The sequence below is a fragment of the Calypte anna genome, chromosome 22, assembly GCF_003957555.1.
Source record: "Calypte anna isolate BGI_N300 chromosome 22, bCalAnn1_v1.p, whole genome shotgun sequence".
NCBI lineage: Eukaryota > Metazoa > Chordata > Aves > Apodiformes > Trochilidae > Calypte > Calypte anna.
The window spans coordinates 3,413,317-3,557,495 of record NC_044267.1 but is presented as its reverse complement, the minus strand read 5'-3'; the positions used below and the strand labels follow the sequence as shown (position 1 = coordinate 3,557,495).

At 43.5% G+C, this 144,179-nt stretch overlaps 1 protein-coding gene across 2 annotated transcripts; it reads right to left on the bottom strand.

Moving 5' to 3' along the window:
* Positions 1-76,899: 76,899 nt before the first annotated feature.
* Positions 76,900-125,065, bottom strand: DPYSL2 (dihydropyrimidinase like 2). 2 transcript variants are annotated; one of them, XM_030463952.1, is made up of 15 exons: positions 124,962-125,065; positions 123,881-124,244; positions 112,216-112,304; positions 110,721-110,905; positions 95,675-95,839; positions 94,454-94,515; positions 93,379-93,459; positions 92,440-92,508; positions 88,845-88,965; positions 85,581-85,737; positions 85,277-85,418; positions 84,890-85,060; positions 81,974-82,153; positions 80,394-80,559; positions 76,900-79,754 (listed from the first exon to the last, which is right to left on the bottom strand). In XM_030463952.1, exons 2-15 carry the CDS (start codon positions 124,223-124,225, stop codon positions 79,663-79,665), a joined length of 2,025 nt encoding a protein of 674 aa, XP_030319812.1. In that variant the 5' UTR covers positions 124,226-124,244; positions 124,962-125,065; the 3' UTR covers positions 76,900-79,662. The 2 variants fall into 2 exon arrangements, with proteins under 2 accessions (XP_030319812.1, XP_008497585.1); XM_008499363.2 differs by lacking the exons at positions 123,881-124,244; positions 124,962-125,065 and adding an exon at positions 115,500-116,026.
* Between the last annotated feature and the right edge of the window lie 19,114 nt (positions 125,066-144,179).

The window sequence follows — 144,179 nt, the reverse complement described above, 5'->3', positions numbered from 1 at the left end:
ACATTCAGCTCAAGCAAGCCCATCAGAGTAATATATAGGTGTTAGAAACCTGTATATCCCCAGTATTTCTGCTGGCAGTTTGCAAAAGAGCTCTAATTGCTGTTTGTAATTAAAGCCAAGTGTGAGCAAACAGGGAGGAGATAAAAAAAAAGGTCACCAAAGAATCACATGATTTATTTCTTTGTTCACAGTAGAACTTTGAAGCACTTAAATGTTAAGGATCTGTTTTTCTGACTTATCTTGCCCCCCAGTAGCTCAGGTATCTGCATAGCCACCCTGATCTCATACCAAAGCTGAACACTTGCTCCAGTAAAATATTAATGCATTCCTGTTGCCAACATCTCTATGTTGCAAGGAAGTATCAGCATACACTGCAAATGGAGAATGGAGGCAAAGAAAATATTTTAATAATGTATCTGATACATAAAAACATCTGGCAAAGCTGAAATTGTTTTGAGGCCACCTGTGATTTAGCTTTATTCCTGGAAAAGAAGATTGCTCTTATCCTGTAGTGCAATGGAGAAAACTAAATAATCCCACTGCAGTTTTACTCAAGCCTAGCTATAGTCATTCCTCACTGCCACTACATTTTATTTTCTTTTTCAAAACTCTTTCAAATCAAAAAGAAACAAATATGTTTGGATTGAAGGGGTAAACATTGCAAACCACATGCAGATAAAATATTCCTTAACCAGCTTTTGAGCTCCAGGACACATGACAGGTCAAATTTCAACAAAGTGATGCCACTGCAGCAAGCAGGAGATAAAATACCAGACTCTACCACAAAACTCTTTCTTCTTTTCTTATTTGGAAAACTATGCTGAAATCAGACTCTCACATACTAGGCAGAGCCATCTCACTGTTTTCTTTGGGTTCCCTTTCTGACTCTTATCTCTTCTCATCTTTTGTTTTATGCCTTGCCTGTAAGCTTTTTAAGACTAGGAATTGTGTAGATGGTTTTCTGTATTTTCAGTAACTAGCACAAAAAAAACAAAAAGACTGGCTACTCCAGTTAAAGCAGTACAGAAGTCTCAGAGCTATAAAACTATTCAGCACTGGCAGGAAGCAGTACCCTACCTGGAGCACAGCTTTGGCACTGTACATTTGGACATTAAACTGCACATTGTTCATTTTTGCTTCTCTCCCTGGGAACAGAGTGATGGTATAACCAGACAAATGCTCCCACCCTGATAAAGTTGAAATCATAGCAAGCTGGAAGTGAAGCAAGCCCTGCTGTAATGAACAGGCTGAGCTGTCACAGCCTGCCTGGGCTCTCTGGAGATGTCACACACAACAGGGACACAGGCTTTGGAAGGGGCACAGGCAGCAGGTTTCATTCCAAGCATTGTGTTAGTGAGGTAAACCCAGTTGTTAGCATCTTATTTCCTACAAGGTAAGCTTAATTAAAATATAAAATGTCAAAAGGTAGAATGAAATATCCCAGTGAGCACCTGAAGTGAATTAAGCCTATCAGCAGCTGAAGAGCAGGCTGCAGCCCTCCATTTGAAGAAAAGATTAGAACTGTTGAGTAGAAAGCAGCTTCTAGCTAGAGGATGACTCTGCTGAGCCTCATATTTAACTGCAGTCATCAGCCTTTTCTGTTGCATGTCAGATGGACCAACCTCCTCTCTCTGTGCTTTACCACAGATGCAGTACACACATCTGTCATGTCTGCATGACACCATTTCCAAGCCCTTCATTTCCAGTGCTTTTCTGCATGACAATTTAGTCTCAAATTTGTTCGTTGATAGAGAAAATATCTCTGGTATCCATTACACTGGAAAGGAAATGCAATTAAAAGAATGGCAGAGATGTACAGGATAATTGTGGGCTCACTAAAGGGAAACATGTTTCACAGTTTTTGCATGTTCCAGCAAGACCCTTCACTGGACTTGCTGAAATTAAGCCAGGGGCAGCTCCCTTCTTTGCCTGCCCTTCTCTCAGAAAGGCTCTGTGCAGCACATTGTAAGACTGAAATACTCTTAAGTGTGGTACAAAGAACCATACTTGTGCCCTCCAGCTTGGCAGGGAGAGATACTACTGGGATTATCAAGTTCTAAAACCTGAGTTTTTAGCTTGATGTTTGAAGCTTGGTCACATCAGAGCATGGCTTCCACTTTGAGAATTATTGGTGTGTCTTTTAAGTTCCTGGTTCTTCTGAAGCTGGTTTGAATACAGCAAGTATCCTCACAGGCTTGATGTTGCACTGAGCATGAGTACAGCTAAAGCAATGTCAAACCCTAATTGATGTTAACTTGCATTCACGTGGTGGATTCTCACAGAGAAAAACCTTCTTCTCTTCCCTGTTCTGCTGACTTTCTTCATCAAACACATGGGAAGGCAGCAGAGGAAGATTTGCCATGCTTTAGAGCAGCACCTCACAGCCTGCCCAGAGAGCTGTCTGTGTCTACAAAGGATACTCTTCAGTTTCACACTTAGTTGTTGGTTTTTTTGAAGTGGAAAGATGCCATTCACATAAGAAATTGCATGACACCAACACCATGATTTTCAGAGCAGTCAATTCCCACTATGAAAAGCTGGAGAACACCACAAGTTAATCCTGGAGAGTAATCCCAGTGAAGCCAACAGCATTACTTTGATAGATTAATTTAACACATTGTTTCTGTAAGCACAGTACTTGATCCTCTTTTTATTTATAGTGCTGCAGGCTGGAAGGATGCCATCAAATCAACCAAGTGACATAGCTGCTGATGAGAGGATAATCAAACCCTCTGCAATGTCCCATTTCTCCTTCCAATACCCAACAGGGAACAGGTAAGAGTCTCAAATGGCATGGACAAATATTTGGATGAGTAGTGTGTTGTGTCACTGATGTGTAGAGTAAAGAATTTCTTTCACTGATATCCTGTGACTTAATTATGTATTGTTTGGAAACTACAATTAACATTTGAATATATAACACAGATGAAGAATGAAATACTGCTTTACATCTGCATAACAACAGTCACCAGAGCTTTGTTCAAATGTTTTTGCAGCCCAAAAATAGCCAAAGAAATGCTGTGGTAATTGTGATTTGGACAGAAACAGGCAAAGGACAGATTCACAAGCCTGCACTGTATCCATTTGAAACTACAGAGGGAATTTCAAATACACAGCATGTAATTATGCAGATGTGATTTTAATGAGGGCTTCCCAACCATGTTTATTTCAGATTTTGTAAGGTTAAAATCTAGGAAAATGGTCTTCATCCAGATTCAGTTCACCTGGACTAGTGGCATTGTAATCTTTTCCATGGTTGCCATGGCACAACAGACCAGTTAACACCTGAATTCTCATCACTGCCAACCTGATTTGAATTCAAATCTGTAACATCCTACCAGCAATCCACTAGCACCTCTGCAGAGAATAATTGGCATTGCTTAGCACTAAAAGAAAAAAAATCAAATTACTGTTTAGTACTGTATAATTCCATGGGAAAAATACTTAAAGATGGGTACATCTGACATCTATTTTATTAATCAGGCTATTTTTAGTAGATAAACCAGTCAAGAAAACAGCAGGAGTTTAATAAAGTATACATTAGGAGAACAATTATGGAGTAGTAGCAGCAGACTGTTCCCTCAGATAGTGAGCAGCAGAAAACATTGTTCAGTTGAACACAACACAGCAATGCAATATTTAAGTGAATAATAAATTTCATGGTGAGTTAGCCTCTAGGTTATATTCTGCAAAGCAGGTTGTGAAAAAAGTCAGGGGAAGTCTGATTTCCATTTCCATCCACCCTTTTAACAGCACATTTACCAGTGAATGATCTCAAAATCATCAACAGTTTTATAATCTTTCTCCTGTATTACAATGTATTGATATACATACTTTGCAGACAGATACAGTCGAGATTTTATGACTTAGTCAAGTGAACTGGACCCATACATTCAAAGCTTCTCTCCTTTTATATGAGTATCTCCTGTTCTACAGACTTACACCCCAGTCTGAAGGCATTTCAAGAGACTAAAAATATGGAAATATATCAGGCTCATTTTTTAATTGCAAAGCAGGCTGTTACATACACACCTGGAAGTCCATTTTGGTACCACACACTTCTGAACCCACTAACAGAGTCCTCAAACCTGAGGAAATACTGAATATGTGACAGATGTCCTAGATAATTCAAATTTAAGACCCTCATGGAAACAAGATGCTCTCACCTTCCAAACTACCAACTGGGCCCAGACTGAAAGTTTTAATAAGTCTGGTGTTAATCCAGCAGAACCTAAAGATAACAGATATCCTTTCATCCAGTCAGCTGGTGCTGGATCATTCCCTGTGAACTCAAGTGCTAACAGATGCACAAAATGACTGTAAGAGATGAAACACAGTGGAGCTGCTCTGGCTGTGACATCTCACTTTATGCCCTCTTGTCTGTTTATTTTGGGAACTGCTCACTGTAATTATTGAGGCTCATAAAACAAATTATATAGTAACATGTTGGCTACTGTGTTTCCTCTCAAAAGGACTTAACAGGTACAGTATTTCCCCACTGCAACACCAGTTTATTGCAACACTAAAGTTGTCACCCATGCTACATGACAAACCACTTTGCATTGCTGCACCTGCCTTTCTTTTTGGATTATAACAGTTCTCAGCTTCATGTCAACCTCATAAATGTGATCAAGAGGAATAATAAAGTTGCAAGACAGCATAATTTATTTTCCCCTGCAATCCCAAGAGTTACCTGACCATCAGTGGTAGCTCTCCTGTGGTTCTTCCCTCCTGGTTTTCCACTCTCTTTTGTTGAACTGTGCAGCTCTACAGGGAGCACACAGCCACAAGGTCTCACCAGCCTCCAGCCTGTACAACACAAAGTGTTCCATCTCAGTTTCATTGGGAATTCCATATTTACTGGGATTTCTTGCTGAATCAGAAGTATAAAATTTCCCTGGAACATTTGTGCTTCAAGTTGCCCTGGGGGACACCTGTAACAAGGCTCCTGCCATGTGTTGTCAGTCAGATGATGTCTCTCACATGAGACAGTGCCTACCTTAAGTTTCCTGTTCCCAGGGCCCAGCATAATCCAAAAGGCCCATTGCAAGCATACCTAGTAAGCTAACAACAGCAGAGACACACCAGTGAAAAGCAAAATAATTTAAAAATGGAGAATCCTGGAAAAAAAAGAAATGCTCTCTATTAATACCCATCAAGATGACAGGCAAGTAGCCAACTGAAGCCATTTAGGCCTGCAGCTACACAGCTGGATTGTATCTACTAGGGAAAGCATTAATGGCCTGTAGGCAGTCTGAACAAGTAAGCAAGAAGGGTTTGGGCATATAAATCCCTTTCACTTCTGAAGCAAGCAGTGAAACTGAAGCAGAACATGTATGAGTAGTTGGGTTAATCAGCACAGCTCTTGTGAAAACTGGGGCACTTTGAAGTAGGAAAAAAAAAAAAAAAGTATCACAGACTCCACCAAAGCCATATTTGTTAAAATAAGCTTAAAAAGAGGAAAAGCACCCTTGTGCATTATTTTGCCTTTCATTTTCTTAATGACTTTGATTATAAACCACACGGTTTGGGGAACTGAAAATGGAAAAACATTAGTGCCAAGTTGCAGGTTTCTATTACACAGGGCTCCTGCCTGTGTGCTGTGCTTTGAGTAATGCCATTAATTTCAGCCAACTCTCAGATAAAGCCAAAACAGGAGTGTTGACAGAGCTGGGGCCTGCACTCTGCTGCAGGAAGGAGATATTAACCAACTGTGTCATGCAGCAACACTCATCATGGAAAGATCTCTTGTCTTGATGTCACAGTGGATGGATCTGTCTGATATTTCACAGGTACTTTAAGATAGTGCCTGTACTGACAGGGCATTCTGGCTGACTTGTCAGTCAACCTGAACCTAGGGATGTGTAGCTGCATCCTTCTGCCTCCCAGCTCAGCTCCATGACCCTTGCCAAAGGAAGAGCATGCATCCCTGAGCCACCTGGCATTCCCAACAGGCAACCTCCACATTCCCAATGCAGCTTTTGCTGATCTATAGCAGTTACAAATCAGTTCTGGGCCTTTAGCTCCTCAACATTTCATGCAATCTATCCTTACTGTCATCTGGTTTTCCCTGTTCCATTTTCCCTCCAGGCATTTCAATGTGCAGCTGAAAGGTGCTCCTGTTGTTCTCCTCAAAAGCAACATCTCCAGACTGTTTTTAACTCTTGTTGCTTTCACCCTTGTCTTTATTCTTATACTTTCATAATAAGTCCTTAACAAAACTGTATTCATGATCCACACTCAGCTCATCCTGATTAGTGTGACAGCTTCTCAGGATGGAGCACCAGGGTGCATGGGCAGAGAGAAAGCAAACTGCTGCTTTGGAGAGCAGCAATTATTAGTAAGGATTTGCTCCAATTTTCCTTATATAACTCAGTTGGACTGAGAGATGGCTGAAATGCAGCCCATGGGGTCAGCCAAATTCATGCAAAGTTTGCCTTCCCACAGGTGTATGTGTACCTTAACTCCACTGCTTTCTTAAAAACAAATTTTCTAGTGTTCACGTAGAGATTTTGTGAAAGATTAGAAAACACATGAAGGAATATGCTGGTGCTTCATAGAACCACAAACCTGACAGACTTTTGACCAGCCACTAAATCTGTTCTCCCTGAACTTACAGAAAATAAATGATTAGCAGCTTTGGATCGCAACAAATCCACAAGATCTGTGGAAGTGACCAAATTACTGCAGGAAAAAGAGATTTGACAGAGGAAGTCTCATGCAAAGAATCAGAATAAAGTAGAAGGAAACTATAACAAAAGGGAAAGTGGCACAGTGACAGTGTGATGGATGAGGAAAAAAAAACCTTGCAGTGATCACTGATAATAAGGAATTTCTGAGTGCTGGGCACCAGAGAAAGTGATGTTAATTTAAGAGCATAACCTCACAGGGTGCAGGCTGATGGCACTGGCTCAAGTGACAGCTCTGCAGACCATGGCTGTCATTGGACTGACACCATGAAATACAGGTTATAGCAGAGCATCCTGAGCTATGGTAGAGCTGCTTTGTGCTCTTGGGTTGAAATTAGACCCTGATGAGAAAAAAGAAACAAAACCACCACAAAGCTCACCTGGGGAAAGTCAACTGTTGCTGTTTTCAAAATGCAGCTGTAATTGGGTTCATGCTACCCAGAAATGTATCAGTCTTCAATAGAACCGCATGAAGTGAAGAGCCTACAAGATGACTGAATTTAATTAAGCTTACATGCTGAGTCCAACCCTTGTTTTTATTTACCCTGAGGAGACTTTCCTGAAGACCTTCCCTGCCACAAGGACTGCAGCTGGTGCAATCAGTTATTTAAAAATACTGAAAGAGAGGAAAAATCTGCCTTTGAGGCTTAAACATGGTTTACTGCAAAAAAAGAGATTTAAGGAGCAGAAGGGGCTTCTCCAAGCTCATCCAGAGATTCTGTCACAGGCAGGAAACTCAGGACAATACTTCTTTGCAGAGCCTTGCTTGTGCTCAGGGTGCCATTGCCAATTCCTTCTCATTTTCAACATGAAATTTTTACTGAGCTGTGGTTATTTTCACATCTCTGAACAGTAAAAATGCCATCAGGCTGTTCATTTCCATAGCAAATATTTCTGTTGTCCAAGTTATCGTTGTGATCCACAGGAAGCACGGGGTAAGTGTGCTCCTGTGCCACATCTAAACAGGCTTTTGGTCTCTGGTTGCAGCCACTCATCCTTCTCAGTTCCTAAAAGCAGAAGTTTCATGCTGCAGACATTTCATGGTGTGATGACTGCTAAGGCTGCAGGAGTTGGGGCCTTCACTGGGAGCCTGGCCAGAATGTTGGGCAAATTTCTAGGATCCAATCCTAGTGACTAATCCAAAGTCAGGCCAGAGGTTATTTTAGTGAACATTTTAGTGAAAGACAATTCAGGGCATGACTTAAAGGCTCAGCTGCCCTTCGAAGTGTCACAAAAAGCAAGACCAGAGCATTCAAGATTCTGGCCATGTGTCTTTTCCAAAGGAGCTCCTTGCCCAAAACCTTTGAAGTGCTTCACAAGATGCAGTTTTAACTTCCTTGCAAAGCTTCTAAGAGGAGCCTTTTAAAAGATTTCTGATCTATAACACATTCAAGTGAATTGCTAGGAAAAATTAGTTGTTTGACCAATGAGGACACACCAGCAGCCTCATTGCCTTGCAGGGACCAAAGTGTGTCCCAAGAGTCTGTGTGTAAAGAAAAAAGCACTTTGAGTCTCATATTCTCAGCCAGGTATTCTAACTGGGTTCTTTTAATTCCAAGGCTGTATCTTATTGCCACTGGAGAATTAGAAATGGAAATGGAAAATAAAACTGCTCAAGTGCCTCCTTGTTACCACCATGACAGTAATTATTAATTTAAAAGAATTAGCATAGACAAATACTCAGGTTTGAGTACTGCTATGTTGCTAACAGGAAATTAGCTTCTGTGGTGCATTCAGTGATTCCCCAAAGGGCACATGCTCCAGTTTCTCACTCCACCTTTAAGGTAAAGCAATCAGACAAGCAGCATGGAGGAATCCAGAGGACTGCAAGGTGCTGGTGTCTCTTTGTGCAAAGTGACAGAAGAATTAAAGTTTAAAAAAAACCCTAAAATAGGAAATAAGGCAAAGAGCATTCTCCAGTCACTCACACCAAAGTTGCATACCAGGAAACAAGTGCAATACTTCTGTGAGAAAGAAAATGTAAGGGACCAGAGAAAAGTGAAAAGATAAAAATTAAGATTTTAGTCACATGGCTTAGAAAGCTGACTGCATGGTGAAGCAATTACTCACAGATGCACAAGGCAGAAATCAAAATGAGTGTGGATCAGGAGTGTAGAAGAGCTGGCAGAAAGCAAGAAGCTGAACAATAAACAACTACAGAGAGATGCAATTTGTCACATCCCATCCCTTTAAGGGAGAATGACTGATGGCCATGATAACATCTATATTACCAGCATGTCTTTCCCTAGGTACCAAGGGATCCAGCTCTGTCACAATTTGAATAAAATTGAGAACTAAGAGGAGGTTTGATTATTAAAAGGATAGAGCTGCTTGTAGAAATTAAAATCATCTGACTAAAAAGCTCCCAAAAGAAACAGCTACACCTGTGACACAAATCTAAATTAATCAACTGCTTATTTTCAGTCTGCAAATTCTGGCCCAGGAAAAACTGCTACATTTGGTGCTGAAAGAGCCTGCTCTTAAACATAATTAAATCCCTCATCTTAAAATCAATAAAAATCTTCAAATTATTTCTCCTTTTTTGAATATTTTTTCTTTAAAATAGAGATATTAGGCTTGATACTTACTTTTTCCAAGCAGATGTAAAGCACTAGAAAGGAAGACATTATATTTGTCTCACAGAGATTGTGAAGATGAAGGAAAAAGACTTTCTTTTAAAAAAAATAATAATAAAAAGGCCTACAAATATGTGAGCAAATTGACAACATAATCTGCAAGCTATAATTTGGGAGCACACTACATATTTCACACTTGTCATTTAAGAGAGACAATTACAGAGCCAGAGCCCTGGTGCTGTGGGAGTGTGTCTTAAGCTTCCATTTTATGCTTGTTTTACATGCATTAAAATGTATATGAAAAATGAAAATTCGAGGATGTGTTGATGCAACAAATGCTTTGGTAACATTTAAGAAAACAATCTATTTACCTCAAAACATTTGTGTTGTAACATATGTTGTTTGAAAAAGCCCTCAGTGAAAATGCACAAAGTTTCTCTCAGTTGTAGTAAAAGAAATTCCGTGCAATGAGCAAGCCCACAAACACCTATAATTAGCACACTTCCCCAAAATAATTTAACACTTGGATTTTCAATTCACATAACATAAACTGCTCCCACATTATATTACAGATGCAACTCAGGAATAAAGCTGCTGGGAAAAGAATTCTGCCTGATGAAAAAGTAAATGTTATAAAAGGTGTTATTTCTCCCTAAACTAGATTAAAAAGTTGAGACTTTTTTTGAGGGGCTGCTGGGCTAAGAGAGACAATGCCTACTGTAAAATGGATGAACATGTACAGGCTAAGGTTTTATGTCTATTCTGCATGAAAATCACAGGGACAAAATGGCATATCCCTGAGGCACTCAGACAGATTGGAGATGTTAGAAACATTCACAGGAATTTACTCACCAAGAGCATTGGATGGGATTTCTTTAAATGTAGCTTGAAATAGTTTGATCTAAGGCTTAATGAATTAGATGGCCTTTAAAATCTCTCAGTAAGATGCAATTACCTTTTAGAAATTATTTTATTTCTTTTATTCCATCAGCTTGAGAGATAATGGGAAGAAATAAAAATGCTGTAATAGCCAGGTTTAAGCAGTTGTTCTGTACAAGTCTGACTGCTTCACAATGCCCCTCTCTGTGTAACACAGCAAGGACAACACGATTCCCAATCTTTATCTTGCCCACTGAGACTCAAGCACAAGGTCCAGAGACTTCAGTCCTGTAATATTACTCCAGAGACATGATCCACCAACAAACTCATCTGCACAGAAGTGCTTTAGGTTGGCATTTGCTGCCAAACAGCAGAAGATGCTAAATTAAGAAGAGGCCTTTTGGTCACTATTCACTCCATAACATTGCCCCACTTTCTCTTTTTTTCTGACTAGCCCCATGGAAATAAAAAAGGAAATAAAACTTGCAGGGCTCACTGATGGTGCTTTTAAAGGCACAAACACCCCTTCTGGGAGGTGAAGCCAATGAAGCCAAAGTGATAAGTGGCAAAATCCCCAGGTGGATGATAGGTAAAATCAACATCATCTCAAAGGGTGAGGTTGAAGCTGGCTGCAAAGCATGACTGTGTGATGTAATTAAGAAACATGAACAGTGCCAGTGACTAGCAAATAGCTGGTTTTAGTCTGTACTCCACAAAATGCAGACTTAATTAAAGGGCTACTTTAATATCTAAATAAGACACTTGGGTGCAGCACTGACAGCAATTATCAGTCAGTCACATAGAGGGAAAAAAAAGAATCCTTCTCTTTAAATCCCATACTGGGGTTTTAGTAGTTTCTCAGAATATTTGCTGCTTTTCTTACTGCTGAGGACAATAAACCATTGCCAGAGAAACCCTGATTTGGAAAATTTGCTTTTACAAAAGCAGTTACATTTCTGCTGAGATCTCTAACAGGGGCCACGCTTCTGAGACCTGCCTCTGAAAATACACTCCATGCTCTACAGGGAATGCAACTGCCTTCTCATTTCCTCCCAATTCTCTTTCATGCAAAAGGACTTCAGCCATTTATGCTGAACATGGGTGATGTCCCCTCCACAAACCTTCCAGACAGTCCCTGTGCTGCATGCAGCTTTATTGTCCTTGTGGGGACAGATGTACCAACTCTTGTGTGTTTATGGCATATGCACTGATGACAATGCATTCATCTCCACCCTTCTGTCCAGAGCTGCTAATGAGCAAATCTCCATACAACACCTGTGGGGTAGAGAGATACTACTTTTTAATTCCTTTCTTTCCTGTACACGACATGATACTGAAACACTGGAAATATTTTAAGCATGTGTACTGGTTTTGTTCAGCAAGGAGATGAAGAACACCCAGGGAGTCCACACAATATCACTAACGTACCACGTCTGGCTATTGATATGGAAACACAGGCAAAGAGCAAAGTAACCCCAAACCTCAGGAGTCATCAGGGACAGGATTTGCCAAGGAGCATGCAAATACCTCCTGCAGCCTGTGCTGCTGTTGCTCAACACGATGTTAAGCAGCCTGACAAGACTTTGATCTGCCTGCCAGTGCCTGTAAGTTTATTCCCACTGAGCCCAGGTGCTGGAGGGAAGAGGGAGCCTTGGTGGTCCCAGTCTGCCATGGCAAGAGTTGTCACTACAACCACAGACAGCCCCCAGATCTGAAGCTGGAGCTTTCCTGCTTCCATACCTGTATCTTAACACCCCTGTACTGGGAGTCTGGGTAGGATCTCATTGATTTAGAAGATACAGCAGAGGCTAGGAACCATTTTTCTAGTGTATTTGTTTCTTCCTTTTGCTGCTTATTCGCACAGCTCTGCAAACCCAAAGTCCTCTGGCTGTCCTCTGCACAGCTGGTAGTTACTGCAAGTGTCATGTTCTTCCTGGGCTGAAAATTTCTTTGCATGATCACTGTGTGTAAGCTCACCAAAGACAGAGGGCACTTGGACAGCAGCATGCCTTGAAATCCTATTCTGCTGTCAGACTGATGCTACCAATGTTCAGTCTCAAAATCAGATTGCATGGGAATAAAAATTAACCTAATGGCTGTAAAACCCAAGGCTTGTAAAAACTACTCATAAAAAAACCCCAGCAAATTTAGTTGATCTAGTTTGCTTTGATCAAACTGAACAGTTGAATTATATCTCTGCTGTAGAAATCAGAGAAAGCTTCATCTTCTTTCTAGGTACTGCAGTACACACAGTCTCTTCCTCAGCTACCTAATTCTACCAGCCTGCTCTGGAAGAGTACTCTCCATTCACATCAACCAAATGAAATAAATCATTTTTCTTGTTAGGTAGTCAAACAAGTCCCCAAATAAAAAGCAGTTCTGAGGTTGGTTGAAAAATGTTGAGTCCGTGCCTGACAGAAAAGTAGAGTGCAAAAAATCCCAAACTTTTCAGCTTGAGTTTTGCATTGTAAAACAGAAAAACGTAAAAAAATATATTACACATTAAGATCCTTCACCAGATCAAATTAGATTATAACAGCTGGTATACAAATACTGGAGCATGGATAGTTTGGCCAGGTTAGTTAGATATCAATCAGTTATAAACCAGCCAGATACTGAAAAATATAATTCCAGCTGATACCTGGATGGAAAGGCAGATATAACTCATACAGCTACCTCTTCTTAGTCATACTCTATAGTCCAAGAAGAAAACATTAACTGATATACTCTGGATTAAATCCAAGCCATCAGTGTGCCCGTGAGCCAGGATCCACCTTGACAGAGTCTTCATTGCAGCTGTCAAGGGCCACAGGTATTCTGATGAATTACCCCCTGTCTGCAGCTCAGACCTCAAACCCACATTTATTTAAGTAATGTAAGTAGCTTTTTCTCCCATAAAGACATCCAGCTGCCCCAGTGCACTATCTGGTAAGATCTTACTGATCTGGTAAGACTTTTATTTTTTTCTTCTCTAGAACTGTATTTCTTCCCAATGCTGGCTTTATTGCTCTCCATTTTTAATCTTACTCTTAATAGGCAAGAGATGTTTGAGAAGGTTTTCAAAACCTTACTGGCAGGTTGTGTGTTGTCACAGAGGTCTTGTTCAAAAAAAGCTTCCATTAATCCTAAAGTTCCATGACACTGTGCACCAGCCCTACTAACTATCTGGTATACAGTACACATGGCTGGTATAAAACTCTCTCTTGCTAGCTAGCAGCTTCATTAAAATCAGTCCCAGCATACCTCCCTACTAAGTGAAAATTCTGATTTGAGAATTCTGACTGGAAAAGCAGGGTAACAGAATTTGATGTTTATTTCTGTGTTATTGGTACCCAGATACGTGTCAGATGAGGCTTTGCTGGGGCTGTAAGGGTTTCTTACAGCCAGGGCAACTCTTCTGCTTCTCTGTGTGGCTCTCAGCAACCAGATTTTTAATTGAATTCCATTCCCTAGTTCTCATCTTTGGATGGAAAGATATAAATTAATTTCCTGTATTTATGGCAGAGCTGTGAAAAACAGCATGGGAACAGGTGGCAAAAATCTCAGCAACTTCCAAGCACAGTAAACCCTCTGAAGAGTAATACCTCAGTGGCAGAATAACCTCAACCTTCCTACCCACACTTTAGCTATAAAAATGCTATTGTGTATTGTTTCCTTTGGGAAGGTGATGGGTGGAGAAGATTAAAAGGGACAGAAACTCCATATTCACAGCATGAACCAATTATTGGGAGATAAAAAGAAAAAGATGCAAGTAATTTGCCCACACCTCATCTGTGTAACAGAAATAACTGTGCTGCTGCTCTACCTGCCTTAAAATTTAAAGGATAAACACACTGAAAGCCTTAAGAGTGTCGGACCCTGGAGTGGGAGCCAGAGAGATCCCATGGCAGGCACTGGTCAGTGATGGGTTCATGCCCTGGGTATCCAGCATTGGCCTGTGACAAGTGGGCAAGTGAGGGAAGCCATCTCCTCTTTCTGCTCCAGAGTGGCAGATCTTACTACCTGTCTTCTTTCCCACTTACTAAACCATGCCCTGAAACCTAAGTTTTAAAAACACCCTTCTCAAACCTTCATTTTCTTATCCATTTCAGTTGTCTCCGTGTACACTGGGGGGGAAATATCAGGAGCTGCTTCTTTTTTCATTGGTTTGAATCAGTTTGCTTTGTCCTTCCCCAGCTGAGAGCTGGTAATGCAACATTTCAGGCTGGTTTCAGGACTAACTATGGCAGATTTGTGGTTTATAAGGGACATGATACTGGTGAGATCTTAACTACAGAATTGTTAATCTATCACTGCAGTAACACTGAGTGATTTTTATTGAAACATACATATTTCTCCAAGATGGTTCATGACATTTTATGAGATTTGCTTCTGTAAAGAAAGTTTTCATATTATAACTAAGCCATTTTACTGTTGCTGTGGTAACTGCAGTACCAGTTGAAAAAAGGTGACTGCAGAATAAGTGCAATTGCTATGTAAAACCCACAGCAAAGTTTTCTTTATTATCTAAACAAGGAGTGGTGCTAAAAACATAGATGAATTGAAATACAACAGCAGTTAGAAATCCAAAATGAAAACTCAGCCTTTCAGGTCACTGTCCAGCATTTCCTGCTTGCCTCCACCTCATTTTTGGTGGTATTAACAGCTGCTGTTTGTCTTTTTGAAATCATTATCTAATTTTTGATGCTCAGAGGCCCTAACTTGTTTCAACCACAGGTTCACACCCAAACCATCAGATCAGGAGTCTACCTTAGCTCAACAATTTTTAATACTACTTTGTTTTAAGGAAGCCATATTCACTGCAGACTCGTTTTCTCTGGCTCCTTTTCATTTAAAAATACTCTGCTTTGCCCTTGTTCTGTATTTTTATTCCCTAGTCTCAAAATGCTGCCCAGTGTAGGACAAAAAGGTGTGCATAAACTCCTGGCTTCAACAAAATGAGATGAGGTTTTCCCAATCACCTTCAATGGAGTCAATATTTACCCAGACTTTCCAAATTAAAAGAAATATCAACCCTGTGAGTTAAATCTAGTAGCAAGTTGGAGGAAGAAAAAGCTGTTGAACAGCAGCACCCCCTGGAACCAACATCATCTCCTTTAATCAAGTAAAATAACATTCATAAATCATTTGATATTTGAACTTATTCAATGGTGATGGCTCCAGCCAGTGCCTGCTATTTTACAGCCTCCACTGACTCTCACATGCAAATGAATTTTTCTTAGAGTGTATGACAATAAATATTGCCTACAGAACTATGAGATTGCTTCCAGTGCCTTGAAATGAGCTGTTGCACATGGCTGTACACAAATATCTGCACAGCAAAGCCCTCAGGACACACAGTGCTATGTGCAGAATTCAGCCCCAACTTTCTCTTTTCAGCCTACTAAAAAACTGACATTTTCCCTTCGGTGCCACGGCCCTCCCTGGAAGGATTTGCACACGTGTACAGTAATGACACAAGTTAATTGCCCCATCACTGAAATAAAGCCTGAGGCTCTGGGAATGAGACCTCAGAAAGGTCACGGACTCTCTCATTATCTCTTCGCTTTCTTTTGCTCCTGTGCTCTGCCCTTTTTTCATCCTGAGAAAATGCTTCTGAATGCTAATGCCACATGCCACGGAGCTTGGCACCCTCTTCACCCATCATGTCAGAATAATTAATTAGGATGGTAGAACAAACACCATCTCACACAGGTCAGGTGAATGCATTTTGACACCAAAGGAAGAAGAGAGGCAGCTGAGTGACGCAAAGGACCTGAACGTGTTTGCAGGACTCAGCAAACAGCAAAATAAACCAGCTGGAAGTCATGGGATGGAGCAAGGAGAAACACAGCCTGGGTATTACTGGAAATGAGGAGTCAACTCCTGGGAAAAAGGCTGGAAACCAGACTACCTGGAGGTGGGAAACTCTCCACAGGCAGAGTTAGACCTTGCCTTTAGGCACCCTGTGAGCACAGAGCTGTGTATGGAAGCATTTATGGCTCATTTTCCCTTCTCCTTCTTTCTTGCTGTCTGCAAGATTGGCACTGAAGTGTTTTCTTAATAGCCTGATTGCTTCTAGACCTTACCATTGCCTGCCAACCCTTTCTGGGGACTCAGTTAACGAGAACAGAAGTATTCATTTGTTTCTCTTCTCCCTTTAACACAAACGCACGTGCCCATATTGCAAAAAGGTCATTAGAAATAACAAAGCTTTTAATATTGTACAGAATTTTTTTGGCATCCTCAGTGAACCAGTTGTGCTCCTCAGGCAGAACCACCTCCCACTCTACCACCTCAGTGATTAACACCACGCTGCTGAGACTACAACCTTGGAGGCAAAAAGCACAGGAGTTCTGACAAGCAGGAGCAAAATGCTATCGCTGTGTACAAGATGTCAGACACGTGGAGATGCCAGGATCCCTCCTCAGCCAACACAGGCACCCAGGAGAGCTGCTGCTGCTGCTGGATTTGGGGCTTATAAATAGGAGGAAACATTCCTCTAAGTTAGGAATGACCCTGACAATCAGACAGTTGCCCTGATGGGAGGATTTGAAGCAATAAATCAGAAAAAGCCTTCCCCATTGTCTATCTGGCCACACTGTCAGCTTGTCCTTACTGCATGGCTAAGCTTAATTACAGCAGCTCTTCCCCAGGAGCCCCCTCCCCACCCAGGCTGGGTGGCAGATGGGCAGTCACAGGGACCACGAGTAAAGCAGTTAATGAGAAGTGCCTCACCTCTCCCAGCTCACTTGCCCTGGTGTTTCTTCACTGTTTGTGAAGTCACTTACTCTTGAGCACAACTGAAATCAAATTCTTCTAATTTGGCAGCAGTACAGATGCTCTTTGCATCAGCTTAATAGCCCAAAACATACAGAGAAGAACTGGTTTAAGCAGAGGGTTATGAGCACCACACAGTTACATTTCACGAGCTAACTGAAGGACCAAAACCATCTCCTCAACATAGACATGATTTTATTTTCTATTTATCACCCCACAAAGGGAAGGAAAAATTGCTCTATGTATAGAAAAAAGAAACCACTAATAAAAATTTCAGGCTTTAAAAATATTCTTAAATAAGACAAGGTTTGGGGGAGGAAAGCTGATTTCTGGATCTCTCATATGCCTGATCAAATTTAATAATTTAAAATAGAAACTGTGAACTAAAATTCAAATGTCAAAATGTTTGCTTTGAGGTATTCATATATGGATTTGTACATCCTCTGACACATGAAGAACACAGTTCCATTGACAGAGTGGAAAAGTACATTTCTGATTACTTGAAATGTCAGTGTGGTCAAAATGCTACATCTGATGGCACGTCAAGGCAGGACATGATATTCCCTGTCTATGCATCAGAAACAGACTGTATGTATGGAGGGGAGGGGAATACCTGCTAGAGACCATACAGCTGAAGGAAAACGTCTGAAATATGGAAACCCTGAAGAGACAGCTCTGAATTTTGGTGTCATTTATTTGCTGTCTGTCAGCCTTCAGCAGATTTGGATGAACTCGGAGCAGAAAACCTCCAGGTGAGAGAAACAGAGGTTGAAACAGAGAATGGAAAAACTCAGAACTAAATTATATTAACAACTGGGACAACCTAAGAGAAAGGAAGAGTTAGTCCTTGCAGATAGACAGAAATGTTAGCAAGGGAAGACAACCAAGGACAGAGCAGACCAAAACCAGCCAGGTATTGCTGGCAAAACTGAGCTGCTTCAGCTGGCCCATGGGTTAGAGGTACCAATACCATGATTTTTAGGGTCAAGAGGTTAATTTCTATTTTCAGGTTCAACTTTGAACACAGCTTTCAGCTCTCCCTTGAAAATCCACTAGGATGCTAGAGGAAGTACTATAGTGTGTTATAGAGTGCTGCAGGAAGAGGAGACATTTCCATTTACAGGTGTCTTTGCTGTCATTTCTAATACTGCTGTTATAGAGGTCCACATCTCTATTTTCCACAGCAGATGGGAGAGGCTCTAGCACAGCTTCTCAATAAGCAGAGCTTCTTCCTGCACCTCTGTGGGAATTTATTTCTACCCCGCAAAAAGATGCTTTTCAGTTTCAAACAAAAATGATTTTGTCAACTGGATGGACTGGATAGTTAGATAAATGTGTTTTATCAACGAAATGGATTAGGCTGTTTGCATTTTGTCACTGCAATCTCAATCCATCCTGCCAATAAAACATATTTCATCAAAGCTTTAGGCCACCATGCTAACAGAATGTGTTTTGTCAACAGCCTAAATCCATCCTGTCAACAAAATCCATTCAGAAGGAAAATAACTCAATCTCTTCTGTCAACACCAGGAGTAAAAATCTTCGTTGTTAGTGTATGAAAAACAAAACCAAACCCTGCAGTTAACCTCCATATTTTCAGGCCAAATACACAAAAATATCAACCAACTTAGCATATGGAAATGAAAACAGTAGGGAAAACAACCAATGCATTAATATTTCCTGGTGTGATTGGGATGTGATCAAGCTATGGAAATGTCCAGCTGAAGGTTGAGGTGTCTACTAGTCAAACCTCAGAACTAAATGGAACATCTGGATCTTGAGGTGCTGAGTACTGAATGAAGAACACTCAAAGGCTCAGCAGGCTAATTAAAAAAACTCACAGAAGCCCCAGAAAAGCTGATTTCTCTTGCTGAAAGAAAATCACAGTGGGAGTAACATAAACAAAACTGTATTGTGGGCTCTATCCTGTCCTTCAGGCTTGAATTAGAACTTCAAATGAAATTAATGATGCAACTGCCAGAGGCTGTCCTGTTATTCCCTGTGCCTTGACTTGCTGAGGCTTTCTGCAGTCCCTGGAGGGGCACAGCAGGTCCTCTGCACAAGGATCAGAGCAGGGCAGCCAACCAGCCCTTGGTAGGAAGCTCCAGCACAGCTGGAGGCTTCTGATATCATAGGTCTGAAAGCAGCAATGTGCTGAGTTCCAAAGGACAGCCAGACAGGTGGCAATGGTGTTTTTGTGAGCATGTGCACACACATTTCATGTAATTATCACTTTTGTGATTGTACATGACAGAATTAGTCCTGTGCTCCCCCAGAGAGCTGAATCGTATGGCAGTGTGGCTTCAGACCTCCTTTCCTTCCCCCTTTCACCTCTCAATAATATAACATTCATTTCCAATCTGTATTACAATAGTCTCAAAGAAAGTCTGCAGATAATGAAGTCTGAGAGCTCCAACTCTTCACCTGGAAAAAAGGCCTGGCTGCCTGCTCATTCACTCTCAAAGATGTGTGGTAAATGTTAGGAGCAGTTTTCATTCCAAGCTCAAAGTCAGTAGAGTGATGGTTATCATATAATAGAAGTCAGATGATGGGTTTTTAAAAAAGGCTCCCTTTATAGAATGACTCCCTTAACAGACAAATATTTTTTTTCCTTTCAAAAAAAGGAAAAAGGAACCCCTAAAGTAATTTTAGAAGACAAAGAAAATCTGAAGTTTATTTTAAAATAAGATGTTTGCTTCTCTGGTGTGTAAGAGATTAGCCACTGCAGACCCTAAAGCCTCATATTTCAAAATGCAAATGAATTTTTAAAATGTTACTTGACTAAACACGAGTTCCAAGGGTTAAACCAACTGCTTCACTTTGTAATTGTTGCAGTCGATAACATCAGAACAACCTCAAGCAGGGAAAGGTGAGAGAGGAGACAGAAGACATTTAATAATCAAAGGCAGATAAAAACCTAACAAAGCATCTCTTTCTCAGTAACTGAACAGCAAAGACATCATCCTGGGGCCTTTACAAAGCAACTTTCATTCTGTAACTTTGTCTGGCCCAGCTCTTGGTGTGAGTACAAAGAAAAAGACTCGTGTTGTGAAAGATGCTTCTGAGCAGTGCATACTCAATTAGGAATCTACCTTGAGCAACAAGGTGTCACATGGATCACTCTCAGATAAGGAAAGGCTTGTATCATCAACTTTACTCATTTTCTTCAGCATTTCTCTATATTAGGTGAAATTCCTGCTATTTTAAAAGTATCTTCAGCCTCTTACTAAAAGGAGCCTTCACTTCCCCTGTATTGTCTGTGCTAATGATCAGCCCTGTGAACTGCAGGGTGTGGGGAAAAATTGTGAAGGGAAAGGATTTGTTTTTTATCACCCCAGAATACTAAAATTATCCCCATGGAATTCCACAATGGGTTTTTGTATCTACAAAAGTGTTAACTGATTTATTGAGGTTGCTTTGGCTTTCCAAGCTTTGTAATTTTGTTTAATATGCATACTGTCTTCCAGCTCCTTGATTACACTGCTCACCTTAATCATTTCCAACTTCAGCTCAGCCCAGTAAGCTCTTCCCCAGCTCTGTTTCAAAATATTTGGCAAAGAGATATAAACAGTAGCAGCTGGCATTTATTTTTCCAATTAATAGAAGGCTTGGCTCTTGCATTATGACCCTTGGAGATGGGATGCTGCACCCCTATCAATAAATAGACTAAGTTATTAGGGACAAGGATCACAGATCAATTACCTGTGCAGAAATTCATACAACTGCAGAAATATTGTCTTCTCCTGATCAGAATAAATGGCTCCCCTGCCTGCCAAAATCTCATCTGGGTCACCCAGGCACTAATCCATTGACAATTTTACAGAATGGCTTCTACTTTCTTTTTTTAAACTCCTCTATACATAAATTCACTGCTCCTTTCATTCAGACCATACAGCTTGGGGAATATCAGAGCTGACCTGGCCACTGGAAATATGCAGCTTACTTGGTGCAGCCAAAGCTATCAGTCAGACTGACAGCATGACATGAAAGGAAAAAAATCAAAAATCAGTAGAAATTCTAAGCACAGTAATGAGCTGTCACTGGTACAGTTCAGGATCAGGTCCAGACAAAAAACATCTGGAGAGAGAGGGCTTATGTGGCTTATATGTATGGCATGTGGGCTTCTCTGTGTGTATATATATATGTATACATATGTATATAATTATGTATACACCATCCTCTAATATATACCATCTACATACACCCTCATTGCTAAAAACAAGCTAATTATTCCAGGGGTGCCACGAAGAGAGGAAATTTCTGTGACAGCACAGAAAACTGCCACATTCTTAGTAGCAGTGAAGGGATGGCTGGAAAAGTTCAGCATTAGACAGTTTACTAATCTTGCAAGGTATTAATTGAAACCTTAATTAGCTGGTTAACCCAGCTACACAGTGCCAGGAATTTAGAGAGATCAGATGCACTTTTGTTTTCTTTTAGTACAAAACAAACCATACAACACTCCTCCAGCCTTCACCTCCTATTTGCTTTCCCAACAGAGGAGAAGCTGAATGCATCCTCAGCTGTTGGCACCTTGCAGCACTGTTTGCTCATGGTACCTCTGAGGAACTCTAGGCTCATTCCTTGGCCACTAAGAGGAATCAGGGGGTTAGTCTGGTGTTGACTGCCACAGTTCTACTTGATGAGGATTTGAGGAGCAGCTGAGGAAGAGAGAACTTTTATTTCCCCAGTGAGCAATTGGCTGATGTTCAATTTCTGTCCTGCAGTCCAGCCCCACTAACACTCTGACACCTCTGGAATCCCTTCTGAAATGCTGGGATTCACAAGCCACTGGAAATGGTTGACTACAAGACAAGACACCAGGCTATGAGCCAAGAAACCTCAGCTCAGTCACTGCCCTCCTGTCACTTTGGGAAGTTTTTTTATTTCTCTGTCCCTACTCTTTTCTATCCCATGCTTTATTATGTATTAAATACTTGGACTGTAAATTTGTCCAGACCAGAATTATGTGTGCACAGCAACCTCTGTAGTGGAGTCTTTGTTTAGACCTGGTCTCTCTCTAGACTGCAGCAGCCTTACTTTACTTTTAAGAACTTATTCCTAGCTCATATTTAGCATCTGTGCATTCCTAGCACAGGGTTTCTCTATTTGCATTTTTATTAAAACCTCATAAGGTCTAATGCCTCCATTTGTCATGGTACAATTATATGAAACTGGAGATAAGGCAGGGTCTTACATATCCCATTTTTAGGTGTTTTCTCATGCTCTTGTAGTGATGGCATTTCTCAAATCAACACCAAATGCCCTCCCTACCATCACATGAACTAAGGGTTACTTTGCTCCCTCTGCCTGTTAACCTCTGTTTTCCCAATGATGTTTCCTTGACAAAACTGCTTCTTGATAATACCAGAGCAGCCATTAGAAGTCAGCCACATCCTTTGTCCCAGGCATTTGCAGAAGATCTGAGTGGAAGAGACTCCAATTAGAAGTGAACTCAAAAAGAAAACATCCAGATAAGAAACCAAAGGAATCACTCTTAGCCTTTAATCCTAGCAATTTAAAAAACAGAAGCAGCAGGTATATAATTCATAGAAGCTTTCTCCACAAGGGCAAAGGATATTGTGTGCCTCTGCAAAAGCCAAAGCATTCATTCAGAACTCTGAATCATCTCAGCTTAGTCAAACACCCCTTTTTCTAGGAGAAAAAAAACCTCTGTAATGCTCTTTGCTTTCTGGAAACAATACACAGTGTCTGTAGTGCTCTCCTGGAGGAGGGATTCAGCAGCATAAATTCATCCATTAATTGAGATCCTGAACCACAGCTTGGAAATTGTCACTGTTTGCTTTTAAATGCATTCTGGCATCACTTGTTAAACACTACATTAAAACCCTTTAATTTAAACACAAAAGAAGCAGTGCTGAAGCTGACTTCAGTTCCCAAGGCATCAGATAAACTTGAGAGGTTATTTCAGCCTCCACAGAGCCTCCCATCCCCTTTGTCCTCTCTGAAGGCACTACCAGTATTGCTCCCATACTTGCAGAACAGTACACTCAGCCCTGAAGTATCAAGCTTTTGTTTTAAATCCTAATGCAGTTTTTAATCTGCTGCTGCATTTGTGCCACAGCAAAACACTCCTGTGAGCTGCACCCCGCAGCCATGAGAAGGAAAATGTGAGTTTCTACTGCCATGGAATGTACAGGCAACCCCTGTCCTTGTCTCATCACCCAACAGAGCCCCACCAGTAGGCACATGCAAGCAATCAGAGACAAAACTGCATGGGAAATATTCCAGACTGATTCACATGCCAAAGTTTTTACAATGCAGAAGGCTCCTCCCTGTAGAGGAAAGTTTTTGCATAGCACACGACTGTGGCTTTCAGCAATAAATGCTAAGGAATTGCTTGCTGAAAATCTCTGCTCTGCAAGGGCAAACAGAGTAGTCTTATGCTATCAGTCCTGGGGAAAAGATGTCTGGTTGTTCAAAGCACCTTTGAAAATTTACCCATCAAGATAAAAGACAAGACAGTGGCCAGGTATCCTTGACAGAGAAACTTATGTTCAAGTCATGGGCCTTTTCTGGAGGGCTCATGTTATTGACCTCAATTCAAACCCCAGTGCCATACAAAAAGGCCTTTAGTCCCAGTGAAGTCAATGGGAAAGCTTGAACTGGAATTATCAAGGGAAGAGCTGAGTGGTTCCAATTCTCATTTTAGTCTGATGTGACTTCATTAAAGTCAGATGAGCACCTCCCAGGTGAATGAGAAACTGTCTTTACCTGGAGCCTGCCTGCCCTGCACAGCAGCTTTGGCAAGAGGAGCTACAATAAGAGGTGTGGAAGCTTTACCAGCTTGTTCCAGAGAGAGCAAAGTTCTGTGTTACCAGTAGCTGGAAACAGCTTAACAGGCTACATGCTGCAAAGTGGACTGCACAGATAGTGTCATTTTTATTCCAGAATTCTCCAGGGAAGGAGATCCCTCTCATTTGAGCTCTTCCCTAAGCTTAATGACAGAGAGAAGTGGACAGGAATAACCAAGAATGTCTGTGTCTAAATTGTTAAATGCCTTTTCTCCTTCTAGTGCATCACATTATAGGCATTGGGCAGTCTGGACAGAACAACTGATGAACTGCTTCCTACTTACCTCCAGCTCAGAAAGCATCCATTAGTTCCATGCAGGGGATTTCCTGGATGAAGAAGAGATGCAAATTGGTCCATGGCTGGCAAAGAACTGTTGGGGAACAACAGCAGGGTGACATCTCTTCTGTCTTCTCATTTCAGTTACAAATATGCTGCTGCTATTGTGCTGGGTTATTAACCATGGATTAATTCACATTCCTTTGAACTTCAGCTGGAAAGCATCTTCATTAATTCCTGCTCCTGAACAGACCTCGAGTTCTGCAAAGGTAAATTCAGTGTGAACAGATACTACTGCAACTCCCCCCCAAAAATATACAACAAACCAGTGAGATGGGCTGATGGTTCTTTGAAGCAAACAGTGGTTAAATCATTGGGAAAACCTCACTTGGCACAGAAGATAATAAGCAGCAAAGCTGGTTTCTAGCAGCATGGAGGAAAAGAGGCTTAACAGCCCAAGCATTGCATTTCCAGACCTGTAAAAGCTGGTCAAATAATGGAAAAATTTATGCAAGGATGAAGTCTTTTGGTGATAGATGGGGAGGATTAACCTCTGTTGAATAAGTTATCCTCTGCAGAATATATTTCAGCCTTGCCATAGTGCTTGACAAATAATGGACAGATTAACTGGCTAAATTTTGCATAATGTATTGTTTCCAAGGGTTGTAAACTACCTCTTTAATACCAAAAAAGTTGTCTTTTCTGAGCTTGAAACTAATTTTCCTGAAATTTCCTTCCCCTGCATTTCAAAATCTTTATGTGTATAAAAACACACTAAACCTAATCTGCATCACATCCTAAAATGGATTTATCAAATTGTATTAAATCCCCATGAAGACTGCTGGTTCAGGGCAGTCTAATACCCTTCACAAGGGGTATACAATAAACTGACCTAAGGCTACTCTGAATCTGGTGAGAATTAACTATGGGCTTTAATTAATCCACTCCAAAATTTCTGGGAATTAAAAAAAATTTTTTTTTAACATTATGGAAGTTTGTGTTCAGTGTGGCAGTGATGAGACTCAGTGAGAGCTGGCTCCTAAATCCCAGACATGTTTGAGAACTTCAACTTCAGGACTGACTTCAGCATCAGACAACTCAATGGGTCTTGGGAGTAGCTCAGGATTTGGTGCAAACCCTCAATTTTAGGTACAGCCTCATGTTGCCTCTTGAACTAAGACTGTAGAGGGGACATGATGTTCTAAATTATCACCACAAAAATAATTTCTATTTTTAAACAGAACTGGAAAGCCACGTGATTCATTTCTTCTCATAAAGATACACAAGTGATTTTTTCTGATTCAGGCCACCCCTACATCTACAATATTTATCTCAGGTGGATTTTGGTGATTTAAAAATACACTTTTCTCCCTGTATTGTACTTAAAGCTGATTTCTAGCTATGTATCTCACAGGACTGTATTAATACATATTAAACTTTGAAATTTTTTTACTGTGAGGCAAACTATTATTCCAATTCCCATTTGAATATTTTCACATAGGAGTCTCTGTTCTGCCAAAGTAGTGCAAAAGACACACACATCTGCATACATCTTACTTGAGTCCCCTGGCTGAAAGTAGCATCACTGAAATTTTCCATAAAGGGAGCAAAACCATTTTTCTTGCCTTCCTGTCTGCTTTCTCCTCCCAAATCAAATAAATTTTAGACATTTAAGTGAATTAAAAGGTAATAAATCCTCACCTGAGAAATGGTAGAAGTGCCTAGCTAACTGCTTGAATATTTTACAAAAATTACCTGTGGTGATGTTGTGCCTCTGAGTTTGGGTATTTATGAGATTCCCTTCCTTTCTCCTTTGCTTCTCTCATGAATATCATTACATCTCTAAAGGTGCCCCATGCAACAAGGGTGATGGTTCAGTGACTTAATGAACCTTTAACTACTCCTCATGTTCCTTTCTGATGGCTGCAGCACATGGTCCATAAATTGCATAAGGCCTAAACAAGCACAGAGGCAAAAAGAAAACAATTGTGCAGTGAATCTTCTCAAAACCTCCCCAAAACTTCCCCTAGAACCCAAGGTTACTCAGCTTTTCCTCCACCTCCAACAGAACCACACCACTGGCAGCCTTGGTCCAAAGCAAAACATTTTAAGCCCCTGGATGTCTGGTGCAGCATCTGTACAAGTAACAAGAGCACTTTCTGAAAACATTCACACATTTTTCCCCACTCTAACTAGATTTTTGTCCCTATAAACATGCTGCTTACACTACTTAAGGTGAATTTCCACAGCAGAGGCCTGAGAAGCAAATCATTTGCTGGAATACAAAGATGCCAACTGCAGCTTAGAAAACAAGAGGAACAGGACTGGTTGTTCACATAACACTGACCTGCCAGAAGGCTCTGTCAAGATTTTAATGGAACTTTCTTTGAAAAAAACTTGTATTTAAATAAGCAATACAGGCAAAGACAGAGATAAGAGAGGGCTAACTGCCTTCATTTTACAGAAGGGGCCACAGCTGAGATGGCCACCTCACCCTGAACCCTTCCACCAACCCCCTTCACCTCCTGCCCAGCCTTTTCAGCCAAACAGACCCAGCTGCTCATGAGGCCCTATGGTGATCAGACTAAAATAAAAATAAAACCCAAGCAAACCCAGAGCTTTCTTCTTGCAGGGTTATTTTTAAAGCCTCATCAGTAACCTTATTATTTCATACATTAGAAAAACCAGTGGACCACCAGCACCCCTGTCCTTGCACAATCTCCCTGTCTCAGCTTCCTGGCTTCAGCTCAGAGCCTCCTCATTGCTGATACTCCCAAACAAGATCTTTCATAACATTTGACAATAAATGTTCACTGACAGGTATTGAGCCCATGCTGGTAGGTAACTTAATCAATATTCAGGTCTCCAGCAGTCTGGATAGCAAATTATAGTTGCCATTTCTGCAAAGCAGAAATAGCTTAAACACTCCAGTCAGTATTTTAAGCCACATAATAAATTCACCACTACCCACTTACCTATCAATTAATAGCTCTAAACATCTTTAATGTATTAACAAAGGTGTCATTCAGATATTAAAATTAATTTTTAATTAAAATAGCAATGAGTTTTTAAATGTCCAATAGTTTAAAACTCACCTGATCTTTTCAGTCATTACAAAGAGTCCTTTAACTAACACATAACTGCCTCAGAAAATTCCAGCTGCAGGTAAAATTCAAACATGCACTTGCAAGTATTGCCACAGTGTGTTTGCCTCCAGGTCAGCCCAGAACACAACAGCCCCAAACCCAGCAGAATTAACCAAAGAGCTGCATCACCTGGTGTAACCCATCCTATTCAGAACAGGAGGCAGAAAATAACCAGGCAGAAACCAAAATCCAATTCGTGGGTTTTTCTTGTTGCTTTTCTTCTTCCTGCTTCAGTTCATTCAATCTGCAGAAGTGGTTTGTCACGTGTATGAGAACACAGGCATTTCAGGAGCCTACAAATGCTGTCAGGCAGATGGAATCACATTTATGACCCAGCAGTAAATAACTGCCATGGAATGAACTGGATCTCTGGGTTCAGGTCTCCAAGATGCCTTTAAATGGAGTGAAAAATACACAGGAGCAGCTGAACCCCTGGTTAAGCACTGAGGAGTCAGGCAGGCTTAGCCTGTTCTTACCTTCCCTGGCATCAAGGTGAGGCTCAGACACCAACCTTCTCCTCATTAAAAACCACCATGAGGATGGCATAAATCTTATCTGGGCTTTTAATGTTTTCTCAGACAGTCTAACAAAGCTGCTTTTGCAACCTCACCTAAGAGCTGCCAAAATGATGTTAATACTCCAGGCCTCAGCTCTGGGCATTGAGATTAGCTTTAATTCTCTGTGTGAAAGCTTGAGAAGTGTCTGTTTTGAGGGAGCAATTCCTTCAGGCTGCAATGCTGAAAATCATTTCTAGGGATTAGTGTTTGGAAAATTCAGTAAAATCTGGATCTCCACAAAGAAGGGCAGTAGTGGGCAATACCAGTTTAACAATACCAGTCACTCCAGTTCACATCATCGGCCAGTTCATGTGAGGGCTGAGGTTCATGAAATGATCTTGGTCCATCCTTCATGCTGTCTGTGAGCTGGATTTCTCTTCTCATTCAGCTATTAAGAATGAAACCACTTCAGGACAACACATCTATTTTCAGGTTGCAGACAAACTTCAGTGCAAAGAGGTTTATGTTATAATACAATATCAAATGAGCAGCCCTTGAAAGAGTTGCCAAGAATACTGTATTTTTAAGCCTACAAATTACTAAACTTAACATCATCATCCATAACTCTACTGTCCATACAAACTCTTCTTGTAACTAGTTCACACCCCTTGTCCTGCAGAGTAAATGTTGGCATTCCCAAAGCAAAGATGTGGAAGAGGAGCCAGGAGGTATTTACAGAACATGAAGCAGGTCAGCAACTGGAGAAGAAAGAGAAGAGCAACTCCCAGCACAGCAAGATACCAATATTCTCCACTATTCTGAGATAGTCTCCAGAAAACCTGCTATTAAGTCCAGAGGGAAATGTTAAAAAGTTTACTACTGCAATTATCACTTTCACAGAATGTTTAGCACCCTGTAGCTCAATTAAAAATAAATAGGTCAGCTGGATTGAATGAAAAGGCACTAATTAAGGCATATTTTTTATTTTTAATTTTGCCCATAAGAACTGATTACCAAACTAGTATTTTTATTGAAGCTACCTGGTTTATATAATGCTGTATTAATTAATTCTGAATCACTATTTGATCTTTTACAATATTGCTTTACTTTTCCCCCCTGCTTGGAAAGAATGATTAGGCCATGCCACTAATGAGAAATGTTAATTTAATAGTTTTTAAATACATCATTAAATTCATTGAATACATTAATATTTCTGATTTATTGAGTTCAAGTACCAGCTTTTCTCCTTTAAGCAATGAAAACCTCAATCTACAGTTCTGTTGCAACCAGTTGATGGTGTACAGGGGGATCTATCTGCCTGGCCCAGTTTCTTTTTATTAGAGCTCAGAAATTGCTAAATTCAATCATAGCCCTGCTCTTTCTTCCACCTCTGACAACTTGTGATGACTATAAAATAAATAAAAAAAACCCCAGCAGGTAATAGAAGTCCTAATGTGTCCTATATCCCTAAATGCTCCTGAAGATAAAGTGTACCAAGCATTTCAGTTTGAGATGCCCAAAGCCCTGTGGATAAATCTCAGAACAAGAGAACTGTCACCTCATCAATACCCAGGTGAAAAAACTGCCAGGATGCAACAGCCAAGGAGCTTGTCCTGAGTTTTAAGTATTGCCAAAATAAGTACTGGGCCCTGAAAAGAACACAGTGGCTGATGAGAAATTGTTTATCAAAGCATTAAAATGGAAAGATGAAACAACATCACAAGAAGAGTGGTGGGGTTTTCTTCAGCTTTTCCTTCTCTTAAGTGACCTGTTACTGTGTCTCGTCTGGCTGGTATAACACACTGCTCTGTCTTATTACACTGAAAAAAGAACCTGAAGGTAAAACTAGAAAAAAAAAATATAAAAAAGAAAATATCACCTTTATTGCAGGTTTTGTTCAGCTGCTTCTGTCTTCTCCTTTTGAGGCTGCAAAAAAATACAGTAATGAAAAGTATCATTCCATCAGCACTTGAGACACTGATGAGCCTCCAAAAGCAAAGGTGTTCTGGAGCAATAATGCAATAATTGCAGCAATAATGCAAAGGAAGAAACACCAGTGCTGCCTTGGGATCCCACCTGGTGAAGACAGAGGAATGGGCACAATCCAAAGTTCTCTCAGCTCCTGAGGAGGAGAAGGTGGCAGCACCCAGGCACACACCAGATGGTGCCAAACCCAGGGGAGCAAACCTCAGGAGGGGCTTTGGAGACCTGGGCTGTATCAGTTGTTTTGCACAGTTCATTGCCCTAGATGTGCTCGCTTGGGATTTTGTTTGACTGCATTGGGAATGTGTTTGGGGATGGATTGCAGTGTGAAATGTAAGGAGGCATTTAGCAGCAATCACTGCAGATTGTTCAGCTTGTGCAGTCAGACAGAAACACACTGCTTTGGAGCAGGGTAATGCAATCATGGACTTAGGCAACAGAGCAGAGACACATGTGTTTGTGACAGCAAATATCTCTGCCCTGCCTCCTTCCTTCCCTATTTATGTAACTCGAAATCAGAAAAAGGAGACAGAGCAGGTATGTATCAGTCAATAAAAAGTAGCTGAGAACAAGGAACTGAAAAATGCATTACCTGGTTAAGACAAGGCTGGAAGAAAAATGAGGTGCCAGCACACTGAAGCTGAACACAGCTTTTGCTGATGGACAACACTGCTCAGTAAGAAAGCTCAATTCTGATCTAATTACACTCCCTTTATAAAATGCCTTCTAGTTATTGCCCATTTACACAGGGATGTGGTGCTGGTTTGGGGATTCACACCGAGAAGCAAGCAAAGGGGAGTGTGTTCAGTGCACATTTCCATCCTTGGCTGCAGTCACAAGTGCTGCTGCAGATGTTCCAGGGCCTTGCCAATCCATGGCATCCAGCAGTCCCATGCTGGTTTCCCTCTCTCTTCCACTTGTACAATAGGGAGGTGAGAATAGCTGCATAAAAATTTACTCCATGATCCTGGGAACATGACCTGAGGCTGCTTGTCATGGCAAGAGCCTTGTGAATACCCTTAATAATGAGATCAGCTGGAGACAGACTCACATTTGGGTGCTGGACTCCATGAGATCCAGAGGATGGGTTTATGCTTTCATAGAGACTGACTGGTTAAAAAAAAATTCACCTTTTAGATCTTTGCAAAGCTTTGCCCATTTTAAAGGAGCAGAACCTGTCTCTCCCCTTCCCCTCCCCCCCAGCCCCATCAGCTCCCAGTTATTTAAAGGTATTTTAGGCAGGGAAGATCATCTTCCATCTGTGCATCCAGCTCACACCGCTGTGATGCCTCAGTCTCCCAGCTGCAATACAGTGAGAAGCAGGAAAACTTCTTTGCAAGATTAAGCCTGGGAAGAGTGGGGTTTTTTAATGCAGATCTAATTTATTAGTGAACAATAAGAGCTATAAAAACAGTCATTTCAAGGTTAACGTGCTACTCAAATATCCAAGAGTCAAGCTGAGGGAATAATCCATAACTAAATGCTTATTTAATTGCACATTCTTTGTACATGAGGTAACTGTAATATTCCTGGACACTTTAGGCTCCCCACCTTTTAAGTAAGCTATGAAACTTTTCTATATGTTCTTCACCATGTGTACTTTGTTGCTTCACTGTACCACCCAAGTGATATTATTTCTAAGCCCCAAATACATTGTTTCTACAGCCACTGACTACTGGGGAGCAGCTCATGAAAAACAGAAATCCCAGGAAGTTTGTATAAGGCATTTTAAAAGACTGGATTTGTGCTCAACCCTTGCCTGCCCTGCTCCTTTCTTTCTCTGCCCTTCCCTTCCCTGCCCTGTGCTGTCCTGCCCAGCCCTGCCCTTCCTTTCCCTTACCATCTCTGCCCTTCCCTTCCCTGCCCTTCTTTCTCTTCCCTTCCCTTCTTTTCCCTTCCCTGCCGGACACTGCCCTTCCCTCCCCTTCCCTGCTCTTTTCTTCTCTGCCCTGCCCTGCCCGACCCTTCCCTGCCCTTCCCTGTTGGAAGGGAACAACTTTGGAGCAGCATTATCATCATTCCAGTGGTTCTGCACACCACTGTGTTAACCTTTGTTAACCCCTGCCTCTAAAACCAGCTTCAATGTCCTTGCACTTCACTTCCTGCAGATGCCCCCTCCCAGGGCAGCAGCCCCACAGGCTGAGGGTGCCTCTAAGATTTTCTGTACCAGTTCAGCTGATTCCTACCTAGAAACGTGCTGCTCACTTACACCACCATTACTGACACAGCACTCTTCCAGTGCAGACAGAACTTTCAGCACATTTCCAGCTCAGAGTGTGTCCTTCTCCTTCCCCTTCTTTCTCCATGGCTTTTTCTGAACTGAGCTCTACCAAAGTGTCCCCCCACACCTGGATGGTCCCCAGGAGTACTCACAGCACAGCCCTGGCATTTTACCATTAGTCAGCACCTGTATTTTGCTGCCTTGCCTAGTGCAGAGGAGAGGGGTGGTGGCATATTAAAATTCTAATTCTATTCATGCTGACATTTACTGTGGAATTCCAGCCATTGAGAAAACCTCTCCTTTTCAAGCCTTGCCCACAGACAAATGCTCTAGAAAATGAGGTAAAAGTTTTTAATGCCTGCAGAGGAATTTGTAAAACCAACTAACTTCCTACAGGAAAACATCAGAGTCTTTTGATTAATGAAAATAAAATATTTAAGAAGCTGCCAAGTGAAAGTTTTTGAAAGACAAAGTGATCATTTCCTGCTGAAGGTTACTCAGTCTAATACTCTTTGGGGGGAGTAGGGTGTTTGTCATCTTTTCCTTTGCTTTGATTAAAGAAAAGCCTCTATCACCACAGGACACCAACACAGTCAAAAGGGAATTGGACATTCCTACCTTAAAGGGACCTGAAGGAGTTCTCAGTGCAGTGCTCCACCTAACCAAGCTCCACGAAGGGTGTCTCAGCAGGAAATCAGAGAACAGTTTCTCCTGACAAGAGGAGTGCAGGAAATAATTTGTGGTTGCAATTTGCAAATCCAAAAGCAATTATTTCTATCCCCAAATAAAGCCATTTACTCCCTGTACTCAGCCCACTGAGTGTGGCATGACATAACCCCTCTGGCAAGACCCCTTTTGCAGGATTGTGAGGCTACAGACACACTGCTGCCCACCCACTGGAGCCAGCTCCATCTTTCTATGATCTTTGATGGGAAAACCAAGATATCCTGCCCCTGGGACAAACCCTTTCCTTGGCTTTGCCATGGGTCAGACATTACTTCAAGGTTACCCTTTGCCACAACTGCTTGAAGCTGTATCTGAACTGCTGTCTCTGAAGCTATTTCACTGCCTGGGGAAGCAGCACTGAAGCTGTAGATTCATTTTTCAGAAAACTAGTTTAATAGCTCTCAAATTATCAAAACATCTTGGCAAGTGTATTAGCCCTTTTCTATTTAACATCCCAGTTAACTATGAGCATGTGCTTTAAATCTCAGAAGTCCTTAGGTTCACTCCCCTGTTTAAAATCAAGAAGCAGCATCACTGAATCAAGAAAGCATCTTATTCCTCAGGATTACACCAACCACTTCTTGGAGGAAACATTTTGTGTACTGTCAGGCCACGAGAGACTGACTCAGTAATTGCAAATGCAAACAGGCCTTTGCTACACCAGAGGTGATAAGAGGCTGTCAAGAGCCTTCCATGGCATTTCCTTAGCAAATAATTTATTCATGGAGCTGAAGTGAAAGTGAACCTGCCTGTTTGACCAGTCTGACACCTCTTCCCAGTGGGGAATTGTAAGGGCAGGGAAAGTCCAGACTGGTGGTTGGCTTTTCTGCAAGGCTTTTCCTCTCCCTCACCCCCAGTTTCTCTGAGATTCGAGCGGTGCCTCTTGGTGCAGTGTGACAACAATACAGAACAGGTTTCCTGCTCTGCACTGGGACATTATCTCACTTTAAAACCTCCTGCAGATACCTTAGCACAAATGTGATTTGAAATTAAAACCTGAAGTATTTTCAATAAAGGCTAAATGCACCAGTTCTCCCAACAAAAAGCTGATAGCAGTTGTTTTAACAGCCTCTCGTTCCTCACATTTTTAAGAAATGTGCCCAGTGCTTGCAGGTAAAGGCTGCAGGTGAAGTCACAGCCCATTTCTTATGTTATGCTGCATAAGGGTTTAACAGAATACTGGGTAATGACAGAAAAGCCTTCCTAACCTGCAGCTGCAGAGGTTTTCTACAAAAAAGCCTGCTTGTCTTGGTCCACCTTTCCAAAATTCATATGATCTAGAACTCAGCTGTTCCCTTAACTTAAAAAGAGCAAAATCCTTGATTCTCATGAAGTCAAGTTACCAATTTTAGCAGGGACCCAAAGAGTCCAGGGAAGGAGACATTTCCTGAGGCTGTTACTCCATCCTCTTCTTCAGTAAGTGATGTAATATCAGAAGAAAACTGGAGAGAAACAATTCAAGATTAAAAAATGAATTTAATTATTTTGAACCCCCAAAATGAAGATGTTTAAGTCATTACCTGCCTCTTGGCAGTATTCTACATGGCACTGGATTGTGGGGGGGTTTAATATCTAATTGTTTTGTAATTCAAAATGAACTGTTGCCATGGCAATCCCTACATGCTGTATAAGATGTATTATTTAGTGAAGTGTCTCCTTAAAGAAAAAGCCCATCCACTCATTGACAGCTTCAGTGAGAGCTCATAAGCTAACCTGTACTTCTAAATGTCTGCACACTCAAGTCGTCTCAAAACCTGAGATTTGAAAAGAGGGAGGTCAAGAGACTAGAACAGAGCCCTCAGCCACTTTTTGATTCTCCACTTTACACCAGAACTCCATCAAAACTGTTGCATTTCTTGCCCTATTTCCTAGCAGGGAAATACTCTGCAGAAAATGCTTTTGGGTTTGGGTTGTTGGTTTTCTGTGTGTGTCTGAGGTTTTTGTTTATTTAAATTAGCAGCTTGACTAACGCAGTTATATAAAGAAAATTCCTTATCAGCTATGACATTTGAAGCCACAGAAGGATTAAACTTCCCCTATCAGTTTATTAGCAGTAGCCTAGAAATACCCAGTTCATTTTCTATCAGTCACAGACTTCCTCCACAACCAGAATTTGAATTACTAAATGACATGGTTTTATGCTTCACTTACTTTTTTTTAAATGCAGCTCTTGTCTTCCAGGACCATGCAGCAAACCTGGACACAGTTTATATACACTTTATAAACTGATGTGCTGAAAAAGGCCTTTGCTGAGAATAAACATCATTACGTTTGATGACAGCATCTTTTCTGCCAGTCTCACCACTCAAACTGTATCAGAACCAGTTGCCTTTAAACCACATGATACTCTAAGGCTGCTAATTAACAATAATATAATAATTTAGGTGGTGGCTAGAATAATGTTAAGAGATCAAGTTATTTACTTCAGCTGAGCAAATGAATGGTATCTAGAAATAAAATCTATTATTACGGGATTTATTGGATAGGGATAATTTTGAATCTGGCTATCAGGGGATGTGCTGCAGCCCTGGATCCTCTCCTGACTGCTGGCTGATGCCAGAACATTCCCCAGGAAAAGTTGGCAAGAGTCAAGGGACTGAGGGAGCTGGGGGTGTTGAGGCTGGAGAAGAGGAGGCTCAGGGGAGACCTCATCACTCTCTGCAACTCCCTGAAAGGAGGTTGGAGCCAGGGGGGGGTTGGGCTCTTTTCCCAGGCAACTCTCAGCAAGACAAGAGGGCAGGGTCTCAAGTTGTGCCAGGGGAGGTTTAGGTTGGAGATGAGAAAGAATTTCTTTCTGGAGAGGGTGATCAGGCATTGGAATGGGCTGCCCAGGGAAGGAGTGGATTCTCCGTGTCTGGAGATCTTTCCAAAGAGCCTGGATGTGGCACTGAGTGCCATGGGCTGGGAACTGCAGCAGGAGTGGATCAAGGGTTGGACTTGATGATCTCTGAGGTCCCTTCCAACCCAGCCCATTCTATGATTCTATGATTCTTGCTCCACCCCGTCACCTAAATTCAGGGAAGGATCCAGGATGTTCAGGGAACAGGCACCCTGTTAAACTCCAACACAAGTTTTCCATCATCTCGGGGTGGCAGTGGTACTTAAACCTCAGCAGAAATCCTTCTGGTCTCTTTTATTGACCCTGCCTCATTCCCACCAGCCTGCCATTTCTTATTTATTTTCAGACATTGTTACTTTCAGCCCTGGATTTCTTTGTTAAGTGGAGGAGCTGGTGTTTCCAAGGCTCACGTGGCAGCTGCACCACCCTGAGCACAGGCAGTAAAACATCTGCTTGCAGGATGCTCATCTGGGCAGAGCAGAGTGATGGGGCTTCAGCTAAGGACCCCTGGGGGCACTCACACCACCCCTCATGACAGCCTTTAGCCCATCACCTTAAACAACCTTTAAACTTTGGGTTGAAACTAAATGAACCTTTGGCATTTCTTGTTTACAGGTTCCTGATAATTGGCAGTACTATTAGACACCAAGAAAGGATAAATCCACTGCCTCTTGTGGATTTAAGGGAGGGATGTATGATTGCATAACATAAATTTACAGGAAAAATAAAGAGAAATTTTAAGTCCATTCTTCCAGCCACCATGTAACTGAGTTTTAGGGTTTGTAGCCCCCCATGAGTACCAATTAAACTGGGCTCTGCAGAGTCACACACAAGAAATATCAGCTCTCCTAACTGGAGATGTATAAAGAGGTGTTTGGTCCAATCAAGTGTGAAAAATAAGGCACTGGAAATAGAAACACTTAACTGATGTTAAGTAATAAATAATAAGGAAACCAAGGCAGGGATTGTTCAAAGTCTGGCCACTGAGGCTGGCAGAGTTTGCCATACCCAGATAATCTGCCATACACAGATTATAAAATCTGTAGCATTTTTGTACTTGTCTGAGATGTGCACACACAAAACAGTTGTCCTAATTACTTCTGAAGGGAATAACATTCATCTTATTACTAAATTATTGCCAAGAGCAGATAGGGAAGAGACTATGCCAAACCAGCTCTTAATAATTCTCAAAGGCATCTTTAAGACTATTGTCTAAGCATCCACATCTCCAGAAGGCAAAAAAGATTCATAATCACAGGACAAATCTGATCTTAATAAGCAGGAAATCATAGGAGCTTCCCACATCTGTTTTCCTCTTATTAGATTAGCAGTGGTGTCACATCCGATGTCATGCTGCTATTCTCTGACCTTCAGCAACTTAACAGATCTTATTTTATTTTTTTTTAAACACCAAAGAAGCTTTTTGAAGGCTCTTTTCTTGGCGAGGAACATAAGTATGCACATCACGTAAGGAGGGATTTCTCTAGGAAGTGTCAGAGATGCAGAAAGGGGTATTTGGGAAACCCAGCTGCAAAAATCTTCACAGGATTCACTGATCTGCACTCCAGAAATCAGCAAGAGAGAACAAGCAAACTCGCCTCCTCCAAGCAGAAAGGGCTTGGTTGGCTCTTTTAAAAACTGCAGCAAAACATCCAGACTTCAAAACATCCTCTCTTACCAAGCACAAAGCAAACAAATATATTCTCTGTGAAACTAGCAAAACAAATAACCCTGAAGTACTTCACTTCAGACACATCAAATCAACCTCGGATCTTCCCCATTAATTTATAGAATGAAAATTTCAATTACATCATCTGGCCTTATCAAAACATCCCATTTAGAAAACCAGCAAATCACCATGGGAGATATTTCAGTAGATTTGTATTTTCCAAGGGAAAATTCCTGTCTCACAGAGTGCTACAGCTACAGCTCTTTACCATTCCCACGAGCATACCTTAAGGACAGATCCTTTTGAAGTACAGCCAGAGCAGTTGTTTTTTTGAGAGGGTCAGTGGTAACACCACCTGTAAGCTCAGCTTCAAACACCCTTCCATTTTCTATGGTTTCCTACCAAGGTTCACAAAACCCAGATTGATTTCTGTGGTTCCTGGAAGATGCAGTGTATGAACCATTTGCAGGGATGTGGGTTCACAACAGTCAGAACATCTTCTGTGGCCCTCAGACAAGGCTGGAACGTGTGGTTATCAGGGAGGAGCCTCTTGAGCAGCAGCCAGCAGCCCACAAAATGCCTCCAGTCCCTAAGAAGCTCTCACCTTTACAACAATTTTTTTAAACTATAATTTTGTGGCTTTAATTGACCACAAAGGGAGAAACAGTCCAGAGCCTGACAGGAACATTTGTACAATTATGTGACCAACTTGTTACCTTCAGGAGAGCTGCTGTGAAACACAGCCATAGAAATGTCCTCCTTGACAGGAGCCATCCTGGAAAGCCTATCAGGAGGTCATGAGCAGTGACTGCCACAGATATTTCCAGAGGTGGCAGAGCAGCCCTAGCAAGGCTTTTGTTATCAGCTGCAAAACAAGGACTGCTTGAGTTAGGGCAAGGTGTTCTTTAGTGACTCAATAGATTTGAAGTTCAAACTGAAGGTATAAAAAGGTCTGGGTGGTGTGGGGCTGGTGTGGCAGCAGCCCTCCTGACTGAGGGAAAATTCCTCAGAATTTCTCATTGCAGAATCCATGAGCAGGCTGGGATTCTAGAAGGTATCCATGGGATTTCAACTCCTTTTTGTGCTAGTCCCCAGCACAAGGCTTCTGTCTGTCCCCTGGGGAGCAGCAAATCCCAATGGTGCAGCATTATGAACCTGTTGTTAGTCCATGAAGTAAAATGACACAAATATTCAGTGTAATCAGGGAGGAAAGCTGCAGTACAGATGAACTTCTCACCTTTGTGATCCTCACTAGGAATTTCTCCTATATATGTAGCTCACCCCAGAGAAACAAGAGACTTTGTTCAACGAAATGTTATTTATCCTAGACACAATTTTAAGTTCTGACACAGTTTTAAAACACCTGAATCCTTTATGTGTTTATTTGTGCTGATGGGCATTAGGTTCAACTGCAAAAATACCTAATTCTGCACTTGGGTGACTTTATTTCCCTATTGTTTGAATGAAAGCTTGGCTAAACCATTTCAGCAGTGCCTGTCAAGCACTTCCTTTCTCTTGCAAATCCTAAAGCTCTGATTCTCATCATTAAGTCACTGACAATATAAAGACAGGCCTCTTCAAATAAACCATCATCAACAAAGATAAAATGCACAGAAACAATACAGAAACTGGCCTGAAGCAGCACTGCAGCATAAATAGAACTTTCTAAAGAGGAAACAATAATAACACAACAATAATGACCTGCATTTTAAAAGCCCTCTTGTATCACATGCTGTGCAAGGATTCAGAAGCTTTTCAAACTCCAGAGACTAAGTGAAAAACCCTCTCCAGTCCATGCAGATAGAGCTATCAACTCCACAAGAAGACAAGAACAATATAGTTATCAACCACTTCTCCCCATAAAAATGCAAGCCCAGCTGAAGGTCAGTTCAACAGTCTGCCTAACCCAGATTTGCTGCTAGTGGATTCTTTAAGAATGGTGTAATCAAAGACAAGAGCACAATGATTTGTCACCCAGCCTCAAAACAGTCAGAGCTGCATTTTTTCAGAGCTGAAAGTGGCATGCAGAACACAGGTGAATATGTCCTCCAGGAAATCCCTAACCCCTTTTTTGAATTAATCTGTATTTCAAGCTGCTGCATCAACTGCAAGTACTCCATAGTTTAATCACTTGTTTTCTTAAACATTCATTGTATTAATCATTTGGAGCCCCCTGCTTTCTAATTTCTAGTGCTCCTCTGCTTCTTCTATTGTGAAAACAGCATCCTGCAGTAATCATTCCCAATGGGTCTTCTCCTTTTCCATCTCAATTTTAAACTTCTATCATTTAATCCAAACAGAAAGCCATGCCTTCAGTCATCCTTCTTATCCCTCACTTGCTTTCTTAGCAGTCTGGGCTAAGGAATTCCATGCAGAGCATGGACAGGCTACAGCTCCAAGAACCCCCATTGGCACCTTCCCCAGATGCTGGACATGCAGCTGAGCACTTGTCCAAGCTCAGTGTTGACTCACATCCTGAACTAAGCATTTGGAAGTCAACTGGGAGATTACAATTGCTGCAATTAATCCAAGTGTAAAAAGATTAACAGCAGTTTATCCAGCTTTTATTCTCCTCTGACTGACTACAGTTAATTCTACAACCACCTCCAATGACACGGAGCCTGGGCCCAACAGCAGCTTAATTGCTCCTACACTTCATATTTTTTTGCTCCTTCTGGAGTGTAGCCTTGGATGCCAGAGCTGCCAGAATGTCATAATGGGAAAAAAAGGCTCAGCATTAGGCAGATGGTTGAGGTCCTTCCTTCATTTGCTTTTCAAATTAACTAAGTGTGTCCAAATGATACACTTGATAACTGAGCATCAATTTTCCTTTGCCCATAGCATCCTGCAGAGCCACTTCCTGTGGATGAATGCTACTCACAAATGCTCATTTGTATTTGAGAAAGAAAAGGTAAAGGGTGCTTCTGAACCTGACCTTGTGGGTCATGTCTTAGGAGGCATCAAGGCTTTTTAAAGTATTTCTGTGCAACCAGCACATGTTGAATCTGAAATCACATCAGTGAGATGCTGCCAGACATTGTGTGTGTTCCACACCAGGGATGGTGAGGTCTTCAAATGACACAGAGAGGTCTAGAAAATTGTGCCTGGATAAGGAGGAGGTTTATGGGGTTGAAGCCACCATGTGAGGATGTGGGGACATGTGACAGAGTGGCACCAGGGTAGCACAAAGTAACTGTGGTAGAATCAAACACCTAAGGTGGAGCTTGGGAGGATCAGAGCTGATCTTCCTTTCTTCTTCTAACAGCTTCCAAGGGAAGAAAACATGAAAGAGAAATGACACTGAAGTAAAAAAACAGCAAACAAACAAAACCAAACCTCAAACAATCCAACCAAAAAACCAACAACAGAAACAAAGAGAAGACCAAAGCCATCCTCCTTCATCTTCTGGGGCCACACAACCTATTTGCTGGAATGTCTTCTCTGTCTTCTCCCTGAATATCTGCAGTGATGGCAAGAGTGCAAAACAAGATTTCTTGGAGCAAGAAGTGTTTTGTAAACAAATAGCCACATCTTAAGGTACAAAGCAAGCAGACAGGATTTCAAACATTTGGCAAGGTGCAGGTACATCATGACAGCACATTAAATGCATTATTCAACACTACAAAGTCTAACACGTCAAAGTGACAATTTATACTGTATTTACCTCCTGTCAGAACAGGTATTAGAACAGAAGGGTGGGTGCTTGAGCTACAGAAATAACATAGCAGAAGAGAGAGCCAACCTGGAACAACAAAGAAAACAATTCACTAATATTGGGGTCAGGTATCTTGATCCCAAAGGGGAATTTAAGGAAATACTTCAAGCTGGAACATTTCAGTGAACAAACCCATTACATTTTGCTTGCAGACATTGTCTACCATGAAAGAAAATTGCAATCAAATTTTGAATGTCCCTGGAGCTTTGTCTAAAAGTGGGTTCCCAAATTATGTAACCTACTATTTCCTTTGTATTCATAACAATCCAAAGAACCTAAGAGGATTTTCTGCAGTTAAATCTACTCAGGTAGGAGTACTCAGACATAGGAGATCTTGTCTGTTCCTTTTGTGTAGCCTAACAAATGGGGGTTCAGTAGAGCTGAGGTATCACCCCAGCTTTGCTGCCAGGCTGCAGGCTGCCCTGGCAGGGAGCAGCTCCATGTCCCATCAGTCTCTCCATTTGCACATCAAGGCTAACACTGATACTCACAGCAAGGACTCCTAGAAACGAGTTGAAGTGAACCATTCTACCAGGGCAGGCATTACTCTTTTTGCTAGTGCTGTAATTAAGCACAAGATCTTTTCATTTCCCCTTTTCAAAAGCTCTCTCAGCTACCAGAAAGCAAAATCTTCTGAAAAACTTATTTAAGCTTCCACGCTGAAGTTGATAAACACAAAACCTCAGCTGCTTGACTCGGGTACAGGAGCAGAAAGGCAACAACTGAGAGCTGAGGGAACTCAGCAGCTTTCCTGCAGCAGCCCTGTGGGTGCTGGCCCATGGTCCAGGGCAGAGGAGCAGCAGCACAGGGACAGTGCTGACATTTATGGGAAGTCATTCCCTAAAGTGGATGTTCCACGACATTAAAAGTATGTTGGGTGTCTGGGTACAATAAAAAATTAATTTACCATTCACCAAGCTTCTCATTTAGTTAAATCAGTTGTGTTCCAGCTACAATATCTGTATGTTTCTAACGTATTTATTCCCTGTATTTCTGCAGAGCTGGCTCAAACCTAGCTTTATTTTTTTTTATTAATTTAATGTAATTTCTGTGTATTCCTGGGAGTAGGTCATGGTGTAACAACTACACTGCCACATTGCCATCTGCAGGCAAGCCAAAGAACTGAACCAAAACCTCTTTTGGAAGTGCAGAAGAGCATCTGTACCTTTTTAGAAGAAAAACTAAAAAATAGATGCCTTTTGGAATACTCTCCTATTTCAGGGATAGCATGAAAAGGTGCCAGTCATTTCACCTGTTTTATTTGTAGAGTATTTCCAGAGGCACAGCCATACAGAGGCAGACTTGCATCCAGAGCTGTCTTGCAGCTCAGGGCTGTCTTTTGTATGAGGTTGTGCCCTCCAAAAACTGCAGTTTGGTTCTGATATAGATTTTAAATGTACTCAAGAGCTACACTGATCTCTATTATTCCTAAACTGACAAACCCCAAGACAAAAGTCCGTAACCTCCCATCAAGCTATTTCCAGGAGCTCTGACTGACAAGGACAAAAAGTCAGTTGTTTTGTAAATACAGCTTACATTTGATTTTAATATCTCCTGGCACATTAAGTCTTCCAGCACCTTTTTAAGGAGCACTACCCAAAGATATGCCCACTTTTAAATTTTGGCTCACAAGAGAGAACTGGCAGTGCTGGAAGGATTTCTCAGCCTTGCACATGCTTTGACTGCAATGTGGAGCCACACAATAGCTGCAATGCCCTGTTTTCAGGATAATTAAGCTGTTCCAACTAATTACTATACCCTTCAAGGATCATTATGAGAAATGGCACATGTAAAACTTATTGGAAGCACTGTTCACTCAGCAACTTCCTTGCTTTAGAACAAAGGAAGCAAAACTAATTGTAAAACCTCTTTCATTGCAACACAAATTAAGACTGTATTTACAGTAAACTTTTCAGAAACTGCTCAGGCTCATAACTGAATCAGGGCCAAGTTTGCAAGGGCATAGATGGGTGCCTGGCACAGTCCAGGTGAAACGCAGAAGGATGATGATACTCACTAGAAGCAACAGATGCTCCCCCATCATCTTGTGCTCCCTCCATCAAAGGTGGAGGTTGCTCAGCATTGGCTGCACCCCTCAGGTTCAGCCTCTGAAACTGAAAATGGCCCCTAAAAGAAGAATACTGGCAATAAACAACAAATTTTCTAAATTCCAGTGGAGGAACAAGAGGAAACATTAGTTAAATCTGACTTGACATGCTCCTCACCTATTTAATGCTAAATAAATCAAAACATTTTGCTTTGTTCTTCAAATTGTTCAACCTGAGGACAAATTACTCTGCAGACTGAAATCCAGGTCAAATAATGGTTTGGCTTTATTTTCCTTTGATTATAAAATTATTGTAGCTCTGTATATGTCAAAAACAGATTGAGAAATTCATAGTTTAGCTTGCATTCAGAGAACAAAATGGAGACATCATTAGGAAAAAAGCCTCTTGGTTGGCATTTTCAAACCAGTCACCAGTTTCCTGTGCCTACTTGGCAGCATTCTGTGGAACCCTCTACCAATCATGAGAGCTTCATCATTTTATTTGAATCAACAGAAAAGAAAAACATACCTGCTCATTTCCACTCCTCATTTGGTCACCACTAATGTCTTGCAAGGGGTTGTATCACCCTCAGCCCACTGGCAGAACCAGGAACACCATTAAGATCTATACAACAAAAATATATAGCATCTTTTTGTGGCCATTATACCAACAGAATCCATCTACACCAACTCATTTTAACACAAGACTTTTCCCCAAGTTGCTTTTTTCCCTCAGCCCCCAAAATGCTTCAAGGCACTCAGAAGGTGGTTGTAGTTACCTTGTGTAAAATCTTAAGTGCCTCAGTGTGGCAGAAGGCAAATGGTCTTTTACAGCTGGGTAAATGTTGCTGAGGTTGCCATCCATCCATAAATATTCCAGTTACCTGTGGGAACACCATAGGAACTCTTCAGAAACCAAAATTACTGAGTGAATTTTGAAAAAGAGACTTCAACACTTGAAAGTCTGATGGGTTTTGTTCCCTCCAGCAGATGTTAGCAGTAATTTCAAACAGTTGCAGTAGAGTTCTCTGCTTTTTCAACAAGGCTGATTTCTCTCCCTGCTCTGTTATCCCCAGCTCCATGCTTGCCATTAATTAAAGTTATCACAGGAGTGTTAAGTGTTAATGCACACTCATTAAGCACATTTACAACTCCCCTGCTCTGGTGCTTTCAAAGGAACCATGGAGCTACCTTGTTCTTCCTACCTGAACAGTTCCTGTCCTATTAACCAAGGAAATCAACTAGCAAAAAAAATCACATTAGACTCCAAAAATCTCTCTAGCATGATTCCATGATCTTTCTTCCCACAACGAGTGCAAACTTTAATAATTCAAAACCATGCATTTGCCAGCAGCTAGAATAGTTTTGCTTGAACAACAGCTAAAGAAACACATTAGTCATGGTCTTCCTGTGTTACATCACCTGCACTGGATGAATTCCAGTGAAGAACAGAGCTCCTGCAAGAGAGAGAGATGGGGCCTGGCTCTTCAGCTCCTCTGCTGTGTGCACATTTCTGGTTTTCAACACAATATTGCATTCCTACTCCTGAAAAAAAGAATCTACAGTTGGCAGAGGAATTCACATTTTCACTGGGGGGGAAATCAGACAGAAGTTGAAAGATACATATGTTTACAGACACATAAAAAAGCCTCACTGCAGTATCTCCTGATTTCTACTCCCTAGAGCATGTCCGAATGAGATTTCCAAATTAAATCTCACTTGATTTGCTATGGCAAAATGTAACAGCATTACAGCACAGCAGCTCAGCAAAAAGAGAGGGTGATGTATCACGAGCTGCAGTGCTTAGCCAGAACTGAGCCAAAGGACAGACCCAACCCCAAACTGAACTGCACAGGTAGGAAGGAGAGGAGCACTGCAAAGTTTCAAATGTTTGGTTTCAGCTTAAAGAGTCTTTTCCTCTCATCTTAAAAAACTTTTACACCAAAAGAAACAGCTGGGAGTCTCATCAAACATTTCTAAAGAATAGCTTCCTAACCATGAAATAGGAATACAAAGGGAGCAGACACTGAAGGCAAACACAGTGAAGGTCAAAACAAATCTGGATTTTATCCATCCTGAAGTTTCATTTCCTTAATCAAATTTTGGACATCCAGCCCCTGATAGCATCTCTAATAATGGCAGATTTCTGCTGTTTGTTTTTTGTTTGTTTGTTTGTTGCTTTATTTTTAATTTTTTACCACAGTGCAATGGCAACTCAGCATTAGAACAGAGGTTACAAACAGCAAAGCCTCACCACTGCTGCTCCATTCAGAGCAGAGGAGCAGTGTGATGTGAGCTGCTTTACCAATGCTCTGCTTCCATACAACACCAGGAGTGCAGAGGAAACTACAAATTAATTCAGGTATCATTTTCAAGCTCATTCCTCATCTTGGGGAAAAACGTATGTGGCAGGGAAACAAACATTTACATGTCTCTGAGCATATTCAATGAGCCCCACTGCCACAAGAGCCCTGCAGAGGCCATCCAGGCCTATTTGTCCTGACCAATTTCCATAATCTATTGTGTCTGCATCTGCAGGCATTTGACTCAACTGCTTTCAGAGGCAGCTTGGTTTTCCAGACCTCTTATTTTCCATTCTGCCTCATTAAATGCCTTTTGTCCCATTTTCACTCACTCCATTTTTTTACATCTTCATGTTCATTTACATCATTTACATCTTCATGGTCATTGGATCACCTGGGAAGGAATCTAACAGTCCAGAGGAAACCTGGAGTGGCAATTCCATGGGGACCTTTCTCATGAGCTAACTTATCCATAAATATTCACCACTGTAGTACCTAAGGAATGAGCCAAGGTAAGAAAAGTCTTCCTATGGCATTTTATAAAGGCTAACACAGGCACACAGCCTGAGACAATACATTTTCCATCTGCTTTTTCCAGAATTACCAAGCAAGTTGCTTCTGCAGGACTCAGTGCTGGGCCAACAACCCCCCACAGGTATTGATACTGATCACAATAATATAATATTTAAGGGCCTTGCAGCCCCCATGGTATTTATCTGCAAAATCCCAAAGGAGCATGGAGATATTCCCATTCTGCTGAGGACACAAAGCATTGTACAGCTATTTTCCAGGTACTGAAACATGCTGAAGAAAGATCCCTTGTATTTCAAGCTATAACACTGCTTCCTGCAGTTATTTATTTTAATGTGAACCCATTTTCCCTTCTGCAGCTGGGTGGCAACTCATAAAAACAATTTTAATGTCTTGGGGAAAAAAAAAAAAAATCCAAACAAAATAAGAAGGAAAATCCAGGGATACAAAAGCAGGATACATGAGCAAAGAGACAGATCACTGTTGTCTCACTCACTTTAGATCCAGGAACAAATTGCAGAGCTATGTCAGCACAGTGCCTCAGTGCAGCTAACAACCTGTGATGTTACATTACTTCCAGACCCAAGAAAAATCTCTCTGCACAGCCCCATGCTCAGGTGAAAGGCAGGTCAGGCTCTGCTGTCTCCTACTGAATGCCAAGAGGAACCTGGGCTCTCCACCACATAGATCCACCCTAGCACAGCAGAAACATGTAGGAAAGCCTGAGATTAAGGATGAAAGCAATTAAATAATTACCTCTAAGGAAACAGGCTTGCACAACAACAACAAAAAAGGCACTTGCACCAAGTCTGTTCATAGCCCTGTGAGAGACAGGAGGGAGCTGCACTACTTTCCCTTGACAGATTCTCTGTGACAATTAACCAAGGTCTAAATTGGCCTCAGAGTTTAATTTCTCAAACTATGTTTGCTCAGTCTTCAACTTGAAAAATGCTGATGAAGGAGACAGTTGCATTGCTGGTGATGGGGACAGAGGGCATCTCTTCCCCTGTTCTGGGCTGCAACTAAATCAGAGCAGAAAAAAAATCAAAGCATCCTGGAGCAGCCTCTCAGAAGAGGCCTGGCTGTCAGATAACCATGTTTTCATGACTTTGCAAAAAGTGGGTGATAATTTTGCCACTCATAAAACAGACAAACCTAGAAGTGCCCTGAGTTCTGTGAGTGAAAGGTATTAAATACATCATCAGCATCACTCATAGCTGTCACCCAGGCACCTTTCAGCAGCACTGGAAATTTCAGTCCAAGCAGCTCTCAGCAGAATTCTCCAGAAATGGTCAGGCTGCATAATGAGTATTCTCAATTTCACAAGGGCTTGGCTGATACAGCATGTACCAGCCCAGCTCAGCGTGCTGCTGAGCTAATGCTTCCTCATCTCCCCAATTATACTCTTGTATTTGTTAATGTTACATGAGAATTCTTTACAATTACAGTAAATCACCCACTATGAGTCCTGGAGCTAAAAAATTTTAATGAACATTCATTATAGGAGAAAAAAGAAAAACACAAAACACTCCCCAAACAAAACCACGGGGACAAAAAAAAGTACAGTTTTATCTCACATGAAGCTCTGACTTTCACTGTCTTTCCTGTAATTTGGTTAGTAGATTTAGCTCAAGATGCAATCTTTGCTTACATAAATTGTCAATGGTTTACAGTCCGTCTAATCAGTTGGTTACTGGGAAACTAAACAGTGTCACTGACCTTCTGGTTTCATTATAGAAGCCAAAGTATTTTGTCTGAGCTTGCAGAGTGCTTGGCACATCCCTCAGTCAGGAGCAGCCCTGGCCAGGCTGGACAACACTGGATGCAGCTGGACAGCCCTGAGGAGCCAGAATCCAACACTCTTTGCTTTGGACATGAGTGGGAGGTGGGAAGATCAACCCAGCCATTAGCAGTTGTCACAACAAATTCAGCAGGCACTGTTTGTGGCTGAAAGGAGCCATAGGGAACATTTTTTTTGTTGCTTTGAATCACCTGTAAACACAAGACCTGTAAGAAGCAATGGGACACATTGAGGTATAAAGCACACAAAATCAGCAGGATACAAGCTGAAAGGGCTGAGGTAGCATGGGGATCACTGGGCATTGTTGCTGTTGAGAGGGTAGGACTTCCCAGGTAGGTTTTTCCCCAACTACTGCAAATAACTGTAATTGTGAATCAACTGACACTGGAGAAAACAAATAAAGAGCATGAGCAGAAGGAATCCTTATGTGTGTGATGTCCTCAGACAGCTGGGACCACTTGAGTGGTCTGCAGACTGCTTTGGGGAACCCTGACTTCCAAAAAGCTTTTCTGTAGTAAAAAAAAAAAAATAAATCATGCAGGAATCATGAATGAGGCTCATGTCTGCCTCCTCATGTCTTAGGGCTCTGCAACCAAACAAACAGATGGCACTGAGACAAGGCCAGTGACTGCACTCACAGGGAAAGCAGAAGCTGTGATAGGGACACGAGTGCTTGATTAATATAAGTGAAGCTAGAAACAGAAACAACCAGAGTCAGCTTTGAGGGGCTGCAAGGAGGAGGACATGGAGACAGGTTCTTAAAGAGCTCCTTGTTAGATTTGTGCCTTCATAACTACGACCAAGCAGCCAGGTTCTCAAGGAGCACAATGCCAACCTGCTGCATCATTATTCTACTGTGGTTTTGCTCAGCAAAGGAATGAAATAAGACATCCTGCTTTTCCATGAATGGCAGGTCCTGTCAATTCACAAAGGGAGAAGAAAAAAAGCTGTCTCAGAATCATTATGCAAATTTCCTCGGTGGGGAGGGGGGAGATGACATTAAGGTCATTTTGTGAGACCTTGAATATTTTTAATTCAAAATAAGTATCACATTTTAATCAAACCAGCTCTGTGCTATTTCAAGCCAAGTAATTTGCATTCTGGCTATGTCATGGGGGCAGTTATGAGTCAGCTAAGCTCTCTAATATAATAACTATCAGAAAATTGTCTTGCATTATTCATGTTAATTATGCTGAACCAAACACTGTGGACAGGAAAATGTATTTTCCAGTGCAATATTTTTTGCCTTGTAGAGATTTTAAGAATTGATTGAACCAAGTTTCTTTCTCAAGATTAAACCTTCAGACAAAAAGGATGTCAAAGAGGCATGTGCCTTGGCAAGCATCAGGAGTTTTGCCTCTGAATTTTTGTTACCTTCAGCTTGTGTACCTACAGTGTATAGATTTTGTTTCTCCATAAACAGCTAAAATAAAAATAAAAACCAATGCCCTGAATTAGCAGCACAATCAATATTTTCAGATGCCTGGATCACTCAAAGAAAGCATCTGATAATAGGAATGGTAACTGTTCTTGTTTGCCTCCTCTCCACTCAGCCTAGGATTTTGACTTGTGACTCACAATTTTAAAAAGCAACTTGTTTTGTCATGAGAAGCCTTGTCAAATATCCCATCCCACCCCACCTGGTAACACAAATCTATAGTTGTTTCTCCTTCTGCAATTTAAAGAACCAGAACTAGCATGAGAAGCTTCTATCATCTGCAACTACAACAAATTTCTACTGGGAAACTTTATCTGGAAAACCTCCCCATAATAAATCCTATACACAACAGTCTGCCCACTCAGAAATCTTTTTCTCTCCCAGCAGCTCATACCAAACCTAAAACTTGAGATGATGTTGGAAACCACCCTACTGCACCACTGCATTGTCCACATGTGTTACCAGCACTGTCAGTAGGTGCAGACAATTACCTGGGTACCACCAACATCATTAATTGACTCCTGTGTTCACCTTTGGTTTGTTGCTTTTTAAAAATAAACTCTTCTACTTTTGTTTTTGTTTGGTTTTGTTATTTCTGTTACATTTATGAGACAAACCAACTGACCCCCTTGTTTGCATTGCCAACAATTCTCCTACAAATGACCAAAGCAAGCACCTATAAAATAACCTGGTCTTAGCAGCAGAACTGTGACCAGCTCATGTGTAAAGTGAAATCTGTATCCTTCCTGTCAAAGCCTTATGAAAGCAACTTTCTGGAATGGCAAAGGAATTAAATGGGCCAGTGAAGATGTGGGAGGAGAAGGGAAGAAAGAAAATGAAGGATTGAAAAGCCCCCCCTTGTTTTTCCCAGCAGTGACAAACCTCACTGAAGGAGCTGGCTAACAAAGATGAAGGCCCAGGGCCTGGGCTGGAGGAGCTGCTTTTCATTGCAGAACATTGAAGAGGTTTTGTACCTTTTCCACTCCAATCTATCAACAGTGAGTAAAATAATGAAAAGAAATTTATCAGCATAAAGCCAGCCAGTTCATTTTGCTCCACAGGTCCTCAACAGCTCTCTTGAACCCCATTATCTCCTTATCCTTGAGGATGTCCAACATAAAAGGCCATTAACTCCCCTCCTAGGTGGAGACCTGAACAGAAGCACCAGCAGATTTATGCTGCTGCAAATACAGACCCTTGATCAAGTTAGAGCCTGGGATGGGTAAAACAGATTGATAGTCTGAGCACACTTAACCCTAGAGGGCAGAGTGATAATACTGAAGTCTTTTATTACAGGAATTCAAAAGGTATGTTTCAGATGATTACAACTGGAGGTTTCACATAATTATCCATCAAGGTTAGAGTAAGCTTATCAGACACCTGTGGGACCAGCAAGATACCAGAGAGGCAACCTACAGGATAAAATGTACCAAAAGGCACCTATAGGTACCTTAAAATCAGGAAGTTTTAGTGAACAGGACAAAGCAATCAGATGCCTCCACTGATTGTCACCTGATGCAAAAGAGACAATAAAAGAAACAGAAGAGACCTGTGATTTGGAGCATGAGTCAAGAAGCCTTTAAAGCATGTGTTTTCCTATAAACTTGTTTCTGAATCAACTTTAATGAGTGTCTTATTTTCCAGAGCAGGCTCTGCCAGGCTTTGGGGACAGCAGGCAAGTCCAAGTGCAGCAAACATCCGTGTTCGTTTTCAAGAGATGCAAACCAAGGATAATAAGAGAATAAATTTGACTTATAAGAATGGATCCAGGATTAAACTGACACAGATACAAACACACAGTTGCCTGCTACTATGTCTGCTATCTCTGCAAAGACTGCTGGTTTTACCTCGATGGGAGATAATTGTACCTCAAGTGACATCAATTTTTTAACAGTCAGGCTTGCTGATATTTTTCCCATTAATCACTGCAATTACCTAACCAGGCCTCATCAGGAGGAAGCTCAAGTATTCACTATACTGCATGCTTAATTCTGTTTAGAAGACAAACTTGAATATCTCCTGAGAAAGCTGCATACGAGATGCTTTTGGCAGACCCAGTCTCTCTCAGATGCACCTATCAGCCACTGCTTTTGTATTTTCCTTAGTGTCTTGATCCTTGCTGGATAATGACAGTTTCTACCTTCTGTCTTCTTTAAGCTCTGCCCATACCTGTTCTCATGCACACAGCCACCATCAGCCTGAATATCATCCAGCAGTTACTCCCAGCAACAATATACCAATTATCAGGTCAACTGCAGGTGGAGTCATTCTTCTTAAGGACTTAAATAACCTTTTAACCAGCTAAATAAAAAAGGTCAGCCACTGTTAATTAAATATAATGCTGCCTTGTATGGCAAAGGCAAAAGATGAAGCAAGCCCATTAATGAGCTAACAAAATAAAAGTTAATGGTTTGATCTAACATACCCTGTCAATTATTTTACAGTAAGCAGTTCTGGCAGCAGAGTTACCTGTGCTGAGGCTGATCCTGCTGTTGTCAGGTTGACCTAAGACTCAGTCCAGCAAGTGGGGCATTAAACAAGGAATAAGGTCCTGCACGTAGGTTTGACCCTGATAAATTCAGAGAGCTGCTTCATCTCTGTGCTGCTGGTTCACATCTCACCTCCAGTTTAACTGGCAAGAGTTGTTTCTTACTATTAAAGCAAACACGTGCACAAAAACTTCTGCCAGCGAAAACACTATTCAGAAAGGTGTCTGCACCAACAGACGACTGAGAAAAAGCCTTCACAAACTGCTTTCTATAAATGTCATCTGCAATTCCTGTGACATTGAAAAAAACACCCAGAGGTGGACAATGGTTGTGCCCAACTGAATGATGCCTCACAGCAGGAATTCCCAGTGCTTAACATCTTCATTATGGTTACTAAAGCTCATTACTATTGGGCTTTTTACCTGGGAATAGGCTCAGACAGGGCAAGATGGACAGATCCATCTCATAGCTGTGACAAAGCTTGAGAGTTTAAGTTTCTTTTTGCCTCTCTGAGAATAACACTCTGCCCCTGAGACACTCCTGGCCAGTCATGCAATAGATTTCCCCAGAGCTGTTGGGGAACAGCAAGGAACTTGATGTGGGGATGGCAAACCCAGGTTCTTAATCATCAGCCCACAACATTCCCTACAATACAAGATTGTGTTAATAGCAGCTCCTTTAGATATTTCTAACTATAGCAAAGCAAATAAAAGGGTAAAAAGAGTAAAAATCTGCATTTTTCATGTAAATTCTCCTCAGACAAAATAAAACAACTTCCACAGTGACTTTCAAGGCTTGTCTCTGAGTGCTGCATCCTTACACATTTGCCACAGGTGTTGAGGTCCCTAACCTAGACCTCAGCTCCAAAAGTCAACCATATAAACTCTGACTGTACCACAACAAACCTGGACATAGATTTCTAAAGCCTGAGCTGCAGTCAGCTCTTTACTAGGCCTTTAACTTCCTACCCCTTAGAACAAAATGTCAAGAGCTCTTACACATCATGCACAGAGCAAAGCCACTCCTTACCATCCCAGGTTGGTACCTTCTAGTCTAAACTCATTCATAAATTTGGAAGCTGTTTTGCAAGCATTCAAATAAAAATGATTATCACACCTGCTGAAGAGCTGCATGAAACAGCAGGTTTCAGAGGAACTGAGCTTTTTCCTCCTGCTGCACAGGCTGAACTTTCATCCTTGCTGACAAATCACAGCTAAGTGGGACAGTGCTGAGTGTCACCCTGGGACCTGAGACTCAGCTGCAATCTCCCTCTTCAGTCAAGAGGATCTTCTGGGACCTTTGGTACAGGCACTCAGGAAGAAAGATTCCTCTGCAAGAGAACCTAATGTGCTACAAGTCAACTCTGCTGGCCTGCAACACATAGAAGTTGGGTTTCCTCATCTGTTTTGACTAATTAAGGCAAAAATAAAAAATATCTGAGTCAAAAAGATTGCTTGATTTTTCAGTGGGATTTAACCCTCCTCAAACAGATAAATAAGAAATAAAAAGAAATATTATTGTCTAAATTATGATGAATTTACTATAGGAAACTGTAAATCAATCTTTGGGTACTGATGGTAGTACAAACTGCAAACCCAAAACTTATAAATCAGTCATGGTTCTCAAAGACTAAGTTCACTGCATCTATCTCCACTCATTGTTCTCACTATAAATCTCTTGCTAAGAGCAGTATCAGCTTTCCCAGATGCATCAATGACTGTTACAAGCTCCATTCTTCAGCTGAATCTGAGCACAAAATTATTCCAATTTCAGAAGTCATTTTTTAAAAGTTTGCAGCTCGTTTTTTTTTAATAAATAAACCAAGCTTTAAACAAATTGGGACATCCAGAACAAATGCTCCATTTGTGTTGCTGAAAAAGCTCAGACTTCCTTTCCCTCCTCTCTATTTCCTTCTGTTATTTACCATCTGGAGAGTCACACTTCACCCAAATTGTATTTTAAACATATCTGTTACAGACCACAAGCACAGTTATCCATACATCAACAAGGGATGAGGAAGCAGCACAGAGCTTGGAGCCAAATCCTAAGCTCACAGGTGTTCCAACCAGTGTTTATTTCTCTGTTTTATAGCTGACACTCACAGCTGTAAGCTCTATTTCAAGTCATCACTAAAAGTCTCCAAAAATAAGGTTGAAAGTGGTAGGCCAGGAATGGATGTGAGCCAGGGAAAAAAAGCCTAAGGGATTTAATTCACATCACATATTTACTCCATGCTATGAACTCCCATCAATGAATGGGCTCCTTTTGGTACCCAGCTTGCCCAGGTATCTCTACATCACTGCTCCCTGGGCAGTTTTAAGATGTACACTTCAAGCCACAACCCCCTGTGGTGTCAACTATTTATTTAGGTCATAAAATCTGAGGCAAAAGCCATCCCACATTTTATAATCCCTCATCCAGCTGTGCCCAGATGCAACAAGCACAGGGATTCTACCAGAGTAAAATGTCTAAATAGCAGGAAAAAAATTGTCTGCTTCATCCTGTGTGTCTGCTTACAGCCAACTTCTCAGCACAGTGGGGGCTGTCTTGGATGAACCTGCAAGGCAAAGCTTGCTTTTCAATCACAGCAAACTGAAAATGTGTGATTTTCCTTTTGGGCTGTAACTCTGTAAAGGTACAATCACTGCTGAGGCCAGCTCAGAGGTGACGTGTGCTGCTTGAGCCTCCTGCCTTCTGTGGGTAGCTGGCTGCTTTCCTGCCAGCACAGTGACACTGCAGTGTCCCTCTGCCCAGATGAAAATAAAAACTAAAGAAAAGGACAGTTCTTCCTGAAGTATTGCAATCTGGAAAGCCCACCAGCATTTTCCAAAAAGGAAGCTTCATTGCAGGAGACAAAGATGAGATATGACAATTACTGGAGACCCATCCATTGCCAGGAAAGCTCAACAACCTAAAAATGTCAGTTCTTGTCATGTTCCTGACACCACTGGTGATTTTAATTGCCTTTTGTCCTTCTCAAGTGAACGACAGAAAGGACAGGTGGAATATTAGATTTTAAACCTCTGGAAATCTACTCAAACAAACGTAAAACAAATGTAAACTCCTCGTTGTGTCCTTCACAGCACAGTGAGGCTGTTGAAGAGCAACTTCACCACCACTGGCTGAAGAGGAAAACTTTTCATGGGACAGTTTTCCCCAAAATGGAATGGAATGGTACCAGATATGTCTGTTCTGCTTCCCAAACCAGAACTGCAAACACTGCACTGTTGTTAAAGAGAAGCCATTAACTGCTCTACAAAAATCTATTTGTGGAGTTACTGCACTTGTCACAAAATGCCATAGCATGAGACAGGGACAAGAAAGGCAAGCCCAGTAGCTGGGCTAACTGCATTAGGTGTCTCCTTAGGTCAAAGACAACATGGATCAGCACTACATATAACATCAATCAGCAGCAATCAGGAAAGGACAGGTTCTACCTTTTAACTCTGGAAAATCTCTTGGCCAAGGAAAAAAGCAATGCTTCCATCATTCTTCCCCAGAGAGAAGAGGAAAGAGCCCTTTTCCTACAGCCTCTCTCCACAGCAACTTCAGTTTACTCCTCTCATGACAGCACTTACCAAAAAGATATGGGTGGGACAGTCTGGAAGCATCCCCGACATACCTCAAGGTGGGGCTTTATACCCAGAGTCTTCTTCAGTTTGGACTATGAGCATGTGTTTTCCCTTTTATAATATTTCTTTTATCATTTTTCCTTTTATACCATTCTGTAACTTCTTACTAAAAAAGCCATCAAGTACACTTTAGCACTTAGGTGTTCTCTGTCCACTCAATCAAACCCTGGCTGGTTGTTAACAATTAGCTTTCACAGTAGTTGTACCTAAGAAGTAAGGACAGAAAGTACTTGTATTTCCCAGCAAAACTAATAAAAAAATTGCTGCTTCTGATGAGTCCTGGTGCTGAGCCAAGTGACTAACCACTGCTTTAAAGCACACCTTTATCCCTGCACCTTGCACTGTGCTAAAACCCAGAGAATAGGACAAATGTCCCTTTTTTAAGAGAACTGGACTCCAAAGAGCTGTGAATTGAGGTTTATCCTCAGCACACCCCCAGACTGGGTCAGATTAAAGGCAGAATTATAAAACAAGTTCTTACAGCTCTGCATACAAGGTACATGCTGGCAGCAGATAACTCCCAGACAAGTACTGTGGGACATCCAGCACCAGGTCACCCAGCAGTCTGGGGATGAACATCTCATTTCACTTATGTTTACTACAAAAAACTCTATCAATGACTTGGTTTCTCTTCCCTTTTTCTCTCCCACACACATACTGAGAACTTCTCCAAAGTTACTCATGCAATAGATTTGTGGAGGTTAATTCAGGACAAAAATCCCAGGAAGCAAATAGCAGAGAAACTACCAACATATTCTCTTTTTTATCGTTTCTGACAATCAGTAGTAAAATGTGCTGCTGCTACCAAGGGAGCCAGTTATAGCATTACTCATTTTACATTAGGGTCCAGAAGAATAAATCCTTCCAGAGCTCTTGCTGGCATTAAGCTAAAACATAAGTCTAGATTTGTAAAGGAAATGTATTAAACAGGTGAGAGAGCAGAAGAATACAGATTTAAAGAAGACAGACATTGTATCTTCCTTCCCAGGACACTATTAAAGAACAAGGAGAAGGCAACCACGTGGAAACAGCTGAGTTGTGAATAACTTCCTCAAATAATATATTGAAGTACAATCCTAAATACAAGAAAGAAACCACAGTATTCCACTGTGTTCTAGGTAGATTCTGGAGGTTTCTGCAATAGGAGAGGAACCAGACTGTTCACACACAGAATATGAGAGAACTACTCTCTATCAAACATGATCTCTATCTCCCCATGTGCTCCATAAAACACTGTTCCAGCATCACTTCAGCTTGAAATGCCATAGGACCACTGCACAAAATGGTCAAACCAGGTTTTAGCCCCTGCTATTCCATGTACTATAAAAATTACAAAAAACTTGGCCACTAAACTTGCAACAGCATTTGCTCAAAGAGAATGGGAATGGCTTAGGCACAGCAGTCCCAGGAATTGTATGAAACCACCCTGTGTGTCTTTAATTCAGTTACTCTGGACAGTTTTATGAAGAGCAGCAGAGATTAAGTAAACTGTACTCCCTGTGTTCTCAGGGAGCAAGGGAGTTTCATGAAATACCACAACTGAGGACTTGGCACCTGGTTGCCTCATTTCACTACAACATGCTCCAGCCACCTCTGGCCTGAGCTCTGCAGGAACCAAGACTTCAGTTAATGACACCACAGGCTTTTAGGGTCTCTTAGGTAGAAGGCTCACTTCAACTGTCTCACTGCTTGTGTTCATCCAGGTGTCAGCCCACATCAGGACAAACACCTTCTTCCAAAGCTCAAATGGCTGCTGCACTGTGTTGGCACACAAACAGGCTATGGGGTGACAACCTAGACAGTATTTAAGGAACAGAAAGACAGTTTTACTCCTGATCCACAAGCAAGACAGCCCAGAAGAACAGAAGGTAGCCCAGCCAGTTCTACTTGTCTTTAAAAAAAATCAGCACATCTTTTGGGCCTGATTAAAACTCAGCTCAGATGGTGTATCATTTCCCCCCCTGTCACACAAGGCTGCTCAGCTCAGCTGCTCCAGCAGGAGAAAAAAATCAAATTGTCTGGGCTCACCAGACAAAGGGAGTGAAAACCCACACTGACTGTCAAGGGAGAAGAAAGATACAGGCTGTGATGCATCAGGGAATGAAGTGATCATAGGAAGAATCAAACATGGAGGTACAATCACAGCATGACAGGTATGTTGACACTGCACCACACAAAACAAGCTGCTGAAGGGTGGACCCTGAATGCTGGGTAGAAAGCATCATCTTTGTTTAACACTGGTGTGCTTCAGAAGATCACCTGGATGGATGGTGATAGAGGAGTCTCCTATACCAGTGCACATATAGCAAGCAAGGAAAAGAATGTGCAAGTCACACAAACATCCTAGGCCAGGCATTTCTGTGACAGTGTCATAAGGTTTGTCAAGTAAGACTGCCCGAGGCTGAAAACTGATCTGCAAAACTTCTGTGCATCAAATTAATTGCTCTTTGTAAAGTTTTAATCCAACCCTCCTTAAATATTTGATTATTTTCTGCTGTTAACAGAGACAACATCTGCAAGGAAAGATATGGCTCTTCTTGGATGACTGCCCACTGAGCTCTTCCAAAAGCTTTATAAAGCAGTCAGACAAGCCAAGACAGCATATGGGAAGCTGTGGCTGAAATAGAGTTTCAGAGAGCTCAGGACCAACAAGCCAACCACAAATACAAGTATGCACACCAAGAATGGCTTATTTTAGAAAGTGTTTTCTCACCAGCAGCAAGAAAGGGCACCTCTTTTCTGGCTACAGTAGCAGAAAGGCTTCTCTAATAGGTTGAAATAAATTATGATCTCTTGCTCTCCATCCATTCCCTCCCCCAAGCAACCCAAATCACTCCACCAACACCGTGAAGTGGCAGAGCAACCCATCCAGCCCAGAGTATCACAGGCAGCACTTGTCTGCTCTCAACACTCCAGGACAATGATGTTGCCTGTGGCATCCTAGATATGGCACAAGATGTGAGAGCCAACTAATTCAGCGTCCTGTGACAGAACTCAAAACTCTGAGCAATCCACCACCACCCACATGTGGTTTAGGCATCCAGTTTCATTGGTCTCATTCCAAGAGCAATACAAGTAATTAAAGTTACCCCAGATCCTGCAGAAAAGGTGCTTAACACATGCTTTCTGCTATGACATTGTTACTCCTTCATTCACATGAAGGAAGGAAGGAGTAACAATTCAAACAATGAACAATTCAAAGTTGTTCATAGCACAACATGTCACTGGGTGAGAAATCCATTGGGACTTGTAGCACCTGCTCCTACAGGCCTGATCCAGAGTGGATCCTGAGCATGGCAAGAGCTGCTCAAAGGCTTCATGTCATCTTGGGCAAATCTTACTATCTTGTTGATGGGCAGTGCAGCATGGACAATGCTAACACACAGCATTCTTCTGTAAAGTGTATTTTAGCAATTCAGAAATTTCCCAGTAATTAATTCATTTCCAACCCTCATTCAGTGTGAAACTGTCCCTAGAACAGAATTTTATGCTCTGTACCTGAGCAGGAGGCTATATTCACCAGAATGCTGCTCCACAAGTGGGTTTCAACAGCTGGATTATTCTCTTTATGTTCCTCTCTTTTATGAAAGAACTGAATTTCAAAAATCACCATGTTTGGGACCATATTCTAAGAACCAGTATAGACCTATTAATCCAGAAAGTGTTCTATTGAATTTAATGAAAATTACACCAGTTGAAGAGGGGACACTTTGGAGAATATAGACAAACCAAAAAAGACTAATAAAACCTAAACATTACCACTTCAGTGTTACAGAAAAAAATAAAGATCCTGCTCAAGAGGGAAATGATAAGCCCAAGCACTACAGTTACTGTTAGCAGAAACACACATATTTTAGTCCAAACTTCAGTTTATTTCCAGCTACTGAGCTGTGTCATACATAATTATAGGGCAGAGATTCAAGCACACTGTATTAGCTTCATTTCATCCTATATAACATTAATGTGGCCCAACACACAAACCAGTGCTATCAGGAGATGAGGGATTAGGAGTCCCCTGCTGCAGTGTTATTCCAAACACCAGCAGTGTTTTACCAGGGTTCTACAGGAACTGCAGCCAGGGGGGAGCATAAAGATGATTTGCAGGTATAAAGGGTACAAAGATTTGCAGCAATGTCTGCAAACAGTGGGACTCCAGAAGGGTAGCACTACAAATTGAAGGTATCAAAGCTCTAGATAGGAATGGGGTTTTTATTTTTTCCACTAGGAATAATCATTTGCAAAGTCAGTTGAAAGCAGAGGCATTTGATGCAATCCTAAATACAGGCAAAATCACCTAATTCCCTTGTTATTTAAATAAATACTACTTCTGCACTATACAGATGCCAGCATTCATACTTCAATTGCTTTTTTAATGAAATTTTCCAAGTCTTGACACAACAGATTACTCTTTGATAAGACAAATTAGGGCCTGTACAGACTTCTGAATCTGTAAATGACTCAGTTTACTTTTTGAGCCGTGTTCGTAAATTGTTATATTTTAGATTTGATGCAGTCATGCTGCTAGAGAACTCAGAAATATTCTACTTAATAGCACAGCAGTGTTTCTTTGAACCTGCTTGGTTATGGGTATTTATGCCTTTGACTCACCAACTGTGCTTCCCTTACAGCCCTTTAAAATAAATTAAATTGCTGCTCTGGATAAAGAGGGCACAGCTGTGGGCAGCAGCACTCAGATACCTAGGAGCATATTTTGACTTCAACTTCATTTATTTCTGATTGAAGCTGCTGACATCCTATTTGCAATGGACACCTGTGTGTAGTGTGTCCCTGCTCTAACAGCTCCAGCAGACCTTGAAAACATCTCACACTGAACACCAGCTCTAACAGCTTCAGAAAGCTGTCTGTGCCCTCTGCAACCCAGCTGCAGAGGAAATGGCACCTGCAGCATTACCAGAATCACTGAGAGGGAGGCTCCAGCCATTCCCTCAAGCTGGCATTTTTAGATTTTATCTGCAGCTATAGTTGTTTGCATTATAACATCTCCAGTTCTGCACAAAGCTTTACAACAGGAAGAATAACAGCATGCAGGTGCTTTATCTCCTTTTCTCTCCTCAGCTATCTCACAGCACTGCCAGGGATAAAAGGATTAATGCACAACAACCTCTGACATAAAGAAGTAGGGAAAAAACTCAGACCCTCCACTCAATCTCCAAACACCCAATCCCAGGCCCACTGAAGACACTCGAAATCTTCCTCCTGGACTCAGAGGGCTTTCTCCCAAACAGGTATTAAAACCCAATCTATTAAAAAGCTGGACAAGGTATTAAATATCTCCATCCCTTGATCAATGCATACATGCCCACCTCAGGGCACATCCAGATCTCACTCTGCTGGATTTGCTGGGCAGGGGAAATTCAAAAGCAAGTTTTATTGCTGTGCTGAGTACAAGCTGCAGTGCAAAAACTGTAGGACAAGCAGATCTTTATCTGTGCAGCAACACACTGGCTGGTGGAGCATTTTACAGTCTGCTAATAGATTCGAGAAACAGGAAGAGGTTAATGGGTTTTTTTCTTGACTCACTCTGCTATGAATTAATACAATTTAATGAAACCAGTGGTGTGGTGTAGCAGGTGCTTCAATGGGCTGTATATAAAATTTGGCTCTCTTATAGCCCTTGGTTCAGCTTTGTCCAGGAGAACACAGCAAACATGAAGCAGCCCAAGCAGGCAGCACAGTTCCTGTGTTGCTGAGCCTTCCCAATACAACTGAAAAAGAAACCAAGCACTGAATGCATCCCCAGCCTTGACAAAATGCAGTGAATGGGGTGATAAATGTTAATGGAAGGAGCTGTGCTTCTTACAATGGTTTCATTATTAGCATCAAACAATGCATTAGCATTTATATTATTAATAGAAAAATATAGCTTAATAACCTAATCCATTGCCAGCAGAGCAATGCAGAGCTTAATCAAAACTGTGTTCTTTTGGTTTTTTTTTAACTCAGCAAAGCTGACCATCCTACACTTGGGCTAAACAATTGTATCTGTAATCAGCAGAATTTACTGGATCTCCTTCACTGCTTGCTTTCCCTCCAAAGCAATACCTCTGCAGTCTTTAATTATGCAGTACATTACAGAGACACCAACTTTACCACAGGAACAAGAATATATAAAGAAATCTTGCCCTGGAGAGCAAAAATATTTTTTTATTGCAGAGAACTTCAGTAACATGACATGCTCACTGGGTGAGTTACCCAGCAAGGCTTAGATTTCAAGACTCTTCTAGAAAGGGTCTGCCTTTGGACACACAAATACACAGCCTGCTTAGGAACCAGATTTATAACTTCTTTCATGCTCACAATATGCACTGACACATCCAGCAACTTTAATGGCATCCAGGTGGCTATCAGTAAATTATCTAGGAATGGGGTTTTTTCAGAGACAAAGATGCTCCATTTATAGAAATCCTTCACTGCCAATCTATTCCCCTTTTTGTGACAGCATTAGAGCACTGGGGAGAGCAAGGCACTCTCTCCAAACACAGAGTTCACTTGTAACACAAAAGCCACTAAATAAAACTTCCATAATGTGGGATTATCAAATATCCCATTCCACTGCTCTTGAATTGAGGGTGATGTTGGCAGAGCAAATCAGCTGATGGTATTTTGATCCTACCACAGATTTTGGTTTCATACAGGTAGGGTTTTTTGATCTCTCAGACCCAAGGCAGAGCCAAATCTCTGTGCTTTAACACCAGTTTAGTCACCTCAACTTGAAAACCAAACCAAGATAGACTTCAGGTCTGACACAGACAGAAAGATTCATGTTTCAGTAGCTGTAAAGCAACATTAAAGGTCTGCCTCTGAGACCTGGGGATGCTCAGAAGTTTCAAAGGACAGATTAGACCTACATCCTCAAAAACACCTTTCAAGAGCTGTTCAAGCTCTATTTTTTCCATCCAAAGTTAATAGAAAATGCTTATTTTTGATGTAGAACAGGAAAATAAGAGAAGGGCAGAGAGCTAAAATCATCCCATGTGGAAAAGAAGGTTGAAAGAGACACAAGACTTCTCTGCAGGCTTTGTAATCATTTCTGATCTCCTTACATCCCATTCCAAGAATGGATCCAAGCTATGACCCAACCCTCTCTAGGCTGCTCTGTTTTACACTCTGCTTCCCATTTCCTTACATGATCCCCAGAAATAAATACTGCAAAGCACACCCTGACCCCACCTCTAAAACACTGTATTTCACAACAAAGGATGTTCTTTCCCTGTTTTATCTGATAACCAATAGGTCTTTTAATTGGACAGGACATTAGGTGAAAGTCCAGTGAATAATAATCTAAATAGGAGGTTTGTTGTGTATTTTAAAAGCCACTTTTCTCTTACATCTCAAAGCAGCAACGTTTAAGCCACTGAAATCACAGAGCCCAGCAATCTGCTTCCTCTTGAATAAAAATCAGCTCCTTGCCCTGAGCCCTGCTGTCTCCTGGTGCCATTCCAGTGTGCTGCAGGTTCAGAGGATGCTGTTCCTAGAAAGGCCCCTTTATCACACACAGGAAAAGACTCAGCTAAAGGTGTTGTTTGTAGCCAGGTGTGCTTGGCTGAGGGTGTCTGCCCAGCACCACTAGCTCCTGGGTCACCCCTTGCCCATCACTCCTGTCCCTGGCTTTCCAGACGTGCTGACAACCCAATACCTTCAGAGCCAGGTTCTGTTTACTCTTCTATCACAAAGCTGAGCAAGTGAAGGGACTTCAATAGCATCGATTGACTCTGCAGGCTTTTCCCTCCCGTTTTCCCAGGGCATTGCTGGGGTTTCCATGTTCAGAAGTTGCTTTTTCACTTCTTGTTTAGTCCCTTAGCCCCATCTAGTGCCAAAGAGGGATAAAAAACCACGTTCTCTCACCAGCCTAAAATTATTCTTCAAAGTCCAAATCAGAGCCTGAATCTTTTCCTTCATGGTGGATTCTGCAGCTCGTGGGATTTCTGTTAAATCAATGCCCCAGACAAAAAAGTTTTGCAGGCTCTGCTTGGAGAAACACAAAAGGCAGAACACAATTATCAGGTGTTCTCGAGCAGAAAGCTTCAGAAAGCCAGACTGAATAAAACCCACATTGTGGCAGGATAAACTTTTACTAGGAGAAAATACTTCCCATTAAAAAAGCCTGATTAGTGAAGCTTGCCTTTTTTCCTATGATCTGTTTATGGTGGGATGAGAAGAGGGAAGTACCTCGTGCTTTAAAAGCTAATAGACTGAGGTATGAAAAAACACATGATTCCCTTTTGACCAACCTTTCAAAACATTTGTTTCAACATTTCCTCAGAGATCCTCCCTGAAATAAATTATTTTTAACTGTGTGGAACTATGTAGTGAAATGAGGCAAGCAGGTGCCACTAATTGCCAGGGAATGAGCAGGAGCTTGTGTCAAGCCCACCTGTGCCTGGTTAGGGTGGGTCCCCACTGTGCATGAGCAGGACCAAGGGGCCAATAAAAGGAAAGGCTTAAGACACAGGCTCAGCTCACACTGGAACACACAACCTCGGCATGCTTGGCTTTAAGTGCTGCTTTCAGCACTGCACTACCTTTATTGCTCCACTACAGCTCCTTGCCAGCAGGGTGAGGCTCTGATGCCTTTTATTGGCCCCCTGGTCCTGCTCATGCACAGTGGGTCCCACCCTAACCAGGCACAGGTGGGCTTGACACAAGCTCATGCTCATTCCCTGGCAATTAGTGGCACCTGGTTGCCTCATTTCACTACAGAACTGTCCTTCACAAACAATACCTTTGCTTAGAGTTTCCTCAGCTATTTTCTAGAGCTTTCTTTCAGTAAGCACTACCTGGCAAGCCTGCATAAACACACTCTTAACTCTGCCTTTTCTAAAACCTGTGACATATAAAATGGTTCTTCAACCCTCAAACACAAATTACTCAGAAGTATTGCATTTTTCAGTTCTCTAGTGCTAATTATGGTGGAGGAAAACCTGTGCTCCCTCCCTCCAGTCAAAGTGCTTAAGTAGAAATGCTACTTTCTCAATGGAAAGTTTGAAAAACAATGCTGTTCAGAAGTCAGAGCTCCTGTTCCCTTTCCCATCCCTTCTCCTTAAATGCAAATAAAGAAAGATAAAGAGGATGGATGCAATGCATTTAAATTGTATTAAACTGGGAACAAAACCTAGATTTATTTTCTAACATTTGCTGCAATGTGACTGAGCAATGTCTAGCTCAAGAACAGGAAGCTTTGCTTTTGACCTTACAACAGCCCTGATTTTTATTTTCCTGCCACAAATGCTGGATTAGATCATCTATTATCAACCTCTGTGGCTACACAGATTTGTCAAGTCTTCCACAGCAAATATCCACTGCAGCAAGGCAGGCAAGGAAACTCAGGAAAAAGTCTCCTGTGATTCACATTCCCAACACATGAATTTAGGCTTTTCACCTGGCAGAGTCAGGAAAGGTCCTTACTTGGCATTTGCACCCTAACTAAACTTCAGCACAAGTCTTGCAGACCTTTGGGCAACACATTACTCTGTTATTATATCAGACTTCTCATACCCACACTGACTTTCAATTGCTCACTGTGAAAACAAAATGTACCATGCTTTGGATAATTCCCAGCATAATTTAAGGCCTAATTAAACAAAATGGGGTTTTATCATGATTCTTAAATATTTACCCAGTGAAAGAAGCACCCCCTAAGGACACTTTAGCACACTCTCATTTAGGAACATGAGAGTGCTACAACATTGTGTACAATACTTAGCACAAGAGAAAGGACCATGCTGCCCAGGGAGTACCTACATGCAAAACAACACACATTTTATCCAACATCAGTGAAAACCTGAGCTAGAAATAAATCCCACTATAAAAGCACAGCAATACCCCACTATAATTCCCACCTGGCATGGCACACTGCAACTATGAATACTGGATAAAGGCACATGCAGGTGCCTCTTTTCATGTATGTAAAAATATCCTGTATTTACACAGATTCTTAAAGTGAACAGAACTCAGCATTATGCTGAAAGTTTCTAAATCAGGCACAGGGAAATAGGGACCAAAAAAAAATGCAATGAAAAAGATAAATCATTTGACTTTGGAGACATTTAATGAATCAATCAGTGCTTAAACCCCAGTGTTTAAAAGGATTGAAGGGCAAGAAATTGATATATGCCACTGATTCCTCAGAAACAACTTGAAAGCATAATACCAGATGACAGGATAAAATGGGCTTATAAAGTGAACAATACTGTGATTTGGAGTGACCTCCAGCCTCCCTAATCTTTAAAACCAAAACCTTTTTGACACCAAGGAAAGCATGATGGATCTTTTATGGCATTCAAGCTGCTTCTTGAGAGATGTCAAAGGCAACCTGGGATGGTTTATCTGAGTGTAGTCCTGAGTGATCAGAGAGGCTGAGGGGATTAAGCACTGAATCTGATGCAGTCAGGGTTGCTACATTTGGGGAAGATAAACTGGACATCAAAAGCAGTGATTTAAAATCATTAAAGAGGATGAGGGCAACCATTAAAGCAATCTGAGAGGGAAGCAGAAGAAAGGGCTTGTTCCAGATTAAGCACAGCCAGTGGTGTGTAGAGTACATAAAGAAAAATCCCCATGGCTAAGGTGACAGCTCAGGACTCTACTACAACTCCCAACACACTGTTTGACCTTGCATGGTGCAGCTGGATGGCATCTTAACCCTAAGTATAAAATAGTGATCCAAGTTATCAAACCTGCTTGTTACACAAAACTTCACAAATGTAGGTCTCAAAGGATCTTATAAAATGTATAAGATGATGTTTTATAAACATCATGACCCCCACTGGACAGAAAAGCTGTGGCTCGTTTGTCCAGCAGTACCCAGATGTATTCATGGGATGCAGCTTCTTAAATCAAGAGCCTAAAATCACCTGAGCTCTGAGGAATAAATGGACATCATGCAGTGGCCTCATGACTCATAATGCCATTAATTTATTCACTTTTAGAAATTATTATGTAGCAAGACATACCTCTCTTAGGGAATGGGGCTTCAAAGTCCAACCAGGTGTTCCAGCAGAGACTCACGAGCAATGCAGTAAGCCGATGGCTCTCAGAATTGACTAGGCTGGATCAGAAGTGGTGGTGGTGGTGGTGGTGGTGGTGGTGGTGGTGGTGGTGGTCGTGGTGGTCGTGGTGGTGGTCGTGGTCGTGGTCCAAGAGCAACTGACCTCTCTACTAGCTAGCTCAGGACTGAGCTGGGCTGTACTTCAGGACTCACCTTTTATTGGCCCCCTGGTCCTGCTCATGCTCAGTGGGGGCCCACCCTAATTAGGCACAGGTGGGCTTGACACAAGCTCATGCTCACTCCCTGGCAATTAGTGGCACCTGGTTGCCTCATTTCACTACCCTATTACACCTGGGAGAGTATTTAGTGCTCATGCCTAAGACAGAAAACCATCTTCAGGGGAGGAAAATCAGAATAGGTGAGTAAGTACTACAAGCCTATGCAAACTTACTAAGTCTTGTATCCCACTGAAACCTGTGGGGGTTTTGCCTGTGCAAGGTCTGCTTCATTTGTCCCTCATCAGCCTTTTCATCTCCTCCTCTGTAAATCAGCACTTTGGATTTCCCAAGTGTGATGGACAGGATGCCTTCACAAAATGCCTTTAAACCAAAAGAGACTGTGACTCCTTCCAATTACCTGAGAGGCCAAGAGGATTCAACAAAAGGCCAGAGAAAGCCAAGAATGCTAGTTTGGTTTGTTCTGTTTTTTATAGTAAAAAAATTAGTCAAAAGTCTTCAGCAGTAACGTTCTTAGACAGGAGACACAATTCAGCTGGCACTCAGCATATGGTTATTTCCACAGCCACACGTTCACAGCTGGACATGTCCTTGTCACCACCCATCAGGGCACAACGTTACAGTTTGAACAAAAATTCTCTGAGGTTGCAAACCATGGAGAGAAATCCCTGCATCCTCCTGCATCCTCCAACTCCAGCACCAGCTGGCTGATCAGTGAACAGCAGACTAAAAAGCACATTATTTCTCTAAAAGGTTGAGATAAACACAGTTTGGTCCTAGACCCCACTTAATCCAAACAAGCCCAGAAAATCAATTGCTCTAAAACAAGTAATGCTGCATTTATTTCCATTGCTGGCAAGACAATAAAGATGAAAACTTCAAATGATAAAAGAGGGAAACACCTGGTTTGTGGCTAGAACTTGAAAAAAGCACCCATAGCCTCCCTGCTCAGTCCAAATTCAAGTTTCAGATTATTGAATTCAAAGGCTCTCTGAGAATCAGTGCAAAGTTCTGAGGCAAATGGGCCTTTCCATTTCTCAGCACTTGTGCAGAAGTGAGAATGCCTGCAAGACTTCATATTCCCAGTGCTAATTACAAGAATGTGATAGATGTGCTGCCTGAATTAAATTTACAGGAATAAGAAAGTATGAAAGGGAAAACAAAAAGCAACTAGGAGGAGGAATTAATGATGCACTTAATGAAAAGAAATCAAAACTCATTTGTTCTTTTGGGAGGGGAAGGCAACTTCTATTGCCACTGTGGTACCAGCTGAATAACATAAAATTGACATCTTGCCTGTCAGAGCAAAAGGAATAAATTATTATTTTCCATTATTTAATTTTCCCTTTTAAAGCAAATACTTTATTCTCTTCAGCTTTAAAGAGAAAACCACATTATTTGAAATGACTTTAAAATATCAGCCTAGTGAGCTCTAACATAGACATTTATAGAATGTAATGTGGTTTTTTGATGAGATATTTAGCTTCTTCTTAGTAGCAATGAGCAACATTTTTTACTGTGAGGTGTATTTCCCAAGCAATTAGGCACAGGAGCCTAATTAAAAATTAAGTCAATGTTCAAATAAGCATAATAGAATAATATGTGTAATCTGCAGAGATGCAGGAACAGCTGGAACACTACTTTGTTTTACTGCTTCTGTGAAGAATGATGGAAATTCCAGGAGCACATTCCAGAAGGTGCATTTCCAAGGTCACCTTTGGAAAGAAAATGCTGCTGCTCTCTAGGAAGGGAGTGAACTAGTGAAAAAAAGATCAGGGAGGCAGGGATGGAGTCATCTCTTTGCTCTGCCTGTGTAGGGACTTGGTAATGGAACCTTTATTGCCAAACTGCTGCCAGACAGACACCTTTAGTGCATGCTCTGTGCTGGACTGAGCCCCCCAGCACTGCTCTTGGCCATCTGAAGATCTGTGCAAGCTACAGCTTAGGGCACTAAACCATCACAGTTAGACATCTGCATACTTCTAAACAGGGTCACCTGGATAATTATAATACCTGTGCCAATAACATCTTAGAAAGAGAAATCTACATCTGTAAGTAGTTGGCTACCATGGTATTTCCTTTGTGCCAGCTATACACTAGCTACTTCAAACAAGCTAAAACAATTCACACCCCAAAAATCTTCACCCTGTGACACAGTTCAAAGGTCTGTCAAGAAAAATTACTTTTGCTCCCTAAGATGAAGATGTGAACAGAAATTCTGGAAGCAAATCAGTAAAACCTGGCTTTTCTGTTGCTTGAATAAGCTGCTTTCCTGAAGGACAGTAGCAGACAGCTACCATCATTTGTCAGAGGATCTGAGATCCTTGGCCACACAACTCTTGACAGCTGCAAGCCTTGGGGTCCCATGTGTGTGCACACAACTTGAGACAGTGGCACCACCCAGAGCTGTGAAATGTCCCCAGGCACCAAGAAGAAGAAACCTGTACCTGTAAGGCCACCCATTTCCTCCACCTGAAAAACAAGGCTTCAGATTAGCTGCATTTTGCATCATTAAAACAAGAGGTAATAATATTTTAATCATATCAGCTTGCATATTTGAAATGTTTTAATGTTGATTATCATTAAAGGGAGAACTTTTTAGATTTAATGGTTCTGGGTGAGCACTCAGGTCTGAGTGTAATGATCATAAAGCTAAAGCAGATTATGAGGATTGTGTTTACACAATTGATTAAAGCAACAAGGTGTGTTTTTAAACATGATGCTGACATTAAAGAGATTTCCAGCAGGTTAATTGGAAGTCAATTAACATGGAGAAAGTTAATTACTACAGCTGGCTTGTTTTCTTTCGGTAAAATTCAATTGCATGTGGACAAACACTCAAAAACTGCTCAAGGAAAAAAAAAACAATTTTGTAATGTATTGGCACAAATGTCAGTAAGTGTTTGGTTTTTGAAATAGAATTGGAAGAAACCCTGGGGTAACTAGTACTGATTCCCCCTTCTGTCCACCTGGCTGTTCAGATCTCTGCCCATTGCTTTCAGCTCAGTCTCTTGTAAGTAGCTGCACTTAGCCACCTCACCATGATCCTCCTGGGTGAGATGACCCATGCCAAAAGTTATGATGATTTTTATATATTTGCCCTTTTCCACCTTCGGTCTAAGAAACAGTCTAAGAAGTTCCAGAGCTCCTGCAAATCCCTACAAGCTCTTACAGCCCCCAAGAGCATTTAAGATTGGCTAAACTGCAGTTTTTTGGTCCATGTTTTCTTCCTTGATTCACAGCAAGGAAGGAATTCTGAAAGACTGAAAATAATGTCTGTCATGTCCCTCATTCTCTAACAAGTCCTCTCTGTGAGAGGGGTCTTTCGTCCTAGCAGAAGTCTTCTGATTTCTTCTGCCTCAGCAGAGTAGCAATGTCCTGAGAGCTGGATCTAAATGTCTTTAGCAGAACAATATCTTCAAAATAAGGTTTCTAAAGCAGCATCAGTGAATTACTTGTAGTGGCTCAACATACCTGACATCTTTCTTAAGTGCTTTGTATTTATGAGTCTCTAATGTGTGGGCTTCACTCCCCTCCTTCCTACATCCCAAGAAAATAATTATAGCTATTAGGCTGTCTGCTCACCTGTTCTCTGCTTTCATATTTGGCATCTCTATTGCTAAGCATGGCCTGCAAAGAGATTTTAATTAGCTTTGAATGAAATACTGTTCATTAATAAAATCCCAGGACAGTAAAGCACAGGTAAATTAGTTCAGGGTGCAGGGAAGAGCAATACCTACTACTGCTTGCAAATAGAAATGTTCCTTATTTTTAGACCAGAAAGCATTAAATTTATAGAGACTTTTAAAATACAAATTTAAACAGAGTATTTCAGGTCTTGCCTTGTACCTCTCTGGTAAGATTTCTTACCTAAATTAAAACATTATATTTAAGACCTGCCTATTTTGGTGCTCCAGTATTTTTGTGCAAATCAGGGTGTCTTTGTATCTTTGTAAAGATGACATAAAATGTGAAGCAGTGTTTTACACTCTCTGTAACTAACAAGATAATAGGTATCCTCATTTTGGATCTCTGGGACTCAGTGCTGTGCACACTGATAAAGTGTAGTGAGAGGATAAGGCAGTAATGATGGGTCAGCAACAGCTGAAGCCTGTGATGGTCAACTTCTCCTTCTAGATTATAACTTCCACCCTACAGAGCAAGTCTTAATGAGCCACTTTGAGAGATGCTTTAGAAGCAAAAAAGCTTCTGGTCCCCTGTTTACTGCCTCTTTACAGAGCAGAGAGATCTTCCAAACAATTGGGTGTGTGCAGTCCCAGGCAGTCTGTGGCAGAGCAGGCAGCAGTGCTCCTGGTGCTGCTCTCACATGTCTGCTGGCTGCCTAATTCCTAATATTTAAATCTAGCTCTATACCAGTGGTGAGGAATTAAAGCTGTACAGAGACAGAGAGGGAAGAGCAGCACCAAGAGGTCCAAAGGAGCAAAGCAGGAACCTGAAAGGGCGATGAACAGCAGAGCCACAAGAGGGAGCCCGGAAACCACCAGGAGATGGGGACAGGACAGAGATGGAGCCCAACTCCTGCTGCCCAGCTGGGTGCCACCCACCTTAAATACTTCATTATCTTTCTAAGACTTCAAACTTAATAGGCAGAAACCAAATAACAGCTATCGTTTCAAGTTATAGCCTATTTGGTCTCATCAAGATGCTTAAATTTCCACAAAAAGAGACAAGGGTCCAAAAGACCAGGTCTAAGTGTAATAACCTGCTCAGTGGTGTGCATGGAACTGATTTAAGGTTTCTCTTCCCTCTGCCATGCCCACTGTGTGATTTATTGAAAAAAAGGTTTTGTTTATCAGTGCTTCTCTCAGGGCTTCAGTTTTGTGTATGTGGGGATGGGAAGAGAGATGGGGTTTTTATTTTTCTGTTTGACACTAGCTTTACTTTTCCACTTTCCAGACTATTAGTTATCCTAGGAACATCTGAATGTTTTCAACACTATCATTGCTTAAGTTTTTAATAGAGAAAAGAATTATGACCTCCAACATGTCATTAATTTCAGTGTTATTATTCCTGACATTTGAAGTTCAAATAGGAATCTAATTGAGATTTTTGTGCTAGTAGCCTACACTTTTGAGCCCAGGTCCTCATGGTTATGCCTCTCCTCACACACAGTGAGCTGGCCAGTGCCATTTTCACCTTGCAGTTCTCAGGATTATCAAACATTTCTGCCTTTTACTGACAAATCCTCTCTAGCACATACACAGAAATGTGCTTGAAGGAAGGGATGGTCTGCTGGTAAAGAAAAAAGCTTGTTTTATAACTTGACCTCCTGTCCCTCTAAGTAAAAATGCTTGGACTCAAGGGACATGTCTGCTGCAAGCTCCCTGGGTGACCTTAGCCAAGATAAGTGACCTTTCTGCCCTTCACACTTCATCAGTGCAGTGGGACTGGCAGTACAGCTCTTCTCCCTTCCTGCACTTGAACTGATGAAGTTTCTTGGGAGTGAAAGGGCCTCTTGCTGGGTGTTTGCAAAGCAGTGGATGCCCAGTCCTACCTGGCAGTGCTGGAGGATGACTTGGAAGCCTCCTGATTCATCCTCTTTCTCGCATCCCTCCCAGCTCCATCAAGCTCAATCCAACCACTGAGTGCCAATTGCACTGAGCTCACCTCCCAGTCTAACACTCCCCCAGTTATCTGGTGACTTGGCTTTCCTGGAACTGCTCTGTGAGGAAGAAGTAGAAATCCATTTTACTACTTGTCTGCAGAATCCTTACAATCTCATTTTGAACTATTTTTCTTGATGTATCCCAAGGGCCAAGACAGGTAAAATGAGGCCAAAAAACCCCTACCAGGCCCATTTATCATCCATGTGTTTTCATTCCCACACTAAAGAAAGCTCAGTCTGTTTCCTGGTGTACTTTTCTGCTTCTTCTCACTGTGGCTGAAAATTAAACTAGTTGCTTTCCTCCACCACAAGTATGTGATCTGGTTACAGTATTGGTTCATGTTTACTTTAGAAAGAAAATCAGAGACACTCTAATCCTTTAGTGGTTCCATCAACATTTTTCATGTCAGAGAAAAAAAAAGAATCTACAGACTTTTTAAATGGGTAAATATACATAGTGGAAAACATGTGCTGTTCCAAAAGGCTGAGAGCTGTATGACTGATAGATAATACTGTCCTTTTCCTGTTCCAGTTCTGTAACATGAAAAACTAAATAAATGTTTGAAAGAGAAGTATTTCTATTTTTAACACAGTACCACGGAGTCACCCCACTCCTTGTTAAACTTTGCTTTCTGCATGTGCCTAAGCTGACTTGGTTCAGTACTTACACTTGAAGTTTGACTCTGGACTTCCCAATACTTCAAATCTACTTCACATCTGAATAGATGCCAAAACTGCAGCTCAAATGAGTAGGTCTGAGACGATCATCAGAAGAGAGCTGTGTTCTCCTTTTTGATTTGCAGAGAACAGCTTCTTACATGTGGAAGAGAGCATCTTCCCCCTTTCAGAATACCAGGTTTCAAGAGAAGAATGCTCATCAAAATCAGAAGAAAACAAAACATAAGTGACACTAGAGAAAAACGAGATCAATCAAACCATGTTTGCCTTTAGAATGTATTTAAATACTTACCTTCCAAAGCTAAAAAAAAAAATAGCCATTTTGATATTTGTGTTTTCTTTCATGACCAAGTAGTGAGGCAATTTAAATCTTTTTCCTGTCAACATTTGGAAATAAATGTAGCAAAAGCTCTTCTCATTTTGGCAGACTTCTGTGTATGTTATATATAATTTTTCTTTCTCAGAATCTTGTGCTAAAAACATCTAGGCAATGCCTTTTGTTTTCCATATACAGAGGAAAGCATTTACTGATGTGAATTTCTGTCTTTTCCTCTATTTTCTCCCTGTAATGTGTGTCTTCTGATGGCAAGCAAACTGAAATCTGTTTTTGCTATATTGCACACTCACAATTAGAAAGTAAAACATGCCACAGAAAAGTGAAGAATTGGTGCAGTGTATAAAGCTGACTACTTACTGCCTTCAATAAAGTCAGCAGTTGTGCCACAAACACCAAATTGAAATTTATCCCACTTGATTTAATTCAGATGAAATATTGTGCAGAATTTTATCTCTACACATTTTCTTCCCTTTCTTCCATACTTTTGGACATTTGAAACTGTTAAGAAAAATGCCTACAGTCCTGTATTCCCTTATCTTTCACTGAAGTCATGAAATTATCTTAAAAATGGAGGGAGCAATAGCTGGCTAAGCATGACTTGTGGATATGGTTTGTATTCAGTCCTTCTCTGTGACAAATCTCTGCCCTGTAATTGATTTACATCTGTAGGAAGCCAAATTATCTTCAGGAGCACTTCAGAGGAGTCTGCTTGCTCTTTGCTCTGAGTCCAGAGCCAAATCCAAGAGCATATGCTCCCCAAAAGGAAGAAAGCAAACAGGAACTGTCAGTAAAAACAGCACCTTCTCCATGATCTGTTTCTAGAATGTTTTCTTCATACCTGTTGTGAAAGAGATTTATGATGAAACAGACAATCTTCTCTGGTTGCAGAGGGAGAGTGCTGTACCAACACAGAATAAAAAAATATTCTCTACAGGAGCAGGCTGAGCTGGGACAGCTTGTGAAGGCAATCACCAAAGCTAAAGCTGGATTTTGGTAACTTGGCAGAAGGTATTTACTTCATTAGAACTTCATAAAGTGTGGGGTAAATGTGTGTGATAAACACAGGCAGTGACCATTTGAACATAGCTGGAATCAACGTTTGCAGAACCCAACAACATCCCTGGAGCAGGCCAGATTCTGCTCTCAGGATCTCTCTTCTGAAGTCAATAGAATGAGCTTTGTTGATACTTGTGTGATTGCTGCTGGATCTGGGCCCATGAAGGACATCGTGGATGTAGTTAGAGAAGGGGCTGGTTGGAGATTTTCTCATGAAATGGGTTTACGTTGGAAAACGTAACTTCTCAAAACCCAAACTTTGGCTGGCCCTAACCCTCCCATGGAACCCTACCCACAGCACCACCAACACTCGGCCTACGGGTTTGCGTTTTACCACAAACCTTGAATCTACCAGCCCGAAGCGGCCATTTTCCCGTATCGCTGAATGGGGTTCCCTCCTTCCTTCCTTTCTCCCAGGAGTCCAGCCAGGTGAGAGCGCTCTCTATCCTCCTCTTTGGAAAGCTGTTGGTGAGGTGATGGTGAGGAGACACAAGAAAAAGGTGGAGGAGATTGTGTGGAGGACCCTGATCTCTCCCTTCCTTCAAACGAGTGACCAGAGCGTGGCCGAGGTACAGACTCCAGAGCTGACCCTTCAGAGCTTTGCCCTTCCCTCTGCCCCAGCTCTGGCAGCAGCTCAGCAGCTCTTGCCCATCTCTCTGCTGCTGGCTGGCAGAACGTGATGCCTCAGCTGCTGGCTGCCCTGTGTCCCTGCCTCAGGCACTGAACCCCCCCTTCAGCTCCCAGCTGGGGACACTTTGCAGTCTTACCTAGAGGAGGAGGGTGAGAGGTCTCCTTCTCCCAGCTTGGTGCCAGCTCTCACCCTGTGCTGCTTTGCAGGCCTCTGGCAAAGCCCTCCTCGCCTCTGTGAAGTTCCTTGGCTGGAAGAAGCTGAAGAGAGTGGTGAAGAACCAGGAATCATAGAATCATAGAATTGGCTGGGTTGGAAGGGACCTCAGAGATCATCAAGTCCAACCCTTGATCCACTCCCCCCGTGGTTCCCAGCCCATCCAGGGCTCTTTTGAAATATCTCCAGACACGGAGAATCTGGGCAGCCCTTTCCAATGGCTGATCACCCTCTCCAGAAAGAAATTCTTTCTCATCTCCAACCTAAACCTCCCCTGGCACAACTTGAGACCCTGCCCTCTTGTCTTGCTGAGAGTTGCCTGGGAAAAGAGCCCAACCCCCCCCCTGGCTCCAACCTCCTTTCAGGGAGTTGCAGAGAGTGATGAGGTCTCCCCTGAGCCTCCTCTTCTCCAGCCTCAACACCCCCAGCTCCCTCAGCCTCTCCTCATAGGGTCTGTGCTCGAGTCCCTTCACCAGCCTGGTTGCCCTCCTTAAAGACGTGGAGGGCATGTGGAGATGTGGAGGATTGGAGAGATCCTGGTGAGGACAAGCCCCAGGTGCCAGGGCCTGGGCTGGACAAGGGCTGCCCCATGTGCCCCATGTCACCCGAGCAGGACAGCAGCAGTGTGGGACTGAAGGTGCCAGTGCTGAAGGTGGAGGTGGGAAGATGTCACTGAGACCCCCCCTGACCTGTGGAGCCCAAGGGAGGAGGGGGGAAGGTCTCCTGGGGCAGATGGCAGCGTGTGAACCAAGGTGGAAGCAGCAGCCCGGTGCCATGGCCTCCTTCCCACAGGCAGCCCCCCGAGCCTGCTGAGCAGACACCATCACCCCTGCAGGTCAGCTGCCTTCCCACGGCTGCTGCCAGTGCCCACGCTGGTGCTGGGGGGTGCAAGGAGGCAGAGGGGAGAAGGGCTCAGGGTTTCAAAAGCTCCAGTTCACCCCAGCGCTGCTTTCTTGCTTTCAGGGCTTTGTTTGGCAGCTGCCAGGAGGAGCGGAAGATGGGGAATGTTTCCCTGGAACTTGTCAGCGTCCTCACTCAGCGTGGGACACTGGGACAGTCCTGCCATGTGGAACCCTTGCTGGTGGCAGCAGCACGGCTCAGTTTCACGGGCATCCTGACCCAGTGCTGCAAGTTCCTCCAGGCCAACAGTGACAGCAGCAGCCAGCTGGGACTTTCTGCAGGGGTTGAAAAAAGCATTAAACCTTCTCATTCTTTCTTTTCACCCCTTTGCCTTGGTGTGATTAATTTGTTTAAAAACCTCTTCTCCCTGTGATGAATTCCTGAATTATTGTCCCCAACACTCTTCCACTAAGCAATAATTCAAGCCCTGTTGTCCTCAGCTCTGATAACCCTCACAAACTGACAGCCAGTGTTCCAGCTCACTGCTTCAAACTCAGCCTCTACTTTCCTCCTTCTCTTTGGGGTTTGTTCAGGTGAGGAACACGAGCTATGCAGCTTTGCAAAGTCAGCTGTTGTGCTCAGATTTGGGGTGGGTTGAGCTTGTGGATGCAGCGATGCAGCAGCCAAGGGGCTGAGCAAGCTGAAATCCACGCTGGCTCTTTCTGAGCCCTTTCCACCACCTCCTGCCATCCCCCTCACAGTAAAACCCAACCACCACCACTGAAAGTTTCACTGGCATTTTGCCAGCCTTCTCTACCACTCCCCACTCAGTTATCTGGGGGTGGCTCCTACTTCCAGCTGTACTTCCCCTTCTCCTCCATCCCTGTGGATGGGGGTCCAAATAGAAATACCCTGGAGGCCTGAGGGCTATGCCCACAGTTTTAGCTTTGTTTGCTGGCATCTCACCAGGGGTTTCTGCAATGCAGAGGAATTTCCAGGCAAAAGTCTTTGCTTTGCCAACCTTCAGCAGGCAACTGCCCTGAGAAGAGGCTTCCTTTTCTCTAAGAATATTGCACTTCAGCATCACCACCTTCTGAGGAATCCTGGCTCCTGTACACCTCACTCCTACACAGGACCAACTCCCCCCTACACCAGCAGGGATTTCACAGCTGAGTTTTTATCCAGGGAAGGCACCAAGGTACCCAGTTACACACAACATGTATCACCCTGAGACACAGATGCACCTAGTGAAACAACAACATCTTGTCTTTATTAGGAGTTCCCATGGTAATATAACACAGAGTTCTTAGGGAATAAAACACAAGACTTGGGATTGGGGTGGGGGTTTTTTTTTTGCCATTGAGACAATGGTCAATATCAGTACTTCTTTTTGCCTACACAAATGATCAGCTTTAGCACTTACAGCTCCTCCACTCATGGTTCACAATCACAAATCCAAGGGTTAAATCCAGCTAGTATTAAATCCTACTTTATTTTTAGAGCTTCAAGTCACTGCGGTTAATTCATTAATTAAGTCATCATCTTTTCTTTTAAGCATTTACATATGACATTCATTAAACAGACACAAAGCAGACGAGCTCCCACAGGAAAAAAACATGCTTACACAGCCTGCAAAAATCTTTTTTTGTGATTTTTTTTTTCCTTTTGAAGAACAAATTAAACCTAAAAAGTCATCATGAGTCAGTGAAGGAAAAAAAAAAAAGGAAGACTTAAGTGAATACTGAAGAGCCGCAGGTGTTTCACAGAACTGAAACTGCTCTGCCTTTTTTTTTTTTCTCCCCAACTCGCCCAAATTGATTTTAACATACAGGTGAAAAACAAATGAAAACAGCTGCAATATATATATTACGTTCACGGATTAATTAACAAACAAAGTGCAAACTCTTTAATGCAAAACTAAAAGACCCAAGAGTTAAAAACCTAAATGCAAAATGCACGGATGAGTATGGCAAGGTTTTTTTTTTAACTTTTCCTTTCAAAGGGACCTAAAGGAATGAGGTGCTGAAGCTGGGAGTGTTTGGGTACCTACGTAGCTTCCAGATCCTCTGCAAATCCCAGCATGGATACTTCCTAACAACAAATTCAGTCCTTTCTTAAAAGCCTTCAGACTATAGTTTTTCCCCCTAAAAGAACCTGTAAACTCCATTTAAGAAAATACTCACAAAGATGGAAAAAAACCCAAGATCAATGGCAAAGTACAAATAGAAGGGAAAGCAGAAGATGCAGCCAAGTGCCAGGGCACCCCACCAGTGGGGGTAACACTGTGTTCACTCTGAGAAGAACAGCTTTGTGCTGAGCCAGGCCATGTCCTCAGGACCACCAAGCCCTCCAGATAACTCTGAGTGAGACCCTACTGGTGCAGCTCTATTCTCCATGTCCTGAAAGCCTCTGTGAGCCTCTAGTGCTAAGAATCCTTCAGTCCCAGAAGATGCTTAAATGCCCACATCCTGCTGACAGCCACAAACGCTGAGGCTCCTAAATTCAGTCAAGGACCACTCATGGCCTCAAATCTGAGGCATCTGAGGAAGGGTGGGAAGCACAAGGCTCTCTCATTAATATGTGCACAAAGGCAGATTCCTGAAGGAATGAGTGACTGAAATTCACACTGTGCAGGAGAGATTCTCAGCTGCTGGTGACCCACTGAGCTGCTCTGAGGCTTCCAGTTACAACAGCATCTGGAGTCCAGTTGGAATTGCCACAGATGCTCAGGCACACACTCAGCTGACCAGCCTTTTGATGAGCCCTGAAGATAAACTCTCATAAAGTTTTAAATAACCACTCCCTGATGGCCAGGAAGGGGAAATGTGGCTGCTACAAAAACCTTTCAAGCAACACCTTGCTCTTTGCCCATGTCCCCCCTGCTTATTAATTTCCACTCCCAGGAACAGAAGACAAACTGACTGCTAGAAACTTCCCAAGAGACCCCATCCCAGCTCTCCAGCTGGTATCCAGCCCCTTCATTTGCACCAGCTCAAGACCCAAGTGCAGATCAAAGTTTATGAACCTGTTCCACGACCTCCTACAATGGCAAGCCTTGGCTGGAATGATGCAACCTAAGGATCCCTGGAATACCAGGGTGGCAGTGGCAGTGACACTGGCAGGAGGTGGTGACTTGCATGAGCTTTGGGAAGGACTGGGAAGAACAGGGAGATTATCCCCCAGTTCTCAGATAAGGCTTCGTAAACACAATGATACAAACATACTAAAAACACACACAAACATAAAGAAAAAAAAATATTTCCTCGAGGACCTAATTTGCAGCAATATCCAGAAGGAAAAATAAATGAAGAACAGAACCAACAGAAACCAACAGAACCAAAGTCCCCAATGATTCTAGCTTACCCAATGGCTGGGTGTGATGCTTTGTCAATTCCTAGTGCTGGGTCCTGTCTCCCTCTCAGCAGCAGACAGCTACTCAGTCACCTCCAAGGCAGTGCTGGGGAATGGTTACAGACAGGCTGGGGATTCCTCTCCCTCTGTGCTTGCCTAGCTATTCTGCTGGAACACAGAACACTACAGAATATCCAGTTTAAAACCCTTGAACTACTCTTCTGCTTGACAATTAAAAAAAAAAAAAAAAAAAAAAAAAAAGCTATTTTTTTACATTTCTTATTTATTTATTCCTTTTTTTGTGTGTGTGTCTTAAAGGCAGCTCCTGGGAAATTCACTTTATCCTTCCTTTATTAAAAGAAAGATGCTGAATGGGACAGAGGCCACATCATATCTCAAACATCCTCTTTACACAAACTTTTTGCATGTCAGAGGTGTCAAAACAGGGTTTATTTCTTTAAATGTGCAGGGGCTGAGTGGGGAAGTGAGAGGGGTTGGTGAAGATGAGGAGGGAATCTGAGGGGACTGCCTTACTTCAGCCCCCCCTCACTGGCTGCCCGCAGTAACTGTCACAGGCTCTAAAAGAATCAAAAAGGGTCTCCAGGTGCCCCTGTCCCTGCCCCACTGGGTGGGCACAGAAGGGGGAGGGGGTCCTTAGCCCAAGCTGGTGATGTTGGCACGGCCACCCGGAGGTGCCACAATGCGCTGGGTCGTGCGACGGGGGATGTTGTCATCAATCTGTGCCCCTGCAGGAGAGAGAACAATGTCAGGGCCCCTGGGTCAGGTTCCCTGGGTCAGAGAGAGGGTTTGGGATGAAGGAGTTGTAGGAGAAATGAGGAGGGAGAAGATGAAAGCCATAGAGCCCTCTCAGGCCACTGGTGTACACCAAAATGCATCCTCTGTGGGGGTGAAGCCCTTCGTGGCCTCCTTACTTCTGCTGAAGCCCCTTCTGCACTGAGATCCCAGCACTGAGCCACCCATCCCTGCACACATGGTTTTTTTCCCCTTGCTGAGCCTTTTCATGGCTTTCCCTTACTGCAGGAACCAGCAGAAATCAAATCTGCCACATACCAGAGGCACAGCTGGGCTCAGCTGGCAAAGCTCTGCTGAAGCTGGTGTCACCTGCCCTCCTCAGACACCCAGCCCAGAGTGCAATGAGATATTCAGCATTCATGCCACAGCAGGGCCTTATGACAGCTCATACACTGCCCCTCTTCCTTTCTAAAGCATGAAATAACCTCCAAGCTCAAAGCACATCAGTCTCCCTCTCTCTGCCTTCACGTATCGGTGGAATTAATTCAGAGGATGGGAAGATAAAGAATAGGGCATATAATATAAAATTGATTTTAAAGCTATAAATAATTTAGCCTCATAAAAATATCTACCAGACAAGCTGAATCCAGACTGGTGCAGGTTCCTCACGGGTGGAGCCTGCTGCTTGGCAGGAGATGTCTTGGCTGAAGATGCTGGCGTGACGGTCTTGGGCGTCACCGACACCTCGCAGACGGGTCCATCGTAGAGGCCTCGAGGTACACCCCGCAGCTCAGCCAGCTGCAGGACACAGAAGCAGGCAGCCCTCAGCATCAAAACAGCCCTAAAAAACAGCCCTAGAAAACAGCTGGCCAGCTGTTGCTAAGCCAAAGACACACGCTTGAAGGTTTGTGCTTACTAAGAGGATTTGAAGTTGCGCATCATCCACTCCCTGCTGGCTCTGAAGCAGCACAGATAAAAGAAAGGTGCTCTGGGCTGCTGCAGGGCTGCCTGGTGTGAGTCTGTCCCCTGCACAGCAAGTCCTGTCCTTTAATGATCTCAGCCTACCTGCTCTTGCACTAAAGGCTTCAGACAAGTCTCAAATGAAACTCCTTACTCATCCCCAAAAAGCAAAGCAGTGCTGAGACAGAGGCAGAGCTGCAGGGAGAGGAGCCAGGCCAGGCTCACGTGGACAGCTTGGGTTTAGATTGGGTTAAATGCAATTATTCCAGTTGAGATACTGTCCAATTGGATTTATAGGTCAGACACATATTTCTGTGGGAGATGAGAACAGGACAGAAACCACGGATACCTTCTCTGCGGTGGTAAATTACTTGACATCATTTTGATGACTTGCTATTTCTTCAAAAGAACAATTAAGGAAAGATCACTTGCAAGGAATATGATGATTATTTATGGTCAGCAGAACTAACACAGCTCTGGTTTTGTCCAGGAGAGGGCAACACTTCAAGCATCAACATACTTTTCTCCTCAAAAGTAAACCAGAAATAAATCCAGACATAAATGTCTGAAATTCTCAACAGTGAAGCTGCAGCTCAGTTCAGTGTCATCTTCTCTGCCAGTTCTTACCAACTACAGGTATATCAAAGGGCAGTTTCTGTACTAATTGTGTGTCTCTTACAAAAACTCTTTTCCAACAATTTTAGCCTCTTAAAAATAGAACATTTGCACTTTTAAACAGTCAGTAGGCTGTGCCTGTGACTCACTAGTCACCAGACAAGAGCATCTGATCCTATCTGACAGAAAGGAAAGCAGCATAAATTATCCATAGCAATAAATTATAAATCTAAATTCTTGTTGAAAGGTTTGACATAGAAATACTATCAATAACTCCTCTTGGTACTTCTGTGGCAGGAGAAACCTGCTGGGTTATTTGTAGCTTGATTCATGTCCAAACCGGGCAGTTCCTGGCCTAGGGTCCATCAAGGTGTCCCAAGACAGATTAGAATTAAAGAGCAGAAAAATAAATTTGCAGAAAATCCATGCTGAAGCCAAAGCATATTCCTGTAATGACTCAAGCAAATAACAAAAATGAAAGAGGAATGAGATAAATGTGGCCCCTATCCAGGGAATGGGGTTTTTTTTGTTGCAGAACTGTGTGTCTGTGAGCCAGGGGACAGCATCTGTTTTCCACCCACTTTCACTCAGGAGTTTCAGGGAGAGAACAAATGTGCATCCAACCATTCCTACTCACCCTGCTCCTTGCTTTGATGCGCTTGTAAACGAAGTCAGGGAAGGGTTTCCTGGGAATGTACCTCCCAGATCCCTCAGTGACATGAAGATTCCCATCCTCCAGCACAATCTTTCCCTGGCTGATCACCACCAGGGGAGACCCACGGCACTCCATGCCTTCAAAGATATTGTACTCCAGAGACTGGAAGAAACAAAAAGACAACGTGAGGCAAACATATTCATCCCTGCAAAGCCTGCAGTGCTTTGATTACAACCACCAGTCATGCAAAGTGCCAGGATTTTAAGGACAGATGGAAGCAAACTCAACAGCATTTAACCTGAGAGAGGCTGGTGGTCTTTATTACCAAACAAAAGTTATTCAGCATTTGCTTATGTAAAATTTCCACTGTAAGAAGATGAAATACACTTTCAAATCACAGTACCTCAAAGCCTCCTTGTTAAAATGCATTTCAGCACCTACCTGTTCTGAATTGTGGAGAATTCTGGAGTCAAATAAAGTTATATCTGAGTTTCATACTGAAAATAACAATCATTTTGAAAAGCTGTCCTTCAAACCATTGTTTTGATTGATGGGTCAGGGACCAGCACAATCTTGTTTTACTCTAATGGGATTGCTCATCTTCAATTAACAGGATTGGAAACATTACACCAGGGAAAAAACACAAGTTTTAAAGGAATCTCTGGGAGATGTCCCACCTATGAAGCATCCTGCAATGAGATGCACCACAGCCATGTTGTCTGGGGACTGTTACTCTAATGATCTCTGAGACAAATTTAGGTCTTTTTTACTTAGTTAACAAGGGAGTTTGTTCTTGAAGTGTGTTGTAAGAAGGGGTAGGCTTGGCTGCAGAGTTACAATTACAAGTTGTGGTTAAACTGACACTGAAAAGGTTCCAGGCTGAAAAAAAGTTGTGGTGGCAAAGGAGGAGGTTTGGTTAGAAGCTTATGAATTAGGCTGGTTCCAAGAACAACATTCTCTCCCTCTCTAACTCCCAGTATTTCCTTGCCAGACAGTGGCAAAAGCAGTGTGAATTCTTGGAAAATGTCCCTATATTGCTCCAGCATTTAAAAATGTAACAATCCTCTGATGCCACATAATCACCACGTCTCCTCGTGTCGCACCAACTGTTCTGCCCGACTTTCAAAAGGGCTTTTGTTTTCTACTTGACCAAAGGATGCCTTGGCTCTGATGGCATCACTTGTATCCATTTCTCCACTAACACAAGGCACACACAGAACAAGAGACACAAAAACCCCAGCAGGTGTGGTGCCAGGTACAACACGTAATGTCAGGAGAGAGGGGAAGAGGTTAAAGCTGGACAAGTAAAAAAGCTGTCATTTCTTAGACAGCCCTTCAAGCTTTAAACAAACCACTTGAAAAAAATCAGAGTCTCTGATATCCTCCAGAGTCTTAGCACCCCATTTGAACTTAAAGATGCAGCTTTTGGCAACAGCTGATCATGGAGTGCTGAGGCTTCTCACACGGTGCAAGAATTTCAGGGCAAGAATTTAAACCACTCCTGAGCCTCCAAAGCATTTCTGAATGATCACAGGGGATCTGGTTTTCCTTCAGCTTTATTGCACAATCACAGAATCAATCCTAATTGTACTGAAGAATAACCATAAAAGATAAAGTCTCTGCATTTTGTGTTTGGAATTAGAGTCCAATTCACAACCTAAAGACAGCAGCCACCACATGGCAATGACTTCAAATACTCTGTCCAGGAAGCTACTCCCAGCTCTCTGAGGATCTCAGAAGTACAAACCCAGGTTTAGATCAGTAAATTTGGCACCTAACAGCAATATGTCCCTGGGCTCTAAATCATTCCTCTCCAGGCTGGAGGTGTGATGAGTTTGGAAGCACCTCTAAGGTGATTGAAGTGACCAGACTTTGGGTCTGGATGCCTCTCTTAGAAGTCTCATCAGAGGCAGGATGGATCCAGGCCATCTGAGACCAATTCTGACACAGAGTGAAGTCAAAAGGAAGTGAACCAAACCTTCAAAAAAGTTTCTTTGTGAATGTGCCCAGGGATCCAAGTGTGGAAGAAAATTTTGCTCCTTCAGCTCCAGAGTGAATGAAAGCATTCACAGAAAAAAGAACAAGGAGTTTTTTCCAGGGAAACATTCCATAGGTTCATAGCCAGCAGTGAAACAAATCGTCAACAAATGCAAACAGTGGTTGCTTTCTCTCAGATAGTGCTCAAATGTCACAGGGAAACTCCAACCAGACCTCTGCACTGGGACCATTGGGCAGTTTCCCACAGGGTGGGACAGGTTTTTCACTTCAGGAACCAGGTATAGGACATGGGACACAGACAAGCCCTCTAAGAGTGCCACAAGAAAGAAACAGGGGGAAGGACTGGTTACTCTGCAAGCTGTCTTGTGCCTCACCGTGCCAACACTGGGATTAACACCAGTAAAATCATGTTTGACTGCACACACGTGCTAGATCAGTGTGTGGTGCAAATCCATTCAGACTTATTGATCTGGATCAGTTCTCCAGCAAGTCCAGAAGCTGACAAGCTTCACTGACCCTGGCAAAAAGGGCAGTTCACATCCCCACTGCTAGGAAGCCAGAAGATCATAAATTATACATTGTGATAAGAGGCCTTTTGATAATTTAGAAGATTTAAAGAGCTTTCTGTGTGCTCAGATCCAAGCATCCAACATTCAGAATGAGCAGACAAGCTCTTTGCTACAAGGGGAATGTCTGGGTATTCATGTGATTTCAGATTTGAACTCAGTCATCTTCCCTTCTGCTCACACAACGGAGCTGTACGGGGTTAAAGACCAGAGAGGGCTTGGGGCACGGAGAAAACAAAGCTGAATTATCATGAGCTCTGGTTCTTGGCAGCAGAGTCTGGCATTGAAGGGGTAGAGGAGGAAATGAGCAGCAGATCATAGAAAACATCCTTACTATGTTATGAGTCTTGGCAGAGATTGTCTTGACACTGTCAGGGTCCCAGATAACCAGGTCAGCATCCGAGCCCACTGCGATGCGGCCCTTCCGGGGGTACAGGTTGAAGATCTTGGCTGCATTTGTGCTGGTCACAGCCACAAACTGGTTCTCATCCATCTTGCCAGTCACCTGGGGACAGACAAAGGAGCCACTGCATTAGCCAGGTGGGGACTACTCTGAAAAGCAAACAGCTGACAGCACAGCAGACTCCCAATAGGATTTCTATCCATGGGGTCAAAAACCCCGAGTGGAAGGAGATAACAAGCATCTGGGGGGAGATAACAGCAAAGTGCTGCAGCTCTTTAGCTCTCAGTGTCTGGTTGCTGCCTAAGCCACATGACATACCACAGCCTTATCCCAGATGATTGACATCCTCTCCTCAGTCCCATTGGTTCCTTCAGGAATCAGTGTAAAATTGTCCTTCCCAACAGCTTTCTGAGCAGTGTTGAAGGTGCAGTGGGCACTGCCAGTAACTTGCAGGTCTCCACTAGAAAACAGAATAATAGGTATTTAAGATATTTTATTGTCAGAGGTTTATTCCTAACGGTGGAACAACCTTTTTCTTGCTGGCAAAAACAGCCTTTATTTTCATCACCCTCTTATCTCATGACAGAGCACATGCTGTATGAACACAAAGAGCTCTACTCACCAGGACAGTAGTGAGTTGAGAAAATCAGGAGTGGTTGGGTCAGGACTCAGTGGTGGGGAAGTAACAAAAGCTGCTGCCTTAGCCCAGTTCTTGCTCCAATAATGAGATCCATCAGTGCCCAAGCTGGCTGTGATGGGCTCTCCATACACCACAGTGCCTACAGGACAGGAACAGAGGCAAATCCACTGTGACCACCAAGGAACATCCATCTCCAGCATCTTTCAGAAAAATGACAGGTTGGATAGGTTACAGCAGCATCAGATACTGCAGGGCTGCTTGGTTCTCCCTCTTCAGCATGGGATCAGAGACACAATATTGAACTGAATTCCCTGGCCTGCATAACCAGATGAGCAGTCACCACTGAGCTCCTGGCCTGTTCAGTCCTCCTCTGAAACCATTGTATCCTGGGCCAAGAACCTTGTTGAAGAGGCTGAAGGGAACTGTAAGTGTGAGGAGATCCAGTCTAATCCAGAAGAGATGTAGAAGAAAGAAAATGAGGAAAAAACCACCTGTGGTATTTTTATTAAAGATCTAACAAGGTTGGGTTTCTTGGAGATGGCTCTGTGCATAGGTAAGTGACAGCTCCTCTCAGAAAATTCCCTGCCTAGAGAGGAAATATTGGTGCTTCTGGTTCCCAAACGCAGTTCAGGGCAAGTGAGTGACTTCCCCAGGGGCACAAGGTGAATCTGGCAGAGCTAGGAAATGAAATTGGATCTTCTGCCTCTCAGCCCAGTGTATTAACCACCAGTCCACCCTTCCTCTTCACTAACATTTCTGGAACCACATGAAGGAAGAGCAGATCCTTAAGGCCAGGATACTTTGCAATCTGGAATGCACCAGCAACACTGCATGCCAAGCAGATGGAAGATGCTGCATCTTCAAAAGCAATGCAAGCTGGTAGCCCCAGAGATCTGCTCACCAAATGAAACCTTCCTAAAATCTCTCTAAATCTACCCATCTGTGTCTGAGCCCAGGCACTGCATGTGGAGAAGATGTGGGTAGTTAAAATACTAACCCTAAAGACTTCCATCAGAAAAGACTGGCAAAGGCAACCCCAGAACTGGTCAGCAGGGTCTTCCACACCTCACCATGCAGAGTACACACCCAAGGTCTTTCAGGTAGTGTTGGAGCCTTTGTTCTGCCCATGGGCTTTCCAGCTAGCTGGGAAAGTGCATTAACTGGGCAAGGCATTAACTGGCCTCATGCTGCTTCCAGGACCACACTGAAACAGGAGGTGTAGGACCAGCCCTTGTCAGAGGGGATCCACCAGCAGAGGGAGAGCCCATCTGACATCACTTGCCACAAGCAGGGTTAGGAAATCAGAACAAGGCAAAACACACACTGACTTTTAATGGGAGGCCTGTGGTGGGACAATACATTGGGAGGATTGTTCTATGCTGAGCTCCCAGATCTGCCAATGACAGAGACTGCAGGGAATCTCTTCCATAGAAATGCCACTGGGAACATCTGGCTTTAAATAACATACTTTCTTTCCTCTTTAGCAAATCAGTTCTGCTCTGGTTTTGCCTTGGATAGCTTTCAGTTACTTTCCTCTGTTTCTTGGGAGGGCGAGACCAGTGTGTGTGGCCCTCCTGGTTACCCAGTTGGGTGACTGCACACCATTTAAATTGAATTATTTAGATAAAGGAACAGAGCATGGTGTGCCATTTATACCTCAAATTTTCCTTATAAGGAGAAAACACAATTTGAACAAAAACTGAACATACTAATTGAGTCAGGAGGGACAGGGAGTTCTGTGGATGGTTCCTCTGGGAAAATCCCAGCAGCTTTCACAGGCAGGGGAACATCCAAGGTCATGGTTGTGTTTTATGGCTACTGCAAGTGTATGGTCCCTCATCCCAATGCTCCTACCTCTGTGCCAGCTCATGGTCACAGGACAGTGAGTAGAGCAAGAGGATGTTTTTGGTGATGCTGCATCTCTGAGTGCAAATGTCTCCACTGTTTTACCTGGAAAAAGGAATGATACTTCCCTGGCTTAAGGGATTGATTTGTGCAGCCACATCAAGTTGTTTTCTGGGGTAGTGCAACACACAGCCACTTCTGCATGTCAGCACAGCTCACTTCAGCATCATCTCCACTAATGGAGCTAGGGGAAGGAGGTTTATTCCAAACATTTTGAGCTGCTTCCACAAAACAAAGAGATGCCTTGGACATCAGTTCTCCTCACCAACTCTCAATTCATTTCACAGGAATCATGGGACCAAAATAGTTCTGAGCCAATTCACAAACACATATCTGTTTGCTGCAGTAGGAAGTGGGCTCTTCTCACACTAAACACCCAGATGGAAAGTGATGTCATTTGGGTATTCATTCAGGCTTCTTTAGACTGCATAAAATTAAACTCAAACCTTCTGAGGAAAGAAGGGGGAAAATCATCCCTCCTGCTTACTCACCCACCCAGAGCTGCTTTAAATAAAAATGAAGGGTTTAGTCACAGAATAAAGCAGGGAGATGGGCACTCACTGTGCTGTGCAACCCCTGTTCCCTGGGGGGCAAGACAGAAGGATCAGGACTCAGGAGAAGCTGCTTCATCCCTGAGAGCAGCTCAGGTCCCTCCCAGACCTTGGTTTGAGAGAGGAGACACAAGGAAGCAGCATCCATGGAAGGTCCAAGTCTTGCTTCTTGCAGCATTCTCTGGCAGAGTTATCAGAGGCAACTGTGATTCCCAGCCTGACTACTGATCCCAGTTCCTGTTGGGAAGCCAGGCTGTGAGGCACAGCACATGAGGAGCATCTGTTTCCCAAGCAAGAAGCTCAGTGGATAGCTGGATCAATAACCTCTTTGGCTGCTACAACTAAATCCAACAGGGCTTGTGAGTCAGAAACTTCCATCAGGACTCCTGGAATCACTTCTGACCTCGAGAAGCAGCTCAGAAGAAAGCACCAAGGAAAGATCACAGCAGCTGGAAGGAGGACACAGCCTGCAGCCTTCAGGAATATTCATTAAATGGAGACAGTGTGGAATTACTCTGTGACAACATGAAGGCACGTGGCTCAATGGGATAGGATCAGTGTGAGGAGAGGGGTTCTAAGCTCAACAGGAAAAATGGATCCTGGCACTGGTACGACCCCTGAATGTCTGTGAGAGATGAGACAGAGGTACTTGTTTGGGATCTTCTAAAAAAAAAAGCCTGGACAATAACACTGGAAAAACAAACCCTTCCTGTAGGGATGAAGCTGATGTTGGCAAAGTGTTGAACTGCATGAGCTAATAGGGTGCTTCTATCCAAGGGAAATAACTTACCCTTTTTCCTGGCTTGAGCAATGACATCAGCTGCACTTTTGCTCATCACCTTGGTGATATAAAGGGGACAGTTGGTTTGGTTGGCAATGGTTATTGCCCTGTTCACAGCCTCTGCCTCCACCTGAGAAACACAGGCAGCAGGAAATTAATAACATCCCCCATGTCCCCACATCCCATCCACTTTCTGAGGGTCACAGCTTCTGCTTTCATGGGAGAGCAGGGTGTGCAGGGCTGAGATGAGATTTTCCACCTCTGCCATTCTGAGCCAGAAAAACACAGAGTGTAATCAGAATAATTCAAATGACATCAAGCCACAGTCCTCTCTCATTACTACCTGTTCTCCCAGGCTGCTTCCAAGTTTCTTTGCAAGCAGACTGAGTCCTAAAATAACACTCCAGGTGCTCAAGGTCAGAATGATTAAGCCCCTTCTGTAACCTAGAGAAAAACAAGCAACTAAACATTGACTCAACCAAACTATTTGTGTTCCAGCCCACATGGCAGAGATGCTGTAGCCACATTCTCTGGGAAGCCACGTTTGCAAACAAGCCTCCTAAATTGTACCCTCCACTACAATATCTGGCTTTGGATCTGGCAGGGTGTGAGCCACCCCATAAATCAGCTCCTTTTTCTTGCAGCAAGACCAAGGGTCACTGCATAACAACAGCCTAGGGATGGACCCTCTCACTCTGCAGGTTTTTACAGATCACACCTCCTCACACCAAAGCAGTTCCCCTGACAGATTTAACAGCAGGGTGATGCTCACTGTGCCTCTTGACACTGACAAAGACACCACCTGAATACCACTGTGATTGTAGCTGGACAGCTGGGAGTTCTTACACAGAAACCATTCCCCCAGAGCCAGCAGGTTGGCCACTGTCCCCAAAAGGGTTAAAGCCCTTACCTGGGCTTGGGACTAACCCTTCCCAGGCAGGGGGATGTACAGCAGGGGACATTTTTTGGAGAAGGCTGCAAAGAAGAGTGTCTATTGTGGGGCATTTGACTCAAGTTTGTCACAGCCAGAAGCACTCTGCAGAGAAGAAAGAGCCTGAAAGGAAGAGACAGGAAAAGCAAACTTGTCCCTCCTGAGAGACAAGGTGAGGGCCAATGCTTCCAGGCAATGGGATCAGTTTGCAAACAACCATTTAAAGCAGCTGCACACAGCTCATGTCACTTGGAAGTCACCTTTCCACCCTGTGCCTCAGTTTCCTCACCTGCAAAACAGGGATAACACGATGGACATCTCTGAACTTCTGACCAAAAGGCATTTGAGCAACTGCTAAGCAGGAGGAGAATATTTTCCATACAGAAGAGAACAAGGCTGCTGAATCCATGCCTTGTGCCCAGATGCTATGGTGACAGGCACATAACAATAACCCAATGACTATTCCAAAGGGGAATGTTTGCAATTATCAGTATGCATTGGAAGCCCTAGCACAGCAGTTCTACTGGAAAAAAAGACAGACATTTCCTGGAGCACTTGGACTGCTTGTGCCTTCAGCGTTTTTGTGGCTAAAATCAAAACAAAAAATGATGGCTGACTCCAAAAGTCATCACAGAATGATCTGAGCTACAAAGAGGAGAGTTTTCCAGAAAGGGATGGTGATGATGACTTGGGATGGAGGGGTGGGTCTTGATTAGGGCTCCCTTTGCTGGCTAGAACAACATCTTGAATACCATCACCTTGTCCCAACCCTGATTACTGAGGTGAAAAACTGAAACCCATGGAGTCAGCAGTGAAATTTAAGCCTAAATTCATGCTTTCTGCTCAGCCTGGGAATTCAGAAGATGCACACACTGAGACACAAATGCACGTGGCCAGACCCTGAATGTTCCACTCTGATGTACATCTCACTGAACTGAGAGGGAGTTTTCATTAATATTTTAGACCTGTTCAACAGCTCCTGTAAGTTTGCTGTAGTTGGAGGTAGGAGCTGAATTAAGCAGCTCCTCAGTAAGATGACAACCACCTTTAAGTCCTTAGGACAGACTTCACCTTCCATAGGGGCAGTGTGAAAAACCAATTCTAGTGTTAACAGCAGCCCAGTGGGATACTAAGAAACATCCACTCCTACTCAAGTCATCAGGAATTACAGATCTGCTGCCAGCCTCAGAATCTGGCCTTTATTATCAGCCAGCTCAAAGGGAGTTGTATGTTTCCAAAAACACAGTTACACTCCTGCCTTGGAAAAAAAAAAGGAGGGGAGGGAACCAGACTGACATCATTTCCTGCTCTGTTTCCTATGACTTTCAAGGAGGAGAATTTTGGACCAAAGGTTTCCACTCTGAGCAGCCAGCACAGCTGAGTTCAGCTGCACAGAGGCTGCCCAGTGAGACTGGGAAGAGGATTTACTGATCCTCATTTGAGGCAGCCACGTGTCCTCAGGCAGCCTTCCCTGCTGCCCTGGAAAAGATCTGCACAGATGTGAAACCCAACCAAGCCAGGGAACCACACGGCTCTCACTTGAAAGCTTCTGCTCCACTAAGGATGAGCTTTGAAGACTTGGCTAGTTGGACAGCCAGATCCTTTAAGGTAAAGGAGTAGCCTTCCTTTGAAGTCCACAGAAGTTCAGGGGTGCTCCACAGATGAGCCCCAAGTGTCATGTCAGCATCTGTTCCCAATCTCCTGATGCAAGCCAAAAAAATATGTATAAAAACTCATGGAGCAGTGGATGGGTGAAAGCTCCATCCAAGCCTTTGCTCCCAACTTGCAGGAAGCAAAACTTCCCAGCTCCTGGAGCCAAACACAAGTTCTGTGAGGATTCACATACTGCCCAAGTTGAGCATTTTTTTTTCCCCCTCTTCTGCATGAAGGAACTGGATGATTTATATTCCTCCTGAATTGTCTCTGGATGCTGCTTGTCTGAACCAAGGGGAGGAAATAGAGACAGAGCATGAGGGGCACGTGTGGATGATCTCAGACATCCAGCTTCCAGCTGCCACATCTGGCAGTCAGTGAAGCCCAGGCAGCTTGGAGGAAGAAAAAGAACTGCTTGTGCATAGCAGATGGACTTCACAAAGCCAGAATGCCAGTGAGATAACCAGCTTAGAGATACTGAAAACCTGGAAATGAAGAATGCAATGGGAACCAATCTGAAAAGCAAAGCTTTAAGATTCTTTCTTACTCTTGAGATTTATTTGAAAGACTTCAGAGGAAGTGAGAGGGACTGGGGTGCTTGACCCCAGAGAAATCATGAAGGTTAACTATATTTAATGCTGGGCTAAGATCTAAGAATTAGCTTCCTTCTCTGGTACACACTTCTTGTGCATTCAGCAAGCCACTCAGTCCCTTGGTGTTAAAAAATCCACCATCAGTAAAATGATCATCAAATGACAAAGTATCAAAGTAATGGAAGCCATGCAAGTGTCTAAACCAGAGTTTTTATAGACTGTCTTAATTATATAATTATAGCCTCTATAAGGACTAGTTCGTCCCTAGAAGTGCCTTAGCCTCTTCCTTTACCCCATGCAGCAATAATGTTTACAGCCAGGATGAAATTGTGTTTCTGGCCACATTCATCCCTACATGAAGTACCCAATGGGAATGCAGAAATGTTCTAAATTAGGGGTGTAAATGCAAAGGGAATAAAGTCCTCACCTCCTCAGGTCTGCTCAACACATGCCCTTCAGGGCCTGTGATTCCCAGTTCCAGAATCCTTTGCTGCTCCTAAGGCAATGAGTAAAGAGAGCAGAAAAAAGATTTAAAACAACATCTATTTTTTCTTGCAGCAAACAGTGTTTGAAAGAGGTACCAATGAGATCCAAGGGATCTGTGCTAGTTAATAACCACATGGGGCTTTACAACCAGCCCTACAAACTCCTGTCCAACTTCCCTTCTTGAGAATAACCAGAGCTCACAAAACCCTTGCTGATTTGTTTACAGGAGGTTGGGGAAATCTTTCATTTTGATTTGCTTCACACGGGGTTCACAGCCCCTCAACGTTCACTACTTATTTGCATCTATAAAATTATCTCTAAGATGTGGCAAAACTGTGTTTCATGAAAAAAATCATCCTGCAACTGCAGGCAGCTCTTCCCCAGTCAGACAATGCAGAAATCCTCTGCAACACCAAGTTTTCCATGCTTGAGACATAATGTATAAAATGAGCTGGAAATGAGATTAAATCTAAGCACATTACTAACATTTCTTCTTTGCTGCTGTTGAAAAGATGAACACATCCCAAACATCAGCTTCCCAGGTACTGTGTGAAGCTACTTCCCTTCCCACTCCCCCTGTTCTTAGTTACTGCAGAAAAATTTAAGAGTACACAGTGACAGCCACTCAGTATTTCACTGCTGGGAAGGAAAGCAGGGCTGGCAGAGCTCTACCACAAACTGAAAGCTGCCACCAAAACCTTGCTTTTCGAGTAGCAATAAAGGGGATAAGTCTTGATGCCCAGCTCCGCTCCCATCCTTCATACAGCTGTGCCATGCTTTTTAAAGTCTTGGTGGTTTGCTGTTTGCAAAGAAGGGATTAAGAGTTTAAATCCCTCCCAGCATTTTGAAGTTAATAATCCAGAGAATAAAGAGAACATACCTCAGCAATGATGTCACCATTCTCAGCATGCACTTGAGCTGTTGCCCCAATATCCCGGATTACACTCAGGACCTCATATATCTGGAAGAGAGAAAACACACATCACAGTATATCCAGAGTGTACACATAAGATTTTGTAGGCTGGGAATGAGAAAGAGATGTGTTCATAAATGGAAGATGCAATTTTCTGTATAGATCTGATTCCTTTTCCTATCTACAACTGAATTTTCCCACCTGGACAGTTGGATGCTGCTGATCTAGCAAAGATCTGTAGTGAGTTTAAGGAGGTCACAGAGCTGTACTTGCTTCATGCCTTCATTTCCTAGTGCCAGGCATGAAAAAAATGCCTCACATTTGATTTTCACACTACAGCCAGCCCTCTCACTGCATGGGACAGGAGCAGTGGTGATTTCCCACCTCCCAGTTTGAGAGGACTCAGGTTGAGTCCCACACAAGTGATGCTGGCTCCATCAATGGTCATTAAAATGCTTTCAGAGTCATTAGAGATAACTGCCATACACCACTGCCTCCCACACTGCTCCAAATGACTCCCAGGCATTCCTCTCCTCCCACCACAGCCAGAAATATAAACTGTACATCTCAATAATTAAATCTACTCCAGTGTATCCACCAGAAGAGCAGACAGGAGGGCAAATCCTTTTACGGTCCCAGGGATTCTAACACTAAAGCCAGAAACCCACTTTTGGACCAAGATCAGCTTCAGCTTATAAACACATGGAATAGTTAAGCCAGAGCTTTCACTGCCTGCCCTGAGTCCAGGAATAAAGCAGCAATTTATAAAACTGCCACTGATTCCACACCAAAGGAGCAGGAATAAAACCTTAGATCTCTCAAAATGAGGGTTTTGCCATTGCTTTCCCCAGCCAAGTCTTTCAGGGTATGTCATTTTGGTGGGGTTTTTTTATTAAAAAGAATTATGGTCAAACCAGACCTCTGGGTACTGTTATGCACACAAAGACTGAAACCAGAAGAGAATGTCAGATCCCAGTGTGTTGAATTTAAACCCTTATACACCACTAATGCACAGAAGCATCTGAACATGCAGCCTTCCTACCTGGGAATCACTGAGCTGAAAACGATCTTTGAAAGCCATGTAAACCAAGAAGGAGTTCACACCTGGTAGAAAAAGAGCAAAGGAATTACCTCTGACATCCAAACTGCAAGCACAGATAAAAGCTACAAAGCACTCTGCTGCTCCTAGAGAGAAGGAAGCTTTTCACCAGCCCCCCAGCAAGCAGTAATGATGGGTAGACAAATAAATGACTTTAATCTGCTCTGAAATGTGTACACACGTGTGCACACACAGACACAGACTCTCCAGAGAGCCCAGCATAAAGCCAGGATCTCCTCAGCCATGTGGCATCTATTAACACAACTGATGAGAAGAGAGGAGCCTGCACTCCAGCCGTGGGGACAGCTAAACCCCAAGGCTTCCACTTAACTTTGGAGTTAGAATAATTCTGTGGATTCAGCACTGTAGGAGGCTGAGTGAAAAAAAAAAAAAAAAGCAAAATGCATCACAAACAAAAGCAGAGACTGGGCCTGGATGCCTGATCCCCCCCACTCCCTCCTGTGGGAGCACTGGGAAATCTGTGTCTGGAAGCACACCCTCTTCCATGCTGTGTTCCATCTTGACCAGACACAAGGAGTGCTCCTAAATCAGCTTTCCTTCTCCTGCCTTCTGAACCAGTAAAAGCTCTTACCCAGCACGTGTGGGAAAGCACTGGTTAGGATGGAAAAGGTTGTTTTTTTTCAAACTACAAACAGGATGGAAAATTAATCTAGCCTAAGGGTGAAACGTCAAGGAAATTAGAGGGGGAAAAACTATGAGATCATTTTGTTCAGCTCTTCTCCAGTTTTAGCAACCAGGCTTGGACCATTCCTCCTGGGCCTGATTCTTCCCTTGTTTTCAACAGTTTAATGGTCAAAGCTGTCCCTTACTTGCAAGAGTAAAAATCAAAGGACCTCCACTGAGCAAAGGTGCTCCCCTGCAGCAAGAGATTCACCCTCTGCAAATCAACACTCACATGGTGTGAACCATCCCCCTGAACCCTACACCTCAGGGACTGTCTCAGCCTTCACAAGGGTTAGGGTTGGTTAGGATTAGGGTTAGGGTTAGGGACTGTCTCAGCCTTCACAAGAAGCCAGAATGGGCCAAAGCCCAGACCAGCTTTACTGCAATGGAAGAGTAAAAAATTTCACAAGAACCAGTCCTAAAAAACAGGGCAGCCAGTCCTAAAAAAGGCTTCCCTGAGCTATCAATAACTGAACTTACCATGATCTTTAACCAGAGCTTCCATCTCCTCCTGGACACCTTTATGCCACTCAGTGATATCCACGTGCAGGGAGTAGTCACAGCAGGATTTGCTGTCTGCCCATTCTCTCCACTGGTCAAATGCAGTCAGCAAACTGGTCCCTGGCTCAGGAACCACATGATCAACTGGGAAAGACAATCAGAGCACTGGTAAACCATGGGTGCAGCAGCTTTCCTGGATGTCCAAGGTACAAAGCATGCTTTGCAGAAGCTGCAGCAAATAAAAAAAAACCAAACATCTTCTTCCACTTAAAAATATCTGAGTTTCAAAGAGTTACTTTCTGCAGCTTCACATCTGAGACTGCAGCCAGGAAGCTGATTATGAAGCAGAAGCTGAAGGAATCAGTTCAATTGCTTCAGCCTGGTTACTGCAATTGCTTGTGAATGGAGCTAATGAAATCCCGGGGCAGCAAACACAAACTGCTGCAGAGAGCTCCATCAACACCGCTCCCCTGTTTGGTGACAAACAATGACACAGGCAAGATCCCCAGGGAGCAGCACTCAGCAACTCCCAGCACTCGGCACCTCATGTTCAAGCAGCCCCTTTGTCTGTGCCTCTGAAGATGCTAAAAAAGCACCCAAAGAGTGCACAGATGTATTGCTGCAGGCATGAACCCCAGGCATGGATCAGAGGTGCCCCACACATCCCAAATCAGAGCCTGGAAGCTGCAGAACCAAGAGCCTGTCCTGGCTGGAGATACAAGATGGTTCTGCTCTCCTCTGGCCTCTGCTCAGTCTGAGGATCTCCCAGTTCTAGCCTAACACAACAGGTCCAGCCACAACTGGGTTCACAGGACATTCCACCAGTGCCAGAGGTGCAGAACAGCCTCCATGGTTAACAAAAGGTTTTGGATCTGAAGGTTTAGTGTCCCTCCCAATAATTGGAATAGCATTCAAGTTTTTATTAGAATGCATGGGATCTCTAAGATCTTTACTTGACACACTGAAATAAAGGAAGCAAGTCAGCATCTCAGAAACTGAACTGCTGTGAGAGGAGGAAAAGTCCGTGGGTCTTCAAGGGTCACAAACTGGGCAGGCACAGCTGGGGAGGAGGAGGGAGCCCTGGCTTTACTTTACATCAATCCACACGCAAAAATAAAAAGTTGCTTCAATTATCAGTGAAGAAATTCAAACAGTTTATTTTTAACTTTACTTGTGAGTATCTGGGCTGCCATCAGCTCAGCAGTTGGCTCTAAATCACAGCTGAGATAAGAGACAAAGTCCTTGGATTCTGCTCACTCTTGGGGAAGCACAAAGCTTTGCTTGACACACCCCCCCCAGACAGCAGCCTGGATTTACTGCTTGTGCACTGCCTTCAGTCCTGGATTTACACAGGGAGCTCTTGACCCATGTAAAAGCAACACAGCTCTCCTAACAACCCAAGCTCCCTTGAGCTCCTTGAGAGCCAAATCACCCATCATCCCCATCAAACCAGTTTCCATAGCAGCTCTCTGCCAGGCAGATATCAACCTTGTATTCATCTGGAAGGAGTCAGCAAGAAGGTCTGAATCAGAGAATCATGGAACATGCTGAGTTGGAAGGGACCCATCAGGATCATCAAATCCAACTCCTGTCCCTATACAGGGCGCCCCAAGGATCACCAAGGGCCTGAGAGCATCAAATGGGCACAGTAAGCCTGGGATTTAACTGGTCCAGAGGGACTCTGTGGAGGAGCAGTGTGGTAGAGCACACCATGGGATGCCTGACACACAACATCCTGGAGCAGGAAGGATGCTGTGCTGAAGCAGATGAGGCAGCAGGAGCAGTAGATGCTGCATGTAAGACACAAGGAAGCTGGATGTAATTCTAGTGTAGAGATAATTCAGACACAAAAATGCCTCCTCAATTTTGCCATCCCTTGTTAGAGTAGAAGAGGCCATTGCATGGCCGTGGCTTCCATCACTACATGCTCAGGCTCATGAAAGGGATGGGGTTTTTATGGGTTTTTGTTGTTACTGAGTTGGGGTTTTTTCAGTGAAAACATACTAGCTAGACCCCAAATAAGCAAGAATGAGCCCAGATCTTTTTAAAGGAGAATAGTCAAGACTGGTAAATTTATTATTTTTTTTGCCTGATGTTAAAAGAACTGAGCACTGCAACTACTCCTGCCTATGGGTATGGACAGAAAGCACCCACACACAGCCCAGTGGAAGTTCTCCCAATCCTCAGACACAGCTGAAGAGCTCAGAGTGAAACAAAAAACTTTTTCTTTAAGGTCCCTGTGCTTCAGATCAGTGCAAAGCAGCTGATGAAAGTTCCCACAGCCCTGGCTTCCCAAGATGACCCTTGGGTATGATCCCCCACAGGCCCAGGGACACAAGGTCTTCTGGAGCACACAGCAAACCCAACCATGGAGATGACCCTGGAGGCTTCCCAGGCAAAAAGCAGTGTGCAGCTCTGACCCCCCTGAACCACTGCTCTCTGGGGAATCCAACAGTTTACTGTCCCATCTTTCATTCCTTCATCTTGGGAAGCAGGAATGCTTAAATCCTGAAGCCACTGCAGTGGCCTCATGTCTGCAGGATGGACTCACAATAAACTGTTGCAACATAGACTGTTGTCACCCCTTTATTCTCCAGACTATAGCCTTGATCTCTTCTTGCCTCTAAGCCCAGATGTTTTCTTCCTGTTGTTGATTATTGCTGTACAAGTGATGTCAGCTGCTGAGGTCTGAAAAGGAAGCTGCCAGCTCAATTGAAGCTCAGAGCTTGCTCCAAAACAGAAACAAAAGGAAGGGGGAAAAGATGAGAAAAGGAAAAGAAGTTTTAAGTGTCACTTCATCAGTACTGAGACCTTAAAAGGAGGAATTAAATAGCTTGTGGTCCTTGTAGTGGCTCCCTGAATCACAGTAAATTCCAGACCTAATCCTTATCTCTCCATTTAACATCCACTCTCAAAAAGTTAAATGGCAAAGCCAAGGTTAGGATTACAGTGGTTTCTCAGCTATGAACCAAGAACATTGTGTAGGTTCATCTTTAAAGCTTCTGAGATGCAGATAACAAAATGCAACAGTCTATAGCTTAGAAACAAGCAAACTGCTTTGCATCACCAAAGTAACTGCCTTTTAAAAACAAATGAAAAAAAGGGTTTAGTATTTTACAAATCATCTCATTTTCCCTTGGTAAGACACTGACAAGATTCCAGAATTACTCCATAGTCTGTTTATCTTTTCCCCAGACAAAGAGAGCATTCCTCTCCCTTTGGAAGGCAGTGGGATCCAAGCACCTGTGTACCCAGCAAGCCATGACTGTTCCAGCCACAACCACTAAGACTTAATTACCTCTGCTGTGCCTGCTTTTGCTCTCCTGTCATTACATACAGTTTCACCTTGCTTACAAGGTGCATCTGCTCTTACTTCCAAGTATTTCCCATCCATCACCCCTGGCTGGTTTTCTGCCTCTCTCACTCATGACCCTTCCTTCCCTCCTCCTCAGACAGATTAATCAGCTGAAGATTAAAGGCAGACAATAAGCTGAAGTGAGACAACACCACCAACCACTGTTAGCTTATCTGTGTGGCTTTAATACACCAGAGCTGGCCTGAAGCCACACTGCAATGCTGTGTGTCCTGTGAGCTGAAATGGCTGAGTGCTGGGGGGGAAAGATAACAACCACCAGTGCACCAGGGACTTGGTGGGAAACAAGGGAAGGGCAAAAACTTGGGAGGAACTGATTTAAAGAGAACTTCCCCAGCATGGGGCAAGATAAAGTAGTTTTGTTTTAACATAAGCATGACCAAAATCTAAGTGGGGTAGGAGTGAGAGCATCAGGTTATCAAGTAGGAGCATTCACCAATCACACAACTGGTCAGTGCCTCTACCGAGGGCTGGCTTTAAGCATGAAGCTGCTTCTTCATTCAGCTCCTTCTCACAGCAAAACCAGCCCAACTCTCCAGCTACACAGCACACTTTAAACACTTTATAAAGCCCTGCATCACATCTTGGCTCCCTCTTACAAACCTGGGTGCACTGGGGCTTTCTGGTCCTTGTTTGAGCAGGGAGGCAGCAGTTCTGTATGGGCATGAGGGATCACACACAGAGGGCTGGGGAATTTAACCAACAGCCTGCAGGATGTTTTGGGATGGAAGCCATAAAAAAAACCCCATATAATCTCTCCCTGGCACCTTGAAGCACTCAAAAAAAAAAAAAAAAAAAAGCAATTTAAGAGCCATGCCTTCATATTTATGACCCCTCACTAAGCTCAAGAGAAATGACTGCTCCAGAGGGGGAGCTGGATCCAGCTATTAGCCTTGCCTAGCAAACAAAACTTTACTTTTTGGATGGGAGTCCTCATGGGTGGGGATTAATGGGTTTTATAGCTTCCTGGTATTGTGGCATGTTCAATTTTTTTCTTTTTTTGCATCCTGCCTCATTTGAGCAGGCCTTGGCTTGCTAACAACCCCTTCCTGGAGTTTCTATTAATAGCCCTTGGGTCCAGCCTTCCCCTGTAAAGGTTTTTTTTTCAGCTGGTTTAATTACACATCATCTAAAGCATGCATGAAATTTTTTCCTCCATCTTCAGCTAATGAACTCCACTACCAGGAAAGAGAAGAACTATTTGATACAGACAATATAAACATGAATTAGGGTCAGATGTTACAAAAACTGTGTGTGCAATAAAACCATGCATGCAGAGTTCCAGTTGCTGTTATAAACTGCAGTTTTACACATCATGTCCTGCTCCAACTAGCATTAAATGTGCCTATTGCTCAAGAGGAGTTTATAAGGTGAAAATCCCTAACATTTCAGCTTGACTGCTAGCAGGGAAACTTCCCCTACCTAAAACTTTAAATAGCAGTTTGATCACTATAAACACATCTGCCTGTTTAATACTACTTAATCTTCCCAGCAACTGCACGTGATGAAATCTGGGGAATTTATTGAGTTGTACATTCTGTCACGAGCCATTTTATTGAGAGGCTGTAATTAAATTCAGCCCTGGTAATTGCACAGTTCCCTGCTTAGAAGTCTGGAGTTGTTGCTGCAGTAGCATCCTCCTGGCACTGGTGTGAACTGGGAGTAATGCTCTAAAAGAGAGTGGAATCAAATAAATGCATGTGAACTGAAAGTCAGGCCCCCAAGAAGCTTCACAGCAGATTATCCCAGAATCACAGACCTTATTTCATCCAGAAGCTCCAAACTCTCAGCTAGTATAATACCACAATCTCTTTTACTCTTAGTTATACACCATGACCCTTTTATGTGTCAAGAAACTGAGCTACCAAAAGCTGCTTTGTCCAATAACCAAGTTGTTCAAAATTCCACCCTCCCAGCACCAAGACTTCTCCTTGAAGTCCTGAAGCACAACTGCCAGCTCAGCAGCTCTGCACCAATTCAGGCTAGAAAGAGACCTCAGCATTTCTTCTGAGCTCATAAATCCCAAATCAAGTAACCTAAAAGAGCCTCACATCTCCTATGATCTGATTTCATACCCAGTTCTGCCTCTGCACCACACTCTGGGTCATGGTTTTGATCTAGGACAAGAAAGGAGAGTGACAAGATTACTTTTAAGGTTACTGCCTCATGTAACTGACATACCTAAGCTGACATGCTTGAAGGTGATGAAAAGTCAAATGAAGAATTTCCTTAACATCCTGGATCCAGCAGATTTCAGCTTTGTGTATTTCTGGGGATTTATTTCCACCCTAGCTTATTGTTGTTGAGTTTCTTTCTCCTAAGAAAAGAGACTGAAATAAAGAGATTATTCTGAATAACAACAACCCTCTTCCCAGAGCAGCAGCTGCCATGCTAATAAAGCTACACCAGGACTGTTCACTTGGATGTATCTGCCAAACTAGCAGAAGAAAAGGCAGGCTAAGTGACATAGCATGATGTTTTCTGTCAGTTTGGATCCAGTTTATTAGACTCCATGCAGAGAATCAGAAGCTGGACCAGGCTCAGAAGAATTAGACATTTCCATGCTGCACTGATTACATTTTCAGGCTGCAATGTTCTGTTTATTCCCTCACTGAGGTCATACAGATATTTCACTTGTCTTTTTAGCTGATTAGTTCCAAAATATGATTAATACTTTAATGCCAGCTGGACACAAATGTAAGGAATAGGGATCTGTGTGTCCAGTCATTAATAACACCCCTCTTCAACAGCTGGAATGACTACATATTAAGATCAGATGAAAAAAGGCTCCATTTCTGTATGGTACAGGTTTATTGTACACTCAAGCTGTGCTTGTCTCTCAGGAGGTCACCAGGATAGAGAAGGCAGGGAGCCAAGTCCAAAAGAGCTATTTAAGTGATTCCAAGATTTATTCTTTCTTTTAGTCATACTCCATTACTTGAAACCCACGAAAAGTACACAGGACTTCAAAGACTTCCCTATAAATTGACCTGCAAACCTTGAGGGAATGGGACTGAAAAAACCCCTCAGTTTGTAGCCATGGGTTTCAAGTCAAGGCAAAACAGAAGTGTGAAAACACATCCAAGGGGTAAAAGTTTGATCAGGAACAAGAGGACAAAAGATGAAGTGCTGTGAGCCAGTTCTGTCCCTCTCAGGTCAGTGGAGATATCCCCTGCCCCTCAGGCTTTTTCCACTAGTTGCAAGCTGGAACAATTCTGGATTTGGATCACTGCTGCCAAAACCAGATCTTGGCTTCTCAGCTTCATTTTGTTGCCCATGGTTGTCTCAGGGGCATCATGTTGGAGCTGAAGAGGAACACAATTGCAGGACATGAGTTTTTACAGTGGAAATCTGTGATGGTTCTGAGAGGGCTTTTTTTCAGAACTAGGAAGATTTTTTTTTCCCCAAAGAAAATGAATTAAATGGCAGAAGTTCTGGCTCTACAGAATCAGTTGGGAGAGGGGTTTTTCTTGTTTTTAAACAGCTTGTAAGACAAATAGGGGAGAAAAAACCCTGATCTGCTTGGTGAACCTTTCCTTTGTGTATCTGCTATATAAACATCTCCCCTCACTGGACAAGGACCAGAAACTTCCTCTTCTTGGGGCTGTCATGAAGTGACATCACACTGAGGAAGAGGTTTTCATCAGTCACCATCACATCACATCCAGGTCTGGTAAGACACTCTGAGATCCCATTCTGTTCTCAGTTAAACCACTGACTTTGAGGACTGTCAAAACAACAGACAGGGAAATGAGGACTCAGTCAGACCCAGATGTTTATTTGTGCACAGAGAAAACTGGTGAGATTTGATGTGGAGGTGCAGCAGAACCTGTTTTCTCAGAATCCTCTTGCAGGACACAGCCCAAGCAGCACGTGCACACTGCATCCATCAGTTTTGTGACTACACCTGCTGGTTTTTAGCAACTTTGTAAGGCTAATACTGCCTGCAAAAATAACTATTTTGATTATTACAATAATAACCTGTGGGAAGCCCTAACTACAGCATCCTTAGTTTAAATTGGAATTCTGTGACACAGTCCCCAGCTGATGAATTTTCTTCCTCCAGGTCTGAAACAGCCCTGTCCAGTCTCTGAAGCAGTCTGGTATCTTCCCAGAGCCATGAAGATCCCCAAGTGCCCTTGTCTAAGGTAGAGCACCATGTTTAAGGTGGAAAAATGGATGGATAAAGAATTCCTGCACATCAGCCTGAAAAGTCCTTGGTACCCCATCAGTACCTGAACTCTTCTTGCTGGATGCTGACACAAAGGTTGAGAAATCTTCTCTGAAATAAAGAAAAGTCTGTTGGGCTCCATCATGAACTGATATCTATTTATGGAATGGGATTTCTGAAGCAATAATGGGTCACACTCCCTCTTGCTGCTCTGTGCTTGGGGAACCTTGCCCCTTCTTTGCAGAAAAGCATCCCTGTGGAACACTATGGGACAGTTCTCCAGGAACTGCTTCACCAGCTCACTTGGCCTGGAGGCTGTGCCAGCAGATTTCATTCATATGTAAAACACCAGAGTCCCCCAGATTCCAAAAATATGCACTCTGCACGTGTGCAACTGCTTTCAGGAACAAAGCAATCTGGTGAAAATATTCAGTCAAGAAGGGGAACTTCCAAAGGCACAGCCCTTTTAGATGAGCTTTGAAAATTCACTGAGAGATTTTCCAGTTACCATTCAGTTCCTCCTATCACTTAAAATAGGCTTTCAGCTTCCAGAAAGCCAACTTTATGCACCCAGAGCTCACCTCACCTCTCTTTTACACAGGGTTTTTGCTTTTACTGATACCCTGACAGTAAGCAGAGCTGAGCATCATGAGCTGCAGGGATCAGGTGTCTGCATCCACAGGGATCCCAGCTGGGAAGGACAGGGACAATCTCCCTGCTAGGTGGCATCCAGCATCATACATGTCTGGCTCTCAGATACATAAAAATATTCTCTACATAAAAATAATCACTTTACACTTATAATATGGGGATCTAGATGAAAGTAACTAATTTGAATTAAAGCTTACAACCCCTCAGCAACAAAGCCACCTCCCATTATGGAATCTAGCAACTAGGACAAAGAAATTAAATGACACAGCTGCTGTCACAGAGGTAATGTATCAAGGGGGGGAGGGAAAAAAAGAGTTTTCCCAGAAGCCATAAGTCTTATGTGCCCATCACTGCATTCCTTTCAAGTGCACATGGCCTCCATGGGAGTCAGGGATGTGCAAAGATGCAGGCACAGCCCCAAGTTGGTAACAACAGGCAATTTATAAGCATGATTAAAGTATGCTAGACAGGAGGAGCTAATTTGTATTCCTTAAGCATATCTTCCTCTCAACAGAAAGATTAAGAAAAAGCCCAACTAGTTTCAAAGGAACAGATGGGATCTATGAGCTGAAGGAAAGATGGGAAAAATACTCTGCTAACCCAAGATATCAAAATCCACTCTGCAGACAGCACTCACCCAAATCCACCCAAGGTGATAAATGCTGCATTGAGTTTTAGCCAGCACGTCTTTCAGGCATCACTTGCTTCCTTCCCCTGCCACACAGAGCTAATTCCCAAAACAGAAAGCTAAAAAGTTTCTGTCTGACACAGATGGTTTCTGCTGAGTCAAGCTCACTGGAAGGTAAAAAGCAGCCAAGGGATTGAACACTGGTAGGAAGACAAAAATCTGTGCCCAGAAAAGGAGGCCAAGAAAAGAGCTGAAGGTGCCATTTCCTCTGTTTCCTTTAAGACCTTGTCTCAACCTGAAGGTGGTTAAGAGAGGTTATCTAGCAAGATTTAACACTTATCACAGGTAAAGATGTTATATTAAGGGATTTGATTAACTACATTTTATTTTTTAAGATTTCCTTTCCATCAGAGAGGCTGAAGGACCCAACTTTTACACTTGCAGCCTTCAAAGTATCACATGCACTTTCCACTGTTGTCAGACACAACCCATAGTCCTGATTCTGCTATCTGACAGCCAGGGTTAAAGACACTTTCACAACAGAGGCCTCCTGCATAACCTCAGACATAGCTACATCACTCCTGATCTGGTCCTCACAGGAGCTTCCCCTCTGAGCAGCAAAGAGAAGGGAAAAAAAAAACCCTCAAAAAAGCACACAATCACAGACACAGTGTATGTGAGGACTGCACTGCTGTTTCCTTCTGCACTAACTGGCAAGAGACATCAAGGGCTTGGCAGATTCCAATGGGACCCCTTTGGAAACTCCACCAGGACACCAGAGAGGATCCCACCCAGCAGAAAATCAGGACAGCCCCAGCAAGGCAGGCTGGCATCCCCAGGGCAGCTGCTCCCATCACTGCAGCCAGGGATGCCTAATGGACTTAGAGGGGTTTAGAGCTTGAGAAGAGAAGATCTCAACAGGGGAGTGAGTGCCCATCTCTGTTTGTGGAGCAACTTTCTCATGAATTTTAAGCCCACTCTGAATGAATCAGCAGGGAGCTGGGAGTCAATGAAGTGAACAAGATTCAGAGTGAATCAGGGCAGAGGCTGAAGAGTGTTGGGGTATAAAAAGCACCAAGGGGAGCAGGGGAAAGGAGAGAAAGGGCTGGAGGGACTCTGGTCTCCTGTGTGGTAATGTCATTATCTTAGTAACTGAGCTCAAGGAAGCCTCTTCCCCATATAAATCACCAGTAAACTTCCCTACAAGCAAAGGGACATTTTCATTACGTTTCTGGAGAATTAAACAGTTCTTTGCTGCAGAAGAACCACTGCCAGCTGCTAGAAAGTGAAACAAGGCATAGACCCCAACACAGCCAGTCTGAAGGGCTCGTCCCCAGCCACACAGTTCCTCTTTCATCTTGGCTACTGGGTGCAAAAAGAAACAAAACTGGGGCTGTGGAACAATGCTGTGCTGTGTACACACAGCCAGAGGACTGGTGAGACACTGCAGCTCTGTGGTCATGGCCTCAAAACATTCGGTGTTATACTTCCAGCTCAGCCACAAGTTACTGCACAGCTACTGCTGCCACCTCCTTCTCTGTTTCCATCCTCCACCATTTAGACTCTTGCTCTCTTCCAGGACAGGGCTAATCCTGATAATATAAACTAGCAGCACCCAGAATGTGATTGAGGCTTCCCTGGTGGGTCTGAACACCACCCCATGCCAAGCTGCCCTTGCCCCAGAACACTCCTTAGCCCTTCCCTAACCCTTAGGCCAAGCTCATATTCCAGATGAGACTCTGATCCCCTTTGGAGTGGCTCCATTCTCCCAAATCGCACTCAGTTCAAAACCTGAGAGGTGAGGAAGCAAACCAGACTGGAAACATTTCCTTCTAGCATGGTGGTGATCTTCAGGATGACCTAAGAGACCTGGTGTGAACTCACCACAAATTTAATTGTAGCTGAGCAGCTCCCACACTGCTGAACACCCCTGCCAGCCTGCACCCAAACTTTCTTTAATAGCAGGGTCAAGCATTAGGAAGGAGATTGCAGCCCACGTGAAGTTCCCCTTCATTTTCTGAACCCCCCAAGACACAAAGGCTCATATCCCTCGTGTACATTCTCCATGTTATTAGGATAACTGCTAGTCAAGTTCAAAAGGCAGCTGGTTTCCAAGTCACCCAAGCCAGAAAGAGCTATAATTTCTCTCACTGTAATTTTTTGCTATGATTATAACAGTGGTTGACTGAGTCAACACAGGCAATGTCATCAAGCAATTGCACTCAAGGACAGCAGATAGCCAGGAAGAAGCACAATCTTTGGGAAGGGGGGGCTGAAATGTGTGTGGGAGCTGGCCTGGATAGATGCAGTTCTCACTAGGACATTAAACAGGCTGGAGGATCAGAGAGCCAGTAAATACAGCTTGGGAAGGGTTAGGGGCAGAGAAAGGCAATCCTGCCTCCTCTGAAATCAGGGGGAGTTTTACCAGTGATTTGTATGGGGATTACACCCATCACAGTTAATAAGCATCCAAACCATCACAAGAGTTGGAGAGGCCACCCTGTTCTTAGCAGTGATACTTTCCTTCTCTAGCAGCTCTGGTGACTGTTCTATATCCCAGGACATCAACTCCTCTCAAGTTGAGGCAACAGGGACTCAAAAATACCATCTTGAGCTCAACAAAACTGTGGCTCCAAAAGCTCCATGGATGCCTCTTGGAAAGGGCAACTTCAGAGTGCCCTCCCAAACTCCAGGACTGTTCTCCTCCCATTGGAATACAGGGGAGCTTAGGGAAGCTGCCCTGAAAGAGCTGGAGCCTATCTAATAATCCTCACTCTTTCAAAGTCTTTTTCAGATCATACTGGAATCCTCCCTTCAGCTTGATACCCAAACACTGCATTCTGACATTTTAAAAGGGATATAAATCCAAGGTTTTTCCAGAGCTACCTTAAAACAACAGCAATGCTGTTTGCCCTCAGCTGACATAGCCACACTAATATTGTTTTAAGGTAGGGAGAGGGAAAGGATCATGCAAATTGCCCTTCCAGAAAAGCAAACAAGCAGATCAGGATACTTCGCTTGGCCTCTCAGCAGCTCTGCACACCAAAACCAACTGCATTTTTTTCTGTGCTAGCCAAGTCAGCTGGAGCCTTGCCTTTGGCACTGAGGAGGGCAGAAACAGAAGGATCATAGCTGGAATTCCTGTTCAGATGGCCTCTGTGGAACACGTAGCTAGAAAAAGAAAGCAGCCCTAACCCCTGAGTGCAGCAACCTTGAGGAGGGCTCTGCAGAGCAAGGACCCCAGAGCTCTGTGGGTACACAGGTGATGGAGAGCAGGAAAGGGCTCAGATCATCACCACTCCAGAGATGAGCTGGGAGGAGCTTAGATTGGAGCCAGACCTTCCCTCCAGGATCAATCTCTACTTGTACCCCACAGCTCCATTTGATACCAGTTACAGGTGGGATTCTCCTCTCCCTGATGCTGCAGTAATGGATTTAACTTGAAAGGGGAAGGGAAGTCACAGAGAACAGGGCTTGGAAACCATAGGTTACATTCTTGAACTCCTGTGTGCTTCCCTTGGATGAGTTGGCCATGAGAATTGAAAGGAACAACATGGAATTTGAGCTGAGCTGAAAATGAAGTTCACTGAAACCAAACCAGACATGCAGGGTGAATTCCTGGCACTGCTGAGGTCAATGACAAAACTCCCCATTACCTTGCCAAAGCCAGGATTTTACCCATGGTTTTTATAAAACCAACAATCCATAGAAAGCTATCCAAGATTCTTGTTTTAATTTCACAGGGAAATGTACATAAAACAAATATTTCCCTACAATGATTGTAAAGTAAACAGCCTTAAAGTGCCCTCCTGCATGCAAACGTGAAACAAATTGAAGCATGAAGCCAATTAACCTGTTTTCTTGCCCCAAATGAGGGCTCTGCATAAAAGACAAAAACAGATGGAGTATATTTGTAAATAAATAACACAAAGCTTGCTTAAAGCACAAATGAAGGGCCAGGGGGGTACTTTCCCTCAAAGCTCACATCCATGAGGTTGGCTTTGCCAAAAAAGCCAGAGCTCAATGGGAGAGGAGAAGATTCTCTTTTGAAAAGTCCCAGGCACGGTACTCAAAATATACAATGAGATAAAACATTAGCATGTCATTTCCAGGCTGCAATTTGTTTGTGGTATTATGAATCTAGTTCACTAAACATACCATTTATCATAAAAGATAAAAAAATGCTGCCATCAACCACCTGCTTTGGGAAAAAGCAAAGGCCACCCACCAAGAGCATGCTCACAAGGGCATTCTGCATGCTTCCCTGCAGAAAATCATCTTTGCAAATAGTGTAGTTTTTCTAAGAAGAGAACAGCTGAGCTGACACAGAGCAGAGTCCCTAAATCTTTGAAGTCTAGCTGGATTCTTTATCCTGCTTTCCACTGTTCAGCTCCAGTTGCTGATACCTGCCCATCAGAAATGTCTCTCCATCATCCCCAGAAGTCCAATCACTGCCCCTGCTGCTACACTTTAGGAGGATGTTGGTTCAGAGATGATTGTGGATTCTGGTTTTCTAACCCAAAACACTCAGGAAGGAAGTAAGATCAAGTTTAGCCCAGATGCAGATGACAGGGAAAGTTACTTTGATATAATTCAGCTTAACAAAGAACAAAATAATTCAAGTATGAACCAGAGGTTCATAACAGAGGAACAACCAATGAAACAAAGTCAATAAACTGAAGGTGCAAATAAAATACCACTGGAGTGCTATTAATTTAAATTGACAGCAAAAATGTGAAGAAAAAAAGGATATTAGTTTGCACAATGAGATCATCCACAGCTACACTCCCTCTTTATGTGCCCTGTTCATACACAAACTTTAGAGTATAAAGTAATAATGTATTAAAAATAATTTCCTGGGTTATTTCAAGGTTATTTATTTGAAGCATTAGACCAAGTTTATAGGCCAGACAAGCTCTTTGCCAGATCCAGACCCAGAGAAAGATTTGTTTCTGAAACAGTTGGTTTAGTTGTGTTTGGACCACTGACTCCTACTCCCAAGCTCCATGTCAAACAATCCCAATCTGCCCACTGGGACAGGGATTGAAGATCACTCTCAACTATCCTCTAAGAGATGAGAATGTTCTAGTTCCTAAGGAGCCAGGTTTGACCTGAGGAGGGTTGGGCTGATTCCTTGCTGTGCTTAAGATCTCTTTATTTCAGTGGCTTGGACAATAGACACCAGTACCTGTTCTGAACCATGCTCTTTTATTTCTCTGTTCCTGAACTCCCCTCCTGTGGAACAGCAGCACCTCACAGCACATGAAAGAATGCAAGACACTCAGATACTGTGTCACTTTACACCTTTATCCTTGATCCAGGTATTTGGCAGCAGACTCCAGGATGTCATGTTACAGTTTACACAGGATCAGCTGCACTGCAGCAGAGGAGTTTTTTGGTTTTGTTTTTTTTTCTCAAGCAAGGTTATTAACAATGATTCAGTTATGGAGTTTGAGATCCTGGCTTTGGCAAGCCAAGTGTCTGTAGCCAAGAGAAGTGGGGACAGATAGCCTGGAAGTCACTCATGTGGATTTATTTTATAGCCAGAGGGGAACACCAGGAATGTCTAATTCTGGTGTCAGCAGAGCAGTCAGTCTGTCTGTCTTTTTATTTTGAGATACTTTCATTTCCTGATTTCTCTCTTCCTCCAAAAGAGGATATGAGCACAGAAGGAAGAGCACTAACAAAATCCTGCTGCTCAAGCTGGGTATGTAAGTGGACATGTGCAAATCCTGAAATAAGAGGCCCAGTTTTCAAAGACACATGGTACATCAAGCCTCTGAGTGTGAACCATTTGATGGACATCTATCCATGGACATCATGGAGAAGGGAACCAAGGAACAAGAATGTGGAGAATCTCCTATTCATACTGAAGGTCAAAGTGACACTGGTTTCAGTAGAAGCAGACCCAACAATCTGGCAAAGTGCCACAGGAAGCAAGGTAAACCCTGCCAACAGGGAAGACAAGAGTGAAATGACTGACAGCTGCAGGGTGTGAAATCCTGGGATCTTGTTGTTTCCCCACCCTTTTTTCCCCACAGTTACAGGAGGTTTTCTCAGCAACCTAGACAGATATCAGAAATCCCACACTATTGGTACCTGCTCCAAAATATCACCCAACTTACACAGTCTACAGTTTCTGTACCTATCTGAGAAAGAGAAAAGCAAAGCTTTCTTGGAAGAAAAAAACCATGCAGCTTACTGATCATGGTGGTGCCCCCAGCCAGGGCAGCCTTGGTCCCTTGGAAGAAGTCATCAGCAGATGTCATCCCCTGCTCTGGCATCTGGAAACGGGTGTGAACATCAATCCCTCCAGGAATCACCATCCGGCCATGGGCTTCAATAGTTTTCACTCCCCCTGGCACAATCAGATTCTCTCCTATTTGCCTGGGTACAGAGGTTTCAAACAGCAAGTCAGACACAAACACCTGTAAGCAAACACCCCTGTGCTACTTAACCTGCCCAGTGTTATCTTTGTCCACAGAAAGCAACATCCAGGAGCAGCATCCAGAGCTGGCAGAACTTTATTCTCCCCCTTGAAGCCATTGCATAATTGAGAGCAAAATGAGCAATTAGTTCAGGGCCTCAAGGCAGTATTGGATTTAACAGGAAGGAAAAGAAGGAGCCACACTGGCAGGCAGCTGGAGATGGGACCATGCAGATCATCAGATGATCACTGCACCAACACAGCAAGAGTCTGGGGAGCAGCTTTACTGGGACTGGACTGGGGTTGCCAAGGGACAGTTTAGCTCCTGATTCTTGCTATCCAGCAGCAATTTAGATGTTAGCATTGTTTTGGGAACACAGGAAGAAATTTTGCCTCTGTGTTGGCTCCTTTCCTTTCATGCACAAGTGTTATCTACTCCCTGCACAAGTACAAACCCATGCAGACACTGGTTACCAAATTCCTGATGAGAACCTCAAGGGTCTCTCAAGCCCAGCTCTTCAAAGAGTTCATTTTTAAAGTGCAGTGCTGGATGAAACATGGTAATTAATTGGCTGCCTTTGGCTGGTTCCTTTAACTTTGATTAGCTAAGCACATGTGCTGACCATTTAGCCAGAGCAGGAAAATTCCTTGTTTGTAACCTCTGGCTCATCCACTTTTTCCTAACAGTAATTTTCCAAAGAAATCTGTAGTAAATTTCAAGTGCCAGAAATGTACATTTTGGGACTCAAAACACAGAGGTGTCCTGGAAGGAGGTCTGAACCTCAATCTTTAAACTCACTTTTAACTTTAAGAGGGTTTGTATTGATCCTTGCATCACAGACTAATAGAGGGCAGTACTGCAAGAGACCTCAGGAGGTGAGCTAAGGCCTCCTGCCCTACAAATAGAGAGTGAACTCTATTAGGATGCTGAACTGGGGATTTAAAGCATGTTAAGTAAAATGCTACAACACAGATAACTTCAAACATATGTGTCATCTCAGCATGAGGCTATTCACATAGCTAAAATTAAGCACGTGTAAGTACTGCCTTGGCCCCTCACTTTGATAACAGTGGGATTTTTTTGGCCCATTTGTTTGTTGAACACAACATCATGTTTTTAATGTTCCTCCCTAAAACAGCAGCATCCACGTGAAATATTCTTTTTTCATTGCAATCTAATACAGCAGCTGAGACCAAGTTATTCCTTGCTAAGCTGAAAAAACACTTCTGGACATTTCCAACTGTAACAAGGTGTGAGGCATTCACTTACTTTATCAACCCATCTTCCATGTAAATGTCTGCATAAAAAGACTGGTCGTCATTAACTATTTTACCACCTTTGATCAAAAGCCGATCACTCTGCAACAAAGAAGCACACAAGGAAACATAATTATTCTCTGAGAAAGAGTCTGCAGTGTCACTTCCGAGATGAAAGAGCAGAGATGGGAACAACCTCTGCATTATTCACAAGTGCATGTCAAAACACCAGTCAGTTGCAGCACTTTCAACTGGAAAGATAAAATATTTTATTTTAGCCACAAGTCCTTTCATCACACTAATGATCCAAGCAAATAATAATAAATAAAAAAAAAATTAGAAGGGAAAAGAAATTGGGTTCCAGCTGGCTTGTCTACTTGGCAGCTTCCCTCATACCTGAAGCTGCCTCCATCACCTAAAGCAAAAGCATTAAATAATACTTTGAGGGATGTGTAATAACCACATCTCTCTTTTTTCTGCCTTGCTGTATGCAAGATTTCCTACATGCAGCCACACACTGGAGTCTCTGCTCAGCTGTGAGTCAACTCCTGTCAGGGAAATGGACCAAAAGTCTGTTGCCAGGGGTTACACAACACAAACAAACTCATTTTGTCCAGCTTGGTGATGTTTCGATGCAGCAGATACTTGTACCACTGCATAATCAGATGGAAATAAGCACATATTAGCAAATAAATTAAGAGAAAGATTTTTAAAAGAGTTATTAAAATTCCCTCCAATTAGAAGACAGTTTGGCAGGAACTGAGAGGTAATTAGAACCAGGCAGCTAGCAAGTGATATGCTTTTATCATAGTCCAGTTCACATCTTGCTTTTGCAAGACTGTAAGTCAAAAACAGATTTTTTTTTTATATTTATTTAAATATTTTTTTTTGCAGTAGGCATAAAGAAGAGTGAAACACACCTTGGATGGGGAGGAAAGTTAAAAGCAACCACTACATTCCTCTGGTTCCTTCATTCCTCACATTTCAGATGCAGATATTTAAAGCAGAGCACACACACAGGTTATGCAGCACTTGAAACTACACCTTGACCCTTCTGCCTGCACTTGTACTTACCCTGATTCTCTTCCCTCCTTCCAAAAAGGTCTTTGTAAGAGAACAAAGCTGCAGCAGAACAGCCCAGCCAAAGGCTGGGGAAATCAAAAGCTGACTTCCAGACTGGGTAGAAAGCAGGGTTTTAACTTGGTGGTGCCTTAAATTATAGCAAATATGGACAGGGACAGGGGTGCTCAGGGCCCTTATTTCCAGTTGGGGCTCCTCCAGTAAACAGAAGAATCAGGCAAAGAGCTTGTAACAGAACTGAAGAGCTGGGAACACCCAATTCTCAGCTGACACAAACCTGACATGGCCCTTTTAAGCACCAAAAGGGTTATGTGAATTGCATCAGCTACTGCTTTATACCATCATATCTTTTATATATCTATAGATCTTTTAGAAAACTGCTAAACACCTGACTGTCTCTCCTTCCTCCTCCCTTTTTTTTTTTGGCTTCTCCTTCCTTCCTCCTACTCTGCAATGGAGAGTTTCCCTGAATAACTCCACCAAATCACAAAACAAAGAAAGAAAAACCCCAAGATTTAAATTTAGGATCTGCTGTGAATGCCAATAAGCCCGGAATGAATTAACTTGGAGGGTGAAAAACCCACTTGTCTCTCAATGCCAGGCTCTCCAGCAAGCTGCCCTACATGTTTACCATTCCCAGCAACACTGCAGTATTCATGCCCCCCTCTAGTGCTGACTCCTTGTGCTATTAAAAAGGCTGGCAAGGAGTGAAATCAGCTACTTTGGCCCTGGATGTCACTGACAGCCCACGTCCTAATGCACTAGGAAATATATATAGTGGCCAATAATCATAATAATAATTTGAAAATGCAGCCTGGACCATTTTAATGATGCTCTGAAGCCTTCTGCTACTAAACAGGTCTGCTGCTGCAGCTGAATGCAGGCTCTGGAGTCAGTAGGAATCCTTCTGTTTCAGCCACCTTGGAGACAAAAGCTCCTGCAGTTTGCAACTGTGGAAGGGCTGCCACGAAACCCCTATAAATTCACCCTCCTGATGCAGTCAAAACAACACAACTAGACATAGATTATCTTTCATCTCCCCTGATTAGTCTGGGAAGATTGATTCCGGGTTTATACAACCAGAATCTGATATTTATTTTTTTCCCCCTGTCCCTGATCTACACAACACAAATCAGAGCTCTCAGTCAGAAGGAAAATGCGTCATGCTACTTTTGGCCCATGATGGGGATTCAGCAGTCACCTCCATCATTATTTAAACACAGGCATCTTTATAAACTCTCCATGGAGGAAAATAATTCCCCAATCCTTCCCCCCATCCACCCAAAAAAAAAAAAAAAAAAAAAAGGGGATGCTCCATTTATCACTGGACAATGTTGTGCATCCCCTGCCTTCCCTAAACATCGTTTAAAAGGTGAACTGCACAGCTCAGAGGCTCCTGCCCAAATGTCACACTTCAAAGCTCCATTTCAGAGCTCACTTTTCTGCCTCCAGGCTGAGGAAGGAGAACTGAGATGGGTGTGTCCGTCAGGCTGGGAGAAGGAGCCGCTGGCAGTAATGAAAAACTGTGTCGAAAAAAAAAAAAATAATAATAAAAAAAAATAAATAAACGGCTGTACCAGCCCGTTAGATGCCAACATCTCGCCTTACATAAGAAAAGTTAGTATCCTCGGATCTGCAATACCTGCCCTAAATCGGCTCCCACAATAAGGAAGGAAGGGGGGGTTTATATAACGGCTCCTTCCCTTTTTCCCCCAGGATTGCATCGAGGAGGGGACCGAAACGTGCACGTTGCCAGAAGCTTCTTGGGGGAAGGAAAAGGAAATCCTGCTCCATCCCCAGCCAGCCGGAGCAAGGGGCTTGGGCAAAAATCCCCCCTCGGAGCCGCCCTTCCCCAGGCTTGGCGGCAGGAGGGAGCCGGGGGGCTCCATCCCCAGCCTCCCCCCCCCTTTTCCCGGCCGCGGCTCCCTCTGTCCCCGGGCTGGTGACACCGACTGCAGCGCCGGGCTGGGAGGGCGATGCGGCTGAAACCCGCACCCCGCTCAGCATCCCGCGGTTCCCCCCAGGACCCCGCAAACCCCCGGACCCTTCCCCTGCCGGGGCGTCCGGCCGCGCTGCAGCACAGGAAGCGCTGCATTAGAGTCTGATCTTATTATCCTGCCACGAACCCCCTGCCACCCTTCTCCCGGCACACAAAGGGCTTAATCCCCGCGCACCCCTCCCCCCTTCCCCGCGTTTATTCCCGTGCACTCGACTCACCGTGATCCGTGGAATATTTTTCTTCCCCTGATAAGACATCTTGGGAAATCACTCCCCAATGTATTTATTTCTTTAATAATTATTTAATTTTGGTGGGTTAGGTCTTTTTTTTTGTTGGGTTTTTTTTTGGTTGGTTTTTTTGTTTGTTTTTTTTTTTCCGGAGAAGCGAGGCGGCTGCTGTATCGCTATTGTCTCCCGTGCAGCAACTGCTCCCCCGACCTCCCCTCCACCGGAAAAAAATAAAAAAAATAAAAAAAAATTAACGATGATTTCAAAAATAGAAGAAAAATCAGCCCCCGAGCTCCAATCGATGCGATCACAAGGCAGGGGAGCTGGCGGGGGGGTTCCGCCGGGGAGGGCGCGGCACGGCGGGGAGGCGAGCGCTGCTCTCCGCAATGGCAGGGAGGGAGAAGCAGCCACCCCTACGCGTCTCCCTTTCTTCCCTCTGCCCAGAGCCCAGCCCAGCCCGAAGGAGCCCGGCCCACCCCAGCCCGGCCCATCCCACCCCAGCCCAGCCCGGCCCGGCCCAACCCAAACCCAGCCCGGCCCAGGGCGGGGGGGCGGGAGAGGGGGGGGGAAGCAGCGCCAAGAACAGCCGCGGCGGCGCGGGAAAGGAGCGGCGCATGCGCCCTGGGCCACTCCCCCTCGCTCCGCGGTGGGGGTGTTGGGGCGTGGCCGACAATCTCGGGACGCCATTGGCTGAGCGCCCGGGCAGTATGCTAATGAGGAGAGCGCGCTGTCCAATGGGAGGAGGAGAAGGCGCCGATAGGCAAAGTAGGACGTCAGGAGGGCGCGGAGCCGCGCGCTCCTGGCGGGAGTTTGGCGGGAGGAGGAGGAGGAGGAAGAAGAAGGGGAACGGGGAAACGGGAACTCGGGACCGACCCCCACCCGCTGGGCCCCGGGATGCTGCTCAGCGGAGCTGCACGGAGCCCCCGCACCGGGCGAGGGCCGGAGAGCGGGAGAGCCGTGCGAAAAGACATCCCCCCGCCCCCCTCCTGGACTCGTGGAGCCTTTCCTGCTCCCCCCGGCGGGGCTGGAGAGCCCTACGGGAGGAGAGGAGGCTGCCCCGGCGGGCTGTAAAAGATGCTGCCCTCCAGTGCCACCCCACCCTGCTTGGCCCTATCGGAGAGTAAAGCTGTTGGAAAGCGTTAGCAAAATGTGGGGAAGAAAATAATGTTTGAAGCCACTCCCCACCCTTAGCGTGGCTGCTGCGCTGTCAAGCGCCTTCTCCCACACCTCCTCGTCCAGAAAAAGTCCGGGCTGATGTTCCCCTTTCCCATTCCGCCTCCTGTGGTCACTAACCTGAAGCTTCAGAGCCAAGGCAATGGGATCAGAGCTATGCACATAGGTCCTCTCCACTCACTCTGGCCATTTCTTACTATCCCAGTGCTGCAAACTCCACGTTCAGTGTTTCAGTCACACCTGGCAATTTCCCAGTCCCTGAACTCCATAAGCTGGTACTTGAAGGAAAGAAATGCACAGAAATGGCATAAGTATTTCCTCATAATTTACACTGCACTTGCCCCAGTGCAATGGAGGGAGATGGGACTGATGGCCAGAGTGTGGGGTAACCACTCACAACCCAACTGTTTACACCAATTCCTCCTACACCTTTGGGAGGACTGGTAAAACAAATCCACTTTTGCTTGAAGGTTGTAACAATTAATGACTGAGCCAAACCTACCTTCCCCAAGTGTCCTGCAAAGCAAACTTCAAGCTCCTCCTATCACAAAGTGTAATCATCCTTATGTACCCACCTTGTTCTGTGAAACACAGCATCCAGAAGAAGTTACAGCCTTCAGTAGATTACTCCAGGAACTCATTCTAAAGGCAACATCTGTTCAAACAGATGACAATCAGGACCTTTTATGTACCTTAGTTCACAGGAGGCTATAAGGAAGGGAGTAAGAGAGCTTTTTCCTGGCCATAGGGAAGGTATCAGACAACATTTAAGTAGCTAATATGCCAATCAGTTAATATCCAATTAGTAGCAAATGAAAAAGTGGCTCGTGACAGTAGCAAAATGATTAATTTGTTGGCCTGTAGGGCTTTCTTTTCATTTAGTGATTAGAATAGACAATACTAAATGAGTTATCCTGCCCCTCTCTGATCCGTGCTGGAAGAATTTCTGAAACCTCAGCATATTTTTGCTCAGAACATGGAATAAGGAAGCATTGCTAAATTTAGACAGAGCAACTGTTACTTTTTTTGCTCTTTAATGGCAGCTTTCCTCCCCAGTTTTCTATCTGAATGGTTTCCTGCCTTTGCTTGCCAGGTGGAAGAGTGTCTTCAGCTATCAAAGAGGGAGCAAACAGTGCCTAAGGGTTTGAAAGATGGCAACAAAGCCCTTGGGCAGCTGATCTGAGATATGCAAAGTCCAGCTCCCATTTCTAGATCCTGGCAGCAGCAATATAAACACAGAGGAACAACCACAAAAATGGGCAGGGGTGTAGGAAACACCTTCACCTCCAGCACTGACTTTCCTCCCTGAGCTGGGGAAGGTAATTTCAGTACTGCTGTTGTGCAACAGCAGTACTGGCTGGAGTTTGCACCTTCTAAGAGCATGATGTCATCAGCAGATACTGTATTTCTAAAGCTATCCTTATCTACTCAAAGACAGATATTTAAAATACCTTTTTAAAAGGTAATCCTTACTGCACAGGAGCCTAATTCAGAACCATTCCATAACTTGACTCCAACAGTGCCTAGGGTCAGAAAGTAATAATGAATCTTCAGGTCACACTTAGCTTTTCCTTCCCATCACCATGTTGCAAGTACCTAAGTAGTACAGAATAAAATAAATTAAGAGATTAAAGGGCTGAAAAACAGGGTTGTTCAATACTCAGCATCTACACAGCACCAAATTCTTAAAACTTCCATCAGGTTTTGCATGTACCCAAAGGATCAGAACTGAGCTCCCAAGATCTATCTTCCAGCTCCATTATACCAAGTGCCAACATGGCCCCATTTTCTTTCCTTTTAGCAATGAGCAGAAATGTTCAGTCATAGAATCATAGAATTGGCTGGGTTGGAAGGGACCTCAGAGATCATCGAGTCCAAGCCCACTGATCAGGCCCTGATTTTCTGCCATGAATCTGCCCATGTGAATCTACTGCATGAGCTCCAAGTTTCAATGACTTGAGAGGAGTTTCCCATGGACTGAGCAACCCCCTGCATCTTAAGAAGTGTTGGAAGGATTAAATCCATGGCAGAAGGAGTATCTCTGTCCTTCCCAAAAGCTGATGAAAGAACTGTACATTATTAATCACTATAAACTAAATAGCAGAGGGGAAATAGACTTGCCAATGGGCATCTTTTGGCTTGTTTTATGATCTTACAGGAGAAAATTAAATGTCATGATATAGCAATAACCATAGAGGTCCAACATGCTACTATGAGGAGGTAAAATCATAGCAATTGTCAGAGAAAAACCTTTTTTTTTTTTTTTTTTAATATAGACTGAGCTTGTGAGGGGAGAGATTCACTTTCTACCCACACAAACAGGTCGATAAAAATGTACATCTGATCTGCAAATTAAAATTAACCTTGCCATTGATTTTGTTTTCTTTTAAGTCCCAGGAAACCTTGAGAAGGTTCAGAAATAACTTCATAAGAAGACTATTACTGTCACAGTGTGTTTCTCAGGGGAAATGTCCTGAGCATTTCAGGTGCACTACAATTTTAATTGTCCTTAAACAAGCCCAAGATGCTGCTCCACAGTTAATTTACTATCACATCGTGTTACTGGGAAAGAGACAGCCCTCAGAAATGTGGTCTCCTCTCTAAGCAGCTCACAGCCTACACTCATGCTGTGACCTCCACTACAGCACTTCCAGAACAACAGGCATGGGATATTTGGGCACCTTTATCATTGCTCCTTCTTTTCATCCAGTGGAAAGAATTTATCAGCTCCAGGCCAATGGGAACCATGCAGAGTGCCTAAGAAATTGCTGTTTTTCATAGTGATTTGGACTGTTTCTTCACATTATAATCACTTCTTCCCCAAAAACCTACAGGACAAAGTATCTGGGTCTCAGCAATTGCAGCTTTGCCTGCCTCTGACATCCAGGACAATCATCACTCTAGACAAGGAGAAAACAGAAGTCAGAGCCTTATTCTCCCACTGTGAGACTCACTCCAGAGCTCTGGGAGTGCCCAAAGGAACAGGATGTGACTTCAAGGTTCACACAGAAGAGCAAAGAAGTTTAATTTGGGGTAGATTTCCCAGAGCTCTGCCCCAGATGCCATCCCTTTTCAGGGTAAGAGAGTTGACACACAACACTCACATCTACTTCATGTGAACTTGGCTGCCTACATCATTCCCCAGCTTTGTGACAGAAAATAGACTCAGATTTAATGTACCACAAGACAGACAAGTGACATGATGAGTTAGTTACACATGGTCCTACAGGTAAAAACGTCACAGACAGACCCAAACAACTGCTCAGCACCTACCAGACCAGACCTCTGAGCTGGCTCTGCTCCAGAGTGAGAGGGGAGATCTGACCCCAGGTGTTTAAGTTTTCCCTCCAGTCAAAAAAAAAAAAAGTTGTCCCTTTATCAAAGCCACTTGCTGGTTCCTGCATGAGACAGAATGCCACTGGTAAATTCCTGACATAACCCTGACAGACCACTTGGATGTGTATCATGTTCCAGCTATGCAGATTGATGGCTTTGAGAGGGATCTCAGAAGTTAAGAGGACTTTGGCTTTTGTGCTTATCATTGTTAGCTTCTCTATGCTTTTTTGGTTTTGTTTTGGCTTGGTTTTTTTCCCCAGTAGTCAAACAACTATTATGATCCACTGAAAGAACATGCAGGCCATGCATGTTTTGCAAGCAATGATTGTCAAAATAAGGCAAGAAAAATTACAGGCATTTTAACACATTAAACTCATTAACCCCCCATTTCCAGCTGTCTGGAACAGCTTCTTTGTTTCACACAACAGTTCCATTAATGTTCCAGAATCTATGATTATTTGAGCCCTCAACGTCCTGCTGTTCATTATTTCTCTCCAGGAATGAACAACCAGGATCCTGAGAGCTCTGAGGTTTTAGCAAAGAAGTCCACCTGAGTCAAGAGCATCAGGAAACTGTTTTTCTAGTGATTGCTCTCCTGTAAACTCTAAAATAAAAACATGTCCCTAGTCTCTGGGTAGTCATTATTGGTACTTATCTCATTAAAACAAGACATGGCACTGACTGCTGCAGTCAGACTCCCTGTCCTGATGCTGCCTGATCACCAAACCCCAGTGTAGGAAATGGGCTTAGAGGAGCAGAGCAATTCATGAAAACAACACCAAGTGTTTATTTGGCTCTGAACATGAGATTCCTGTTGGACTGCAGGGATGGCCCAGCTGAGATCAGGGCCTCTGAGCACCAAGCAGTCCTCAGCCACTGAACAAGCAGCTGCAGCACCAGGAATTAACAGCCTGAACAGGGAAGATGACAAAGCTTAAGCTGGGAAATAACAGCATTAATTCTCCAAGGCCTGGCAGCCAGGAAATAGCAGGGCTTGCCTCAGATCTGCTGACTTGCAGACCTGTTGAATAGGTCATGCTGCCTCCAGGGACCCAACTGTAAAGAGCTGCTTAAACTAAGATGGAGAGAGGCTTCCTGGTGCCTCCAGAGAGGATCTTAACCCTGAATGATGAGGCAGCAGGGCCCAGAGGCAATACAGCCAGGCCATGATAGATGCCTATGGAATACCCTAGACAGGACAGACACAAAGAGATTTGATTACCCTTATCTTTGCCTGCAGAACAATATATTACAATTTAATGTGGAGTAATTACATTCCTTTTTTTATCCCCTGGGCACTTAAGCCCTCAGAAAAATAAAAAAAAAAATAGTTTACTCACCTTGTTTTGCTAAATATTTCAGTGGAGATTAATACAAGATTTTTCTATACAGTGACAGAAAGGATAACTGTGGTTGAAAGCCACTTTGGATCCAGTCACTTCCTAAAATAGTTCCCCCTGTATGTTGATTATCATATGTATTGACAAAAAGGGCAACTATTGTCAGCCTCAAGCTAAAGAAAAAGAAGCAGTAAGATTCTAGCCTATTGGGAAATAATTTATGCAAGCTATAAATTTAAGATTCTTTAAATTAGCCTGCTGTTCCTTTCCACTATAATTTAGATTCCTATCACATGACAACAGTCTGTCCAGGGAGAACTTATTTCAGCTGTGTTACTAAATAAATGTTTTAGACAAAATGGGCCAAATTCAGTTGCAAAACTTCACAAGCCTTCCAATTCCCATCTGAAATTATTTCAGTGCCCTGTTTCCTTTAATGGCACTTCCCACAACATTATTTTTCTTTGCCTTTTTTAATACATTGAGCTTTGATTACCAGCATAAACACATTTCTATTAACTACATTGAGGCAAAGCCAGTTGTACCCACTGAGGATCCAACCACTGATCCAAGCTAGAGCTGAAGTCAGCTGGAAAAGCATCAAAGCTAAAACACTCCTGAACACTCCTGCAACAAATCCTGCAATCCACAGCATGACATTTGTAATAAACCACTGCACTTACCCAAATGCTCACAACCCCTCTCAACACAATCCCTTGGCATCAGTGTTATGGAAAGCTAAGGAGAAATAACTCCAATCTTTTGCATTATCTCACTATTTCATCCTCTGTTAAAATATGTGACAATCCTTAAGAACAGAACAAAAAAATCCACACTTTTTTAGAAACAGTGATTAATATTCTGTGTGGACTTCTGATTTCTTTTTATAGTATTATACTTAGAGGGTTTTATCATACTGCTACTAAAAATAATTCCTATTTTCAGAATTAATATATCACCTGATTATACTTCTGTCCTACAGGACATTACTTCATCAAGTTGTCCAAAATTAGCCCTTAAGATATTCTAATTGCAAAACCTTTGACTCCCCAAGCTGCAAAGGTGGATGCCCTCTACTCTTGAGATGCACCTTGGTGAGTTCCACAGGACTAATTAATCATGGGAAGTTACTCAATTAGTAGCCACTTCAACATGGCTGAACCAAACCAGAAGTACTTGTAGCAGTAAATTTTGTTTGGGTTTGACAAATAAGATGTGAGGCAGCATGGAGCAGATCCCACTCCTCATGAAGGGCTGGTGCATAGGAAACTCCTGAAACTCAGGGGCATCCCCCCCAAAACCAGCAGTTGTTCAGGTGTGTTACTGGGGCTGGAGTCCTGAGGTTACTGCAGTAGGAAGAAGCAGAGTAGGGATTGACTGGGGGAGGATGAGCCCCCAGTAATACTCCTAATAATATTTCACATTTCTGAAAGCAGCAGAAAGTAATGAACCAGCCCATATTACAGACTCCAGGGTGACTGCTGCCTTGTATATGCAATCCATAGCACTAATAAATATCAGGAGGCAAATCCTATAAACAGTTTTCAGGATGGACTGCTCCAGAAACCTGCTGGGGGACTACTCACAGAAACTCTTGCCCAGTATTTTAGAAGTTTACCAGTTTGCTGGTTGGTGCTTCATTTCATTTCCACTCTTCCAGCCTCTGCATCAGAGCCAGCATTGTCAGAGGAAAGCAGAAAGTATTTCATGGCTCAGATCTGAATGAAGCTTGCTTAAATCTATTTATCAAGGAAAACAAATGTGCATGGTCAGCCAGACTAGTGGGTTGAATGGGTCTTGCCCCAAGAAAAGGACAGGCTTTATTACCCCATGACATATACAGAGAGTGAGGAAATAGCTCCAGGAGTCTTAAAAGACTGGGAGGAGTTCAGTGGGTTTCTACCAGAACGACACATCCCTGTTAGAGTCCCAAATCTTCCTGAGGCAAAAATTCCCACCCTAGCTAAAAGCCTGGATGAAAATTGGTACTGAAATACAGTTCCTGTGGGTCACTCTGGTCTGTCCTCTCCTGGGAGGAGGGGGTAAGAGTTTCCCCTGGAAGAAGCCTGCAGGGATTTCATCCCTGTAGGTAGAGGCTCATTGATGCTCTTTGCTAACAATTGCAGTTCTGTTCCTGTGAGCAGCATTCACTCACTGGGTGGGGCATTTTACTACCAGTGCACTGGGGGAATTGCCTAAAACCCAAATCCATCGGTCAAAACCAAGGCAGGGTGGGGAGAGGGAAGGTTTTTGGGGGCATGGAGGGCTCATTCTTCTGCCCTGCTCCCTGTGCACACACACACACCTGCAGAGAGCACACGGATAACATTAGAGGGCTGGCAAGGAGGCTGTAGCAGAGATGCTGCTGCTCAGAGGAGGACATTGCCTGCCACATGCATGTGAGGGAAATGAAAGCAAGAAACTGCAGAGCAGACAGGATACATCCCCTCTGCTGCCTGCTGAGTGCTCAAGTTGCAGCTCCCTCAAAGACACAGATATATATATATATATATATGCACCCACCTTGTCATTCAGGTTCTGCAGCGCCTCCTTCCCAGTGGCACTCCTGATCTCCACCTTTCTCCCAAAATCAACAGATGGTTCCCCTCCCTTCCCGCTCTGCCTGGAATAGAGGGACTGAGCATCCAGGTGGGCAACATCCTTCTGCTTTGCCACCACTTTGTTAGATCCTCGGCTCACTGAGAGGGAGTCGAAGTCAATGGTCTTGTTCTCCAGGGAGCCTTCCACTGGGCAGAACATGCCACAGAATTTCTGCCGGGGCTTGGGACTGCCCGAGCCCAGGTTTTTGAAGAAGGCTGGAACCTCTTCTTCCTCCCCTTGCCGGCCAGACTGCTTCCTCTCAGCCATGGCTTGTGTGGTCTCCTTGCTAAGGGAAAATAATAACAGCAGTAACCAGGAGGATCCTTCCTTCACACACACACTCACACACACAATCACGAGAAAGAGGAGAGAGAGAGAGAGAGAGAGGGAGAAAAAAAAAAAAAAAAAAGGAGATTGCTCTGGAGCTACGGCAACATCAATGGCAAAGGGCTGTGCCTGGCAGATCCCCTGCCCCCATCGGTACAATATAGCCTGTGGCTGGCTCTGTTTTCTTTGATGCAGTGTAAAGTTGAGGGAAGGTTGGGGCAGATCCTGGTGCAATCAAGGGAGGGAGGAGGTTTCAAGTTCCCAGCATCCAGATGAGGAGGGAGGGAAAAGGAGAGAGAAGGAAAAAAAAAAAAAAAAAAAAAGGAAAAAGAAAAAGAAAAAAAAAATCCTCACTCTGCAGCAGAAACTGAGGATTGATCCGGAAGTGATGCGAGTGGTGAATTGGCAAATGGACTCGATCAGGTTGGAGCAACAGCCCCCATCACACACACCCTTTCCCCCCCCCTTCCCCAGCGTGCTGCTCTTGCTACAAGTTGGAGAGGCTGCTGGGGACTGAGCAGCCCCTCACCTCCCCTCCGGCTGCTTTGGAGGCGTGTTCCCGAGGCAGGGCAGAAAGGATCTCTTCCTGCCTGCTTCTCACCACCCTCTCCCCATCCTCCCCGAGCTCCGCAATGGTGGAGTCAGGGAGTGCTCCAGGAATCCTATTGTTCCTCACTTTCTCCGAGCAGCGGAGCCGGAGGGCGGGGAGCTGAGGTTGGGTTAGGGGGAGGCTGAACGCTGAGTCATCTTCCTGGGGTCTGGGGCATCGCTGGTGCCGTGGCTCGGGCAGAGCCTCTTCGGGGGGAAAAAAGGGTTGATTGATGGCACTGGAGAGAGAATGAGAAAGAGAAACAGATGGGAGAGGGGTGTGAGAACCGAGGGGGAGAGGAAAATGAGCCGCTACCCAGGACTTACCTTCGGGAGCCAAAATTAGTGACCTCGCTAGTCAATTAAGCCTCTGCAATGCCAGAAGCCCCCAGCCCCTCCCAGCTGGGGATCGGGGGAGGCAGCCAAAGGCGGCTGGGGCTGAATGCAGCTTTCTAGAGGAGGAGACACAACAGCAGCCCCTTGCCTCCCCACCGCTGCCCATGCCGCCAGCCTCCCCGCCCTGGGAGACGGAGCCAGGGCTGGGAGAGAGAACCCGGGGGTCCGGGGTGCGGAGGGTCCCCCCCGGGGTGCAGAGGGGCCGGGCCGGGCCGGGCGCTGTCCCTTCAGCACCACCCGCCCAGCGGCTCCGAGAGCCGAACCGGGGGGCAGTGAGAACGAACCCTGAGTAGGGCTCAGAGCCGAACCGGGGGTCAGTGAGAACGAACCATGAGTAGGGCTCAGAGCCGAACCGGGGGGCAGTGAGAATGAACCCTGAGTAGGACTCAGAGCCGAACCGGGGGGGAGTGAGAACGAACCCTGACTAGGGCTCAGAGCCGAACCGAGGGGGAGAAAGAACGAACCATGAGTAGGGCTCAGAGCCGAACCGGGGGGCAGTGAGAATGAACCCTGAGTAGGGCTCAGAGCCGAACCGGGGGGCAGTGAGAACGAACCCTGTGTGGGGCTCAGAGCCGAAGCTAGGGTGGAGTAAGAACGAACCCAGTGTGAAGCTCAGTGCTGGACCGGGGTGGAGTAAGAACGAGCCCCGTGTGGGGCTCAGAGCCGAACCGGGGTGGGGCTCAGTGCCGGCCCTTGGGGTCTGAGTGAACTCACAGGAGGTGCTGGGCTCTGCCATCCTCCTGCTCCTCGTGGCTGCTGCAGCTGCATGTGTCGGGGATCCTGTCTGAACTCGGGTTTGGAGCTAAATCAACAGCTCCAGCGGTTGGCGAGGTGCAGGAGGGTTGTTTTAGTCATTTCTGAAGGGCTTGTTTCAGCAGAGTGGCTCTGGGAGCTGAGGGAGGAATGGCATTTTTGTCACAAAGGTAATGCTGCAGCACACAATAGGTTCAGCTCGGCTGTCTCCACCTGATACACATTATTAAAAGCCCTAAATCGGGTCTTTTAAGGCTAATCCATATGCAGTCTCTCTCTGTACCAAGCCCAGTCACCAAGCTGTTTCTTACTATGCATTATTCATTAATATGCATCTTTGCACATGCATACATTAAATGTTAATTTAGAGGCATCTGTGTCCAAATGGCTACCAAACACCTTTACAGAATGAAGAAAAAACACTAGGCAGCAAATAATAAAAAACCTCTCAACACCCTCGTGCCTTGCGAACCACACCCAACTCAATGCATTTCCACTAAAAGGTGGAAAAAAATCCAAAGGCAAGGTCACAACCAAGTGGAGCACTGTAAGAAACACAGAGCACGGTGATAAAAGGCTCCAGGCTAAAAGAAAAAAAAAAAAAGCCTGCAGCTTGGCCCTGAAGGATGAAGATGATGTGCTCTGGTAACTAATGAAGGAGGGAGAAACCCAAAGGCAGAGGCTCTCCAGGGAAAAGCTCCACCTCCTTCCCCTTCTGGGACTCTAAGAGTGGATTAGCTGGGGTTGTAGCCACGCAGATCTCAGGTGCTTTGTGGGGGATTGGAGGCCAACATATGGTCTCTCAGGTACACTGAAGTCCTATATTATTTAAGGTTTATAAATATTAATAGTCATAGCACCGCTGATCAGGCACTCTGCAGAGTGCTGACAGAGGCTCCAGCCAGCTGAAGGCTTTGAAGCAACTGTGCTGCCACGTTCTGCAGTCTGCTGAACTTAATCAAGCTCATTCATCACTTGGCACATCCTTGGAGGATGCTCAGATGGCCACGGACACAGGGTGGAAAATGACTGACCTGCCAGGAAGCCAGCCTGGAGCCATGCAGGGATGAAGACAAGAATGAAATCCTGCAGACAAGACTGCAACTTCCACACATTTCAGATCTCAGAGAGGTCACTCCCAAAAGATGAGGTTTCCTCTCCATTCCAAGAAACCCTCAGAACATGGACAATGATTACATGGTGAACAGCCATCTCCAACTCTTTCCGCACTCCACAGGCACTTGAGGACACACTCAGCAGTGTCTTCAGTTATTCAGGGTTTGGATTTCTCAGAGTTAGTCTACCAAAGACACCTTACCACAGGCTGAGCTCTTGAGTCTCTGATTGGCCTCACATATCAAACCAAAGATGATTTCCATGAGGAAACTCAGGTACTCCAAATGAATCTCTGAGCTACTTTAAAAAACATCCTCTATTGACAACATTCTCCTTTTTGGATATTTCACAGGGAGTACTCTTTGCCTTCATGGTCCTTTCATAGACACTGAAAAAAAAAAACCCAAACAGGTTGATTTCCAAAGTTATTCCCACCTGTGAAACAGCTATCAGACAGTGAGAATGCCCAGTTGAAGTGAATTCCACTCATTCTTTCTCCTGTAGTTGAACTGAAACATTTCTATATGCCTGCATGACTCCACAGATTCATCCCAAAGATTTTCCTTTTCCTACAGCATGAGTAAAGCTCATTCCCAGCCAGAGCACTGGGAATTTAGATCCCCAAAACCAGTCTTTGGGACCAACTATAGAAACTTATTACCTACATGAGTCCCATTGAGCATCTGTCCTGTCTGACACACAGGTCTTGTTTAAGATTCCAGAATCCCCATGGGCTCTAAGCACAGAAATAACCAAATTTTGCTAAAAAGGTCACTGGGATCTGATAATCTGTGTGCTTAATAATCCCACAGATTATCTATTTACACAGAGGACCACATAAACTACTTTGAAAATCACACTGACTCTCATCTGAATTTCATAAACCCAGCATCAATAAGAACATTTCTTCAAAGAACTTGTCTTAGCCCTGTGGACAACAAAAGTGGAGAGACACTGTGTGTGACACACACAGAACAAATCAGACCAGCTGGAGTTACACAGGTGGCCTTCAGTGCAACAAATCTCATATTTCATTCCTGTAATGAATATTAATTGGTTTTTGCAAATCACAGTGACACAGGTATGCAGAGTAGAGGAACTAACTTGGACACTCATCTGCAGATGAAGTGTTCAGCAATACACAAAAAATTAGTTAATTTTATCAGTTAATATTATCCACAGATGTCATGAAAGGAACAAAAAAGAGAAACTGAGTGGAATCACAACATGAGGTTTTCTTATCATCTGAACACTCTGGACAGTTCTGGGTGAGTGACTCCTGGTAGTTATATCTCAAACACTCCAAATGAGGAAAGTGATGAATAGAAAGCTTGCAGTGCCTGCCTGAAACTGCAGAGAAAGCAGTGGCAGAACTGGCTTGATTTGAGCTTCTTTTATGCTAGTGCACAAAAGTTGTAAGTGACAGAAGCCCTGACTACCTTAAGCACTGCAGAACTCCATGACAAAAGGCAGTCCCTGCCTGGGGATTTGCCCTGGCAAAGCCAAGAAAAAGGATGGCATGAGGAGCACGAGGATCTCACAAGGATTCTTTCACAAAGAAATTTTACGTTGATATAGAGGGGAAAATGTGAGTGCAAAGATAAAAAGTCAGCTGGCTCCTTATCAAACAAGTGGAAAAATCAGGTCTCTTTACTTACATATCAATTGTCCCTCCGTGCTAGAGTGCTCTGGCATCTGTGGACTCTCTAGAAAAACTCAGGAGCAGAGGATCCTTCACTAACCCATGCAGCACCAAGGGCTCTAGTGATTCCTGCTCTCCTCTCCATCAGAAAATGATGACTGATGCTTGATCACATTTCATTGCCATAGTTACCCAGGCAGGGTGAAGCTGAACAACCCAACTCCAGTTGGATTGGAAACAATGCAATACAAAGGCTCCATTTGCCCACCACCCTAAGGTGGGACAATTGCTGCAAATCCAGAATTTTCTTCATTATTTGAAGATGAAGAAGCCAGCCAGGAATTCCAGCAGCATATTCTGCCATTAAATTGCCATTATTAAAACAAATTACACTGACTGCTTTCCAAATCCGGGGCTCTTCCTTTTCCAATTAATTATTAATGCTTCCAATGGGTCCAAGATCTATCATGTGAGGCAACATCCCATTGAAATCTGGATATTTGCAAAAGCAGAACCCCACAAAACCTACATTCTCAAGTGAAAATAAGGAAAGTAGGAGGCCAATATGTGCCACTGTGTCATCTTATAGCATGGCTTACAGAGCTCTAGCCTGGAGTCCTGCAGGAGAGGGCCCCTAAGATCCACCCAGGAGTTTTCATGGCAACCAGGTATTTATCCAGGCATCTGGCAGATAATCATAAACATAACAATGGAGGCATCTTGCACAGGAATTTACCTGTTCCTGGCTGCAGGGACAATGCCTCCAACAGCTGCACAACAGCCTTAAGGAGCACAGGGCAAAACCTTCCCAGAGAAGGCTGCAAATGAAGAAGATTCCTGTGCCAAAACATGGGGTAAGTAGAGCTGAAGCACCACTGATATTCTCATGCAGGAGAACATAATACTGGACATTTTTAAGTCAATGGCAATCTTCAGTGAAGTTTCATTGGGTCACAATTTCAGAAAGGTTCTGGCCTCAGAATTAAATGAAGTTGATGCTGTGTTTCCAGCTGGGTCCTCTGAGAAGAGACTCCATGGTGGAGTCCATTTGCTTCTACTGAATATCAAGGAAAATCTTCCTGGTGCCTGAGAGCATGGGGCTAAAAGCAAAGATCCAAATACTTTTCCCATTTCCAAGAGAAGCTGAACAAAGCCTGAATAGAAATCCATAACCAAATTTCAGGAATGCTCAGAGGAAGGGATTAGGATAGACTGGGAATTTCCCTGCCTGACCACAAGCTGGGAAAGCCACCCTTCTTCTCTCTGATTTTTGCCTTACCTATTGCTGATCCCAGTACCTGACCACATAATTTTCATTTTCTAAGGTGCAGGCTCAGCATCAAGAGGTGGCAGTGAGTAATTGCATTTCCAGAATATTCCTTGGCTATTAAAAATCAAAGCAAATTTTGGAATGCTTCATTGGGCTGGAATTGTTCTGGCATAGGACAAAAACTGAAAGACCAAGTTGTCTACAGAGAAATCATTAAGCAGCTTCCTTTGGGATATGATAATTGCTGGAGTGGCTGACAGCTTTTCTTGGCATGGAGCACTCAAAGACAAGACACATTATTTCAGAAACATTACAGAGCAGAAGAAAGTCTTTTGATAAATGAGTAAAGTCCATTCAAATGCTGAAACAAAGCTCATTTATTTCCATGCTCCTTTTTATTTCTTCTTATCCTATGCCTCTATTTTCCTTTATGGTTTTGTCCTCAGCAACCTCAACTAATGTAAACCAGCCCTGGTAAATTTCTGCCAATCAGGAATTGTTGCCAGTGGGTTTAAGTCCCTGAAAACAGATGGTTTGAAAGCCACATTGTGCCACTGTGCACACCGCCAGTAGTACAAATATTTAGTCAATGAGAAGGGGATTTTCCAAAAGCACAAATGGAAATCAGGCACACAACTCCCCCTGACTTTGACAAGAAGAAGTGGACAGCCTCCCTGGCTTCAAAACCTCTCCTTCCTAATTCAGTCTCCATAAGATAAATGCTGCTCTGAAATCAGGGATTTCCCAGCTATTCCCAGGATGATAATCATGGATGGAAGCAACAGGAATCTCTCTGAATTTGTCAGTATGTAAGACAGAAGTTCCAGCAAAAGTGTTGATTTCATTGAGGTCTGGAAATGTCCTGTGACATTCTGAACCCCAGCAATAGGTTGTGGGGATTGATTACAGCCTAGGATTGAGGTTTGCTTCTTCCAGACAGTGTCATTAAGAGAACTCTAACCACAAAAAGGCATCATTAAATATTAACATTTCCTCTGAACACCTCTCTAAGAATACAACAGCTCCTGGCATAGCCCCATTAACATCTGGATGGAACAGGGACTCAACAGGAAATAGCTATTGATTTGTGGACTGGAAACTATTTAAAATTTTGCCAGCATTTTTCCAAAAGGACCCAAAATGGACAACAACAATCTGTTGTAAAAGTGAGAACTTCCAAGTCAGGGAGCTCTGGTCAAAAAACAAAGGAGAAGAATGGGTGAATATTGCTGTTTCTGTCACTGGGATCTCATGAGTGCTCTGTCTCCCCAGACAGAGATGCAAGAATGCCAGAGCTGTGATCCACATGACTTCCCACACCTTCTAAGCACTGTGTTAATAAATAATGACAATAATAACAGTAAGGGTCATAAAGCATATCATGATCTATGGATGATTCACTCATTTGAGTGTTACAGCTGAGTGACACTCTGTCTGAAATGAAACAAGACAGGACACAACAGCACTAAAAATAAAAGCAGTAAAGTTGATATCCCAGACTCAGGATAACAAATACTTCATGTCTTGACATGCTGCAATTGTACTGGAGATGCAGCCAGCTCCACCTTCCTTCTCATTTGCTCTAGAATTACTCTCTCATCTCCCTGCTATTCTACTGAAACTCCTGCAGCACTTCCCACTAAGTGGAACAGTCCTCCCAATTATTGGAACAGAAATACTTCACTGAATAGCTCAGGATACCATCTGCTATATTGCACTCATAGGATGTTGGGCTCAGAAAAGACTTCCTTGGACAAGGAGAACAGTTTTCTGCACTCACAGACAGCAATACAACACCACTTGGGTCAGACCTGTGCTTAGAATATTCATGACATTTATGTGCACACATGCATATCCCACGAGAGCAAACATTTTCCTCTTAATTCCATATCACAGACTCAAGAATTTCACTAAGCTACACAAGTGAAAAGAAAAGAGAGGGAATTCACATTCAGATAAAGAAGAGGTGTTGGATAAAAATGTCCAGGTGAGTTCAGAATATGTTACTTATGCTGATGGTTCTGTTTATCATCTTGATCAGATGGAAGCTCTGCCAGCTCATAGCACAGAAGCATCTTACCCTTAAGCTGCATTAAGCAGCTTCACCTCACAGGCTGTGTTTGGGGATGGCTTTGAAGCCTATTTTAGACACAGTGCACCAGTCTGCACAGGTAGGCATTCAGAAAAGAGCTCTGAATATGCTGTTAGTCATGTTTGCACAGCCAGTGACTTAACTGGTGAAGCCAAGGAGAGAGAAAGTATCTTGAGTCTATTGATAAAGGTAAATAGACTGTCATGTGCTTCTCTGCAATAAAAATGCCAGAGAGTCACACAGAATAGAGAATCATGACACTGAACATTATGGCTTGGCTGGGCCACTATGCCACATTGATACCATTCCCTACTTCTAAAGCTTCCCAATATTCATATTACTCCTGTATGTCAGATCATATGATGGACATACACAAAAGAGGTCTCAAAGATTTTCTTCATGACCACTGATTCCAGGGACATGCTGAGCTGGGATTTGGTTCAATGGCAGAGAGAAGGATGTGAAGGACAAATAGTTTCCTGCTGGAAATTTCAAATCAGAACTCAAACCAAGTCATCAAACCCCACAATTTGGAAAGCAAAAGAAAACTTCAGAAGTTCTCTTCCGAGAAGCAAGCAGAAGAAAACTTCAGAAGTGAAGAGAAACTTCACTTTTCTCCCTCGTTTTTACAAAGGGTTTTCTTCTCTCCAAGTGTCTGAGGGAACATTGGTGTTGCTGAATTTAAATGTTAAGCTAAGAAGAAAAAGCTTCAAGCAGAAACCTGCACTGGGTTGTCTCTGTGCTGTTCAGTTTCTTCATTTTGCTGACACAGCTTGAAAACCTCATTGGGACACAGTGCCCAGCAGGAGAGAGTTCAGCCCCTTCTGAAGATGCCTTCAGCTAAGTGCTCATCCAAGGCACTGAAAATCATTTGTCATTTTTGAAAATCTCATCTCATTACATTTTAAACAGAGAGGACAGACAAAGGCAGCATTATTAGCCTCACTGTACACATGGGAAATGAGGCATAGAAATTCAAATGGCCCACCTAAAACCACAGAAGCAGGCTGTCACATGGGGCAGTGGCAAGACACTGGTCCAGGCTCTTGTTTGTCTATAATCAGTGGTGTCTGGGGCTCCTCCCAGCCACCACCACTGCTCTGTTCACTCTGTGCAGAGACAGAAGCAGGCAAAAGCCAGGAATAACACCAGTAGTAAAAAAAAAAAAAAAAAAAAAAAAAAGGACTGAAAAATGTTAGAGCAATGGAAAAACCAGACCTCTTTGTGCTGCTCTGTAGAACCCATTAAGTCTGGGGGCATGGCAGCAAACATGAACCAACGTCTCCATGTTGCACTTATTAAATAAATCTAATCTTATTAAACTGCATTACAAGGTTTTATTTCATAAGGCTGTGTGCCCCCCAGATCACTCAGACAATTAACTCCTGCCTGCACTATGCCTCTTCTCATCCCTGCTGATGCCAGGGCTCACCCTGCAGGGATGGCAGCTCAAAGCCCAGGCTGCAGCTCCTGGGGACAGAGTGGCTGGAGAGCAGCCAGGCAGAAAGGGACCTGGGAGTCTGGATTGCCAGGAAGCTGAAGAGGAGCCAGCAGTGTGCCCAGGTGGCCAAGAATTCCAAGGGCATCCTGGGCTGGCACAGGAACAGCGTGGCCAGCAGCTCCAGGGAAGGGATTCTGCCCCTGTGCTCAGCTCTGGGGAGGCCACAGCTTGAGTCCTGTGTCCAGTTCTGGGCCCCTCAGCTCAGGAAGGAGCTTGAGGTGCTGGAGCAGGTCCAGAGAAGAGCAAGGAGGCTGTGAAGGGATCCAGCAGAATTGCTGTGAGGAAGGGCTGAGGGAGCTGGGGGTGTTGAGGCTGGAGAAGAGGAGGCTCAGGGGAGACCTCATCACTCTCTGCAACTCCCTGAAAGGAGGTTGGAGCCAGGGGGGAGTTGGGCTCTTTTCCCAGGCAACTCTCAGCAAGACAAGAGGGCAGGGTCTCAAGTTGTGCCAGGGGAGGTTTAGGTTGGAGATGAGAAAGAATTTCTTTCTGCAGAGGGTGATCAGGCATTGGAATGGGCTGCCCAGGGAAGGAGTGGATTCTCCGTGTCTGGAGATCTTTCCAAAGAGCCTGGATGTGGCACTGAGTGCCATGGGCTGGGAACTGCAGCAGGAGTGGATCAAGGCTTGGACTTGATGAGCTCTGAGCTCCCTTCCAACCCAGCCCATTCTAGGATTCTATGATTCTATGAAAAGAAAAAACCCAGCAAGCAGCAGAGTTCCCTACCCTCAATTCAGGAGGAAGGTGAGAGAGTGAAGGGTGCTCCAGTGAGGGGATGGGAGAACCCCTTTGCCTCTTGCTGCCATCTGTAGCATGCTAATCAGAGGGCTGCCAGCTGCTGCTTTGGAAAGGAACACTAATGGGTCACCTGCAGATGGAGACCCCTCATCCTCCTCTGCCAGGGTATCCCTGTACAGGGACAGGACAAGGAGTGACACAGAGGGGGATTATTTCCCCCAGCAGCAAAATGCTCTCTCTAAACAGCAAGAGTGGAGAGAGAGGAGCATTTAAGATGCTGTTTTAACATCCATGTAAATATGGTACTGGTGTTTCAAAGAGTACAACTGCATATCCTTCAAGAGGGGCTGTATATGTGGAAATATTTGTTTAAAAGCACCCAAAGAGCCTGTTGTAATTCAGTAAAAATGCAGAGTAACTCTTCCAGAAGAGGAATACCAAGAGGTCAGGCTCTGTGTTACATTTTGTGCAAAACAGCCTCTCTTCCCCCTTGTATGCTGGGAGGTTTTTTTAGTGATGTGAGGTCAACATGAAACCATCTGTAAAACAAACTTCAGTTAATCAAAATGTAACATTTCAGACTGATCTGCCTTGCATCTCATATGAAACATCTCCTATGGGGGCTGAAGAGATTTCTTTTTTTTTAAGATTGAGTTGCATTGCAAAACATTCTGACTTCAAAATGAAGAACCAGCATGAATATTTTAACCCTTTAGTGAGAGAGAAGAAAAAAACGAAAGTAATTGTCCCTCAAACATTTGTTGAAGTGCTTAAATCCTCTTTAAGTATGGCTCAATAGCCAGATTTGATATTCCCTTCACATGTTTGGATGTGATTCACAAAGGCTTCACACTGTAACCTCTACAAATCTCCAGCATGGGCAATGCCCAGGCCCAAGCCAGTTTAGCTGAGCTGACATTTGGAAGACACAAAAAATCAGGGAATGCCCCAGGGATCCCAGCACTGTCCCAGTGTAAGAACACGTCCAAACAATGAGCATGGCTTCAGCATCAAACTCTGACAACAGTGCTCAAAAACACACGTCCCTCTTCAGCTGCTTCAATATCAAAAGAGATGCAGAAGCAAATGGATCACAGTTCCATCTCCCTGACTGCTCTGTGCATCTCCTTGAAAACAGCCAGCTCAGATTCACAGTCATGTTATGGCCTCTGAAATCCTGGAGGAGAAATTCTCCCCCTGAGACTGAAGCAACCACTCAAGTGCCTGCAGAATTCAACACTCCACACTTTGAAGTCTGTGCCCCAGACCATGGCAGAATTCTCCCCTTGTCCAAGAGTGCCCAAATAGTTTGTGATCTCCAACAGTTTCTCCACTCTTACAGAGGAAAACCAAACAAACAATCTCCCCCAAATTACTCACCATTTTCTTTTCCAAACAAATTAGCATTACAGTGGGAAATATGCACTGGCTGCTCTACAATTTTCTCTTTGCTTTGCTAATGTGTGCAAAGCTAAGTGTTAGGCAGAGGGCTCTAATCTGCAAGGCTTCTGTGGTTAGCTATGCAGTGAAATAAATGCACATTCCTGAATGAGTCTTTACAGGAAAACCAGCCCACTTTTAGCACACCTACTTCTCTGTTTTACACTGCACACCAAAACCTATCAAAAGAAGCAGTCTCATCTGCTAAACCAGAGGGGAAATGAAAACTCAAGCTCCCTGCTTAGCTCTGCAACTGACTCACTTTGCTGCCTTCATTTGTGCCTGTTAAATGGTAATAATTCTAATTATCAGCAAAGATGATGGGTTAATTCTTTAGTGAGCAGAAAATTATTTCAGATGTGGGGATTAAAGACCAAAAGAAAAAAAAAATCACAGTAGGAAAATGAAATTACTTGAGAGGTCTACTGCATTCTACACCAATTAATCAGCATCTCAAAAACTCAGGTCTGAGAAGTCTTAGTGTTAAGGTATGCAGTCAGGTTCTAAGAAGAATGTGTGCACAACTGAGCACAAACAGTTTACCCATCATCTGAAAACCCAAGCAAGCCCAAAGGATTAATGGAGAAGGATTTTAAAGGACATCATTTTTCAAAGGATCTTTCTCTCAATTCAAGGCAGGACAGATTCTGTGAGCCTAAAAAATACACACACCCTAGGACTTCAAAAAGCAGCAGCAAAATTCAAGTTAAGGCAAATCTTGAAAAAAAAAATCTTTCCACAGCACCTCAGGCAGCAGAAAAGGGATAAACCTTTCAGTCCTGCAGAAAAGATGCTGCAACTGAGGAGAAACTGCAGCATCCTGGGAGAAATGTGCCTGTGTGCCTCCCAGATCCCTCAGACAAGTAACTCCTGACTGGACTATCCCCCCACCATCCCTCCTGATGCCAGTGCACCCCAGGAGTGGAGCAGGCTCACTCTGCAGGCATGGAAGCCCAAAGCCCAGGCTGCAGCTCCTTCCCAGTTTCTTAGGAGCAGTAATTAAGTTAGAAAGCTGTCTCTGGAAACTTGTCTCCTCTTTGGAGACAATAATTCAGTCTCTCTTGCCCTGTCTCCTCCACCATCCTTTCTTTGGTAGCTACCTGTACCTGCACAGCCCCCAGCACTAGGGTATTTTGAAGGTCACACAATTTTGGTAATGTTCTAAACAGAAAGGGTTCATGTGCCACCACCCCCAAATTCCTGAGCTCTTTTGACTTGAGCCACTTCCCTTTCAGTGGGATCCATCCAGACATTTGCTAAATGGCAGTGATAAAACTGACCTGCTGCTCACAACTGGTTAAAGAACAGCTTCACCCAAGCTTTATGCTGTTTTCCATGGTAGCAGCAAGTCCCAGAGGGAAATGGTGCTGGCAGAAGGAAAAGAGCTGCATTGTGTCTGGAGAGGGGATGCCTGGATCATGATAAAAAAAAGACAAAGTCTGCCTTCAGAGCCAAGCACTGGTAGCTGCTGAACCCCACTGGCTCTTGTTCATCTTGCAAAAACACCACTATAAATTGCAACCTCTTAAAAATGCCCAGCATTCCCTCCTCCTCAAATAAAGACCTCTGCCTGGATAAAGCTGCTTGCTCCAAATTTCTCCTCTTTGTGTACAATGGACATATGGCTTGTTGCTGCATGCACAGAGACAAAAGCAAGAAAACACAGGCTCACAAAGGAACCCCCAGCTAAAAAGCACCATCCATTCATGGGTTAAAAATGAAAGCAAGCCTTGAGGATGTTTGAAACAGCAGGGTATCAGCTGGAGCCTGCACGGAGGCTTTGCCCATTGCCATTCATAACAAAATCAGGAGGCAGAAAGTTACTATAGCAATGGCAACAGAATGCAGAGTGGGTGCTCTTCAGAGGGCAGGAGGGCTCTTAGAGAAACACAGGGGTCTATTTCTCTTCACCTTTTAGGGCTGCCAAGTCCAGTCCAGCTCCAGTTTGCCAATACACCCCTCTCTACATGCAGTGGTTAGAGTACCCTGCTGAATTTTAGCCTAAACAGCATTGAATGAGGCCCAGCTGAACACAAAAGCCAACCATCCACCCTCTGACACCCCAAGTGATGAAGCAGCCAAGAAGTAACCCATGGCTGCACAATGAAAAGGCAGAGCTCACTTCATCTTACCAAAAGCACTGGGCAGTAAAAGGATCTGTGACTTCAAACCCCTCCATTAAAGTCATTTGTTGAGAGTTTATCATGGATTTAGCTTTGAAGAGATTTCCCTGCTTCCAACACACTGAAGTTTTGCTGGTGGAAGGATGAGACCACACTGGCCAGCAGTGTGACCAAAAGAGGTGTGACAAGTGAATTGCAAGGATTCTGCAGCACAGATGTTCAGGATCAGATTCAAACCTTGCCAGAAGATTCCCTGCAGAGATTCCCTTGCTGCCTGACTTAACCCCCACTATGGGACTCCACACAACTGAGGCTTGGACAGTACATAAGTCCTGGATGCAGCTCATCTGAAATGAAAGCAGTGTTGCAGGTTCAGCTCTTGGGATCAAAGTTTCCACACATGCTGAAGCAAAACTAAGCTCATGTCTTAGCAGTTCCAATCGTCCAGACATAAGCAGGGAAAAGTCCTGGGGAATCCTGGACCAGAAAGATTGACTGGGACAGAGTCCAGCTCCATGCAATTGCCTGGTTCATCCAAGATCATCTCCCCACACCACAGATCAGTTTCTAAAAGACTAAATTCACAACTTAAAAATTGATCAGGAGAGATGCAGGGCAGATTGAAGTGAAAAGAAAGAGACTGCCAGCTGAAGAATATTACATTAAAAATGTAAATTAAAGCAGCCATAATAACCTCCAGGTTTTTTAACAGATGATGCACAGAAGTAGCACGGAGTCTCCCTCCTGTTTATCCCCATGACAAATCCAGCAAGAAAAATCAGACCTGTAGGAATTTTCCCATTCTGTGAAGGCTTTGGGGTTACATTTGCACCCTCTACTACAACAGTCACAGCCAGAATTTTGCCACAGTGTAAGAGAAGAACAGGCTCCAGCCACTTCTGCATACAAACTTTGCCTTGCAATGCATATTTTCATTTCTTGGTTTGCAGCACCAGCCTCTTTAACCATTCACAAGGCAATGAGCAAACCAGCAGCACACACTCATCCCCTGATGATACCAGCTTTAATTGAGGCAGCTCTATGGCAGGCACTTTTGATTGCCTGTCTGACTGCTTTATTTGCCTAATAGATCTTACCTTGTCTTCTCTGATTTTTCACACTGACCACTGTTCCACACAAGATGGGGGGCTGCAGCAAGCACTTATTTCAAAGGAGGCCTTGTTGCCTTGGTTACCAATCATCAAGCCTAGGCCTTAGCAAGCAGTGTGGAGATCTACCTTCACCTTGGGTCTGTCCCCATGTTCATACTACTGTGAGATTTTTACTCTAAGGCAGTGCAGCAGAAAGCTGGACTTAAAGGAATAAATTAAGTAAATAAAAAAACCTGAGGGAAATGCTCTCAGCTGTGCATCAAACATGAGGTCTTGTATAAATCACAGGGTCAGTGAGGAATAACAAATAGCAGAAGAACACACCACAGTATTAGTTTAGCCACAAAGGCAAGCAGGTTGCACAGCAAAATCCCCTCAGCCTCCATCCTGAGGAGCTGGCACTCACTCTGCTGTCAATTAGCAGTGGCAGTGAGACAGAACTGAAACTGGGACATCACTGGTGGTTGCTGCATGTGCCTCAAGTCCTCAGCAGTCCCTGGCACAGAAAACCCAAATCTTTGTAGGTCCATGCAGGTCCCCCAGGCAAGGGGTGTGGGGGGTGTATTTAGTGCATATACTCACATCAGGTTGGATTAAAAGTGCTGAACACTCAGCCACACAGCCCAGATCAAAACTGACAGAGATTAATCAGTAGCTGCTTTTGATTAACAGATGCATTGAGAAAAACTTTAATGTGTCAGTGGATCAATCTCAAGAAGAAATTGGAGCCAAATCCAATGAAAAAAAAGAAAAAAGCTTACTGTTTCTGTTAAATATTCTGTTCACAGAAAGTAGCTATTTTCTGTACCCACTATCACACAGTTCAAAATAACATCTGTTTTATTTTTTAGCAGTGGCTGGGAGAATTGATTCACTAAAATGTTCATATGTACTGAGAGAGATCTCTGCATTCTGCTGGGGAGAGAGCAAGGCAGACTCAGGCTAACCCAGTTTTTGCAAGTATAGGCTACATTCTCAGCACTGTAAATCAATATGACTGCAATAAACAACCATTTCAATCTAGGTTTATGGCATTTCAAGTTGTCACATCAAGTGCAAATTACATAAGAACATGAAATAAATATCATGCACCTATAGTGCCTGAACTGAAAAGGACACCTCTAACTCTTTACTGACTCTTACAGTGCTGGAAACTTAATTAGATCCTCCAGGCAGAAATAATCCACCCTACACACAGGAATGCCAGAAACAAAAAAGAAAAAAAGGAATTTTAATTGCACTGTAGTCCTTTCAGTTAGGTTTCCTGCAAACTGTACATTTCAGGGATCTAACAGACTAGAACCAAAAATTCCAAATGCAGTATGAACCTTTAAAAAGAAAACACACTGCAAGAAATGTGATCTGCAAGATCTATTGACTGAATCAATCTCCAGGCAGTTTGCCATGCTGTAGTTTAAGGTAAGGAAGTAACATGTATTAAACCATTTGTCACTCCTAACTGAATGGAGAAAAGGAAATGGGAAATTTGTCAGCTGATTTTGCCTTCCCTGTAATTTCTGTATCCATCTGTCCTGCTTCTCTGTACCTCACCAGCACAGGTCAAGCTGTCAGCAGTTCTCACACAATTCTTCAGACTGTTACTGAGAAGATTTTTCATTCTATAGGTCATATATTCTGATGAGAAGCCTATAAATACAGACACTCTTTTCTACCCTTGTTACCCTGCTGTATCCATCACCATCACAGCACAATCACCTTTCAGCACTGCATTAAGGCAATGGTTCTCCAGCTCCACAAGGCCTGGTAAATGCTCCACTGAGCCACCCTGCACACTACAAACCACATTTTCTGAGTTCTGTTATGATAACAAAAGTGGTTCCTTATCTCCACAAAATACTCAAGGTTGACAACAGACTGCCAACCCAGTTACTGACAGTACAAAGATGTGCCAAGAGGAATTTAGATCCAGCTCCTATTTTGACTTGCAGGTGCATCAGGCAGGGCCCTGTTGTGCAGTAAGGAGTTGGGAGGATGTGTATTGGTGTGGTTTTCTTACAGCTTTTTCACTTGGGTGTTACCTGTTGCCCAGACCCTGTCAGAACTTCCAACCCACATTCAGTTCAGCAGCACTTGATTTCAAGCCATGTCAGGACTGTAGACTTGTGCCCATTTGCTACATTGACCCAAAGACCCCATTTTCTCCATCAGAGGGAGGATACAGGCTAAATCACTCAGCTGCTGGAAAGCTTCTGAGACCTTCAAGACTCCTCACATACACATCTGCTTTCCTTTCACTACAGTTTTAAGGCAAAGTTTACAAGAACCTTTTTGTTTTGGCCATAGAGATGTCAAACCAAAAGTTCCACAGAGTTCCAAAGACAGGGTCCTGACAGCAAAGTCCTTCTGCAGGACATCCAGTCCTAGATGGAGCAGTTTAGCTGTGCTGCTCTTCCAGGCTGAAGGAGGTGCTGACTTGGGCCTTCAAAGGGTTTTTGTGGATATGTCAGGGTGTTTTGCAACCCCTGTGAAAATCAAATCCCACGTGCTTGTTGTGCGTGTCCCTGATTGCCTCAGTTAATGAGTTTTTAGTGCACTGAACCCTACTTAATGCATTGCTTCATAAAATGAGAGTAATTAATCAATTATCCCAAAGGGCTCAGCTTATGATCATTCTTAGGCACTTATCACACTGGCCAGAGCCCTTTCCCCACTCCTCAGCATGGCAAATCACCCCTTTTGATGGCCTCTGGACACAATGAGGGATCTGTCTTCTTCAGGATAGTTGCAGACTGGGCTATGACATGGTTGTTGCCCACACTTTGTTCCTGTTGTGGGGACCAACACTTGACCATGATGCCAGCTGTCCCTTGTCATGCTGCCCTCCAGCAGTCACTACTGCTCACAAGTCCCATCCATGACCATGCTGGAGAAATCAGTTGTGCATCTCCACCCTGATGGAGGCTGGATCTCTGCTGACCTCTCCATGCTACTACCAGTTTGATATTAACCTTTTCATTGCACTTGTTTGTGTTCTACTTGTGAATTGCAAACCTGTAGCACTAGGAGCTAGACAGTCCTTATTGTCAGACCAAGGCTGCTCCAAACTCATCACCCAAACCTATAATTTGCTTCAATACATAAAATTGCCATTGCTGACAGAACTCCAGGTGGTTTTTGCTCTTGCTACCTGGCTTCTTCAGAAAATCTCCTACTGACCTTGAGAGATGCCAAGTTTCTCCTACTTTAGCTCATTGAAACCTCTGAACTTCTTGCATGTTTCCTTGTTAAGTTCTCTCTCCAGTGAGGGAAAACTTCTCTCACATCACAAAACCACTTGGAAATCATCCTGAAAGAGGAACTACTGTAAATGGTAGCTTACACTTTCCTCCAAGCTGAAAAAAAAACCTGTCTTCCTTTATCTTAGAACGAAGAAAATAAACTACTGCTCCTACAGGAGTCTGTGAGGAAAAAAAGAATTTCTTTCACCATGGTGCCAAGAAAAAAAAACCAAAAAAAACCCACTTAAGGCTTTTGTACTCCTCAAAAGGTATTTCCAAAACACTCTGGAGGATGCTATCCTTCCCTGAACTCCACAGTGAATAGCTCTGATATCTTTCTGGATGTAACAGCACACAGGTTTCTTTTTTTCTGTGGGAGAACAAGACATTCCCTGCATGGCCATCTAACCTCAAAAGTCAGGGAGGAGAGTAAGCCTTGGATAAAGGAAAGAAACAGAAAGGACAAATACCAGACTTCCAGTGGGGGGGAGAAACAAGCAAAACCAAACCAAAAAACTCCACCCTAATTTAGGCAAAGATCACCATAGAACTTCAGACCATTCCATTTCATTCAGCTATGCCTGGATACACCTGAATACAGCAGGGTCGGGCCCTGCCAGAACAATTCATCCACTTTATGTCTCATTCTGTACTGACCTGCTTCCCTCTGCTCTCTCAGACACAGGCAAAGGAGAGGCTCTCAGCTGGCCAAGTCCTTCTGTCAGCTCATCCCTGTCACATGCAATGGGAAAGCATTGAAACCTGCAGCTCTTAATTTTGTGGGGCTTTGTGTAGAGCTGAACAAAAAAAACAAAAACAAAACCAAAACTTCAGCCCTGAATTAACACAAGAACACAAATAAATTCAACAAGAGGGCAGTACCAGACACAAGTCTGATCAAGGAGTACATAGCAGAAGGAGCAAGCCAGTGCAAACAGAGCCACATACCAGAATGGGTGGATCTACGGGGCCACTTTGGAAATATTGGGTCTGACAGCCAGGAGGCAGCACTGGAGGGCAGCAACTTCCTGCTCTGGTGTTTGTTTTTCTTATGATTTCTGAATCAGGAAAGTCAGGCAGCTGATCCTAGAAATAACAGTTGGGAGCAACCCAACACTCAACATTATTGTCATCAACAGCTCTTCTAAAGACCCTGATGTTAAAGGGAGGGTGCAGAATAGAAACCCCACTGGCCAGACGCCCATCCCAAGAGGAAAAACCCTGAAGTGTTTACAGTAAGGATTTCAAAAGCACTTAGCAATTAAGATTCCCAACTTGAGACATCTTACAGAGGACTAGACTATTAGTGTGCCTGCCTCCAGCAAACTGTGCATCAAATTTCCTGGCACATGGGAATGAGAGAGCTGTTTCCATCTCCCTGTTCCACGGCAAGGAAACAAAGATGAGAATCAGGGAAGGAAGAAGGCATTGGGTTTATACTTTTGTTTATTTCCTCACCCCCTTTGTTTGCCAGAGACCCTGAGAGAGGTAGGAGGAGGCCACTAAACAGGGGCCTCAGCTGCAGGGAGCTTTAAAGCCCTAGAGACACCTTTAAAAGGGTGGTGAGAGTCTGTACTGCTCTGCTAATACAGAAAGGAGAGGGAAGGATGTGTGCTGTCAGTGCTCGTGGCCTAGTTCTGCAACAGCTTCTTCAGTAAACCCAAGGTGCCCTGAAATTACTACCTGGGGCACAACAGGTTCTAATCTACAGGAATATGCCCACAATTTTTCCTATAAAGTTCTCGGAAAATTAACTTCCTGAATCAGAGACATTTTAGTGAACCAACCAGTGAAAAAACAGCCTACAGCAAGATGAGGGCATTAATTGACAGAGGAGTGCCAAGATGCTGTCCAGACTGGAGTTGTTTGCAATCATCTGTGAAAACA

Coding starts and splice junctions, on each gene's coding strand:
- DPYSL2 (XM_030463952.1), bottom strand. CDS start 124,225: ATGGCTGAGAGGAAGCAGTCTGGCCGGCAAGGGGAGGAAGAAGAGGTT. Junction 95,840..110,720: donor TGGGGGCACCACCATGATCA/GTAAGCTGCATG, acceptor TGTCTTTCCCAG/TTGATCATGTGGTTCCTGAG. Junction 85,738..88,844: donor TGCTCAAGCCAGGAAAAAGG/GTAAGTTATTTC, acceptor CCTGTCCTGTAG/GCACTGTGGTGTATGGAGAG.